Source organism: Brachycentrus maculatus, unplaced genomic scaffold (assembly GCF_059751285.1).
Source record: "Brachycentrus maculatus isolate JH-2025_06_01 unplaced genomic scaffold, ASM5975128v1 h1tg000619l, whole genome shotgun sequence".
NCBI lineage: Eukaryota > Metazoa > Arthropoda > Insecta > Trichoptera > Brachycentridae > Brachycentrus > Brachycentrus maculatus.
This window is the reverse complement of record NW_028281357.1, coordinates 1-144,179: the sequence shown is the minus strand read 5'-3', so window position 1 is coordinate 144,179 and position 144,179 is coordinate 1. Positions and strand designations below refer to the sequence as shown.

Here is a 144,179-nt window from a genome sequence, read left to right as displayed (position 1 = left end):
GGTGTCGCGGGTTCGATTCCCGCCAATTGCACAATAAATTCAAGAAAGATTTATTTTCGATTCGTCTGGGTATCTGTGGTGTATTTTTTACATTTAGCTTCCTTATCCTTGCTATCTTACCTGCAGACGATACTCTAATAGAGGCTTTGCGGGTTATTCCTTTAAAAAATAATAATAATAAAAAATAAGGCACTACATCGTAGTGACGCAGTGTAATCTCGATATTAAAAGGTCATGAGTTAAAAAATATGATTTTTTCTAAAACTATTCTTTAAAAAAATCTACTTCCGATTTCTTGTTTTTCTTCTATAGCATTCTGTTCTGCATTGCTAGATATAGGCCTCTTCTGTATCCTTCCATTTCCTTCGGTCAGTTGCTGTTTGCAGCTAGTTTCTATCTCTCACAGCGGCTATGTCATCAGACCTTCTCTTTAGGGATTTTCCGACGCTTCTCTTATTCTTCCAAGGTCCATCTTGTGGGGTCTTGTCTTGCAGTATGTCCCGCCTATTGCCATTTGAGTCTTGCTACGCGATCTATGACATCCTATATATTAATTTTGTTCCTGATATCTCCATTTTTTACTTTATCCATCAAGCTTAAACCAAGCGTGGATCTTTTCATGGATCGTTGTGAGATCGTTTTCTGTATTTCTCTTTGTCAGTGCTATAGTCTCTAGTGCATGTGTGTTCACTGGCAGTTTTTCGTTTTAGACAGGTCGGAATCTCTGTATTATGTAGAATTTATTAGTTTGCCGAAAACCGCCCAACTCAGTGTTATTCTTCTCGGCAGCTCAGCAGTAAGGTTCTCCTTGCCCAGTTTTATCTTCTGTCCAAAATGTATGTATTCGTCTACTATTTGTAGGTTTTCATCGTTAACAGTGATGATCTTGTTTTCTGGTATCGAAATTTTTGTTTTTGTTTGCAAAGACAGAATGGTATGGTGTTCTATTCTCTCTGCTACTCCAGCGAAGAGCGGTGTGATGGTTAGTAAGTAAGTTAGTTAAAGAAGAAACTGTAGAAATTTCTGTTTCTTTGTTGGTATATATCGCTCTTTAACAAGTAATAGGTGTTTGCATTAATTGTTATAAAAAAATTCTACTCCACTAAGAAATATTAAGATATCGTAGTCGTACAGGAGAAAGTGACCAACTAACAAAACGTAAGATGTTCAGGAGGGCCATTTAAGTCGCTTTAGCTTAGCAAGAAAATAAACATCAATACAGTTAAGTCATTTTTAACAAGTCAATATATTATTCTTCCATGTTTAAAATCCTCGAGGATTTTTTTTCAGGGCAATATTAAGCTAGTAATATATCAAATATTCGATGATCATGTTTTTGTAAGAAATGCATTTGGTCACTTTCTCCTGTATGACTACGATATACGAAAATTTTAATACTCTCTGATCGCTCACTTATTTATCGTTCAACGTTTTTAATTTTCGCAATGTATAATGAATTTTGTATTTAAAATAATATGATCAGTTACTGACAGTGGCCAGTATTTTTCGCTTTACCCTCCTCTTGTTTGCTTTTGAAACAGAAGTAGAATGAGGTTGGTTGTTATTTGATTAACTGATGTGCTAGTTGTTAGTACGAGGAGTGGAAGTGTGGTGGAGAGCTAGTGGGTGGTGAGCTGGTGTGGTGGTGAGCTGGTGTGGTGGATAACTGGTGTGGCGATGTTACCAACTTTGCTGCTAGTTTACTAACTTTATTGTATTAAATCCACCGAAGCGAGAGAGCAAATATCACTGGCTTATTTATTCATGGTGCATTTGTGAGCGAAACCAATTAGTATATTAACAGATGTACTTTGTGAAGAGCCAATCGACGGATAGTTTAATTACCTTTATAGATCAGTTAATAAAGAGAGGAATTAAAGGTAAACATTGAACTATTGACTAAAATATCAAATAAGTAAAATTATTAGTTTATTTGGGCACCAAAATTACTCAGAGTCGTCAAAATCGAAATAATACGGATAAAACATTTTACGTTTTGTTAGTTAGTCACTTTCTCCTCTACGAATACGATATATCCAAAACGTTGCGAACTAATCTTGTGTTTTTTTTTAGTCGATTCCAGTTTCTTCACAAGTTCCGGACGGGCCCCCGGTACGGAGAGGCCCATCACAAGAGGGTGCCCACCCCGCTGCGGGGGCGAGGGGGCGGCCGCCGAGGCGCGGGGGGCGACGGGAGGCCCAAGAGGGCGGCGCTGGACGAGGACGGAGCCGTGGACGACCCAGGTGACTATACTGCCCTACCGAGTGCGGTGACAAAATTGGCAGCCCTGGTTACAAAAGTGTCGGGTTGTGATCCCGCGGTTAGTGTCGCGGACTCTTGAGTCAGAGTTTCTCGGTTCGAACCCACTCTATTAAAATTTAATATTTTTAAATAATGAGCCGCTTAGGCTCACAGAAATAGTATGAAATTAGAGTAAATTGAAAAAAAAAAGATAGAAAAGTGATGCAAATATAACTCTACCGACAATACGCAAAAGGTATCTTGATAGGTTTGCACATTTTTTATATTATTAATTATTTAAAGGAATTTATAAATGCACGTATGCACGTATGTATATATTTTTTAAAACCAATGATTGAAATTCCAGAAAGAAATAAAAATAAATACTTTATTATGTTTGTAACGTGTTATATTGTATAGTAACGTATGTTTATATGTAATGATATATATATATATATATATATATATATATATATATATATATATATATATATATATATATACATATATATATTTTTTTATAATTTATATATATATATATATATATATATATATATATATATATATATATATATATATATATATATATATATATATATATATATATATATATATATATATATATATATATATATATATATATATATATATATATATATATATATATATATATATATATATATATATATTAAATGTATATTTATTGTGTATACAATCTTCTTCATTCATTCCTGTCTGAAAGATTTCCTCTCGAATGTACTACGACATTTGTTAGTGAGATCTTTTTACGAAAAATAATAATAAATGAACCATTTAAAAGGTTCATTTGGTGATTCGCACAGAATAAAAGAGGTATCTTTCGGTATCATTAATTTAAAAGGCGCACGTCTTGCTAGGAAGATTGATGAACATTTTTATTTAAAATAACCACCGTAGGATACATTCTTCGATTAACCAAAAATGATATTTACTAAATAATTCATTTTAATTAGTAAGTCTTAAAAAAGGCACTCCAATATAATTTATAAATAATAAGGCACAAAGAAAAGGAACTTTATTAAGACTTAAAGAAAAAACACGCCATTATAATTTGTAAATAGTTAGACTTAAAGAAAAAGTACTCCATTATAATTTGTAAATAGTAAGACTTACAGAAAAAAACACTCCATTATAATTTGTAAATAGTAATACTTAAAGAAAAAGCACTCCATTATAATTAATATAGATAAATTCAAATACTTGAAAGTAGTCAGGTGTCGAAACGATCGGCGGGCATGTATGAAGAGATGCATAAATGTGGAAGAGGTGATTTTTTTCCAAATACAGATTGGTGTGCAATTGTATTCTGTCTGCCTACCCCTAAAGTGGCCTGATAGTTAGTGATAATAAATTATGATTGCAAATAAACAATGTCCATAGAGAATATGTTAATTCATATTTTTAGACTACAAAGCTATACAAATTCAACACAATTCGTTATTTTTAACAAAATTTACAAAGACAATGCGTAAAAATTTGAAAAACTATAATTTCTGCACCTTCTCTATGCTCGGTTCATTCCATAAACGCCAGATTGACAGCTGGCTTCTTTAAAATTGCTTTCGATTTTTGATTGATATAAGACGTAAAAATAAAGTTTCACTCTAGAAAATGTCAAACGCACACCTTATATGTTCGGAAAATAGAGAAAATTGACGGTACAACGAGTTGATAACTCGTGACTGTTTTTGTTAAAACAAAAATTATTAATCCTTAGTCATATTACATATTTTATTATCATATCATTATCATATTATTTTATCCACCTCCGTAGTGTAATGGTCAGCACGCTCGGCTACCGTTCTGGAGGTCCCTAGTTCAATTCCCAGGGGGGGTCAAATAAATAAAAAGGATTTTTTTACTGTAATATTTATTCAATACTACCCTGGACTGGTACCTGAAGCGGAGGGCTGATCGCCTTTCCTTCATGTGTAAACGATCAAGATAACACTGCGTTTATAAAATGGCGGTTTATAAATTATTAGTAGACTGAATGCAGTCGAAATGCGATCTCTCAGACGAATATGTGGCAAAATGTTATATAGGGTCCGCCATCTAAAGTTTTTTTTTTCAACTAGTGCTTATTTCGTGAATGGTAACATTTAGCTCATGTCTGATTTGACAGATAATTAGTTTTATCCTTCCGCTAAGCGAATATGGTTGTGTATACGCTTGAACAACGCTGAGAAATATTGCGACATTCGACTTACAGAAGATGCCGATTTTGCCAAAAAAATCATCTTTTCGGATGAAGCTCATTTTGATCTTGGCGGGTATGTAAACAAGCAAAATTGTCGTATTTGGGGCACAAAAAACCCGCACGCATACATTGAAAAGCCGGTACACCCAAAACGAGTCACTGTTTGGTGCGGATTTTGGTCCAGAGGCATAATTGGGCCATTTTTCTTTGAAAATGAGCAAGGAGTGGCCGTTAGTCAATGGCGATCGTTATCGGGCCATGTTGAACGGATTTTTGTTCACAAAAATTGAAGAGAAAGATATTGGCAACATTTGATTTCAACAAGACGGCGCTACGTGCCACACAGCCGAAGCTACACTCGATGTTTTGCGCCCCATTTTCAAAAAAAAATGTTATTTGGCGGACCCTTTATGATAGATGTTCGAATGGCGAAATGTGGAAGGAATGCAAAGCTGCGATAAGCATTATCGATAAAATTACGAAAGGTGTGTTGAAATGGTAGTTGGAAAAAGGAGGAGAGGAAAACCGAGAAAAACTTGGCACGATCATTAGGTCAAATGCTTGAAAGCGATCAGTCAGGTTAAGAGTCGAAATAATCGGCGGGTATGAATGAGGAGATGCATGAACGTGGAAAAGGCGAAGAATGTTTGCAAAGACTGAGTGGTGTGGCTATTCTCTCTGCCTACCCTTGCGGAGTAGGGGCGTGATGGTTAGTTAGTTAGTTAAAAGCACTTCTAACGCATCTCCTGAAAAATCACGAATTTCGAGTTGTGACACTATTGTCCCAAATGAGCGATATTCAGATTCACGTTATGCTGCAGAGTACCCTTTATTAAAGAATTACTGTAAATGGATAACTGGAAACTCATTTATTTTTTGCTTTAAATCGCTTCGAGAAGCTTTCTGAGCGAGCTGCAATTTTTTTAAAAAACGTTTGTCCGGCTTATTACGCTATCTGTTTAAAGCCGTGTTGAAATATTTCGAAATTCTGATATTAATAATGTCACGTTAATGACCCGTTAACATTTCAGATAAATTTTCATAATATTCAATTTGGAAATTATTCATACAGAAAATGGTTTCCGACTGGATAAGTACTTTATTAAATATGTATTTCATTCAAAATGAAATTTGAATGCAAAAAATAATTATAATTAATTAATTGGGAATAAAATTGCCCACGCGCTGCAAATTCATTAAAAAATATGTTGTTGATCTCTATTTGACTAGTTTTTTTTTATTGTTTTTTTTTTTTTAACATAATACATATTTAAATAATACAAAATATTTGTTAAATATACAAAACATTTCAACTATAACGTTTCTACCTCTAATAAAGTAGTAGGAGTTCGTTTAACAATGATTTTTTTTAATAAAACAAAATAAATTAAAACAAAGTTGATAAAGAATTTTTTTTATTATTTAATAAAAACATGTAATGGAAGTTTATTATATAGATATACTTTTATGTACATGACAGTATATTTTTACTTTCAGATTACTTAAGTGAAAATCTCTAATTGGAATGTTATTTTTTTAATTTTATTACGTTATGTTATTTTTGTTAAATATTCTTTTGGTTTTCCAATAAATAAATAAAATAAAAATGGTGCATCCATTTTTAAATTAATTTAACATTTATTGAATATTTTGTATTTCAAATGCATTGTTAACTTTGTGGTATGGTAATTCAAAACTCTCATTATTATTCATCGTTCACTTTGTGTATTAAACCATATCCGCTCTCGAGGTGGAGCATTTGGAGTGCACAAACTCTCCAGGCTTTTCTGTCGGTTGCCAGCTCCCTTGATCCTCCCAAGTCGTATTTGCATCCCGAAGTTCAGACGAGAGCTGGCGACGAATGTCAGCAGTGGTCGAACCTAATGCCGAGCTCGATGGTGGCTATCAGGAGGCATGCGGAGTACACGGTCTAGCCAACTGAATCGCCTTTTCTTGACTTCAATTGCTACTAAGATTTGCTGCGTCCCACGCCTTATCTGTTCATTCCTCACAAAGTCAAAATCATCCATCATTATAAATCGATATTCCATCAAGTCTATAGTTTATCTGATGATGGAATGATTATCCCGAAACCGGTAGTCGTGAAGGCATCATAGGTCAATAATAAGTATTTGTTTCTAATTCATGTCTAATCAGAAGGTTCTGGAGAGAGCAGGTCGTTGTTCTAATGAAGACATATCGCTCACTCCTTTCAAGAACGTCATAAATCAAAAATCGTCAATTTTTATTTGTGCATGTTTTCGGAATGCCCAGAAAATGTACTATATTCCAGTAAAAGCGGCATATTTTTAACTTAATATTTACCCACTACAGGGCAGAAAGTGTTGTTTTTGCATTTTGAAGAAAATATTTTTTTATTTTTTTTTATTTACAAAATATTTTTCAAATGGAAAAAAATCTTCAGATTTTACCTAAAAAGATCTGTTGCACAATAAAAAGTTCAATAAGTGGCTTGATATTTATTTTTAATACATTGTATTTCATTTTTAAACGTTCTCCTGAAAAATCAAGTTTTTTGATTTAGTTCTTGAAAGGAGTGAGCGATATGCTGAAGATATATACATTTATTGGGGCGCGAGTTTGGAGCTATTATTATATGAGTCGTGAAGTAGAGTTTGTAAGTGGTATTACCATTCACAAAGTGAACAATGAATGATGAGGAGTGTGTAAATTTGATTGCGAATGATAATAAGAAGTTGAATTGTCCAGAGGAGCTGACGAACGGCGCCACGGACGGGCCCCGCGGCGTGCCGGACCCCTACTACCCCATCTACCTGCCCATCGACCAGGAGTTCAAGGCCAAGTACGTGTTCCACCACAAGCGCGGCAGGACCTTCCAGGAGCGCCTCTACGTCTTCCTGGAGCACCCCGTCGGCTGGATCTGCTTCGTCTACCACTTCAGTGTGTGAGTTGCTTCAAATTACCGATCGGACGATGAGTCTCGAGCTATTTACTTTCATGTAAATGGTATAAGGTATGTAATATCTGACGCAGACAAATATAAAAAGAAAAATCAAATACGGTTAAAAAAACATAACTTGTCATATAGTACGTCAAATCGCAACTTAATTTTCTTAAAGCCCAGGTAAATGCCGTTTTCTCATTTCAAAAATATGTTTTTCTTTGAAGTAAATATATTGTTTAAAGAAAAAATAAGTTTTTTTTTAAAAAAAATTCTAGAAAAAAGAGTTATTAAAGATAAGGTAAAAATCCTTTTTTTTTTCAATAAATATTAAATCAACAAAAAACCAAATACTTATTAGATTTTTAAAAAGGGTGTGAAGTGACGACTGGCTCATAGCGTAGTGCTATTCGGCTGTCCAAACTTAAAACACAGTAAGAGACATTTTTTTTGCATTTTTGGTCTAAGTAGAATCTATTTAGTCCAAAAATGCAAAAAAAACCTACTACAAAAAAAGTCCCTTTCGTGTTTTGAGTTTGGAAAGTCATATAGCGAGTAAAGCCTTAACAGTAATTTCTATTAAGAGATTATATACATTATATTATGTATATTAAGAGATTAAATTTAATGCACTGGTTGCCAACTAGTAAAATTACTTTACCCACGTAAAAAGTTGAAATATCTTAAATTTTACCATTTTATTAATAGATTTAGCGTTTAATTTGTAGAAATCCATTTCAATTTATATGTTAAATGTTAAAATTCCATAATCTTCGTTTAAAAATGCCATAACGAGGCGAAACAATTGTCACAAAATTTCTTTTTATGAGTTTTTTAACAATATAATACAATTAAGTAGACTCAAAAATTCATTCCTTGATTTTAACATTTAATATATAAATTTACCATTTTATTTATTTTTATTTATTAATTTTCCCTGTATATAACCGTTCACTCCATTTTAATAGCTTTTACCTTCATTGCGAGAATTGCGAAATCCCCGGAGTATAATTAGGAGTGATAAGGACAGAACGTTGTTCTTTTTTTTACTAAATTAAAAATTGAGTGAACAGTTCTACTAATGATAAACTGTGATAATTGTAATTTAAAATTCTCCTTCGGTTTTAGTGGAATCCAAACGTATAGGGTGGCGCAAAATTAAACAACCTATCGGAAGATGTAATAATTTTTGGAAATGGAGTTGTACGTAAATCATATTTGACATTTGTAAACCAGACAGCGCAGTGTACAAACAAATTCAGGGCCGCGCAAAATTAATCATTCATTTTGTTTTTGAATAACCTTTTTACTAAATAAATCGGGAGATATTAAATTTATATTTTACACGTTATTTGATCTAAAACTATAACATTTAAGTTTTCCTTGGTACTATTTCTACCACTATTTCTTAAAATCCATTGATACTTATTTCGATTTATTCCGCGTCATTTTTAAAAATCGTATGTTTGAGAATGATGTGAATGCATCGAAACACGTGTCACAATACATTTTAAGAAATGGTGTACCAAGTGTATTTAAAAATGGATTAAATTTTGTACTGATATTTCCCGGTATATTATACAATACTATATAGTATTACGTGGCAAAAAGCTATATATGGTAGTTGTTATTTTAACATAAAAAAATTGATTGGTATTACCAGAAAGTGACTGCCGAATCAATTGATGAAATCAAAAATATTTTATGGAAATTAAATACAGTAAACCCCCCTATAACGTTTAGATAGGTACCGCATTATCATAGGGAATGTTATAAGGGATTAATTTTTTAAATTGTATTTTTACATACTAAGCAGCGGAAATGACTGAAACGAGTAATTTCAAATTAAAACACAGTTTAAAAACATTAACACTCTCAACTTTCCCTCTGATAATGCGGTACCTCCTTCAACGTTATAGGGTGGTTTACTGTATTATTTTTTAAAGAAAAATTTATATGTTAATTAATATAACTACCCTTTTTTAATTCGTAGCTAATTCTTAGAAAGACGGTAGTGTAGTATAACTTGTTTTTAGGGATTATTCGTTCTGTAAGTGAGGTTGGGTCATTACTCTGATTATGTTATGCTTGTGAGATATCAGTAGTAATGGTACGAGTGACCTTGGCTGCAGATTGTGCCATAACACGCGACTTGAGTTCAAAGGAAAAACTTCTTCACCAAGAATAATGGTTCAGATTGCGGAGAAATCTATTGTATACTTCCTGAGATATGATAGGTACGACTATACGGGCATACCCCGACTTACGTGGCCCCGGGTTTGGTTATCCGTGAGAAGTAGTAGAGTAGAATAGTGCTTAGACTTCCATCTTCTTTCGTATAAAAACGATAGATATTTTAACTTAAGTCGATACTTTTAATATGAAAAATAGTAACCTGATACACGAGAAGTTATAGAAAAATGAGTAGCGTAGAACGGGGCTACTTGAACTTTGATGTGTTACTTGAGCCCAGTACAAAACAAAAATTTAGATCTGTATTTGGTCTACAATAATGAACGTATCGTGGCAATAAGTGTCACCTGTCAGGGAAACAATGAATCATGTCGATACGTTCATTATTGTAGACCAAATACAGATATAAATATTTTTTCGTACTGGGCTCGAGTAACACATCAAAGTTCAAGTAGCCCCGTTCTACGGTACAGAAAAATCTAAATTAAATCTTATAGGAGAGAGAGAGAGAGAAAGAGAGAGACAGAGATCTCAAAGTAATAAACATGTCGTCATACAGGAGAAAGTTACCAAGTGCATTTTTTTTACAAAAATGTGTTCATTGACTATTTGATATCTTACTAGCTTAATATTGCCCTGAAAATAATCCCAAAGGATTTTAAACATGAAAGTATAATATATTGACTTGTTAAAAATGACCAACTGCTATGATGTTTTTTTTTTGCCAAGCAAAAGTGACTTAAATGGCCCTCCTGAACATTTTACGTTTTGTTACTTGGTCAGTTTCCCCTGTACGACTACGATATAAGGGTTGAATTATCATCTGAAATATGCAAATACATATTTGTAGCTTATGAAATTTGTAAGTTAAAAATATTTGCGTTGATCTATGTATCTAAGTACATATTTTGGAGTTATGAGATGATTCAGAAGATTTATTAAATGTTTTTTGCAGATACTGTATCACATTTTATAAAACTTTATGAAATTAAACGCAAATTTTGCTTTTCACCCATTTATTTTTGTTACTTTTCTCCAACCGGTTTCGACAAGAACCTTGTCATCTTCAGAGATGTCCATCCTTGAAGGTGACAAGGGTTTCATTACACTTAATGATCTGTAAACCCCGTACATAATAAGCGAAGTAAATAATAAATGCAATTCCTATCTTTAAAAAAAGGTTCTTTTCGAAACCGATTGGAGAAAAGTACAAAGAATAATTTGAAAAAAATGTCTTAAAAAAGAAAAGATGATAATCAAAATACATGAAATATTGAAAGCGCCTGTGTCGTATTTTCCTTTTTTCTTTCGAGAGTGGTATTTCTTGGTTGTGAATAGTGCAGTCAGTGGGTGTCTTGAGAAGTGAAGATTTCTCGAGTCTCCTGAGGGTAATCGATCGTCGAGGGGTGTTTTATACATCTAGGGGTAGCAAACGGGTGTAACAGGTAGTGAGATTTGAGAGGGGGTAAGATACCTAGCTTATTCGTACATTATACAGAACATCCCTTTAATCTAGACTTCCAAAGTTCTCACGAATCAAACAGTCGACCATCTAGTTGCAAGTATATGTATATATCCATGTATATAAATATATAAAAACGTGATCATTGACTATTTGATATCTTACTAGCTTAATATTGCCCTAAAAAAATCCCAAAGGATTTAAACTTGGAAGTATAATATGTATATTGACTTGGTAAAAATGACTAACTGCATTGATGTTTGTCAGTTGGTCACTTTCCCCTGTACGACTACGATATATATATATATATATATATATATATATATATATATATATATATATATATATATATATATATATATATATATATATATATATATATATATATATATATATAAATATATAAATATATATATATATATATATATATATATATATATATATATATATATATATATATATATATATATATAATATATATATATATATATATATATATATATATATATATATATATATATATATATATATATATATATATATATATATATATATATATATATATATATATATATATATATATATATATATATAGTCCACCTCCGTAGTGTAATGGTCAGCACGCTCAGCTACCGTTCTGGAGGTCCCGGGTTCGATTCCCAAGGGGGGTAAAATAAATGTAAGTGATTTTTGCACTTATATATATATATATATATATATATATATATATATATATATATATATATATATATATATATATATATATATATATATAAATATATATATATATATTTATATATATATATATATATATATATATATATATATATATATATATATATATATATATATATATATATATATATATATATATATATATATATATATATATATATATATATATATATATGTAAAAATGTATAAGCATTGACCTTGAAACCAAAAAGAGATTGAAATACGGTTATTTAGATAATGAATTCGTTATAAAGTTGTAAACACAATAACAATTATGAAGGCACAATACGGCACGTAACATCTTACTACATTATTCGATAAGCCAATTTTGCAATAAAACGAACAGTCGGCGTGTTTTTCTTGAAAATTCACGTTTTGGAGGAAGTCCTAAACACGCAACCCCACGAAATGGAAAAATTGTTTTCGTATACTTCGTAATATATTGTTTTTAAATTCAAATGTGACTTTTTACATGTTCGTATATTTTGTTTCTTATGTGAGTATATTGGTGCGCACAAAATTTTCTTTGATAACCAGAACGACGACAATATTCCAAGTTTTCTAGAATTGAGTGAAAAGTTTGTTTATTATTTAATTTTAATTTCGCTCACTAAAAACTACTATTTCTTAACATCCACTGTGGCTCGTGTTTCGTTATCTTCTGCATGATACCGTATTTGAAGCATTGTCGTGAGCGTTTCATCAGCTTCAGCCCATTCAGGTATCAGAACTCGTGAGTTTTTGGCCAAACACTCGATCACTGTTCTTCCCCACCCACCCTACTCAACTGATCTCGATCCTTATGACTTATCCTTGTTCCCCAAACTCAAAGAACCTTTGAATTGAAGAAGATTTGAGATTGTTCCCGAGATTAAGGCAAACGAGCTGATGTACATCACAATAAAGCGATTCAGGACTGAAATAAGCGTGTGCGTCGGAAAGGTGAATACTTTGAAGGGCACCCAGTTATGTACTACTACTACTACTACCATCACGCCGTTTCCCCGCATGGGTAGGCAGAGGGGATAGAAAGCCACACTTTTCTGTCCTGACATACACTCTTCGCCTCCTTCACATCCATACATCTAGTCATACATGCCCTCCAATTACGCAGACTTTTGACACCACCAGATTTTAGGTTCTGATTGATCTGATCGTGCTTCTTTTCGGTCTTTTTCGTCTTTTTCGGTCGTCCTCGTTCTGTTTTCCCTCTCACATTCGCCACATATATTTTCTTAGTCATTCTCTCGTTATCCATTCACTCCACATTTCCATACCGCCGTAAAGAACTCTTCCTTATCTTTTCAATTATTCCTCGTTCAGCCTTACATTCCTTTCTTACATCTTCGTTTTTAATTCTGTCATACAATGATTTTAAACACATTCGTCTGAGGGAGCGCATTTCAACAGCGTTCACTCTGCTTTCATCCTTCCTTTGCCAGTTCCATGTTTCCCAGTTATGTAACATCTAAATAAAAGACATTTTGTTTTATTATGTCAGTCTAAGTAGAAATTCCTATCAGTCTACGTTTAAAATGTTAGTTCCTCTTATTCTTTTTCCTCTTTATTAAGAACTTTATCCTGTCACTCTCCTGTCCGCACCTGTGAGGTGGAAGACCAGCTATCTCGCCATCGTTTAGGTAGTCTTCCTGGGGGTGTGCTACCTCTTATGCTGCTGTCCGCTGCTATCCTCACCACTCAATTCGAACTCGCTCTTCCCAATGTTAGATCGATTCATTTAAATTTTTGTTATGTAATAAAATTCTAAGCATAAAACTTGTCCCTAAGCTATACTAAGCAAGTTAACCCTTTACTTTACTTTTCATGTGATTCCCACTTTTTCGCCCATGTGGGTAGCACAGCAAAATAAAATCGAATTACTGTCATTTTGTTTTTTTTCTTTAATCTTAACTTTTCACAACAACAATGCGCTTTTAGCTGTCGCGGACCAGTTTTTCCGTTCCAGGCTGTCGTTTGGAGACCCTTACTTTAACCGTTATAGTGCCGACGAGCGCGATCGCGCTCGTGTCTATACAAGCTAAAAGAGCCACGAGCGCGATAGAGCTCGCGAAATCAGTTGCTGTTAAGCGCGGTGAGGAAGGTGACTTGCACGCATCATTATTTTTTAAATATCTACATAATAAACAAGGTTAAAATTATTATATCATTACTAAATACAATATAATAAGTCCATTAAAAATTTTTAACACAAAATGTCGGAATACGAAAAAAGTAAAAGTGATCATTTTTAACATGTAAGCGATACGGCAAATGTAACTGTCACAAAAAGAAAAGAGATTACGAATCTATAAAAAATAAATCATCAACGGTACACATGTATTATTAGTTTATGGATGGAGTAGATGGGAGTGAGAAAATGCTATAAACCTATTTGGATGTACGAAAAACTTAAAAATTTTGGAAAAAGGTTGTGTTCAATGCATTTGTTCACAATATATATTTCCATAATTTTATTTTCAACTTACATACTATCCATATACGAGCTTTTTTAAGAAAACATCGAAAGCATTTTTAAAATTGGGTAGTTTTTGGAAGAGATATATTTTTTTCGAAATAAGTGTAAATGACATCATAAACAAAAGTTTTCTTTGGTAATTTTAATTATATATTTAGAAAAACAATGGCACTTAAAGGGTTAATATATTCGTGCACCAAATAGTCGGGCAGAGCGGGAAGCTTCAGAGCTATTCGGGTCTCTGAATGCAAACATTATTAGTGCAAGTTGTCCATTGTGTGAAGTTACACCGTGTTCCGTATTACCCCGTTTCACTCTACTAACTACGACGGTAATAGACCCACCGACCAGTCCATACATCTAGACCATCTCGGCTCTTTGACTCTTAAGGCCCAGAATTCGTTAAGTCGCAACTTAATTTTCTCTAAATCCAGTTCACATCTCATGTAAGTGAATTTTTCTCTTAAAAATTCGTTTCCGTATTGAATAAATAAGTTTTTTCCTCGAAATAATCACATGGTTTTGACAAGAAAACAGTTATTGAATATTCATGTCACTATTTTTGTAAAAAAAAACACAGTATTGAGTAGTTAAGCTAAGTTCTTCTAACCCTTGTGCGCATCCAATGGTGCATATGACACCGCGTCGTATCGATACATTGTTATCTACATTGCTACTTACATGAAGGAATGGTGATCACTCTTGCGCTTTAGGGACCAGTCCAGGAGAATATCAAATAAATATTGACCGCTCCCTAGGTGGAGCATATGGAGTCCAAAAACTGTCTCCAGGCTTTCCTGTCGGCTGCCAGCTCCCTTGCATCCTTTCAAGTCAGATCCGTTTCCTGAAGCTCTGACGAGAACTGCCGACGAATTATCAGCAGTGGTTGTCCTGGGCGGACCTGATGCCTTGTAAAAGAGGCGAGCTTGATTAAGGCTCTCAGGAGGCATGCGGAGTACACGGCCAAGTGAACTGAATCACATTTTCTTGCCGACAGTTGTAACCAAGATTTGCCCAAGATTAGGGTGTAAAATCAGTCTATATTTATTTTAACCCCCCCCCCCCTCTGGATTCGAATCCGGGACTTCACGCACGGTAGCTAAACACGGCGGACAAACTAAGCCACGTTACCCCGTATAAATAAGTCTTCCCTCTGGATAAATTGACTTGAAACCTCGCGTGTGTATATGTAACATACGTGTATATTTTAAGTTCTGGTGTAGATATCATAACTTTACAAAATGGAGTCATAACAGAGCATAATAAATTGAACGACTTCATATCAAGTTGTTGCTGTTCGCTTTATTTTTACTGCTTCCAACTACATGTGTGAATTTATACCACATAATAAAAAAAAAGATATGTTACATGCGTACTCTTGTCTATGAACCATGTTTTTATGAAGTCATTAAGGGCATGCATATCGTCAACCTCACAAAGTTTATTTACACTGCTTTTTTTATGAAGATGCTGCAGGAGAGACGAAACATTACGTATAATGAAATGTAGAGTCAATACATGCCTAAAGCGTGTCGATTTCAACCTGGCATTTGCCAATAAAATGCCAGGTTGTGAGCCCTCAAGTTTATATCATCCCTTCATACAAATATATATATATATATATATATATATATATATATATATATATATATATATATATATATATATATATATATATATATATATATATATATATATATATATATATATATATATATATATATATATATATATATATATATATATATATATATATATATATATATATATATATATATATATATATATATATATATATATATATATATATATATATATATATATATATATATATATATATATATATATATATATATATATATATATATATATATATATATATATATATATATATATATTTATACATATATATATATATATATATATATATATATATATATATATATAGGGTCCGCCAAATAACTTTTTTTTTTTGAAAAACGGGCGCAAAACATCGAGTGTAGCTTCGGCTGTGTGGCACGTAGCGCCGTCCTGTTGAAACCAAATGTTGCCAATATCCTCTTCTTTAATTTTTGTGAACAAAAATCCGTTCAAATTGTTGAGAACGACGGTGAATTGATGTTGATGGCGCTTCACGCACACTTTCTGCCACAACATCGATATTCTCGGATGTACGCACTGTTTTTGGCTTTTCACGCTTTGGTTTATCGATGAGGATGCCAGTTTCTTTCACTTTTTTCACAAGATAACGAACATACGGAGCTGACGGTGCTTCTCTTCTTCCAAAAACCGTACGCAATTTTCGCACACATTCTGCAACATTACCATGATTTTCAAAGTAATGTCGCAATATTTCCCAGCGTTGTTCAAGCGTATACACATAACCATATTCGCTTAGCGGAAGGATAAAACTAATTATCTGTCAAATCAGACATGAGCTAAGTGTTACCATTCACGAAATAAACACTAGTTGAAAAAAAAAACTTTAGATGGCGGACCCTTTATATATATATTTATATATATATATTTATATATATATATATATATATTTATATGTATATATGTATATTTATATATATATATATATATATATATATATATATATTTGTATATTTGTCCGCTTCCGTAGTGTAATGGTCAGCACGCTCGGCTACCGTTCTGGAGGTCCCGGGTTCGATTCCCAAGGGGGGTAAAATAAATATAAGTGATTTTTTCACTGTCATATTTATTCAATATTACCCTGGACTGGTACCTGAAGCGGAGGCCTGATCACCTTTCCTTCATGTGTAAACGATCAAGATAACACTGCGTTTATATGACGCAGTGCCCTATGCACCATTGGGGTGCGGATAAGGGTTTTATTATTATTATTATATATATGTATATGTATATTTATATATATATTTGTATATTTGTCCGCCTCCGTAGTGTAATGGTCAACACGCTCGGCAACACGATAAGGGTTTTATTATTATTATTATATATATGTATATGTATATTTATATATATATTTGTATATTTGTCCGCCTCCGTAGTGTAATGGTCAGCACGCTCGGCTACCGTTCTGGAGGTCCCGGGTTCGATTCCCAAAGGGGGTAAAATAAATATTAGTGATTTATTCACTGTAATATTTATTCAATACTACCATGGACTGGTACCTGAAGCGCAGGCCTGATCACCTTTCCTTCATGTGTAAACGATTAAGATAACACTGCGTTTATATGACACAGTGCCCTATGCATCATTGGGGTGCGGATAAGGATTATTCTTCTATCTTCTATAACGTTTAATTATTCAAACAAACATACAAATGTTATCAGTAAGGCGTGCTAACACTACTAAAATATACATATATGAATTTCTCTCCATCGCACGTTCTCAAAGGTACCCGCTGAAATCTGAAAATCCCTCAGCTCTTCATTATCCCCGAAACACTAACTGAATTCCTGAAATAATGAAACATACCGTAATGTACTGTTCTATAGTGTAGATATGCACATATAAGTTGTGTACACTACACAGCATCTAGACGAGGTCAATTTAGTGTTAGATTAGAACAGAGATTTCTAAAGTTAAAAAGTTTTGTTGAATGATATCTTTAAGATAAATAAATATATCGTAGTCGTACAGGAGAAAGTGACCAACTACCAAAACGAAAAATGTTCAGGAAGGCCATTTAAGGCACTTTTGCTTGGCAAGAAAATAAACACCAATGCAGTTAGTCATTTTTAACAAGTCAATATATTATACTTCCAAGTTTAAAATCCTTTGGGATTTTTTCAGGGCAATATTGAGCTAGTAAGATATGAAATAGTCAATGATCACGTTTTTGTAAAACAATGCACTTGGTCACTTTCTCCTGTATGACTACGATATATTAACTGGTGAACAAGGCTACGGAGGTTTAAAACATTACACTAACAAACTATGTTACTTCAGAGAGAAAGAGAGAGAGAAAACTTGGCACGATTAGGTATGCCAAATACTTGAAAGCTTTCACGTATGTATGAGCAAATGCATGAACGTGGAAGAGACGAAGAATGTTTGCAAAGACAGAGTAGTGTGGCTTTCTATTCTCTCTGCCTACCCCTGCGGGGAAGCGGCGTGATGGTTAGTTAGTTAGCATTCACTCTCCTTTCTATATCTTTATCAACTTTTCCATTTCTAGAAAACACACTCCCAAAATATACTATATGGTCAAATTATTCAATTAAATTTATTTATTTCAATTAATATATACATTACAAGCTATAAAAAAAATTAATCGTATACATTAAAATACATTAAAATAAAATATATGCAAGAACTATTGCTAAAGGTGTAGAAGAATCCCGCTTCGGAAAACTCCTTCAGACACATGGAACCGATCAATATCCAATGAGATATTGTTCAACAAAGCTTCCTACAGGCATAATCATCGGCAGGTTGGTCCTGTGTATAGGAATGTGAAAAAAACTATGTCCAATATTATAAGCTGCCTAATGAAAATTATGCTTTCAGGCGTCTCCTAGTATGTTAAATAATGTGGTTAGGATCTTGCATATATCTTAATAAAAGGGACATTCTTAAAATTTTGTGAAGAATGTTATAAGCAATATGTAGTTAACTTTTTGAGTGTGTCCAAATACTTGTTCGCGAATCTGGATTATCTCCAATTACATTAGTTATTTTTCATATTGTTTTTATAAATCTCATCAAATATGAAGAAGAATATGGAAATTAGAACATTTACGGGGCTGACGACCGTCATAGGCTGGTTTAAGTGATCACTCTACACACGTGTAATATTCACCAAATAAATGTCCAGACTTCCATATTCTTCTTCATCTTTGATGAGATGTCAAAAACTAATATACTACTACTACTACTACTACTACTACTATAACCATCACGCCGTTTCCCCGCAGGGGTAGGTAGAAAGAATGGAACGCCACACTCTTCTGTCCTGACATACACTCCTCGCCTCCTTCACATCCATACATCTAGTCATACATACATGCCCTCCAATCACGCAGACTTTTGACACCACCAGATTTTAGGTTCTGATTGATCTGATCGTGCCAAGTATTTTTCGGTCGTCCTCGTTCTGTTTTCCCGCTCTATATATTAATGATGCATTATTGAATAATTAATGATGCAGTTTTGAATAATTGATGGACATTTGGGTGGTTGTAGAAGCAATGTTTCGGTCACTATTCTCTCCCAATTAGGGGTCGATGATTGATTCCGGCCGCTGGAATTAATGATTGCGTGTTTAGTTCCGTTTTGTGTTCCCAAACTACCCTTGCGGCCGATCCTCGGGGTAGTTTATATCTAATGCCGCTCTAATGTCCAGGTTATAATTACAGCTGAACAAATTCACAGCAAATACTATTAGCATGTTGACATCTCAACATGGATTACGAAGAATATGAAAATTCATTATAAAAAAAAAATTAAATACTTAGTCTTCTTCTCTGGTTTCAATCCTGGGATTGGTCTGCAGCAATTTCCTCTGTTCTTCTCATCTATTCTTCCCTGTCTTGTGCGACTCTTTTGAAATGTGCATATGATGAGCAGCGCACGTCCTAGTCTCAGCACAGGTCCTCCAGGTACTCTGGGCGTGGGCGTTCCCTAGAGTTTGTCACCTCGGTCATACCCTCCATTATGGCATGCAAGAGACCTTCTTGACGTTTTACATGGCTGATCCATCTTGCACGCCTTTTGGACGAGGTCCTGAGCAGGTGCCTTTCTCCTTTGATTCTTTTTTATTTATTTATTTATTGAACGGCTGAAGCCTTTAAGGTAATACATATAATACACATATACAGTATCTAATATGAAAATAAAAACACACTAATGAATATACTAATAGAGAAACAAAAAGTCTTATAACATAAAATCATAATAAAATAACAAAAAGTAAGCACTGGTAAATACACGTCTCCTTCAAACACTATCGGCGAGCAGCAAGAGAGGGTGAAACACAACGTTTAAATTTATCCATTATAACATGGAGAAGAAATGCTGAGAAAGTACAGATTTCAAGGAGGATAACAATATATTAAATAAATGTATACTTTCAAAAGCATTGGCTAACATGTGAAGCCGTGGAATCGGAGAGAACATGGCATTCTCGAAGAACTTCCTCATTCGTGATGTGGTCTCTCCAGGAAATTCTAAAGTAGTATAAACCACTTAATGAGTTTTATTTTTATTATATGTGACTAGTTTCGATAACTTATAGATGTTTTCATCTACAGGTGAAAATTAAAACTAACGAGCAAAAATATTTAGAGGTACCTATGTACAGAGGTTGATAGGGTAATAAATATAGAGAAGGGGGGAGGGGGGTTAAGGAACAATTTTTTTTTGTAAAAGGAAACATATATAATAATGGTGACGTATTTGGAAACAGTATATTATTAATTAACGTTTTATCTGAATTTATATTTTTATGTATTTCTAAATTTTCTAAATTATTCATGACTAGACCTTTATTTATAACAGTGTATTAAGAATAATAAAAATAGAATTTCATTAATTAGATTTAAGTTTTGTACTGACATTTTTTGGTGGAACTGCATTTTATAGAATAAAATAACAAACCTGTATTTTTTCCACATGAGTTTTATTTGACCAGCAACCGGATTTCGTCGTAACCGACATCATTAGACTGGTGTGAGGTTAGACAAAATTCTTTGTTATATAAACAACAAGGCAGGAGTTGAAAACCATGATTTTATATAATTTTTCTGACAAAATGAAATACTTAAAACTCATTTTATTTCAATTCATTTTGTCAGAAAAATTATTTAAAAAATATGGTTTTCAATCCCTGCCTTGTTGTGTACATATAACTCTATGTTATATACATATAACATAGAATTGTGTCTACGACTCACATCAGTCTGATGATGTCGGTAACGACGAAACCCGGTTGCTGGCCAAATAAAATTTATGTGGAAAATTACATACTTGGTTGTTATTTAATTGTATTTTATTAATTCATTCGGCAGTCATTTTGTGAAACAATCTCTCCATTTTTAAATAAAGTTTAACTTAGTGAATACCACTATTTCTAAAATCTATTGTGACATGTGTTTCAATTAATTCTGCACGATTCCCAAAAACCGTAATACGAATACGGTGTCACAGTACACGTGTCGAATCGAAACACGTGTCACAATAGATTTTAAGAAATAGTGGTATTTACTAAGTCGTTAGCCCTGTAAATACTCAAACATCCTCTTCATCTATGTTGAGATATCAGTTAATTACTAATTTCTTTCTCCATTTGTACAAAGTTATATGTACGAGTCACAAATTGTTTAATGTTTAAGAATTTGAAAATGTATGATGATACCTGAATGTATGAAGAATGAAAAGAGTCTCAAAGAATTTTAAATAAATGTTTTGTTTACTGTAAGAAGATGTAAATATATATGGGATGTAAATAAAGTGCAAATAATACTTTGTTTGAAATATTATATAAACTAAAGAAATAATAAAATAAAGAAAAAATAAAATAAAAATATATATATCGCTCACTCCTTTCAACAACGTCATTTTATATATCAAAAAACTTGATTTTTCAGGAGATCGTTTTCAATGTTTAAGAATATAGTAAAATGTATTTAAAATAAATATCAAGGCACGTATTAAACTTTTTACTGTGCAACATATCTTTTTAGGTAAAACCTGAATGTTTTTTCTCCATTTGAAAAATATTGAGTTTATTTCAAAATACATTTAAACAATACCTTTTCTTCAAAATGCAAAAACTACACTTTCTGCCCTGTAGCGGGTAAATATTAAGTTTAAAATATGCCGCTTTTGCTGGGATATAGTAAATTTTCTGGGCATTTCGAAAACATGCACAACTGAAAATTGACGATTTTTGATATATGACGTTGTTGAATGGAGTGAGCGATATGTCTTGTCTGCAGTACTGTAAATTTATAAACTTGTGTAATCGATAGTTGAGTGTCTGACGTGGAATATTATTAGCACTTTTCCGTCGCGGGATACCGGAACATTTCCTGTTGCCTGACGTCACCGGAAATGGTTGGGATTTATTTATTACCCCTGCTTACTTCCGAAACAAGCTGCTTAGCAACGGATGTGAGAAGGCTGATTTTGATTTGATTAAGACTAACATAACTACACGTTACTTTCAAATTTCATTATTTGATTCGACACTAATTTTGTGGTAATATCTAACCATTTTTTTTTTAATTTTACTTTTCCTTGGTAAATACCGGTATTTGTGAATTATGTGGAATGCATCGAAACACGTGTCGTAATAGATTATTATTAGTTAGTGGTATTAACCAATCAAAATTTACAAATTGAAACGCAGAATTTCTACAACATTTTGAGGTGTCCAAATACTCGTTCACAAAATCTGGATTATCTCCAATTACAGGAGTTATTTTCGTATAATTTTTTGACATTTCGTATAATTTTTTGATGAGTCAAAGATGAAGAATAATTTGGAAATCTGGGCATTTACGGGTCTGACGACCGTCATAGGCTAAATACGACGGTCGTCAGATCCGTGAATGCGCAGACTTCCATATTCTTCTTCATCTTTAATGAGATTTTAAAAAATAATGTGAAAGTAACTATTATAATTGGAGATAATCCAGATTTTGTGACACACTCAAAATGTTCACTTTTCTTAGTCTTACATCCTTGCAGTCTAGTTCCTTATATCACCATTGAAACATTCATCGCGTTTCGACTGCATTCAGTCTACTTTCATCCATCTTTTTCCAACTCCATGTCTCTCTTCTATATTTTAAGTTGAACTATTTTTTGTAATTGGTGTAATTACTTCTGTCTTTACCGCATTAATCAGGGCACTATAGAGTTTGCAGTGGACCATATTAGTTTTAATTGGGGGAGTATTTTTTGAGTAACAGGAACGGAAAAAGTAATTTTTTAATGGAACGAAATTAAATGGATTTACTTTTTGATACATCAATTAGATGAAAATGAATATGATATGGAAGTCTAGATATTTAAAAGGCTAACGACAGGTCTAAGGCTGGTTTTAAGTGATCACTTTCTTCAAGTATAACATTCACGATTCTACACATGATTGACAACCACACTACTTGAATTTTTGCAACTACTAAATATTTTTAGTAGTTGCAAAAAGTTTACACAGTAAATATTTTTTCAACACAGTTTGATATTACTCGCGCAAGGCGAAACAGCTGTCACAAGAATTAATATATGCTGTTTGATCGCAAATTGTGTTTTGATTTTTATTAAAATAAATAATAAATTATGGAGTTTTCCATGTTTGGTTTTTTACTAACCAGTGCAGTATGAAGGCTGAAGTCGACCATAGCAGTTTTAATTAGTGGATATATTTTTTAAGTAGTAAACATGTTTTAAATTTGATGAAACGAAGCAGAACGTATGTGATATATACGTATGTATATGTTCTTCTATACATAAGTATATATCAACGTCGCCTAGGTCATGCCTTCGATATATATATATATATATATATATATATATATATATATATATATATATATATATATATATATATATATATATATATATATATATATATATATATATATATATATATATATATATATATATATATATATATATATATATATATATATATATATTTATATATATATATAAACTGTATTCAGCTTTTCAAGATTAATCCTGTCTGATCTTTTCACAGCATGCCGCGTTGTGCATACGTTATTGTGGATAATGCATCGTAGTATGGATTTTTCAGTCTGCCCCAGTTTGCTGAAAACTGAAATTCACTGCTGAATTTCCATTCCTGAAATTATTTCGGGAAATTAAATTACCGCGTGGCGCGGGGTGGGCTGGCTGACATTAAACCGCAAAGGAAACATAATTGATTTTGCAATATTTTCATTGTGTCCAATTTTTTTCACAATATGCTGGAATTGCGTGTAAAGATTTTTATTCAAATATGAAAAACCAATTTCAACCACAATTTGATGTTTTTCTTCAGGTGAATATTTTAATGTGTAATTTACCTAAATTACAGTGATGTTAGAGTGATTTATGGGGCGAATGTAGTTGGAAAAAGAAGCAGAGGACGACCGAGGAAAACTTGGCACAATCAGGTGTGTCAAATACTTGAAAGCGGCCGGGTCAGGAGTCGTAATAATCGTCGGGTATGTATGAGGAGATGCATGAATGTAGAAGAGGCAAAGAATGTTTGCAAAGACAGAGTGGTGTGGCGTTCGATTCTCTCTGCCTACTCCTGCGGGGAAGCGGCGTGATGGTTAGTTAGTTAGTTATTGTAGTTAGAGTGATATTTTGTAGTTGAACGTTTTGTACGGTCTATAACGTGATCAAACCAGTCAATGATGGGTCGTAAGCACTGTGAATCCCCAGAGTATCATTTCAATAAACTTCTTCATTTACGTAGATATATCAGTAAAACTCTTGGCAATGTTTTTAATATTATAAATATTTAAATCACTTTGTAATATTTCAAGCATTTACTAAGTGGTCAGTGAGTTTTAATTTTACTACATTTTTTAACAAAAATGTTAGTAACATTAGTATATAAACACTCACCGAGATTTTTATGCCTACCAGTTTCAAGGACATCTTCGTCAGGACAATCACTACAATAGCATGCAAATATTTTGTGTATTTGTAAGTGTGTGAATAGCGCTATGGTAGTGACGGGTAGTATTGTTTGCATGCTGTTGTAGTGATTGCCTTGACTAAGAGACGAGTATGTCTTGAAACCGGTAGACATAAAAATCTCGGTAAGTGGTTATATGGTATACTAATATTACTAGTTTGTCCGCCTCCGTAGTGTAATACTCAGAATGCTCGCCTACCGTTCTAGAGGTCCCGGGTTCTATTCCCAGGGGGGTTTAATAAATATAAGTGATTTTTTCACTCTAATATTTATTCAATATTATACTGGACTGGTACCTGAAGTGCAGGGCTGATCACCTTTCCTTCATGTGTAATCGATCGATATAACACTGCGTTTATATGAAGCAGTGCCCTATGCACCATCGGGGTGCGGTAAGGGATTTATTTATTTTTATTAATATTACTAACATATTTGTAAAAAAACATAAAAGCATTTACTTTGTGGTAAGTCATTTCGTCACTCTGTCATTTTGACAAATACTGTGAATAAAATTTGAATACACTGGTCAAAATTTAAGTTGAACAAAAATTTAAAATCATGTTTTCAAAACGTCTCCAGCATTTTGAATAATTCGGGATGTATATTACTTACATTTCATAAAGCTCTAGTATCGTGAAATATAAAATGATATTTAAAATACATTGGCTACCTTCCATCGTGTTCTTCGAAGTAAATAGCTAGTACTTCGGCGAACTAAAGGAGAAATGTATGAATATTGTATTTTGCGAATATAAATAGATAACATACATACTTATATCTGTAAATCCAATTCAGTTGAATATTCACAGTTCATCCGTTGGGGAAACTTGTCTTTGCTCATCAAAAATGTAGAAGGTTTTCAACGTACCCGATCTGCAAAAAACGTCTTGAGATTCGAAAGCGTTGAAATTCGTATTGACAGCTTTGATATAAACACCGTTTGCTGTTTATCAGGTATATTCTTTAAAAGTTACCATTTTTAAAGGCCTTACAATGTATCAAAAAGGACACAAAATACCGGATACTTCAGTGGAACTTAAGGTCTTTTTTAATGTGAATTGCATTTACTATCGTATTTACCGTGCTTATTATACACAAGGTTTATAGAACATTAAGTGGAATTTTGTTTTTTCTAACTTTGAAAAATGTTTAATTTTAATCTAGGCCAATCAGAAATTTGTGTTGATAAAAAAAATATAAATACATATTTATATAATTAAAGTTAATTATATGTATTTATATATAATAAAACATTGCCAAAAACAGCAACCTTAAATGAGTCATTTCAGTAAGTAAATAAAACCAGCCTTTGACGGTCATAAGCCCTGTAAATGCCCAGTCTTCCATATTTTTCATCTGTGTTGAGATGTCATAAAATAATGTAGTTAATAAAAAAAAATCCTAAATTATTTCAATAATCATATCTCGACAAAATAAATTACATTTTTTTTATTTTTTATAAAAAAAATCCCTTGTTATATTATGTCAGCGATATTGATAAGATCCTCAAGTTGCGAGATGTGTCCGATCATGTTCCATGTCATTTCGTTTTCTAGAATCTCAAAAGGATTATTTTAAAACGTATTTTTATTTTTTTTTAAATTCGATAAACCATATCAATAGCTTGAAATGTCAGTGTCAAATGCTAATGCCACGAGCATCTGGAGTGGAAACGTACCACACATCCGGGCCCGTCTCTCGAGACAGTTCAATTATTGTCACAAAAGTGGAAAAATGGTGCTTACCCTGCGAGTGTATGAACATATCTCTATATTCACAACGTTTTAGGTGTGTACTGAATGCAGTCGATCTCTCTGACGAATGTGCGAGAAAACGAAGCACGATAGATGTCAAATAGTAAAATAAGGAAAGAATGCAAGCCTGAGATAAACATTATCGATGAATTTATATAATAAATGTTAAAATCAATCACAATTTTAAAATCAATCCATTTTTTGAGTCTACAAAACTGTATTTTACTGTTAAAAAACACATCAAAAATAAATTTGTGGCAATTGTTTCGCCTTGTTATGGCATTTTCAAACGAATATCAAATTGAAAATGCCAAAACAAAGCGAAAGAAATTAATTTTTTATTTGTTTAAAAAAAATGGTTTGATTTTAACATTTAACATATAAATTAAAACGAAGTTCTACATATTAAACGCTAAAGCTATAGATAATATTATCAGTAAAATTATGAAAGGTGTGTTAAGATGGTTTGTTCACGTGGAACGAATGAGTGAGAAAAGAACTGTTTAACAAATTTATGAAACGAATGTTGGTCTTGGTGTGATGAATTATTTCATGAATTTTAAAGTGATCAGGTCAGCAGTCCAAATAATTAGCGGATATATTTGAGATGATGAAGATTGAGATGCATGAATGTGGAAGATGCGAAGAATGATTGCAGACAGATTGATATGGCGTTCTATTCTCTCTGCCTACCGCAGGGTAGGTGGCGTGATGGTTAGTTAGATTTGGTAAAATTTATACGCCATCTAGCTGCCGATGTGTTATGAAGGATGATGAAAGCGTTAAAAAAGTAACTCGTGTATTGTATGAAAATTATTTTGTAACCGGTTTACTTATAACAACCGGCACGGCGTTGTCAGATCTAGGCAACGCTTTAATTTAAATACAGAAGGCACTACACTGCCGACAACACGTTACGATTATTATAGCCTTCATCCCTTCGCGCAATAAACTATAGAATGAAGGGAGAGAATTTAAAGGAAATATTTTACTACCGTTTTGATTGCATTAAGCGTCAAGTATTTCGAAAATGATATAAATTTGATGGTTTTCGAGCATGTTAAATAAGAACATAAACCATTTGAATGAAACATTTTTGGAGGGGAGTGATCAACATTAATATTTAAAGTGAACAATTTAGACAGGAGCACTTATAACGTGGTTATAACAGTTATAATAACGCGTTATATATAACGTTGTCATAACGGAACTACAAAATAAACTTTTTTCCAAACTTTTCTCGTACAAATTTTTATTTATGCATGTGGCTTATGGATAATCGTTAATTTTTCATGATTTATATTTTCCTCTTAAATATAATCTAAACTAACAGTAATAAAATTATATTATATTACATATTTAATTAATATAATGAGCGTTTCAAAAAAATATATGGATTATTGTAAAACTAAGTTTAGGTATTTGTATTCATAATTTGATTCGGTAGCCACTTTGTGGCAATATCTATCAATCTTTACTTAATATTTTACTTGATTAATACCACTATTTAGTGGTATTTACCAAGTAAAACATAAAGTCATAAGAGTTCAGGCTTAATGTTTGTTATTATTTTATTGTAAAACCTTTAAATTGTTATTGTATCTATTGTATGTAATGTATAAAATGTAGTAATTAAAAAAAATCTTTATTGTATTAATATGTAAGTATTTTGGCGCAACACAGGTTATGTCCAAAAAGCCGCAATACATATAATCAATAAAAAAATGTTCCTTAAAATAAAATATTTATAAAATAAAATAGATATATACATAATACAGTACGATAAACATATATGTCACGAAAGAGGTTCAATATTCGACTATGAATTGTAATAAAATACATTACTTATTTAAGAATTTTATTAAACAATTATTGCCCAGTGCACAGTTTTACAAAGTGGAAAATGTGTTTAATTCGTTTTTCAGGGAGCATTCGTTTTACACATATGCATGAAAGAAACAAATTAATATCCAACTTTGTATTTTAGAATAATGGTAATGTATCTCTTTTTAGGTTTATGGTGGTTTTGGTCTGCCTGATCTTCAGTGTCCTTTCTACCATCGACCAGTACAGCAATTTTGCCAACGAAACACTTTTCTGGATGGTAAGTTCATTTACGTCTTTCTTTTATAAGAAGTATTTTTGTATGTAGCATGTAGCAACTCATGTAATATTAAACCAAAGTAGCGGCTGGTACGTGAGAATGTAGTCGTATGAAATGAAAAAATTTGGATCTAAAGAAATTTCAAAGTAAGTCATGAAAACCTTAATTTACTAAAGGTGGTATTTTTTTAAATATTTTGGCGAATTTATTTATTAGACTCGGCTATTTCGATTTTTATTGTATTATTTAAATCCGTTATTTTAAATAGATTATATTTCAATTTTGGTATTGATTAAAATCTACGAAATCTGAAGGCATAACATGTGTACGCTTAGATTTTTATGAGTGTTGAGCTGTTTATGAGTGCATGTATATCAGGACAAACGCGTATTGCATTCTATCCTCTTTGTCTACTCCTGCAAAATAACGTTATGAAGTAACTAGTCATTTTACTCGTTTTTAGTTATTCGTTGTTTTATTTTGATGCCGTGATTTCACGTAGATTATTTTCACGGAATTATTTTTGACTGAAAGTCTTTACACCATTCTTAATGTCTTTTTCCTTAAATTATTTTACATCGCCTTATTTTTTTAATGCTATTCTGGAAAGAATATATTTTGACCCTTTGAACGCGTTAAGCAAAAAATAAAAATTGATTGAAAAAATCAAATTTTCCATAAAAAAATAATAATAATGATACCCTTATCCGCACCCCAATGGTGCATAGGGCACTGCGTCATATAAACGCAGTGTTATCTTGATCGTTTACACATGGAGGAAAGGTGATCAGCCCTCCGCTTCAGGTACCAGTCCAGGGTAATATTGAATAAATATGACAGTGAAAAAATCACTTATATTTATTTTACCCCCCTTGGGAATCGAGCCCGGGACCTCCAGAACGGTAGCCGAGTGTGCTGACCATTTCACTACGGAGGCGGACTACTATAAAAAACTACTATAAAAAATAAAGTATTCTAAAAAATTCCTTTTACTTCCTTTAATTTGTTTACTTAAGTCCATGGTTTTTACAAGCCATGGACTATAGTCCATTAACGCGTCCAAAGGGTTAATAAAAAAAACTAAATACTACGGTATTATTTTTCAAAATGTTTTTTGGGTTATTTTATCAGATATGTGTTTAACGGTTTTGCGAAACATAGATATTTATTCAGTTATTATGATTTTGGTATTACGTTATTTAAAGAGTTATTTAAAATCAAATACATATATTACGTTATTTTTACTTGGTTATTTGGATACTGGATATTGATTTGTTACTTATTAGTGTTATTTTGACTGTGATATAAAATTTGGTTAGTTACATTAACACTAATTTTACTCCATTCACTTTTTTATTGAAACTGGTTTAAGAATTGAATATTCCCAATATTATAAATATTTAAAGCATTTACTTTGTGGTTAGTCATTTTTACTTATTTATTTTTTACAAAAATGTTAATAATATTAGTATATAACCAATCACCGAGATTTTAATGTCTACCGGTTTCGAGACGTACCCGTCTCTTCATCAGAACAATCACTACCACAGCATGCAAACAATACCACCCTTCACCACGATAGCACCATTTACACCTTAATGCATGTTGGTCCTCAACTCGACCAAAAATCGCATGTGTCAAACATTTTGTGTAGTTTTGAGTGTGTAAATGGTGCTATGGTGATGAAGGGTGGTATTGTTTGCATGCTGTGGTAGTGATTGTTCTGACGAAGAGACGGGTACGTCTCGAAACCAGTAGACATAAAAATCTCGGTGAGTGGTTTTATACTAATATAATTAATATTTTTGTAAAAAAAAGTAATATGTAATTGAAGTTTTGCTAGATTACTTCGAATGGGATAATGTGATACTCATTTCAATGTTCGTTTTGATGAAGTTATTTTAATTTATGTATTTATTTTAAATCAAACACAGATTTTTTGAGTCTACTAAGTTGTATTTTATTAACAAAAAACACATAAAAAAATTAAATTGTGACAATTGTTTCGCCTTGTTAGGGCATTATCAAACGAATGTGAATATCAAATGGACCGTAGTCCATTTGATCTTCACATTCGTTTGATAATGCCCTAACAAGGCGAAACAATTGTCACAATTTAATTTTTTTATGTGTTTTTTGTTAATAAAATTCAACTTAGTAGACTCAAAAAATCTGTGTTTGATTTAAAATAAATACATAAATTAAAATGGAGTTCTACAAATTAAACGCCAAGTCAATAAATAAAAAAAAATTTAAAAAAATGAAGTTATTTTAACTTGGCTATTATGATTCTATTAAATTTCAATTAAAAAAAACTTACTTACTATCACTCCACTTCCAGTTTTCGGTTATTTTATTGCTGTTATGCATATATGCTCATTTGACGAATCGTTGAATTTGACATTTCAGGAAATTTGTCTGGTAGTGTTCTTCGGAGTGGAGTACCTCGTGAGACTCTGGTCAGCAGGATGCCGCTCCAAGTACATGGGCTGCTGCGGCAGACTGAGGTTTATCCGGAAGCCAATCTGTATCATAGGTATGTTTACCTTCTTCTTCTTATTCTTCTACGCTATTTTGCATGCACGTTTTTCCGGCAATAAAGGTATGCTCATCAGGACACCACGCAGGCGGACGGACCTCTAAACAAACGTACTATAGCCCTTTTCCTCTCCTCTATATTGAGATGTCGAAAACGTGAAAATAACGCATTAGTGGAGAAATCCAGATTTGTGAACTGGGATTTAGACATACCGTAGAACGGGACTACTTAAACTTTGATGTGTTACTTGAGCCCAGTACAAAAAAAGATTTAAATCTGTGTTTGGTCTACAATAATGAACATATCGACATGGTTCATTGTTTCCCTGACAGGTGACACTTATTGTCACGATACTTTGATCAATACCACGATCTAAATATTTTTTTGTACTGGGCTCGAGTAACACATCAAAGTTCAAGTAGCCCCGTTCTACGGTAGGTACCCAAAATGTTGTTATTAAAGTAACTGGTCAAATTATAAGTGTCATAAGAATCAAAACTCGTATTTTTAGGCGTCTCCCAGTGTATAAAATAATCCGATAATGATACATTAGATACTTTTGATTAGATACGATACTTAGATACATTTTGAGGACTATGGTTTTCAATCACGAGTAGAATGGTTATTAAATGTTGCACGTGTATAAAGTGGCTTAAACCAGCCTATAAATTGTATAAAGGCCTAAAAAAGCATTTAAAAAAACTACATAGTTTGAGAACCTGTGATTTTGATAAAGGTGCAACATAATAAAGATGTGGATAGTCTGATGATATCTATTACGACGAAAATCGGTAGCTGGTCAAATAAAATTGTGGGAAAAAACTATATATTATACAAAATACTGTTCCAACAAGAAATGTCAGTACAAAACTTAATCTAATAAAGACATATCGCTCACTCCTTTCAACAACGTCATGAATAAAAAAAACCGTCAATTTTCAGTTATTGGAATGCCCAGAAAATGTACTATATCCCAGCAAAATCGGCATATTTTAACTTAATATTTATGCGCTACAGGGCAGAAAGTATTGTTTTTGCATTTTGAAGAAAATGTATTGTTTAATTATTTAAAATAAACTTAATATTTTTCAAATGGAGAAAAAAGGTTTTACGTAAAAAGGTCAATAAGTGGCTTGATATTTATTTTTAATGTATTTTATAATATTCTAAAACTTTAAAAAAGATATCCTGAAAAATCAAGTTTTATTTATTTATTTATGACGTTGTTGAAAGGAGTGAGCGATATGTCTTTTAATATAATATTATTTTAATCATATTGGTAACTGTGTTGAAAGTCCGACCATTTGGCAAGAGTTATTCCAGAGCTTTTGGCAAAGTTCTTCATTTCGAGATATTGAACTTGAAGTCACCCGTTCGCAATCACTGCAAAACAGAATATAACACCAATGTTAGAATATTATCAGCACCATTTAAAAATATATATACTTAGCACATTGACGTCATGAGGCTTTTTGTGAAGATATAGAAGAAGAAAAAAGAATAAGAAAAATCTAATACAGTGGAGTATGGATCAGAGCATGGATATAAGCGAGACGGCTTTTAAGAGAAAATTTTCAAGTAACGTAATGTCCATGTTAAATAAAAAGTCAAATTTAGTAAAAATGTTATTACGGGAAAGTTTTTTTTATTTATTAAAAATAAAAATAGTAATGTCTTTATTATGCAAATTGATAATTAAATTTCATAATTTTTTCATAGGCCTTAGCGGCCCGTTATTTATTTATTTTATTTATTTTATTTTATTTATTTTATTTTATTTGGGATTTTTACAGCCAAAACAATATATTATACAATATTAATTAACCAAACTATGGCCAATTAAAAAAATCCTCCGATAATGCTATTCTTATGTTGGTTGGGGTGAGTGTGTGTGTGTGTGTGTGTGTGTGTGTGTGTGTGTGTGTGTGTGTAGTACCTATTCCATATAAAAAAAAATGGAGTCAAGTTGTATTAGAATAACAAACCCAGAAATTCTGACTCAAGAGTCAGCGATGCTAACCATTGGGACTACAGCCCGACTTTATGAGGTGTAAAAAAATAAAGGTGATTTTTTTGTGTTTTTAAAGACCCCATTAAATAAACTATAGCAAGTGAAACGATATGATATTCAATCAATATTTCTTTACATATCAAATGTTAAAATCAAATACTGATTTTTTATGTCTAGCTTGTATTTTATTGTTAAAAAACACATAAAAAATCATTTTTGTGACAATTGTTTCGCTTAGTTTTTTGAACGAATGATTTTTCGAACGAATGTCAAAACTAGGCGAAACAATTGGCACAAAATTAATTTTTATGTGTTTTTTAACAATAAAACATATTTCGTTTATAAAATAAAATGGAGTTCTACGAATTAAACATCAAATCCATAAATAATATATTTTTTGCCTATACTAGTGTCCATAAAATCAATCATATTGTACCTGTATAATAGAATCAATCTTACTGTACTTGTAGTATCTATCAAACCAATCTGAATGTACTTGTGGTATCAATATTACTATACCTGTAGTAAAATCCGGATTCCTCGGAGCATTTCTCATCAACCGAACAGTAAACTATCGTCTGAGCGCCAGACTCCGCCGACTTGAAGAACAATCCTAGTACGCTGTTCCACACCCATTTTGCTCCGTAGAACATCGAGTCCAGGTTCCTCCCGATACTCGTCTTCACAAGCCCCGGATGGAGACTGTATACGTTGACGTTCTGAATCCCGTGAACCTGGAAAAACAGTATTGTCAGGAATTACGCTTGGGGGATTTTATTTGATATACCTATGTATATAGAAAATGAAGTAGTCAAAGATGGTTGAATAATTTATTTATTTAAACTTCATGTACAGAAAATAAATAAGTACATTGGCGGGCTTATTGCTAAAAAGCTATATCTTCCAACCAACGAAAAACAAAGTAGTGATATTGATCAAAAACGTTTGATACCATATATAGCTGTTTGCAATCGGATGGTAGATAGTACTCGAAAATTAAAAAAAATATATTTCAAATTGATGATAATACGGAAGGCAAAGAAAAAAAGCAGTTTAGGGAAGGAGGTAGAGGGGAAAACTAAGGGAAGAGGTTTGATGGATAGTAAAGATTCTAATGATAAATAGTAATGTCGCAGATGCTTAAATAATTCATTACAGTAATTATCTATCTCAATATCAGCGTCTCAAAATTCACTTCATCCTGACCTATCTTTTTCCTGGTAATATCCCTAAATAGGATGGAATCCTTCTTCTGTTAAAATAATGTTCTACCCTATCATTTACAGTAAAATCGGGATGCAATTTTGTTTCACGTTTTCAAATAATTACGCAATTGAGTTTTTTTTTTTAAATTGCAAGAGAAGGTCTGTCAAGAAGCCTAGATGCTTCTGTATCAGATCTGGAAATGCGGTGGGACAGCTTTCAATGCTTTTCATCAGTGTTGGCTCACTATGTGGACCAAATAGCTACTAGAAGATATCTCTAAGCCACTCGATCTCGTGCCATTTCTTTTACTTCCTACCAAGTCAGTCTTACTCCCGGATTTGATACAGATGCATCTAGGCTTCCTGACAGACTTCTCTTGCAAAGCATTTAAAAAAAAATAAGTTGCGAAAATTATAGAAAATTTGAAACAAACTTGTAACCCGATTGTAAATTCACATTTAATGGCTTTATTGTCCCTGTGACTCCCAATCTAAAAAAAATCTAGTTTTTATAACCACCACCAAGTTTCTAGAAGTACTCCAGTGTAGGCAGTAAAGCAGATTAGTTTCAGTTAGTCCATCTTCTCCTTTTAAGGATATAATAATACTCACTCGTAATCTCGAAGACAACTCTTTCGTGAACATCACCAAGGCCAGTTTACTCTGCCCATATGATGACAATGCAGTGTACCATCCAAACGTCTTATTGAAATCGAAGTCATCCATGTTTCTTCTGCCAACTGTAAAAAAAAACAAAATTGCTATATTCTCTTACCATTTGTTGACAATTACCAGAATCTATCCCACTTAGAAGCTGATAGTAATGAAAAAATTATAAGATTTTTTACTAATTATTTATTTATAATTTATATTTGAAGCACTAACTTTGTGATTTTACATTTTATAATTAAAATGTAACTTTGTTTTAATTTATTATTTAATTTATACTGATTTTAAAACGAAGTTACGTTTAAATTCAATTTTAATTATTTATTTATTTATTTATTTATTGAACGGCTAATGTCTTTAACATGATACATGTATACAGTATCTAATATAAAATACACTTTTAAATACACTATTAGAGAAACAAAAAATCTTATAACATAAAATAATAATAAAATAACAAATAGGAAGCACTGGTTAATACACGTCTCCTTCTCACACTATCAGCGAGCAGCGTTTTATTATTTATTATATCAAGTCTAGTCCAGTACCTGATATAATAAAAAATAAATTAATGACAATTAATGCTATTTATACTAGTTTTTGAACTTTATTGATTTGAATTTTACTAAATAGTAATGATTTTTACAGACATGCGTTACGAGCCGAGGCTAAACATACAAAAATAAATAATTTATTTATAAATAAAAATACGAGGTTAAAGATACATTGTATGTTTAACCTCGGCTCGTAACGCATGTCTGTATTGAAAACTATAGTACATGTTGGTCTTCGAGTCGACCAAAAATCACATGTGTTAGAAATTTTGTGTAGTTTTTTAATTTTGTAAATGGTGCTACGGTGGTGAAGGGTAGTATTGTTTGCATGCTGTGTTAGTGATTGTCCTGACGAAGAGACGGGTACGTCTCGAAACCGGTAGACATAAAAATCTCGGTGAGTGGTTATATACTAATATTATTAACATTTTTGTAAAAAAATAAATGAGTAAAAATGACTAACCACAAAGTAAATGCTTTAAATATTAATCATATTTAGAACATAATATTCCAATTTAAAAATGCTTACCGCGATGCAGAATTGACGAGACATTCACAATTCTTGCCGCTTTGGATTTCTGCAGCAAAGGAAGCAGTAGCATCGTCAGAAGGAAATGTCCCAAGTAGTTGGTGCAGAACGTTTTATCATATCCCTCTTCAGTCAGATCGTTGACTCCTGCTACACCAGCGTTGTTCACGAGGATGTCAAGTTTGCTTTCCGTTTCCAAGATTTTTTCAGCGCAGCTTCTTACAGACTTCAAGGAACTTAGATCAACTTGGACAATTGATAGTTTGCCTACATTTCTATCGTTCTTGCACATTGATTCGATCTCTTCTGCGACTGTTTTAGCCTTTGAAATGTCTCGGCAAGCCATGAAAACGCTCGCTCCTACATAAACAAAAAGAAAACTATGTTAGTGAAAACAAAGAGTAACTTTGGTATTTTTATTAAAACTGTTTTTCGGACTTTTTTTTAATTTATAATTTAAATTATAGACAAATAACTCACTCCTTTCAAGAACGTCACAAAACAAAAATCGTCAATTTTTAGTAGTGCATGTTTTCGGAATGCCCATAAAATGTACTATATCCCAGCAAAAGAAGCATATTTTTGACTTAATATTTACCCGCTACAGGGCAGAAAATATTGTTTTTGCATTTTGAATAAAAGGTATTGTTTAATATTTTTTTTAAATAAACTAAATATTTTTCAAATGGAAAAAAAACAGTGAGGTTTTACCTAAAAAGATCTGTTGCACAGTAAAAAGTTCAATAAATGGCTTAATATTTATTTTCAATACATTGTGTTATATTTTTAAACTTTAAAAACGATCTTCTGAAAAATCAATTTTTTTGATTTACGACGTTCTTGAAAGGAGTGAGAGAAATGTCAGAAAGTATAAATATTATGAGTACAAGCATGAGAAAGTCATTAAGATACGTATTACCGTAGCGTAGTGTATAGATGCTCGACTGTGAAACTGGCGTTGCGGGTTCGATTCCCGCCAATTGTAAAATGAATTTAAGAAAAGTCTTTCTTCAATTACTTTATTCCACTTTTACCATCACTATCCTTAAAATCCTACCAGCAGACAAGACTGTAAAAATAGAGGTTTTGATGGTAATTACTTAAAAAAGGGATTAATACATATGAGCATCATCAAAATTACATATGCTGTACGAGTACATATATGCAACCCTAAATGCCATAGTCATTTCTTTTTTCCTTTTCTTGGCTCTATTCATCCTTTTTTCCTTTTTCACACAGCACTCATCTCCTCCATCCTAAGCTGCTTTAGTTAAGTACACGTATCTTTTAAAATATATTCCATTCCAAAAAACAAAAAAAACGACTCCGCCTCCGTAGTGTAATGGTCAGCACGCTGGGCTACCGTACTGGAGGTCCCAGGTTTGATTCCTAGGGGGGTCAAATAAATATAACTGATTTTTTCAATCTGATATTTATTCAATATTACCCTGGACTGGTACCTGAAGCGGAGGGCTGATCACCCTTCTTTCATGTGTTAACGATCAAGATAACACTGCGTTTATATGATGCAGTGCCCTATGCACCATCGGGTGCGGATAAGGGTTTTAAAAAAATACTAAGAACTAAAGGATCATCTTTACTTTAACAACAAATGATCAAATTATCATCGGGTCGACGCAATGCGGTGTTCTATGCACCATTGGGGTCAGATGATGATATGAAATGTATAAAAATAAAACTAAATAAATTAAATAAAACTTAACAAAAAAATATTGGAATGAGTGCGGGCAGAAGACAGATCTCCTGGCTCCGGAGTATACTAGATTGGATGGGGATCAGGACTATTTAGAGCTGCCCAAGACAAGGACAATTACTCTCAAGTGATAGTTGACGTTAAGAGGACCTGATATGGCGCATAGAAGAAAAATATTTAAAAATAAAAATAATTAACACTTCAACATACCTCTTTTATAGAAGTCTTTTGCTGTTTCCATCCCGATTCCAGAATTGCATCCCGTGATTAGGGATGCCTTTCCATCGAGTCTCGCATTACTATGACATACTCCACTGAAAAATCTCATATTTTTTTACTTTATGGTCTATTCGACAGTTCTAAATGACAATAATTTAAATATGATAACAAAACTTGTCGGTATTCTGAATTCACTTGGCGTATTGTTGCGTTTTTGCATGTTCACGCCATCGTCAAGTTTAACTTATAACACAGTGCGCAAAGTACAGACAGATATATAAATATCCAAAGAGTAAAGAAATATATGAGTTAACCCGTCAGCTCCCTTTCAAATCAAATATTTTTATATATTAATTTTTGATTTCTTGAATGTTTCTCGCAGATACTTTGTGGCACATTTTATAAACTTTATAAAATGAAACAACTTTGTTTTAACCACTTTTTTATTATTATTATTACACTTTAACCTACCGGTTTCGACAAGAACATTGTCATCATCAGGGTTTATTAAATTCTAAAACATTAAAAACATTAAATACTGATGGTTAATTACATTCCTTTATCAAAAAATACACCATACGAAATTATGTGTACTCTGTGCACATATTTTCATATGGTGTACGGAGTGTGTAGAAGTTTTTGATAAGGGAATGTAATCAACTGTAAGTATTTTAATGTTTTTGAATTTAATTAACCCTGATGATGACAAGGCTCTTGTCGAAACCGGTAGGTTAAAGTGTACCAATAATAAAAAAGTGTTTAATTTTATTATATTTATTTTTAAAGCTCAAGAGAGAGAAAAATGTTAGTAATATTAGTATATAACCAATTACCGAGATTTTTGTTTACTGGTTTCGAGACGTCCCCGTCTCTTCGTCAGGACAATCACTACAACAGAATGCAAACAATACTACACGTCATTACCATAGCAATTTTCGTACACTTATAACTACATAAAATATTGATTACATGCTATTTTGGTGAACCCGAGGACCAACATGCACCAGGAATTGCAGAACAAACATGCACTAAGGGCCGAGGTCCGACATACACTAGGGATGTCAGTCAAAGTACATACTTAGGATTTATATAGGTTGAAAGAAGTGTTTAATAAATCATCAAAAACCAATTTGGTGATCTAGGTCAATGTTCAGCAAACTTTTTCTATTCAAGGTACACCTGCCAAATGAAGAAATTTCAGAGGTGCATATTTACTATATTATGGTAACATATTTAACATATTATGTTTAATGCGAAATGTGAGCCTACTGAACTGAGCACAGGCAATCGAAATTCGAAGCAATTGTGTTTTTTTCACAAAAGTAGACTTTTTTCCGCGGCACACCAACTGATCACCACGGTACACCAGTGTGCCGCGGCTCACACGCGGCGAAACAATGCTCTAGGTCAGTATTCCACCGCGTGTGTGCCGCGGCACACTGCTGTACCGTAGTGAATAGTTGGTGTGCCGCGGAAAAAAGTCTAGTTTTGTGAAAATAATAATAAGTAGGCTCACATTTTGCATTAAACAGAATATGTATGTATGTTACCATAATGTGGTAAATATGCGCCTGTGAAATTTCTTAATTTGGTAGGTGTACCTTGAATAGAAAAAAGTTTGCGGAACACTGCTCTAGGTGTCATCGGAAACTGACGGGTTAAGGCACGTCGTCTAGATACATGCTATTCATTGAAAAATAATTACGTGATGCATAATACTTCGAGTCTTACAAAGTAACAACAATTATGGTGTTTATCGTATCACCTTCTATTATAATAAGTTATTATTTATTGCGGAAACGCGAATGCGTAGAAAAAAAATCACTTTTTTTTTCATTTAATATATTTACATTTTTATTTATAACATAATACATTTGAATCATTTATACAAATGAAGAACTTTTATATTTCAATTCGCTGTGCCTCTCCATAAAAAACTGTGCTCTTGTGCTTGGAGAGGGACTTACACTCGTGTTTCAATGTTATATAATAAAAGATATAATGGTTTTTTTTTTCAAGATTTAAATGTATAGAGCTTTAATTTTAAGTATTACTAAGTATACACTAAAATTATGTTTTCTATATCACGACTGCTTATAAGGTTCGATTATTATGATTTATTACATGTGTCGGGTTGTGGTCCCGTGGTTAGTGTCGCGGACTGTTAAGTCAGAGTTTCTCGGTTCGAACCCACTCAACCCCAATTTGAAACCTATTTCTAATAATGAGCCGCTTAGGCTCATAGAAATAGTATGAAATTGAAATATTTGTATAATTTATATATGAAGCACTAACTTGGTGATTTTACATTTTATAATTAAAATGTAACTTGTTATAAAATCACTATAAATATTTTATTATAACTTAATTATATCAAGACTGATTAATACCTTGATAAAGAAGCGGTTAGCTTCAAAACCGATAAACATTATAATTAAGTTATAATAAAATATTTATAGTGATTTCAAAACTAAGTTTTATTTTAATTATGAAATATTTGTGTAAATAATAAAAACACAAATATTTCTCTTTTAAAATATAAATAAATTAGATCCTGGATTGTTATTAACTATCACTATCAATTTGACTGAAACTCCTGGGATGCTCAGACTTCCATCTTCTTTCATATAAAGAGAAAACGATACATATTTCATCTCAAGTTAAGACACCTTTCAATTGACATTTCATCCGTAGGGTGAAATTTCCAATGTCTGATGTAATAAATAATATAAATTCCAATATCTGATGTAAATAATATAAATATTATCATATTGAATTCCATATTATTTTTTTACATCTCATCAAAGATGAAGAAGAATATGGAAGTCTGGGCATTTGCGGGCTGACGACCGTCATATGCTGGTTTAAGTGATCACACGTGTTTAAACCAGCCGTAAATATATACATATATATATATATATATATATATATATATATATATATATATATATATATATATATATATATATATATATATATATATATATATATATATATATATATATATATATATATATACACATATATATATATAAGTAAAAAATAAAATTTTGGCTAGCCTCCCGGACAACAACAAAACCTGGTCACTGGTAACTAAAATAAAAGTGGAATAAAGCTATGTATTTGTTTTTTATTATATTCATACTGTTAATTTTTTGTAAAAGACAGTCGTTTCGTTTTAAAATAAAAAAAAGTTAACGTTCAGTTTTACTACAATAAATAGTAAAAATTACAAAAAAACCATTGAAACAAATTATAAGAGACAATAGATATTGAAGTAATAACGATTCCTGGCCAATGTTAGTACTTAATCGCCCTACCTTCGTGTTATTTTCAGGGATATTTTTAAAAAATAAGCAAAAAAAATCACAACGTTTATTATCACAACCTGACAAAAATTTGTCAGTGTATCCGGTATGCGTTAAATATTTTTGGAACAGATATCTTTTCTCGTGCGCTTAAGTCATACGAGTTAGCGCGGAATGGTGAAGAAAAACCGCGCGTGTCACGTACGTTCGTATGTATAGGGCGGTTCATATATATATTGATAAGAAACAATCCTTACAGCCAATCAAAGACGGGCTAGCGATATCACTCAATAATTTTATACTTATGTAACTGTAAAATCTATGTAGGTAAGGAAAACAAGGAAATAGGCTCTGAGCAAGGTGTTGAGGGAAGAGAGGGAGAGGAAAACAGAGGAGGGGATGATGTGATAAACAGTATTTTGAGTGCGTCTACTCCATTCAGACCTCAACACACAGTTTAAATAGTTTCTGCTCAATAAAAAGCTTCTTTCATCTCACAATAGATGTCTCTAGTGAAATTCTATTGATTCAAGCACAATGTTTCGAAATTGATTCATATGTATAGAACTTCTAAGAATTTGAGTAGTGTGGCAGTCAATCATTTGTAGAATTGGTGAATGTTGCACGTGTGTAAAGTAATTACTTAAACCAGCCTATGACGGACGTAAGCTCCGTAAATGCCCATACTTACATATTATTTTACATGTTCATTGAGATGTCAAAAAATAATGTGACAAACAGGTACAGTTACACTATTCTGCCCATTGGTGAACGTTACACAAGTGTATAAAGTGATCGCCTAAGCCAGCCGAATTCCAGGTCGTAAGCCCTGGGTTGCTCTGACTTCCGTCTTATGTCATATAAAGGGATGAATGACACATGTTTCATATGAAGTCAAGACACCTTAAAATTGAATATGACCTTTGACCTGGCGCCCGGCCTAGCAGTATTATAAGCGATTATAAATATATTCTTGTGATAAATAATGCAGTTGATCTTGAACGATAAACAGGAAATTATAGGATACATGCGTATGTACTCCGAGTTGCATCATCTCACGGTAAAAGTTATTGCAGATACGACCTTCATATATCGCTCACTCCTTTCAAGAACGTCATAAATCAAAAATTGTCAATTTTCAGTTGTGCATGTTTTCAAAATGCCCAGAAAACGTACCTATATCCCAGCAAAAGAGGCATATTTTTAACTTAATATTTACCCGCTACAGAGCAGAAAGTGTTGTTCAATAATTTTTTTAAATGTACTAAATATTTTTCAAATGGAGAAAAGGTTTTACCTAAAATGATCTGTTGCACAGTAAAAAGTTCAATAAGTGGCTTGATATTTATTTTCAATACATTGTATTATATTTTTAATCCTTAAAAACGTTATCCTGAAAAAAATCAAGTTTTTTGATTTATGACGTTCTTGAAAGGAGTGAGCGATATCTTCGGTATTCTGAACCTCTCCCTCCCGGTGATATGTATTTACTACAACTCGACTTTTAAAATGAGGATATCAATATAAAACATAATAGATATGGGCTCACAATTTTTGTATTCCTCCGTACGTAAAATTATTATGGTACAAAGTAATTCATTTGTAGCAAAGGAAATAAATAATTTGTTAAAAAATCGGGGATAAAATCACCAATACACAAACGTTTTTCAATGTGTGCGTGCGTGGACGGCTTTGCGTATACGCGCATGTCGTAGCGTGTTTACTGCGCCAGTCGCCAGATCGTCTTACGCGGCGGTCGTGACGCTACGCTGGCCGTTGCGGCTACTTGCAATATATTTTTTTCTCGTTTTTAGATACTTACTAAAACTAACTAAGTAACCATCACGCCGCTTCCCCGCAGGGGTAGGCAGAGAGAATAGAGCGCCACACCACTCTGTCCTTGCAAACATTCTTCGCCTCTTCCGCGTTCATGCATCTCCTCATACATACCCGCCGATTGTTACGACTCCTTACCTGACCACTTTCAAGTATTTGGCATATCTGATCGTGCCATGTTTTTCTCGGTCTTCCTCTGCTTCTTTTCCCGCTAACATTCGCCTCATAAATTTGTTTTACCGTTAAAGAACGGTAAAACAAAAATGAGTGAGGAAAGCCTTACTCATTCGTTCTATGTGTTCAAACCATCTCAACACACCTTTCTTAATTTTATTGATAATGCTTATCTCACCTTTGCATTCCTTCCTTATTTCACTATTCGCACATCTATCATACATCATTTTGTCGCACATTCTTCTGAGAGATCGCATTTCGACTGCATTCAGTCTACTTTCATCCTTCTTTTGCCAACTCCATGTTTCACTTCCATACATTAGAGTCGGTACCAGGACTCCGTTGTGCACTGCCAGTTTAGCTTCCGCTGATAGGTTTTTATTTGCTATAACTGATTTCAGTGCACCATTCACTTTGTTCCCAGCATTCGATACTTACCATCGCTAATATTACAAAATTGTTACATTTTAACTTCAACTATGGTAAAAGCAACATTTAGGAATATTCACATTTTTCCGATGTACAAAATACATATCACCGCTGCACGAGTAAGTTTTTAGTACCACAAGGGAAAGGTTAATAACATGTTCTTCATTTGTATATACGTTTCCTTAAATTTAATGCGTTTTTGCGATTATTGCGGTTAGTTTCACACAATATGTAAACTATGTGGTCGAGAGCCGAGTAATATTTTACAGCCTTATGTAACCCGACTCAAGATATTATGCTAGTAACAGAGTCCAAAATACACAAGCTAGTGCGAGCATGGGTATTCAATACAATTCAATATAATTTATTCAAAAATTCATTTTTGACATCTCAACATAGATCAAGAAGAATATGAAAGTCTGGGTATTAACGGGGCTTACGACAATAATAGGCTGGTTTAAATAAATGCCCAGACTTCAATGTTCTTCTTCATCTATTGTTGAGATGTCAAAAAATAATATGAAAAATAACTCCTATAATCGTAGATAATCCAGATTTGTGAATCATAACGACCATCTCTCATAACGAGCACTTCTCATAACGAGTAACTCGCATAACGAGCAAAAAATGTGAAAAAGTTGATCTCTTAACTAGCGAATTTTCGCATAACGAATGCTTCGCTTAACTGGAACTAATTATGCTCGTTATGAGAGGTTCCACAGTATTTGGACATTCAGAACAAAAAATATAAGATACTAAATGATTGTTTTTGTTTGCAGATCTGATCGTCGTGGTGGCATCCATGGTGGTGTTGTCGGTCGGTTCCAACGGCCAGGTGTTCGCCACCAGCGCCATCCGGGGCATCCGCTTCCTGCAGATCCTGAGGATGCTGCACGTGGACCGGCAGGGCGGCACGTGGAGACTGCTGGGCTCCGTGGTGTTCATCCATCGCCAGGTGAGCTTCCTCCAGCGACAATACATTACAAATAATCCCATCCCGGCGGCATCGATCTAAAATGATTCGAGGGTTTGTTTTAAACTGGCCTGCTCTAGAACTGATATGACATTCCGCACCTCGTAATTTTTACTAAGCATTGTCCATAGTAAACATAAAACATACAAAATATTTTTATATTATCCACTGACACTTCGTGATGGAATTGCATTTTTAATTTATTATTAGATTAAAACCAATATTTTTAGCTTTTCCACTTTTTTATTTGACCAGCGACCGGGTTTCGTCGTTACCGACATCATCAGACTGGTGTCTGTGGGTCATCCAGTCTGATGATGTCGGTAACGACGAAACCCGGTCGCTGGTCAAATAAAAAAGTGGAAAAGCTAAAAATATTGGTTTTAATCTAATAATAAATACAAAATATGTCAACTATCATAAAAATATTATTTTTTACATCAAAGATGAAGAAGAATATGAAAGTATAGGCATTTACGGAGCTGATGACCGTCATAGGCTGGTTTAAGTGATCACTTTACACGCGTGTAACATTCACCAATTCTACCCATTATTGACAACCACACTACTCAAAATCTCAAACACATCTACAAAAATGGGTAGAATTGGTGAATGTTACGCGTGTGTAAAGTGATCACTTGAACCAGCCTATGAATAATATGAAAATTAACTCCTATAATTGGAGATAATCCAGATTTGTGAACAAGTATTTGGACACACTCAAAATGTTGTTAATATCATAAAAATCCCTGAAACAAGCATGAAATTCATTAACTAAAAAAATTGTTTGTTGTGATGAAGTGCTGAGCGTACTGACTTTTCAAAGCATGAATGTTGTAGGTACATGCAATTTCAACCATACAGTTTATACTTTCTCAATGTTGTCGGCAAAACACCAATTAAGTACTTAATATCTCAACTATTGTTATAAACGTCATCCGATTCCGGCGGCATCCGTTTAGGCCCGGTCGGATATTTTTGCTCAGGGTCGAAAATTGTCTTTTTTTTTTGCTCTTAGATATTTGCCCTCAAGTGCTGACGGTTTATCTAAGAGATATGTATATGTGCATAATTATTACGAGGAAATTATACAGAATTCGCCTAGAAATTACAATGTATTGATGTATCTACATATTAATTGTAAAAATCAGATAATTTACAATAATGTATTAAAAAAAAATACAATAATTTTCAGGTAAACTTCAGTAAAATTCAATAAATTTCAGACATAAATGTCTTTTTTGATATTTTTGCCTGAAATTCATCAAATAAATATTTTAATACCATGTTTTACAATAAACATTCTAGGTAAATACCACAAAATTTTTTGTGACACGTATTTCGATGCTCTCCGCATTATTAAAAAAAACTGATATTTACCAACAGAGCTTTTTCTGAAAGAAATAGGTCCCGGAACTCTCATTCACGGAAATTTCATCTGAATATTCATGACAATACTATATTTAATCATTTTGCATTATTAGAAAAAGGTATCAAATTGTGGTAGAGTGGGTTCGAACCGAGAAACTCTGACTCAAGAGTCCGCGACACTAACCACGGGACCACAACCCGACTTACTCAAAATTGACCTATCTATGTACTTTACTCTGTGAATGGATTTTCTGGACGACAGAGCTCGAAATAAAGCTAGTACATAAGAAGAAATTTCTAAAAGATTTTAGATCTACCCACTTGTTTTACCTGTATTTGTAATGTCCATTTGTTTCAGGAACTGATAACAACTCTGTACATCGGCTTCCTCGGGCTCATCTTCTCTTCGTACTTCGTGTACCTGGCGGAGAAGGACGTGGTGGGGCCCAACGGCAAGACGGACTTCCGGTCCTACGCGGACGCGCTCTGGTGGGGCGTCATCACGGTCACCACCATCGGCTACGGGGACACCGTACCGCAGACCTGGATGGGCAAGATCGTCGCCTCCTGCTTCTCCGTCTTCGCGATCTCGTTCTTCGCCTTGCCAGCCGTAAGACGCTTTTTTTATATTGCAATTGCATTTATTATTTACCTTGCTCAGTATGTACAAGGTTTATAGATCTCTTCCTCTCTCTCTCTCTCTCTTGTTTCAATCCTGCGGATTGGTCTGCAGCAACAGATGACACCTCCATCGCCATTCTAGTCTATTTTCCGAAACCCTCTTCAGCTCCTCCATGTACAAGGTTTATAGATCTCTCCCTCTCTCTCTTGTTCCAATCCTGTGGATTTGTCTGCAGCAACAGATGACACCTCCATCGCCATTCTAGTCTATTTTCCGAAACCCTCTTCAGATCCTCCATGTACAAGGTTTATAGATCTCTCCCTCTCTCACTTATTCCAATCCTGTGGATTTGTCTGCAGCAACAGATGATATCTCCTTCACCATTCTAGTCTATTTTCCGAAACCCCCTTCAGCTCCTCCATGTACAAAGTTTATAGATCTCTCCCTCTCTCTCTTGTTCCAATCCTGTGGATTTGTCTGCAGCAACAGATGACATCTCCATCACCATTCTAGTCTATTTTCCGAAACCCCCTTCAGCTCCTCCATGTACAAAGTTTATAGATCTCTCCCTCTCTCTCTTGTTCCGATCCTGTGGATTTGTCTGCAGCAACAGATGACATCTCCTTCGCCATTCTAGTCTATTTTCCGAAACCCCCTTCAGCTCCTCCATGTACAAAGTTTATAGATCTCTCCCTCTCTCTCTTGTTCCAATCCTGTGGATTTATCTGCAGCAACAGATGACATCTCCTTCACCATTCTAGTCTATTTTCCGAAACCCCCTTCAGCTCCTCCATGTACAAAGTTTATAGATCTCTCCCTCTCTCTCTTGTTCCGATCCTGTGGATTTGTCTGCAGCAACAGATGACATCTCCTTCGCCATTCTAGTCTATTTTCCGAAACCCTCTTCAGCTCCTCCATGTTTACAGATCATTAAGTGGATTTTCGTTTCTTCAAACAACATTTTTATTTATTATTTTAGTTTGTGCTGGGAACAGGGATTATCTAGTATGGGCCAATCAGGAACTTCTCAGCATTTGCTCGTTTCTTGGAGAAATCCACGTAAAACTTCATAGAAGAAGCGGGACTGTTGTCTGTCGTCAATAGACCTTTCGTTCCACTAGAAAAAGGTTCGGTATTTGGTGTCCTAGCTTGGTTTATGTTACCAATGTCCTTCACTAGTTTTATCATGTATGATACTACCTCTCGTGACAGTTCCTTATGAGCCATCACGGATCCGATGTCGGAGAGGTGGATGTCCAGCTATCTCTTCATCGTCTTCCTGGGTGTCTGCTAGCTGTTATTCCTCGTCTGCTGCTATCCTCACCACTTGATCTGAACCCTGAACCCGCTCTCCCCACATGACCTCTTTAAAGGCGTCTTCTTGCTCTTGCCCATCGTGCAACATCTTCCACATTACAGATTGTATATTCTAATGTTTTGTTTCCTTTCAGGGTATCCTTGGATCCGGATTCGCCCTTAAAGTCCAGCAAAAACAAAGACAGAAACATTTCAACAGACAGGTAAGAGAGGGATGCATATACTTTTTATAGGATATAAATTTAATTCGATGATATGCATATTTTTACTATTATTTATAGCATTTACTTTGTGGTTACTTTTTTAATGTTAGTAATGTTCCGCCTGCGTAGTGTAATGGTCAGCACACTTGGCTACCACACTGGAGGCCCCGGGTTCGATTCCCAAGGGAAGTTAAAATAAAATTAATAAATTGATTGTGTCGGGTTGTGGTACCGTGGTTAGTGTCGCGGACTCTTAAGTCAGAGTTTCTCGGTTCGGACACACTCTACCACAATTTGATACTTATTTCTGATAATGAGCCGCTTAGGCTCAAAGAAATAGTATAAAATAGAAATATTTGTGTAATAATAAAAACACAAATATTTCTTATTTAAATATTTGGACACACTCAAAATGTTGTAAATTATTTCTTGTTATAAAATTAATTATAAAGTACTATAACTCCTGATTTTTGATTAAGGATTTGAACACACTTAAAATGTTATCAACATCTTTTTTGGTTTATGCTGTAGATTCCAGCGGCAGCCATGTTGATCCAGTGCTTGTGGAGGTGCTACGCCGCCGACAAGAGTTTCAGAAGCACGGCCACTTGGAACATCTACGTGAAGGAGACGTCCTCGCAGCAACAGCCTCCTGTTGCCACGACCCCCCTGTCCAGAGTACGTCCGCTTCCCCTATTATGCAAAATACCTAAATCAACTCCCTTTGAAATTCAACTCAAATAAAAAAAATATGTCGGTACATTCAGAAAAAAATATAACAGTTAGATATCGCTTATCACAAAAAATTCAACAAGGAATTTCATCAGTTTTAGTATCCTCGGTTTTGTGCGAAATTTTTATTTATATAAAGTTGTACAATCTGCTTTCACTATCCATAAAGTCATTAAATAACAAAGTTCAGTATAAACAAGCTATTTATAAATGGATAAATAGCTGGATATCCCTGGTTCGATTCCCAGGGGGGGTCAAATTATAAGTATTTTTTACTCTAATATTTATTAAATATGACCCTGGACTGGTACTTGAAGCGCAGGACTGATCACCTCGCCTTCATAAAAGTAAAAATTGATTTAACATAATGTTAATTAGATGCATTGCCCTATGCAAGAAGAAGAAGAATAAAAAAATAAAAAAATTCTTAAATATTATTATTCCGTTGAAATTCCTTGTTTGTGTTTTGTTGAAAAAATACGTTTTTTTCTTAACTTCTAGTTATCAATTTGCCACAAAAAAATCTCTTGAAAGCATCGAATTTTTTATTTCTCGTTTTTCCCCTTCTTTAGAGCTTTATTGAATGAGAGCTTTATTGTGAACAGTTTTAGCAATGCATACTCTATGCATGGTTTGACCCAATCTTTAAGTTACCGCACAGATATCGTATTGATTGCAACACTTTTTAAGTTTCAAATATTACTCAATGAAGTTTTCAAATTTATTTTACCTTACTTTACACGAAATTAAATGATTTCTCAATAAAAAATAAAACACTTGATAAACCACTTTTGAGATTGTTAATGTAAACACGACCAGTTTCGAGAACTACAGCCCCATGTAAAATACTGCACAATTTTTTTTATGTTAGAAAAGGAAGAAATGCATATTTTTTTTACTCAGTACATGATTTTATGGTACATTTTAAAGCTTTTTAAACTGATACGACGTTGAAAACGTTAGGCGTTTGTGAAATGTGTGTTTGTGTGAGTCTTTTATTGTCAAAACCTGACATTATTTTTTGTCTTAAAATGAGTAATGAATGCAGTTTTTCCGAATGTTAATAGTGATAGGTACTGCAAATTGAAATCTCAAAAATATTTTTTTAGTCAAAACTCAGTGTCAAAATAGTATGAATAAGTTTAGACTAGGGTTGGATTTACACTGTAAATATATTTTCAACTTTTGTAAGTTACAATTTTGGTTATTTTTTTTTATTTATGTACATCAAAATGATTCTAAAAAATTAAAAATACTACGATACGTAATATGTTCAAACAAAAAAAGTTAATAAAGTAAATGTATATTTTTTGTCCGCCTCCGTAGTGTAATGGTCAGCACGCTCGGCTACCGTTCTGGAGGTCGCGGGTTCGATTCCCAATGGGGGTAAAATAAATAAAAGTGATTTTTGCACTGTAATATTTATTCAATATTATTACCCTGGACTGGTACCTGAAGCGGAGGGCTGATCACCTTTCCTTCATGTGTAAACGATCAAGATAACACTGCGTTTATATGACGCAGTGCCCTATGCATCATTGGGGTGCGGATAAGGGTTTTATTATATTATATTATATATTTTTTACTATAATATTATTAATACTACATATTTACATTTAATGTAAGTTTTGAATGATTATATCGAAAGTGTGAAAAATGTCACATATCTTGGAATTTTGTTTAAATAAACATATTATCTATATATTTCGAATAATCTCCTAAATCATCTTTTAAGATGCACATTTGCCATTCATAAAAGCTACCACCTGATTGTATGTCATTAAAAAAATACATTATATGAGATAATTATTTTTTTAGAATACGAATAGGTTGTTTGTATACAAACTACACAATCAGCTTACCATATATCACGTTCGACGTACGTTCAATGAGTAAGACATGAATGACGCTGACTGCTTTTGATTTTGTTTTGACTGCTTGACTGTCGGCAAGTAACTAAGGATATCACAGGTGAAACGTGAGCTGTGAACATATTCTAGCTGTCACTAAAACTAACCTAGTCTGTGTCTAGATGCATGACGCGCGTCATCATACCCGAGCTATGTTTAGTTGTTCCAACCTAACCTGACCTTACCCTGCGTGCCCTAACCTAACCTATCCTAAGGGTTGGTTTCACAAAGCCTTCTAAATTTCCGTTAAATTCTTGGTACCATTTTAACCTGATCTTTAGTTAAACTAAGAGAATTTTTTTTAGAGACGATAATCAAATATATCAATCAAGTTTTACGTTTTTTTAAAAGTAATTATGATAACTTTTTCATTTTTTTTGATATCTCAACTTGAAGTCTGGGTATTACATGGCTTGTGATTTATTAAAGGCTGGTTCAGTTATCAGTTCTTTCACTTTCATATTTTTCTTCATCTTTTCTTCAACAGATGTCAAAATTTAAAAATAACTCTTAAATGGAGAAAACCTATATTTGTGAACATGTATTTGAACACAAATAAAATGTTGTGAATAGTATATTTACCTCGATGATAGAATTGCCATAATTGGAAATTGAGTGTAAACAAATCAACGCTCGTCTGACAATTCTCGAATGCCCCAAAAAGAAAAAAATCACTAAATCACTATCACAATTGACAAAAACACACAAATTTGACAATAAGTTTATTGGTGACCAATTAACTTCCGAATGACTTCATGAAACTCATGGCGGTGAGGTTAGTATGAAACTTTGTGAAACTCATACGACATCAACGAATGATGAAAAAAAGCTATGTAAAATCGGACCTTTGATTCCTCTCCTTCTTTCAAAATATAACCTGACCTCACAAACCAAACATAAACGAATCTTATCCCTGATACAATGTGTAACCTAACCTAACCTCACAAACCAAACATAACCGAACGAATCTTATCCCTGATACAATGTGTAACCTAACCTAACCTAACAAACCAAACATAACCGAACGAATCTTATCCCTGATACAATGTGTAACCTAACCTAACCTCACAAACCAAACATAACCGAACGAATCTTATCCCTGATACAATGTGTAACCTAACCTAACCTCACAAACCAAACATATCCGAACGAATCTTATCCCTGATACAATGTGTAACCTAACCTAACCTAACATAACTTTCATTTAACGTTGGGTTGCAATCGTTCATGTGCGTCGGGAAATATCAGCGTTATCGAAAGTGGTGTCCCAATTCGACATCCTGACGAATCCTGAACGTTCCGATATTCAATTCGGAACACGATGAATTCAATTTTCACGTGAGTGAACAATTATATACAAGGAAATCCAACATTGAAAACAAAGGAGCGTGAATTCTCGCGCTGTGAATGAAGTATAACGTAATCAAAGGCAACCCAACCTTACCCACAGCTATCTACACTAGAAACCAAACGTAACCCTACCTTACCGAACCTAGCCTAACCTGACCTAGCATTTTTTTTAGATTACATGATCACATTCTCTCAATATCCCTTTTTACTGATATAAGTATTGGATTTTAAATTTTCAATAAATAAGTCACCCCATATATTATTGCTTCTCAGCAATAATCCCGCTAATGCACATATATTCTGTATAAGATAATAAATAAATAGTATGTTCAACATGATACGATAATTAAAGCCTGCATTTTTTCATTAATTTATTCGGCAGTCGCTTTGTGGTAATATGTATCCATTTTTAATTTCAGTTTAACTTGGTAAATATCAATATTTCTTAAAATTTATTGTGACACGTTTCGACGTATTCTAGATCATGAGGTGATTAAAAATGGTGAGGAATGCATCGAAACACGTGTCAAAACAAATTTCAGATTGGAATATGTAAATTAAAGCTTCTTCTTTTGAATTGTAAAGCTAATTTGCCAAATTAACTTTAAACTTTAAAATCGACCAACATTGTTATTCGTAATGTGACGAACCATTTCAATTAATGAAAATAAAGCTATTTAAGGGGTTAACACCACTTTGGCTCCAAGAAAAACGGGGATAACATTTTTCTTTTCACACAACTTTTTAGCACATTTTTATTTTATTATTGTAGTATTATTTATTACGTATAACTGAATACAGTTAAAAAATTAATTGTTGATATATGGCATAAGTCGTTCATTGAGAGAACTGCTCACTGTCAAATGCTTGCCGATAATGAGAGTTGTACATAGTTAGGGATATCGTTTGATATTAAGCGAATCCCCGTATTAATATTAATAGAATTCCTTGAAACATACGCGTAATAGCTAAAAAGTAGCGTTGAAAAAGAAATATAAATGAAAGTTGTTTGAAAAAAAAATGCTAAAAACGTTTTAAAAAATTGACTGTATTTAAATAATAAAAAATTCAAAAAAACTTCATCGAATTTTATGAGGTACTTCAAGGTATACAGTTTCCACCGGTTCATAAAAATTAATTCGAGAAAAACGCAAATGTAAAAAGCGTGATGCGTATTTCATCCGACTCCCTGACTTTGAATTGCCATTCCTATATAACTCAGGTAATATTCAGAACAATAAAACTCCTCAACTATTTTCATAAATAGAATCAATAATTAATGTCAGAGTGGTGTTACCCTTTAAAAATTATATTTAAATTTGTTCTTACGAAATTAATTAAGTACTTATATCAATAAATTCCCATCCTCAAACCCTCACACACATTTATATAGGCCCATGAAGGAGAGATGGGCAAGTATTGTAATATCAATCTCTTTCACAAAAGTGATTGATTTGACGCTGTGTTCATCTAGAAAAATCGAAAAATTTGAAAACTTAATTCATTATTCGTAAATTCTCATGTTTAATATGTATATTATTAGTTTATAGATGTGCGTAGATGCATGACGATGTGTAGAATATTAGTTAGCTGAAAAAAAAAGTATAAACTTTTTTATAATAATATGTGATATTTCTAAGTATAATGTTTTAATCTCCTCTGTTGCCTAAAACCAATTTTTCTCTTGTAAAATAATGTTAGTTCGCGTATTCCTAAATAAGTTCAGCACGATTTCAACATATATTTTTTTTTATTTCAAATTATTATGTTTTTTTATGTATGCCTAAAAAATCCTTTTGTCCGCCTCCGTAGTATTATAGTCAGCGCGCTCGGCTACCGTTCTGGAGGCCCCGAGATCAATTCCCATGGCGGTCAAATGAATATAAGCCATTTTTTCACTCTAATATTTATTGAATATTACCTTGACTGCGGAGGGCTGATCACCTTTCCTTCTCGTGTTAACGATCAAGATAACACTGCGTTTTTATGATGCAGTGCCCTATGCACCATCGGATGCGGATAAGGGTTTTAAAAAAGTCAGTTTAGCAATATCCCCAAAACGATAAAATCAGGACGATTTCAACACACGTCAATTTTTTTATTTCAAATAATTTATTAGGGGTTTTTATATAATATGTATGGTATTTTTTTAATGGAATTTGAGACGGTTTTGAAAAAAGATTTATCAATTCTTGATTCTATTTCTAGATATTTTAAATTATAAATAATACCTAAAACCTCCTCCGTTCAGACAATGGTGACATTCCATATCAAATTTCTTTGTTGTTTGAAGAGTTTTCTCTCAAAATTCAATTTTGGTCCCCTTCTGGCATCCATTGTAGTTCTTGCCAGACATGTTGTCTTTTGACATATACGAGATAATCCTCGTACACCATAACATGCCGAGGCATCTAGAGGAAACAGACATGATTACTCTTTGTAAAGTATAATCAAACATTCAGGAAGATTCTTAAGAAAATAATCAAAGGTTAAAATATGAATATTATAACCAAAGATAAATAAAGTGAAAAGATAAAATAATAAATTTTTTTGGAAGAAAAGGTTATGAGAGTTAAAGAAAGACAATTTATTTTTAATAACACATTTAAAGATCTATTACTCGTTTATAAATGTTGCTAACGATTGATTTTTAAACATAAAGACTTACTAAGTAAATGGCTTTTTTGAGATCCGATTTTGAACATAAAATGATATAAATTCGTCCAATATTGATCGAAAACCGAAAATATTTATCAAAACATTTAATATTTTGCATTAAAAACAAATACTTACTTTCAAACTAAGGTTTTTTAAGTGAACGAAAGCTTGCAAAACGTACGAGACATACAATTTTTCAAAAATTACATTTATGTTATTGTCGTTAAAAATTTCGTTAAGTTGGGCCACGTTTACATAGATTTCAAGCGTAAATGATACATTACGATAATAGTTAACTTCATAAATAATCATTTTAACTGGAATAGGGTATGATACAAGATAAAAGCAGTGGCGTGCACAGAGTTTTTAATCAGGGTAGGGAGTAGGGTTGGGTAAGGATATTGAAAGCTGTCCCACCGCATTCCCAAATCTGATACAAATGCATCTAGGCTTCCGACTGACCTCTCTTGCAAAGCAATTTATTTTTTAACTTAGTCACGAAAATTATTGAAAATGTGAAACAAAATTGTATCCCGGTTTTATTGTGAATATACATTTAATAGCTTTCAATATCCCTGTCATAATTTAATATTGAGTAAGGATATTAAAAGCTGTCCCACCGCATGCCCAGATCTGATACAGAAGCATCTAGGCTTCGTGACAGATCTGCTCTTGCTGAGCATTTTTTAAAAATTAAGTTGCGAAATTTATTGAAAATGTGAAACAATATAAAATTGTATCCCGATTTTATTGAGTAAGGATAAGGCTTAGTAGGCACTGGTCGTGATTCTATTGTATATGAAATACGAGCATTGCAGAGTAGGCACTGCTTTTCTGCCTATATAGAATGCACGCCTCTGGAAACAAGGGGTAGGGATCCAGATTAAGTATTTTTTCAAATGGAATTTTCGTTTTTATTTAAATTAAATATTTACAGGGTTTCTGAATACGGGTATTAAAAAGGTTAAGAAGGATAAAAATTTACGCGATTTATCCATTTCGTTTTGATTAATTAATGAAGGAGAGGCAGTAACGGAAAAAGTAAAGTTTTATAAAAAATATATTTAAATTCACGTGTTGAAATTGAGCTGAACTTTTCCATATCGTTACAAGGTTTTACAAAATAATGTTGTTTTGACTGACCACATGTGAATTTTATTTAAAGTTGACTCATTTTTTGAACAGTCAATCAGTCAATTATTTAAAACATTTTTAGCAATTTTTTTTTAAACAACTTTCATTTATTTTTCATTTTCAACGCTACTTTTTAGCTATTACGCTTATGTTTCAAGGAATTTTATTAATATTTATACCGGGATTCGCTTAATATCAAACGATTGTATAAAAAAAGTACAACTTCCATTATCGGCAAGCATTCGAAAGTTTTGAGCAGTTCAAAATAAAATTATAACAAAATAGTTTGGAAAATTTGCAAAAAAGGCATTACGCTTTAAAAAGATCGAAGTTCTTTAAAGTGATCGAGAATTAAAAAATACTCGTATCATTACCTATGATAAATTTTCGGTTGTAGCATGTATGTATATTATGTACAACAATGTATTGTCCGCCTCCATAGTGTAATGGTCAGCACGTTCGGCTACCGTTCTGGAGGACCCGGGTTCGATTCCCAAGGGGGGTAAGAATAAATATGAGTGATTTTTTCACTATAATATAATATTACCCTGGACTGGTACTTGAAGCGGAGGGCTGATCACCTTTCCTTCATGTGTAAGCGATCAAGATAACACTGCGTTTATATGACGCAGTGCCCTATGCACCATTGGGGCTCGGATAAGGGTTTTATTATTATTATGTATAGTAGAAGTTTTGATTAGCAAAACCCTTGTAACACTGAACAACAAATTTATTTTGGCATCTGAATAAGTTTCTAAATACTAGTACAGTGGACCCCAGAAATTCGAACTGTTTGGGGCTGTGGCCTGTTCGGATTTGAAAAGTTCGGATTAGCCGATAAATTTGTAATCCAGTACAAACATAGTACGTTGTACGCTCCTTTTACATTTCAATCAAATAATTTTTTACATTTCAATCTTATATTACAGTACTTGAGTAGCAATACAGGTACAATACATTATTAAATTTTCAATAATTTTTAAACGAGTTGTACATATATGGTTATTTTATGTATACTCGTATTCTTCAATCTTTGCTGGTTTTTAAAAATGTTTTCCTATTAATGTTTTTCTTCAAAATCTTATTCGGATTCCTGGATTTCGGATTTCCGCGGTTCTACTGTAGTTCTAAGAAAATTGCAATGCCTAGTACTGTGTAATTTAACAAAAAACCATGTTTCCTACTGTCGATGTCGCTTTATTAGATGTTAAAAATATCATTGTATTTTTATTTATATCTCAACATAGATGAAAAAGTTTTATTTAGATGCGAAATGGCAATATAGATGTTTAAAGACCTTACTGCACGTCTCATGTGGAAATCGGAAGTATTAACGTCACTGCTTAGTACGATTTTACTTGTAAATTATTTTGGAATATGACCATTAAAGGTTTAGTGTTATACATTATATTTCCATCTCAGTAAACTTCTTCATCTATTTTAAGACAAAAATAAAAAAAATAGTTCACATCGAAATATCATAAAAAAACATCAGCGTGGATATTTTCTTCAAACAAAAACAAATCAAGTATTTCAATGTTATGCGTGAATATCCTAATATAATTCCTATTGTTATCTTTAGTAATCAAAAAAACAGATTTTGAAACCAGTTATTATTGTTGCGTTGTCCAGTGTAAGTGTTTTCCATTGATATTTCGGTGTACAGTAAAACCTCGATATAACGGACCTCTATTTAACTAACTTTGGATATAACGGACAAAAAACCTCGTCAAATGTATAAAAAAACTTGTTAAATATTATACATGTTTAAATTCAAGTTTCACCGCATGTAAAAAAATTGCGGCCATGAAGTTATCCCGACGATCTAATAGCATTTATTGACTATTCATCAGATAACGAAGTTCAACTATTTATAAGCATTTTCGTAATTTTACGAAGGTGATTAAAACAGCAAAAAAAAACAGCAAACTTCAAAAGTGCAAACAAATCTTGATACCTTTTTCAAAGCAGGATTACCGAAAGCAAGCGCGTCGATATCAAACAGCAACGTCACTTCACGACGAGTGTTCGAGGATAATAAATAGAATTTCATTTATGTTTTTTTTTTTGTTTATTTAAGTTTTTGATTTACTTAAAATCTTTATTTATAAAACGGAATTTCGGCTTTAACGAACACTCCTTAATAATAAAAGTCTTGGATGATATACTTATATATAGCGCCATTTTCGTAAAATACTACCTCAAGGGCGCTTCTTCAGATATAGATTATGATATGAAAATGATAATGAGAGATAAAAAAATACATTAGAGAAAAACATCGTCAATCGTGTCAGAAGGGGGGAAAGTGGAGCCACCGTACTATTGCGCCTTCTTCTCGGTCTTCTTGGGCTGGAGCATGGCCAAGATGTTGAGCAGGACGCCTCCTTATGCGATGGTAATGCCGGAGAGCAGCTTGTTGAGCTCCCGTCATTGTGGATATTCAACTGCAGATGGCGGAGATAATGCTAGTCTTCCATTACCCTCAATTAGTCCGTTATACCGAGGTTTTACTGTCCTTGTTATGAACTAGATGAGCTTTGCATATCCCGCTGGATGTCGTGTTAAGTGTTGAGTGTGGTAACGCCGCGTTGTTGGGTCAGTCCCTCATATTGCAGGTGGCCAAGAAGGCGTCCGTCCTCAAGAGGAGGAAGTCCAGGAACAAGATGGAGGCGCCGGGAGTCGTGGGCAACGCCGGCTCCTGCGCGGAGAAGGGAATCCCGGCTGGAGACGGCAGGAGGGAGTCGGAAGGAGACGTGGTCTTCTACGTCGAAGAACCGAAAGCAGGTATGCTTCGATGATAACCCTGGATTTCATTGGTTTTTTATCCTGTGATGTTCAATTGATGACAGACCTTCTACCGTCTTTTTGAAACCCGATTGTATGACATTTGTTTTTATTTTATTAATACCTCGTAGTGTTTAATATATGACAGACCTTTCATCGTCTCTTTCTCAATGGTTTTTTTAATCCTGTGGTGTTTATTACATGACAGACCTTCCACCATCTCTTTGACCAGTGTCTGTACGACAGTGAGTACGACATTTTTTTTCATCCTGTGATGTTTAATAGAAGACAGACCTTTCATCGTCTATTTTACATTGCATTGCATTTGTTTTTTTTTAATCCTGTGGTGTTTAGTAGATGACAGACCTTGTACCGTGTCTTTAACACTGGATTGTATTTGTTTTTTTTGTTAATCCTGTAATGTTTATTAGATGACGGACATTCTACCATCTCTTTGACACTGGATTCTACGACATTTTTTCATCCTGTGATGTTTAATAGATGACAGACCATTTATTGTCTCTTTAACACTAGTTGTACGTGTTTTTTATTATCCTGTGGCGTTTCATTGATGACAGACCTTCCACTGTCTCTTTGCTACTGGATTACTGATCACCTTTGGTTCCCCAGGTACCCCTAACCGGGTCCGACGCATCGAGGGCTGCCCCGGAGGTCGGACGTTGGTCAGCCAAGCTTCTTCTGTTACAGAGGCGGCCAGCGACGAGATAGACTGCGACATGGACCAAGAGCTGCCGAGAGTCACAAAGTAAGAATTCATTCATCTCGCGGTGTCGCGGACTAGATGCGTTTGGGTGTCGTTTCCTTTTAGCTAAAGCATTTCCAGACTAGATAAATCACTATTGTCGAGTCTACAATCAGGTATTTCAATCAACTAAATTAACTAACTCACCTTCACGCCGCCTCCCCGCAGGGGTAGGCAGGGAGAATAGAACGCCATACCATCATGTTTTTGCAAATATTCTTCGCCTCTTCCACATTCATGCATCTCGACTATGTACTAACATTTTTGAGTGTGTCCAAATCCTTGTTAGTTTCTTCTTCACTTCGGCGTTATTTTTACATTTTGACATCTCATTTGAGGAAATAATCCGGTCGAATTATTATTTTTCTAACACCTATCAGCACCCAATGGTGCATAAGGCACATCGTATTGATGCATTGTTATCTTGATCGTTACTTAAGTGAAGGCAAGGTGATCACTCCTGCACTCCAGGGACCAGTCCAGGGTAATATAAAATAAATATTGAGAGTGTGAAATTTTATTCATTTTCAACCACCCCCCTGGGAATCGAACCCTCGATCACCAACGCGGTGGTTAAATCCGCTAACCATTACACAACGGAGGTGGTCAAATTAAAGAATTGAAAATCATGTAGTCAGTCGTCTCCCAGTTCGTAAAATAATCCTGTAAGGATCTTGCATACATCTAAATTAAAAGGTCTCTTCTGAACAAAAATTTATCAAATCAACCATAGATGGCTCCAGTGAACTAAATATAGAAATTTAAGTTTAATGTATGAGTTCCAAAAAAAATGTAGTGGATTGTCAATGATGGGTGGTAGGACGAATGTTACACGTGCGAAGCGATCACTTAACCAGCCAATGACAGGTCATTGGCCCTGTAAATACCTTCCATATTCTTCTTCATCTATGTTGAGATGTCAAAATGTAAATATCACGACTCATTGCTTGTGTGATCTTCACCATCACTTCATACCACACGAAACGTTTCGGTCACTTTAAATTTGTTTAAATAAGTATTTGTTTTCTAACATCTATAAATATGTCAACCTGACACAGCTTCACAGTCGTGCTTTTCGCCACAATACTTTAGGTTATTTGGAACAAAACAGATTTGTCAAAAAAAAAAATCTACTGTTATATTAGACAATTATTATTATTATTATTATTAAAATTATTTTATTGTAACCATATGTTTTTCGTCTGCCTCCGTAGTGTAATGGTCAGCACACTCGGCTCCCATTCTGGAGGTCCTGGGTTCGATTCCCAGGGGGGTCAAATAAATATAAATTTTTTTTAACTCTAATATTTATTCCATATTACCCTGGACTGGTACCTGAAGCGGAGGGCTGATCACCTTTCCTTCATGTGTAAATGATCAAGATAACACTGCATTTATGTGATGCAGTGCCCTACGCACCATCGGGTGCGGTTAAAAGCATAATTAAAAAAAAATATATTTCTTCTCTCAATTCTGAAAGACAGATAATACCGGTTTACTAATTTTTCTTCAGGAAATGAAAAAACCGTTTTCCTTATTGGGTAGTTTTCAGGAAGCCCTATTTCTATTTTTCTGTATCAATTTTTCTATTGTTATATCTCGATCTTTTTTGCTTTTTCAGTGTTTTACATTTGCTAGCTAGCTTTTTTAAATTTGTTACAAGCTTGGCAGAAATCATCAAGCTTTAAACATGTAAACTCATATAATAAAACACCATAATTTATGTTTTTCCACAGGCTGACAGAGGCTCACCGTAACGCCATCAGAGCAATAAGAAAAATCAAGTACTTCGTGGCAAGACGTAAATTCCAGCAAGCAAGGAAACCTTACGATGTGAGAGACGTGATCGAGCAGTACAGCCAAGGACATCTCAACATGATGGTCAGGATAAAGGTAAAATACCATATATTTATAGATTTGGCGTTTAGTTTGTAGAACTCCATTTTAATTTATGTATTAATTGTTCAATCAAACAGAGATTTTCTTCAGTCAAGTTATATTTTATTGTTAAAAAAGACATAAAAATTCAAATTGCGTGTTTAGCTTTTAAACTTTAATTCTCTCTCATTTGCCATGTCAATAGATTCTTCCTTTCCCAGAAAATAAATATAAGTGCACTTAAAACACTCTCCTTATCATTCATTGTTTACTTTGTGTAATACCACTTTTTTAAAACACTTATTTGTGACTACCGGTTTCGGAAAATCATTCCATCATCAGGTCATTAGAATTAAAATAGAATTATTACGATTTGACATTTGTATAAAAATAAAATTTTTGAAAGAGAGAAAGACGACAAATAAATCACAATTGAAATTCATTTGTCATACACACACACACACACACACACACGCACACGCACACGCACACGCACACGCACACGCACACTCACACGCACACACCCTCTCTTCTCTTTTTTTATCTCTTAATGTTCAACTTATTAAAACATAAATGTGGAATTATTGAATTGGCTTTGTTATTGTTAATGTAATTAATTTAAAAGAAAAAAATATGTGAAGCTGTTCAATTCCGGAACAAATAAAAATAAAATAAAGTTTAAACAATCTACAACATTTTGAGTGTGTCCAAATACTTGTTCACAAAATCTGGATTATCTCCAATTACAGGAGTTATTTTCATATTATTTTTTGACATCTCATCAAAGATGAAGAAGAATATGGAAGTCTGGGCATTTACGGGGCTTACGACCGTCATAGGCTGGTTTAAGTGATCACTTTACACACGTGTAACATTCACCAATTCTACCCATTATTGACAACCACACTACTCAAATTCATATATATAGAACTTCCTTGAAAAAAAAATTGGTTCATATATATAGAACTTCCAAGAATTTGAGTAGTGTGGTTGTCAATAATGGGTAGAATTGGTGAATGTTACACGTGTGTAAAGTGATCACTTAAACCAGCCTATGACGGTCGTAAGCCCCGTAAATGCCCAGACTTCCATATTCTTCTTCATCTTTGATGAGATGTCAAAAAATAATATTTAAACAATCTCTTTAAAATTCAAAACATCATAAATAAAATAATTGTTTAATTTGACTGTATCCAGGAGCTCCAGAGAAGGCTGGATCAGACTCTGGGAAAACCTGGAAGCTATCTGACCGGCATAGACAGAGTTGGAAACGTCAAGCCGATGACTGTGGGAGCAAGGCTCTACAGGGTAGAACAACAGGTAAACAACTATTCAATTAGATAAATAAAACTCAAACTTTGTTTTTAACCACTTTTGTTTTTGCTACTTCTTTTCTAACCGGTTTAATTTATTTATTTAGTTTATAAAAGGTGGCATAAATCTTTAAAAAAACTGTTTCATTATTTATCTTTGTTTTTTTTTTAAAGAAGATCATCATCTGAAACTTATCAGATCTCTCAGTCTTCCTGTTCATAGTGAACATCGTGGTTCACTCGTATATTCAATGCGGTACCCTTTGCACCACTTGGGTAAGGATAAAGAAAAAATAATGGAATAAAAAACTTCCAAGTCTTCTTGTTACTTTGGAATGTTTCAAATCAGATCTTCAGTTGTCACCAATTAATTTTTAAATGGTCGTCTTCTTGTATTTTTTTGTTTCAAATCAGACCTTCAGTACTTCAATTGTCACCAATCAGTTTTTGAATGGTTGGAAGACATTTCCTGATTATACAGCTTATATTTCAACACTCTCCTTATCATTCGTCGTTCACTTTGTGTAATACCACTATAATAAACACTAATTCGTCACTACCCGTTTCGTCGTTCACTTTGTGTAATACCACTATAATAAACACTAATTCGTCACTACCCGTTTCGTCGTTCACTTTGTGTAATACCATTATAATAAATACTAATTCGTCACTACCCGTTTCGTCGTTCACTTTGTGTAATACCACTATAATAAACACTAATTCGTCACTACCCGTTTCGTCGTTCACTTTGTGTAATACCACTATAATAAACACTAATTCGTCACTACCCGTTTCGTCGTTCACTTTGTGTAATACCACTATAATAAACACTAATTCGTCACTACCCGTTTCGTCGTTCACTTTGTGTAATACCATTATAATAAATACTAATTCGTCACTACCCGTTTCGTCGTTCACTTTGTGTAATACCACTATAATAAACACTAATTCGTCACTACCCGTTTCGTCGTTCACTTTGTGTAATACCACTATAATAAACACTAATTCGTCACTACCCGTTTCGTCGTTCACTTTGTGTAATACCATTATAATAAATACTAATTCGTCACTACCCGTTTCGTCGTTCACTTTGTGTAATACCACTATAATAAACACTAATTCGTCACTACCCGTTTCGTCGTTCACTTTGTGTAATACCACTATAATAAACACTAATTCGTCACTACCCGTTTCGTCGTTCACTTTGTGTAATACCATTATAATAAATACTAATTCGTCACTACCCGTTTCGAAATAATCCTTCCACCACTAAAATGACATTATTTCAGCTTGGAAACATGGACAAGAAGCTGGACCAGTTGGTGTACGTGTTGAATTCTCTCTCCCTGAAGCAGCCCCTGCCGTACATAGCGGACACGGAGCCCCCGGGCCCCTAGCGGCGCCTGTCGACCCCGGGCTCCGCCCCCCCGCGGGACTGACACAAGCCCGAGGGGGCGCGCCGCCCCCGCAGCCGGAGCGCCGCTCGCCTCACCCCCACCACCGCGGAGACCTTCATTTAGGGGGCCAACACCGGAGATGGCTGGCAATTTTAGTTCATAAGCACGAACATAATAAATTAGAAGTATTATTATTATAGGTATCTCAACTATGTCGTTTTTCGTGAATGAAGAAGGAAGTCCGAGCTTATTTTATAGGTGTCTCGACTTCAGATGAATCATCAATGGTTTTACATGAAAGAAGATGGAAGTCTGAGCTTATGTTATAGGTGTCTCGACTTCAGGTGAAACATCTATGGTTTTATATTAATTAAGATGGATGTGTGAGCTTATATTATAGGTGTCTCGACTTTAGATGAAACATCTATGGTTTTACATGAAAGAAGATGGAAGTCTGAGCTTATGTTATAGGTGTCTCGACTTCAGGTGAAACATCTATGGTTTTATATTAATTAAAATGGATGTGTGAGCTTATGTTATAGGTGTCTCGACTTTAGATGAAACATCTATGGTTTTACATGAAAGAAGATAGTCTGAGCTTATATTACAGGTGAAGATGGTAGGTATATTACATGAAAGAAGATGAAGTTTCAACTTCAGATGAAACCATCAATCGTTTTATATGGCTAAAACTGGCATTTGGCTGGCCTTAAGTCATCACTTTATATACTTGTGTAACCTTCATCATTCAACTGATACAACCACAAACAGCCATACTTCCAAGTCTGTCGAGTTTTACCCACATGTGAAAGGGATCCAAGACCATTTGCATATATGGTTTTTGGAACTTGTGTTCCAAAACATGCAATATGGATATTCAAGGGGGAAAAAATGGCGAACGTCAAGAGCACTTAAGCGAGCCAAATGCCAGACCCTGAGACTGCTTAGACTGCTTCCATCTTCTTTCATGGGAAACGATAGACGTTTAATTTAATGTTGAGACACGTATAAATATTGATATATCATCCGTAAGTTGCATTATCTAGTTTCTGATATAGAATAAGAATACATTGTCAAAGTATTAACTTTATATCGGCTATTAGTGAGTATGCCTTACTACCATTCCAGCTCCAGGGTGTAGCGTCCGGTTTTTTTTACAGATCTTAAAAGAGAGATTTATCTTTTTATCTTATCATGGGCCACATAGAGGTTGGCCCATGCCAACCTCTATGTGGCCTTCATTTCCACACTGAAAGTTGACAATCATTTTGGATTGCCATAAGTATGCCATGCATACGCTTTGGTTTTATCTGAATGATACAAATAAGTTTGAATTATTATGAAAAACATATGCAAAAATGTACATACGAATCAACTTGTAAATTGTTTCAACATATTTCAATTAATTTTCATTATTGTATATAATAGGTAATTGGCAATATATCGTAGTCGTACAGGAGAAAGTGACCAACTACCAAAATGTAAAATGTTCAGTAAGGCCATTGTAGTCACTTTTGCTTGGCAAGAAAATAAACACCAATGCAGTTAGTCATTTTTAACAAGTCAATATATTATGCTTCCAAGTTTAAAATCGTTTGGGATTTTTTCAGGGCGATATTAAGCTAGTTATATATTAAATAGTTACTGATCACGTTTTTGTAAAACAATGCACTTGGTCACTTTCTCCTGTATGACTACGATATATATAATATATATATATATATATATATATATATATATATATATATATATATATATATATATATATATATATATATATATATATATATATATATATATATATATATATATATATATATATATATATATATATATATATATATATATATATATATATATATATATATATATATGTATATATATATATATATATATATATATATATATATATATATATATATATATATTTATATATATATACATATATATATATATATATATATATATATATATATATATATATATATATATATATATATATATATATATATATATATATATATATATATATATATATATATATATATATATATATATATATATATACACACACACATACACACAAGTATATATACTATGGACCGTATATTGGGATTACTTTGCGAGTGTTTTTACCTAGAATTCTCACTCATGAATTACATGAAATTATAGTATCATTAAACATAAAGAGTAAATCCACTCACGAGTAGGCATAGGCTATGAAACTTAAAAAGTTGAAGCCTGAGCAGGGTCATGATAAGCGGTGTTGCATAAGCCGTAGCTAGATTTCAGAGTCACCTGGACGTTAGGTAATTAAAAAAATGGGGCTGATTTTAAACACAATTATAAATTGACGTTGATTTTTTTGACATCATAGCATTGGGGGAAATATTTGGACACACTTAAAGCGCTATACTGATGTTTTATTTGGTTTTGATTTAAGAGGCAAAATGATAAAATTCCTAAACACATCTTCCTGATAATAGTTTCTATATAGCAGCTGAAACGTCGACACACTATATTGCTCACTCCTTTCAAGAACGTCATAAATCAAAAAACTTGATTTTTCAGGAGAACGTTTTTAAAGTTGAAAAATATAATACAATGTATTAAAAATAAATATGAAGCCACTTACTGAACTTTTTACTATGCAACAGATCTTTTTAGGTAAAACCTGAATTTTTCTCCATTTGAAAAATATTTATTATATTTTTTAAAAATAATTAAACAATACCTTTTCATCAAAATGCAAAAACAACATTTTCTGCCCTGTAGCGGGTAAATATTTAGTTTAAAATATGCCTCTTTTGCTGGGATATAATACATTTTCTGAGCATTCCGAAAACATGCCCTGATAATAGATACTCAAAATTCACGATTTTTGATTTATGACGTTCTTGAAATGAGTGAGCGATATATCGGTATGATATCTTAAAAACCTAATTTAATATAAGACATATGGAAATGAAATATTAAATTTTCTAAAATGCACAATCTTGGTGTAAAGTAACCCGACTATGCGGTATTATCATTTTAGGGTGCTATTATCTATAATTGAAACACATTTTCTTTATAAATAAAAAAATTATGGGTATTTATGATATACTTATAACGTAATTATAATCAACTGTCATTCCTTCGAAATGCGTTACGGGTATTTTTTTTAATCTTTTAAAAACTCGGCCAAAATTCAAATACACTTCGATGTGAAAATGAGACGCATTTTTCAATTATTTTATTTTTGACTCCAACCTGATGCCTTTAATCATGATTTAGAGGAAAATTTGCTTACAACATTTTGAGTGTGTCCAAATACTTGTTCGCAAAATCTGGATTATCTCCAATTACAGGAGTTATTTTCATATTATTTTTGACATCTCATCAAAGATGAAGAAGAATATGGAAGTCTGGAGTGACAAAATTTGCTGTCGAAATATTTTTGAAAGTGCGTAATGAAAAAAGAATAAGAAAATTTAATTAATTGATTCGGTAGTCACTTCTTGGCAGAATTTATCCATTTTTTATTAAAGTTTTACTTGATTTATCAATAGATATATCTATCCATTATAAATTAAGTTTTTAGTTTTAGAAAAAGTGGTATTTACCACGTTAACTTAAATTTTTAAATGTAAATATTCTCTCTAAATTGCCTGATGTTTTTTTTTAATTAAAACACATATTTCTAGATGTGTCTCCACATTATATCCCATTTTTTATAAGTATTTAAGAAATAAAGAGACAAAATGATTTACGGCTGAGGCAATCTCTTTAAGGCTATAATCTATTTTAAAATACTCCTTTTAACATTCAATTGTTTATTAAATATGACCATTTCTTGGCAAAATATGGCTAACTCCATTCAGATAGATTTCGATCCGTTTTAGTAAATCTGCTTCATATAAATAAATATACGTATGATATTGAAGTCGTGGAAAGAACCGAGGTCTGTACAATTTGCATGGATCCAAGATTTACAAGATCCACTAGACTTACTAAAACAAAACGACCTTTTAAGTATAAACTACCGTTGACTGTATTTTGCCAGGAAGAGTCAAAACAACCTGCAATATTTAGAATAGAGGAAATATTTCCTACAATTTCAATCTAAAATAATTATATTAAATTTTGACTAATGTTTTTAACGTATTATATTTATAAGTTCATAATAATAGAGATTGATATATCAAGCAATAATTTAAAGTTTTAAGTAGTTATTTAGTAGACTTGTAAAGTAACATATTTATAGAATTTTGACTATCAAGTATGCGGCCTAAGCAGTTATATGTTCTCACGTCTCGAGACACTAAGTTCACAATGAATATTTATACATGATAATTGGAAAAAAGCTTTATTGAATGTAATTAAAATACATAATACATATATATATATATATATATATATATATATATATATATATATATATATATATATATATATATATATATATATATATATATATATATATATATTTATATATATATATATATATATATATATATATATACATATATATATATATATATATATATATATATGTATATATATATATATATATATATATATATATATATATATATATATATATATATATATATATATAATTTTAAAAATATCTATTAGTATAGTAGAATTAGATCTGCGATCTCTCAGAAGAATGTGCGACAAAACGATGTATGATAGATGTACGAATAGTGAAATAAGGAAGGAATGCAAAGCTGAGATAAGCATTATCGATAGAATTAAGAAAGGTGTGTTGAGATGGTTTGGACATGTAGAACGAATGAGTGAGGAGAGAACGGTAAAACAAATTTATGAGGCGAATGTTAGCGGGAAAAGAAGCAGAGGAAGACCGAGAAAAACATGGCACGATCAGGTATGCCAAATACTTGAAAGTGGTCAGGTTAGGAGTCGTAACAATCGGCGGGTATGTATGAGGAGATGCATGAACGTGGAAGAGGCGAAGAATGTTTGCAAGGACAGAGTGGTGTGGCGCTCTATTCTCTCTGCCTACCCTTGCGGGGAAGCGGCGTGATGGTTAGTTAGTTAGTTAGTTAATAGTAGAATTAGGAAAACAGATAGATCGTAACAGCACAAAAAATACATTTAGTTGTTCTTAAAGGAATGAAGGACCAGAAAAATATATGGTAAACTTAAAAAGTATGAAATGTGTATTTTTGAAAATTTGATTTTAGTATAATACATAATATATATTCTTGTCTTTGTCTCACTATCTTTTTTACCAGAGCTTATTCGATATTATATCGGTACTGTTTATCTATGATAGTATATCCATCGATGTGAAATATAAATTAACGATATAATATATATTTGAAGTTTACTAACTTTGTGATTTTCCATTTTATGATTAAAATGTAACTTTGTTTTAAAATCAATATAAGTGTTTTATTATAACTTGATTATAATGTCTACCGGTTTCGAAGCTACAGCTTTTTTATCAAATTAGCTTCGAAACCGGTAGACATTATAATTAAGTTATAATAAAATATTTGTAGAGATTTTAAAACAAAGTTGCATTTTAATTATAAATTATCGATTTTATGCCTTTATGTAATGTTTATGGATGACGAAAATTCTAGGTTCTTTTTGGATTCATGTATAATGCATTCATATGTACAACTTGACAGATGCCATATATATTATTATATATTTGTCAAACAAGACGAACGATAAATGACATGAAATAAAATTATATTGACGTTTTGTAACATTAAATGTGACCGGTACATATACACGAATATCGAATGGCCGACCAACCATCATTTTTCAAAATTGCAACCTGGCAACCATGGATATAATATGGATGTATTAAAAATTTCCAAAATGGTGATTTTTCGGTATGATTTTCCTGAGATAAAAGCTACCTTTTGGCTAACTGTTCCTTCAGAAAATATTTTCAAAGGTATTGAATAGGTACTTACTACTGCTTCCTAAACTATTTTTTTTTTTTACATATTTTTAAGAAATATGCACCGATTTTCTCTTTTTTCTTTATGACTTTAAACACGTGAAGTATATCGCGAAATGATGCATTGAAACAAGGCTATTACTTTCACCTGACCCAACGTATATTTCATATATTCGACCAGATGAAAGTAATTGATTGGATATGCCTGTAAAAATTCAAATAATAGTTGTGAAAAATTCAAAAGTAAGCTTTTGAAATGAGAGGGAAATGAAAATTATGAAAGGGCAGTTTGAAAGGAAAACTTGTAGGTATGTTTATGACCATATAAGTGTGTACGTTTGAAATGATGACTTACATGGTTGTGAAAGGCAACTGTGTTTGTTTGAATAAATATACATCAATGCAACATTTTGAGTGTGTCAAAATCTGGATTATCTCCAATTACAGGAGTTATTTTCATATTATTTTTTGACATCTCATCAAAGATGAAGAAGAATATGGAAGTCTGGGCATTTTCGGGGCTGACGACCGTCATAGGCTGGTTTAAGTGTTCACTTTACACACGTGTAACATTCACCAATTCTACCCATTATTCTTCTTCTTCTTCTATCCATATTCGCTCCCTAGGTGGAGCATATGGCCAACACGAGTCGTCTCCAAGTCACTCTGTCACGCGATATCTCCTTGGCTTCCTCCCAGGTCAGTCCGGCGTCTCGAAGTTCCGCTGAGTATAGTCGGTGAATGGTCGTCAGCGGCCTTCCGGGGCGCCGGAATCCTCGGGGTTGGAAGAAGAGACATGAGGGATTGATGCCCTCAGGTGGCATTCTAAGGACATGTCCCAACCATGTCCACCTTCTATTAACATACTACTAATATAAGAGTTTCTGCTTAATAAAAGCTTCTTTACATCTCACCAATAGATGTCTCTAGTGAAGGTTCTAGTGATTCAAGAACAAGGTTTCCAAATTGGTTCATATATATATATATATATATATAGAACTTCCAAGAATTTGAGTAGTGTGGTTGTCAATAACGGTTAGACTTGGTGAATGTTACACGTGTGTAAAGTGATTATTTAAACCGGCCTATGACGGTCATCAGCCCCGTAAATGCACAGACTTCCATATTCTTCTTCATCTTTGATGAGATGTCAAAAAATAATAATACATCAATGCAATCAATTACATGGTAGTGAAAGGCAAGTATGATGATTTGAAATGATAACTTACACGGTTGTGAAAGGGAAGAATGTTTATTTGAAATGAAAACTTACATACATAGTTGTAAAAGGCAAGAGTGATAATTTTAATTTGATATTATTATAATTTGTGATGAAGAATGAAGCATGAAAGACTAGTACAATATGTTTGACTTTCAAATTCAACTTTCAGGCTTTATTTTAATGAAAATATTTTTGTTGTAGGTTCAATGGATCATATATGTAATGACTTATTTGTTTTTAGAGAAAAAAGTCCTACTTTTTTACAAATATCTTTTATTTAAACTTTTAAACGAAATTGTAAAGCACATTGACTTTTTTTTAAATATGTCATTTCTTATTAAAATTTAACGTACATAGTAAGTTATTTAAAAATACATGCATATCATTTATTGTACATTTTACAAAAATAAAGCCATAGATGGATAAATGAAACGCGATTTATAAAATATGTATTAGTTGAACTTTTAGTATTCCAGAATTAGATGATAATTAATTTCTTGAATATTTTAAAAATTAATCTTGACGTAGATCGACTATTGTGAAACATTATTACTCAACAAAACATTGACAATTGATTAACAAGTGATATTGTAAAAATTATTAAGTACTTAGGAAATGATAGATTTGAATTATTAGAAACATTAACTTTTAATGATCTTTTTTAAACGATTACACTGGCCAACGATTTACAACTTTTATTTTGTAACTGGCATGAAAATACCTGATCTTTATGCACTTTGCATGGCTGAATTCAAAAACGAAAGCAAAAAAAGGTAACACGTCACAGTTTTTAAATATGGATATTTTTAATTCTGATATTGACTAATAATAATAATAAAACCCTTATCCGCACCCCAATGGTGCATAGGGCACTGCGTCATATAAACGCAGTGTTATCTTGATCGTTTACACATGAAGGAAAGGTGATCAGCCCTCCGCTTCAGGTACCAGTCCAGGGTAATATTGAATAAATATGGCAGTGAAAAAAATCACTTATATTTATTTTACTCCCGCCTCCGTAGTGTAATAGTCAGCACGCTCGGCTACCGTTCTGGAGGTCCCGGGTTCGATATTGACTAAAGTTTATCGAATTATTCATGTATAAATATATATATATTTATAAATATATATTTATATATATATATATATATATATATATATATATATATATATATATATATATATATATATATATATATATATATATAAATATATATATATATATATATATATATATATATATATATATATATATATATATATATATATATATATATATATATATATATACATATATTTAATGCTATTGCATTCAATATTAATTAGTTAATATATTTCCACTGTTACTCCATAATTATCAGTACTTTTTAAAATCCCTTAGACCTTAGACTAAAACAAGTCTAGATACCAACCACCATTACGGTTTCAACGTATGGGGTCCATACAAATAATAATTTTACTGTAACATCAATACTTGACGTGATACAAGTTTGTCACCATATAGACTTTGAATAAGTACGATTAAATTTCAGTTACAAAATTATTGTTGGCCAGTGTTATTAGAATTTGAATATACTTTTTGTAAAGTAAAAATACCTACAGATTTCTGCCCATTAGTAATATAAAATAAAATCACAAACAAAATATATATAGGAACGAAAAAAATTAGATTGTAGAAAAAAAAATAGAGTAGAATCGATGGGTCGAACTCGCAATAATATCGTGCATAGTTTATTTATTCAAACCACAAAATAATAAATAAATAAAACCTTATAACATTGTATATTGGGACCCTTTACGACAATTAAAAAAGTAAATATTAATATATGGGACCTACCTTGCCTAACACGATGTACTTTTAGTAGTCTAAGCAATATTTGATTTAAAATCTCACTATTTTTATAAATACTTTTGTTTCGGTATCTGCTGGATTCGGTTCTGGTTACTACCGACGTACGAGTAACAGGACTGGATTAGGGTATAGCAACGCCTTCTGTCACTTGGTAAATATGACGAATATCTAATTTAATACACACATTTATTTACCTCTACGGATCTTTGATATGTTTGCTTTATCACGCAGAAAAAGAACCACGCTAAAAATACGATCAAATGTGTTTTTTTTTTAAAGTTTGCGATACTATATAAAAACCTTTTAAAATTTATACTAGTAGAAATTAAAATGTTTGTACATAAAGTCATTTAATCTGACTCTAACTAGGGACATTTTATTCCTTTTTATGTGATATTTGTAAAAATAAAATTTAAAATTTAATATAATCCATTGAAATATTTATTTAACTCTGTAGCTCAAATTAATAAATAAATGATAAGAATATAAAAGTATGTAATTAAAAAGAATTATTGTGATCTTTAATTTATATCAAAAATAGGTTTAAATAATTTAATTAGGAAATAATATTGAGATACTTAAAGTACACTTAGAACTAATTGTAAACGCGGTCCATTACTGAGAATAAAGGGAATTTTAAATTATAACACAATTTTCACGAGTCTACAAAACTTTTTGTATGGCTTAGAGCTTTATCACTTCACGCTGTATGTATATATTCGACTTAGCAACTCCACCATATGATTTGTAATGGGTTAGCAACTGCAGGTTTATAACATGTAATGCGAAACTCGTGTGATCTTAATTAAAAATTAATTTTTCATAAATTATTTGTATTTATTTAGCAACTTGAAGATAATTGTTTATTATGAGTTAGCAACTCGAAGATTCTGACTTGATTTTACACTATATATTTATAATCTGTGAAAATGTGAAATTCATTTAACACTTAATCTTCTAAAATTATTTGTATTTTTTAAGCAACTTCGAGACAGAGAGCTTATTTTGTGTTAATAATTATTTATAATGGTTTAGAAACTCGAATATTTTGATGTAATTTCACACTGCGTGTTTTAGAATATGTAATTAATTATCAACTTGTTTAAGTATTTATTCACAATTTATTATTGTAATTTGTAATAGGTTATTTTTACTTCTACTGGTGAAATAATTACAAATGCATATTTTATAATGGATTAGCAACTGGAAGATTTAAAAATGTACGTTTGTACAATGTTAGCAACTTGAAGCCGATGAGCTTTATTCGCGTATTATGGTATTATGGTAATATGGTAAGACTCCCTGTTCTGCTCATTGATGAACCAAAGCTCACGCTATTCCGCTAAAAAAGGTTGAAATCTAAAAAAGCTAAACAAATGTTACGTCACTCAAGTCGGTTGGTGAGCAAACGTTTCCTAAAATGTTTTTTTACCATAAGTAATGTGATTTTTTAATTTAAATAAACCTAAAAGCAATAATCTCATGTCGTTTGTCACGAATCAATAATTAAGGTTAGTAATTGTTATGATCTAAACTTGGTAATCAAAAACTCTTTTTATTTATAGGATTAAGATAAGACCGCCCATATCATGATCGATTGACAGAATATTCACGTGATTGACAGTTTTAATTAAATGTTGAATCAGCGTCTCAATTTTTTTTTAAATATTTAAATTATTTATATTATTTCTTGATCTTATCTATACGGATTCCACATTCAGTCAGAAACTTCGGGGTTAACGTTAATGTGTGCACTATGTTCTTTGTTTCTCCAGTTTTTCTGTATGTAATAAAAATTATATTGCTACAATAAGACATTCAACTATCTTTGTTCTGCTGTATTTGCACCAAAATCTAAAAGATAGGTTAGATTTTTTTTTTGGTTTCTGAAATAATATCGAATGAGGAATTTATTAATATGCACAAGTTAGAATTGTTTTTAAGACTTTTCCCACAAAATATTAACATATGCTAAAATTTTAACGATGAAGTTAATTGTATATAATATTTTAAAATCAAAACACTTCAAAGTAACTTTAGACATAGTCAATATAAGAATTAAAATACTAATTTTAAAATTCTTACAATAATTTTTCTACTTCTCGACTAAGTAGAATCTGAAAAACTAAAGATACTTTAGTATATTTGTATGTAGATTTCTGTTGAAAAATAAAATGAAACGTTTTTCCAATCTACACCTACTAATGTGACTAACGCCTCGAAAAGTCTACCCTGACAAAGTTTCTCCCGCGGGCCATTCATCTTCATTTATCTCAGTCATTCTGACAAGCTTGCTCCGCAGGAATACCGCATCCGATGTACGATTGTAATATCTACATTTAATTTTTAATTAATCGATCAAAAAATATTAACACGTTAAACGCCATGGTCACCGGTGACCACGCCTGTGTTGGACCGCAGCGCCATGGGGGGCACCAGTGACCTTAATCAAGAGCTGTATTCAAAGTTTAAGTACTTTCGTCCGCCTCTGTGGTGTAATGGTCAGCACGCTCGGCTACCGTTCTGGAGGTCCTGGGTTCGATTCCCAGGGGGGGTCAAATAAATATGAGTGATTTTTTCACTGTAATATTTATTCAATATTACCCTGGACTGGTACCTGAAGCGGAGGGCTAATCACCTTAACGATCAAGATAACACTGTGTTCATATGAAGCAGTGCCCTATGCACCATTGGGGTGCAGATAAGGGTTTAATAATAAAATATAATATTCAAAGTGCTTTAACTATGGTACCCAAATCAAAAAAATAAACAAACTAATATATTATTAAAATACGTAAATTACCGAAAAGTTTTTGTGAATTTTGAAAATTGTCAAATTTTAGTATCGGGGTTTAACGTGTTAAAGGTACATGGGTACGCGTACACACACGCGTGTGTGTATTCATTCATATTTTTTGGCATCATTAACATCCTGACAATATTGATTGTCTACTGTTTTCAAAATGCCAAAGCCGTTAGAAATAATAAAAATGTCTGGATATTTATGTTATCTCTACGCCGCGTAGTTAAAACGTTATCTTCCGCACGGAATCGAGCCCTGCTGTCTGCAAGTGTGACGGAGTCAGGGGTAAATCATTTTGAATATATCTACCCAAATGTCGACATGCTGTATGTCATAATATTCTAAATAAATATTCATTTGCTGTTTCGCTGAAGACGTGTTCATCGGCTTTACAAAAAATGCCCTCCCGAGTTTCAGTGAAATATTACATCAGTATAGTCGAAAGTTAAATATTAATTTATTTTTGATTCAATAATCGATAATTCGATAAGAATTCAGAGTGAAATTTCGAGGACGCGACACGTTTATTGGGCACGTTTCGTTACATGAGAGAGAAGAAAGATGTAACGTAGAGGAAAGGAGAAAGAGAGACAAGAAGAAGAAAGAGAGAGAAGAAGGACAAAAAGAAAGACATTCCAACGTCACTTGAGTGAAGCAAACGAGAGCGACGGTACAAAGTGATAGTGTCGCGTACGCGCGTGTTTTAGACACGACAGACGCTATATATGAACATCTGAGGTACCACGTGTTGTGTAAGTAGTAATTCAAATTTACATGAAAATAATTTTATATTACTAATTACAGCCGAAGTAGACCTGTTTGTCCGCCTCTGTAGTGTAATGGTCAGCACGCTTAGCTACCGTACTGGAGGTCCCGGGTTCGATTCCCAGAGGGGGTCAAATAAATAAAAGTGATTTTTTCAATCTAATGTTTATTCAATATTACCCTGGACTGGTACCTGAAGCGGAGGGCTGATCACCTTCCCTTCATATGTTAACGATCAAGATAACACTGTGTTTATGTGATGCAGTGCCCTATGCACCATCGGGGTGCGGTTTTTAATAATTGCAGTTGTGATTATTTATTTATTTACGGCACTACTGCCCTTTACAAAAAAATTAGAATAATGCAAACAAAATAATAATGGATGATATTGAATTTAAAAATAAAAATAATGCAAAAAGAAAGGATAGGTATAAGTGATAAAAAATGCAAAACATGGTGAAAAAGAAGTTTAAAAAATTAAAAATTAGGGAAGCTAATAATCACCATAAAATTCATACCAAGAGATCCGAAAATTCGCGAAATTAAAATTAAATTAAAATTAGGCGAAAACGATTGTCACAATATAAATTTTTTTGTGTTTTTTTAAAAAATAAAATACAACTTAGTTGACTCAAAAAAATCCGTGTTTGATTTAAAAATCAAAACATAAATTAAAATGGAGTTCTACAAATTAAACGCCAAATAAATAAATAGATCCCGATTAAGACCATCCCATTCTTAAATTCCCCGTTATCCGGGATAAATGTTTTATTTCACTGTTTCTCAGGTAGATGAAACCGGTCATCAGTAGCTCTTGGATGTGCACTCGCCTTAGACTCGAGACCAACTTAAATAAGCCTTAACTTAGCCTCATATGTAAATACTTAAGTGGACTTTTAACATAGCTTTCTTTTTTACCTTCCTGATAATAACATGTAGCTATTTTTTAAAGTATTATAATAGTAAGTCTCGAAATATATAATATTTATATAGTTATCTTGTCTACTTTGTATAGGTAGGGAAGACCGAGGTAACACGGGGCCAAAGTACGCATACTTTGAACCAATCTCTACTTTGAACCACGTGATTTAAAAAAAATTGGAACCACAGCACCGTGATTGACATTTAAAAAAAATAAACGTAAATTTCCTATAAATAACGAATAAATACTAGTTTTTGATTTTATTTATTAAATTAGATTTACCTCTTACAGATTCTATGAAACTACGTGATGTTTCTATGACGGTGGTTTTAAGAGTGTCTTTTTCTTACATTTTTCAATCGATAAATTATATTTATAATATAGTAGTGAGACATAGTAACATGTACAGTTTATTAATTTTTGTTAATATTTTAAATCATTCGATTCCACATTATTTCATATAAAAATTTTAACTGGTGTAAAAAGGTTGATATTATTTATACTAGGTGTATCGTGGTCTATTCATATTAGTTAAAATTATAAATTAAAATTAAAATTGTGAAAATATATTTTCATAATTTATAAACAGTTTTTTTAATATATAAAATTTAAATGATTTGATCTCGAGGGACTAATAAGTTAACCTTAAAAATATATTGTCTTACACAAATTTGTATGCAACCCCAAGTGCCCCAACATTAGCAGCCTTGCTGCTATACTCTCATTCCTCTTTTTTATTGATAGTACGAGTATATTCTTATTCGTCCGAATAGTCTGTCAAATATATTTATTCCACTTCTAGAGCCAACCCTAGGACTGATCACCTTACCTTCATGTAATTGAAGATCGATTTTTTGCCATGGCGGTGCCCAGTGCACCACTGGATGAGGAAAAAGCTATAACATTAAATGAACATATGTTTTGACTGCGATAAACCAGTATAAATATATTATTTTTAATTTGGAATTAACTTAATGTAACAATATGTTCATTTAAATATAAAAATAAATCACTTGTTTAATAGCACTTTTTGAGTTTATTAATGTAAACACGACTAGTTTCGAGAAGTACAAATGTTCATGAGAACATCTTGTTCTCGATACTAGTCGTGTTTACATCAAATAAACTAAATAAAAGTGGTGATTTGCAATTGTTTTATTTTAATGAAATAAGAATATTTTATATTTGTAAAAATATGTTTAATTTAGGGGTAATTATTACTTTTTATTGTGACATAAGAATTGTACTAAAATTGTTATTATTTAGAGTTAAATAATTTTAAAATTTATTCGCAACGACGCGTACTTTAAAATTTAAGATGTCCACCATTTTCTTAATTTACGGACAATATTATATTCTTAAGTGTAGATATTTAGACAATTCTAAACATTTTATCATTATTACATTCCCTGATAACATTCCTCGAGCTGCAATAAACTAAAATTCAAGTAAATAAATGCATGAAATTATTTTAAAATTGTCTTTTATTTTAGTCATTTTATTTCATATTTATTGTCATTGCCATGTCTAAGCTAGGTAGAATCTGGAAATACCGGGGTGTAAGTAACAGCAACAAGATAAATCTTTTCAGGAGTTTGGTTCACTAGATTTTTCTCTATGCTGCTGAAACATGGACCATTAAATCAGCAGAAAGGAGAAAAATTGATGCATTTGAAATGTGATGTTAAAGGCGCATTCTATCAATTTCATGGGCAGCTAGACGCACAAACGAGTCCATTCGTCAGGAACTACACTTGGATGGCTTGACTCTGGCCATTGTACCCGACGGATTCTTCAGTTCTTTGGACACGTTGCGCGTGGCAACGAGGATAGCCTCGAACGACTAGTTGTGATCGGTAGCCTGGAGGGAAAGAGAGGGAGAGGAAGACCCCCACACGATGGACCGATCAAGTTAAGGCAGCAGCAGGCACCTCGGTGGTCGGAGCGCTACGTGCAGCGCAGTCAAGGGATAACTGGAGAAGAGTCATTGCTTCCACAAGGGTCACGACCCTCAGTACTGAAGAGTAAGAGGGAGCTGAAGATTTCATATTTATTTCTCCGCACTGGACGATGTTTTGTCCACCCCCCTGGAGTAGTGGTTAATACATTTGTCTACAGATCTGAAGTTTCCAGGTTCAATTCCCAGGGGAGTTAAATAAACATTAAGGATTTTTCACTACATTGATTCATATCTCTGGTAGGCGTATAACTGATCGCCTTGCCTTCATGCTATTAACGATCAATATAACATTGCATTAATACTATGGAGTGCCCTATGCACCATTGGGTGCGGATATGGGTCAGAAGAAGGATGTTTCATGTTTTCACGACACTGATTGTTTTGCATAAATAAATATTTTTTAAAAAACGCATACATATTAATGATTCTCTCCAAAATGATTGAAGCGACAGGTCTGTCGCCTTGTTAACACATTTTCAGAATAGCCTTGGAGAACTAAATTGTTGTCACTATATATGTCTATCTATCAGATCTGACAGCAAAAACAATCATTTAATACATTGTTCCGCCGCGAGTGTGCCGCGGCACACTGGTGTACCGTGGTTATTAGTTGGTGTGCCGCGGAAAAAACGCCTACTTTTGTGAAAATAACACAATTGCTCCAAATTTTGATTCCCTGTGCTCAATTAAGTAGGCTCACATTTCGCATTAAACATAAGATATTATTTTTTGACATCTCATTAAAAATGAAGAAGAATATGGAAGTCTGGGCATTTACGGGGCTGACGACCGTCATAGGCTGGTTTAAGTGATCACTTTACACACGTGTAACATTCACCAATTCTACCCATTATTGACAACCACACTACTCAAATTCTTGGAAGTTCTATATATATGAACCAATTTAGAAACCTTGTTCATGAATCACTAGAATTTCACTAGAGACATCTATTGGTGAGATGTAAAGAAGCTTTTTACTAAGCAGAAACTCTTATATTAGTATGTGAGATCCGAATCCTGGATTAAAATAATTATAATTATAATCCATAGATGTCTCTAGTGAAGTTCTAGTGATTCATGAACAAGGTTTCTAAATTGGTTCACATATATAGAACTTCCAAGAATTTGAGTAGTGTGGTTGTCAATAATGGGTAGAATTGGTGAATGTTACACGTGTGTAAAGTGATCACTTAAACCAGCCTATGACGGTCGTCATAGGCTGGTTTAAGTGAAGGCCCAGACTTTCGTATTCTTCTTCATCTTTGATGAGATGTCAAAAAATAATATGAAAATAATTCCTGTAATTGGAGATAATCCAGATTTTGTGAACAAGTATTTGGACACACTCAAAATGTTGTAAACATAAGATAATAATAATAGTAATATCGGCTGTTATAAACACTTGACGAGTCTAATCCAATCCTTTATAGGTTGAGTATGTTAAATTAGATATTCCTCCCGTCTGACAAAAATCCATTATGTAATATATTATCAAAGGGTTAGGTAAAATAAATTAGATCCAAACAGTCATAAAATTAATATATTTTGTTTTATCATACATTTTTTAATCATACAAAAATTGCACTCATTTTATAAAAGAAAACAAAAATTAAAGCTGTTATTTCTGCCGACGCCGTGAAGACATCCGCCTTATTAAATATTTATTCACTATTTATTATACAATATTTTAAATTAAAAGAATTGAATAAGTCTTTGGTATTCATTTATATAATTATATTAATATGATGCGTTTTTATGTTAGCCTATAATAAGTAAACTTCACATATCGTAGTCATACAGGAGAAAGTGAAAAGTGCATTTTTTTACAAAACCGTGATCATTGACTATTTGATATCTTACTAGCTTAATATTGCCCTGAAAACATCCCAAAGGATTTTAAACTAGGAAGTGTAATACATTGATTTGTTAAAAATGACTAACTGCATTGATGTTTATTGTCTTGCCAAGCAAAGGTGACTTAAATGCCCCCCTGAACATTTTACGTTTTGTTAGTTGGTCACTTTCTCCTGTACGACTACGATACGATTATTTCAAATATTATAAAACCCCCTGAGATAGGTACCGCATTATCAGATGGAATATTATAAGTTGTCTATTTTTCAAATTATATTTTTACATTTAAACCAACGGAAGAGAGTGATATGATTCATTTAAAATTAAAATATAATTTAAAAACATTAACCCCCTACGACTTTCCCATTGATTAACACGACACTTATCTCAATGTTATAGGGGGGGTTACTCTATTTCAATATTAATTCGAAAAAATTCGACGAACATACTTTTGCCTGACATCTGTGTACTAAAAAAATATTTTTTATAGCAGCCTTCTTTGTTTAACACGTTTGTGGGTCAAACACGATTCCCGTGTCCATACAATTATTACAGTTACACCTTGAACACGGCTTCCGTGTCCATACAAATATTGTATCCACTCGTTGTACATTGCTCTAGAGCAATCTATGTATGGACACTAGTGTCCATACATAGATTGCGGTCACGCGTTGAACATGGCTCCCGTGTCCATACAAATATTACAGTCACGCATTAAACACGATACTCGTGTCCATACAAATATTACAGCCTCAAGTCGAACCCAGGAGCCGTGTTCATACAAATATTGCAGCCACGCTTTGAACTCGGGAGTCGTGTTGAACAAAGATAAGAATTCGTAGCCGGTTTTATGAGGTTTGAAAATACGAAAGAATACACTTACTTTTGATGTTTAAAGAGAAAGAAGAAATAAATTTTGAATAAAACTATGGGTTTTCAAAAAATCGCTAATTTCGTTTTCGCTGACAGCTGTCAGAATGAAAATATTTTGGCTACGACAGCTGACCGTGGTGATATTTCCACTTCCCCACAGATGGCGGTAGTGTCGTTGTGTACTTTAATGCGAATTCTGTTTTCTGAAGATTCGCGTATGAACATATTGAAATATTTGGTTATATTACGAATCATGCTGTTGTTTAATGTACTATTTGAAGGTTTCCATATCATAAAATAACGTAAGATTGAGTACCTACCCAGGTTTCCTTGATAAAAAAAAACAACGTAAAAAGTGTTGTAAATGAATGTTTATATTATATACTTAATATGAATTTAACTGTAATTTGGTGAGTTGGGATTTAAATATTATTTTACATTGTTGATAGAAAGCAAAAACGGAGTAATGTCATATGAGTTAAATTAAAAATTAAAATAAGAAGTATATAGTTAGTGAAGATATTTTCAATTTTTTATTTCTATATACTTATGATGAAATACAAATTGCTTCAAAACGACGATACTATTCTGGGAATATGGAGCGTATTGGAAAATACTATTTAAATGAAGATTTGTGTAGTTTAACGATAATATTTTGATTGGTATCTCAACAATTTTAACGCTTTTTAAATGAAATAAATGATTAAAAGCTTAAACACCGTTTTTGTATTGAAAAAACAAGTTTCTAATCGATTTTTTTTTTATTTAAAGCTCATCAAAAGGTAAGGAGTTAAAAAATATGTATAAATTTTTTTTCTTCATATTATCATATCACAAAAAAAAACAGTTCCAATATAAGCCAGTTGATGTCACGTTAAAAGATCTGCAAATGACTTTTTTTCATATTCCCTTCTCATCAAAAGTGAGATATTAACAATTAATATCATTATTGATTCCAAAAAACAACGTATCGGCCATATCCTCAGTGAGCAGTATACTAATTAATTAATAAATAATTAAGTCGTTGTGTGGACATTAAAAATTAAACATTCACGCAGTATTTCGTATAATAAATAATTTTTATTAACATATTCTTAGGTTTTTAAATTGTGTAACAAAAATTTCTAAATCATATTAAAATTGTAATAAATGCTTCATTCCATATAACAATATAAACGGACACACGCTAAACGTCAAATGTTAATAATTGTAAACGAGAACTATCTTACCCATCTACCGATCAAATGGTCTATGTACAACATTATTTATTTATTTATATGCCTGTATGTTTATATAAATCACATATAATTATATAGCACCGAGAACTTGTATAAATAAATGCACTTCCTCGGGCTAACCGCTTTGCCCGAATACGAAACTAACCGCATTGTGTAGTTTGCTCGTTCTTCGAATGTGAAACTCACCGCATTGGGTAAAATTTGCTCATTGTTAGAACACGAAACAAACCGCATCGGGTGAGGTCGCTAGTTACCCGAGTATGAAACTAACCGCAGCGTGTAAATTAATACAAAATACAGTTACGCGTTTTTTTTTAAATCGGAGATCATAGAAAATTGACGCATTATAATAACATGTCTTTTCCACTTGAAGTAACAAATATAAATAGATACGCGAGAGGTGGGCGCTCATCGCGGCCAGTCCGCGTGCACCGGGGGGGTCGGCAGCCGCGGGCCCTGGAGCCCCTCGGGCTCCTGGACGGCCCCGGGAAGATAGTCCTTCCAGCTCCGGAACAGATACCGGGTGAACTTCCTCAGCTGCCGGAACTTGCAGTAGGTCGCCCCCTCGGCGGATTCCAGCTGCTGGGTCTGGATGAGAAACCCCTTCTCTTTGAACGTCTGTTCTAGCTTTTCTCTCTGCAGGGATTTCCTAGATTTCCTCTTTCTGCGCGAGGGGTCCTCAGAGGGGCGCGCGGGGGCCGGGAGGGGGGCCGCGCCCCCTGCCCCGCCCCCCGCGCCCGCCCCTACCGACTGCGGCAAGCTCTCCCGCGGAAAAAACTCGTAGCCTCGGTTCGCCTTGTCGCCCGTGCCGCTGTAGTACCTGAAGTTCCCTCCGGAGTCGACGGACAGCATCTTCTTCTCCTGGAGGCTGGGCCGCGCGCCTCCGGTGAACTTGAACTTGCAGATGCTGACCTCCGTGGCCGGACTCGAGCCGGCGTCGCTCGGCATCGGGGGGATGAAGATGGCGGAGCGCTTCCGCTTGGCCGGCGCGGGCGGGGCTCCGCGGCTCGCGCCCGACCCTCTCTTGGAGCGGCCGCCGGCCGCGGAGCCCTCCGAGCTGCCGCCGGGACTGGAGCGCCGCTCCGGCTCGGCGGGCAGGGGAGTCCGGCAGGAGTCCGGCCGCGCGGAGAGCGGGCTGTCCGGAGAGCTCGCGTCGGGCGGGAGCGTGTAGGAGTTGCCGGCCGCCAGGCCTTGGTAGTACAGCAGTTGCGACTGCAGAGCCAACGGGTGCACGAATACTCCCGCGTTGGGCCAGTAGACGTATCCGCCCGGCAGAGGGCTCTCGGAACCGAGGTCCGCCTTTCCGACAGTGCTGATGTCACTCTCGCCGGAAGACGTCGCGTCTTGCAACGCTTTTTTGAAATCGGGAACGTTCATCCTCGGCGTCGGACTGACGCAATCCGAAGCGCTCGCGCTCGGAACTACGTCCGTAATGGGTTTTTCATCCGCGTTACTATCTAATTCGTGATCACTTTTGTCGGGCTCCGTTTTAGTCTCGACATTTGCTTTGGCATATACGTTTCCGTGTTTACGCAGTAAACGTATTTTTAAATTGTTCAAATCCCTAACGCACAGATTGAGGGGTTCGGAGAGAGAGGGAGTGATTAGGTCGGAAGTAGACGGCGAATCGGGCTCTATTCTGAGAGGTACATTAGGAATATCGTCATCTTGTTCGATTTGAATATTTTTATGTTTTTTTACTTTGATATCTTTATGTTTTTTACTCTCTTGCGAGAGCCTTTTTTCTAGTAAACTAGAAATGATTTTATTTTGTAAATCTGTCTTTTGTTTGTTAGGAACTGAAGGCGAATCCATCTTCTCGCCCTTTTCTTTTTTGATTTGCACATTTTTGTCAAATCCAGAAGCCATCCCGTTGAGCCGCTCGTCCACCAGGTGCCCAGGAGTGCCGGGGAAGATGGTTCCGTAGTTTTTGTATATCAAATGGCAGATGTCCGCCTTTTTTGGTTTGCGGCCCCTGCGAGGTTTCGAGTTGTTGAGAGTCATCTCTCCCATGTAAGGAAGATCGCGGTAATTCACGACCTTCGGGGCGATGGGGGTAGTGCTGGTTTCGGTTTGAGGTGGAGGGGCCCTGCGGCGTCTGGACGGAGAGGAGAACGACGGGGTCGGCGCGACCGGGGTGCTGGACCTCTCCAAATCATTCTGGATGCTGGTGATTCTTTGCAGCCAGTTTTGAATGGACTCGCTGGGGATGCTGTTGATGTCGTAGAAGGGCGGCGGGGTGAGACAGGAGTCCGTCTGCGCGGCGGAGGAGGTGGTGTGCGGCGGCGGAGGTGGAGCCGCCATGGGGCGGGCTTTGCTGAGGCTAGCCTCGTAGTGGTCGAGGTACTCCGGCGGGAGGGCCTGGTGGTGGAACTTGAGCTTCCACTGCGGCTTGCGGCGCCCGCGAGTGGGTTTGATTGGCTCCCCACTGGACTCTCCAGCCTGCTTGTCGCCTAGTTCACCGTTATGGTCTCCTGGTGTGAGGCAAACTACGCCTTTACCTTCGTGTAGAGTTGACCTAGAAATAGAAAATGACGATTGAAGCACGCGTTGTTTTTTAACGTTAATATCGGTTCTCATATATTTCTCTAACCCTTAATGATGAATCTTGATATATCATTGAATGTTGCATCGCATCGATGCAGTGTTTTCTCGATGGTCAGTAACACGAATGCAAGATAATCAGCCCTGCTCTTCGTGTAACCAAACCAGGGTGATAATAATCAACTGGTCAAATTCATTAATTTTAATCTTATTTTACCGTCATCCGCACCCAATTGTGCACAGTAAACTCCATTATATCGACGCAGTACTATTTTGATAATTAATTAAAAGAAAACAATGTGATTGATCCTGCGCTACAGGTAATAATAATAATAAATTTGGACAATTTATTATATAAAACGCCATTTTCGTGAAATACTACCTAATGAGCGCTTGATACAGGGCAGGATGATATTGCAAAAATCGCTCACTCTTTTCAACAACGTCATAATAAAAAAACTTGATTTTTCTGGAGATCGTTTTTAAAGTTTAAAGATATAATAAAATGTATTAAAAATAAATATCAAGCCACTTATTGAACGTTTTATTGTGCAGCAGATCTTTTTAGGTAAAACCTGAATGTTTTTTCTCCATATAAAAATATTTAGAAAAAAATTATTAAATAATACATCTTCTTCAAAATGCAAAAACAATACTTTCTGCCCTGTATCGGGTAAATCTTAAATTAAAAATATGCCGCTTTGCTGGGATATAGTACATTTTCAGGGCATTCCGAAAATATGCATTTTTTAATAGATTTATATTATCCACTGACACTTCGTGATGGAATTGCATTTTTAATATGTCGGTCGCTGGTCAAATAAAAATAAAGTGGAAAAGCTAAAAATATTGGTTTTAATCTAATAATATATTGAAAATATGCATAACTGAAAATTTACGATTTTTGATAGATGACGTTGTTGAAAGAAGTGAGCGAAATATTAGAGTAAAATTACTTTAACTCTTTGAAAATCAAATCCGGAACCTCCAGCTCAGCTGCCGAGCTTACTTACCACTTCACTACGGAGGCGGAATCTTATATCATTTGTTGTATAACTCTATGAATGTCTGTCCGCCTCCATAGAGTCGTGGTTGATACGTTCGACAAATACGCGAGAGTTGGCCATACAGTTGAAGTAACGCCCGTTTACACTCGATAAGACAGGAGCGGATTCGGCGAACCATCGCCATCGTGTCGAATGGAAGAGGAAGAAAACTTACTGTAAGAAGTGTTCAGGTGTCCAGGGTGGCGGCGGGGGCGAGGGGGCGCAGGGCTCGGGGGGCCCCTCGAGGGGGGGGCTCGCTGCCTCGCACTGCCGCTCCGCGCATGGCTCCTGCATACCTCCAACTAGAAAAATAACGAACTATCAATAACACGAATGCTGATAAAAAATTATTTTGCGAGGAAAAGTTCACACCGAGCCAATCTAGCCCCCTGTATTTCGCCCTCATCCTGCAAAAATCATCATATTCATTGACCAATTTTGATCAATGATTAATATAGGAAGCTTGTTTAGAGTTTGTTCTACTCGTGGGAAGCGCTAGTGTGTCAGTTGTCCTGGTGATCCAACCGAGAGCTCTAAGGGCGTTTGTGCACTACACGGAATTACACGGAATTTTACCGTCCGGCACATCAGTTAGCATATAAAACTGACTGGCTTGTGCTTTTGTCCATCTTTCTTCGGATCCGTGCGTGAACACATTGCGCGTAAATTCGATCACGCTACTGAAAACTGTCGTAGTCGCTTACATTTTTAAAAACCTGACTGCCGAACGGCAAAATTCCGTGCAGTGCACAAGCGGCTTGAAACTTTCACTTAACTTTCAGCAATTCCGAAACTTACGTTTCAGCAATTCCGGCGAATGAACGTTCGATTTTAACAAATTTTTAAAGAAGATCACATCTGATCATTTTCTGCGATCATCCAGAGAGTATATTTTACGTATAGAAAAGACCGGCATGTCTATAATTTGCTAGTGGGGGTACAATAATGGCTGCACTTTACGTATAATAAATAAACAAATGTGTCTCAGTGTCGCTGTACTAGTCGGATGGCCATAAATCTGAGAGGTGGAACCTGCGAGCGCTACGACAGTCCAAAACTCCCGCCTACAGCCCGGGAACGCGCCGACTTGCAGAGACTGTACGCTTCTTAGAGTCGACATTACGAGTAACGCGAAATTCCCTCACCTACTTTATAGGTGACAGAGAATCATTAGCTCTGACAAAGAGAAATGCAGAGAAGCTCAAATGCACACAGCGATCCGTGGAAAGATCCATGCTTGGTTTAAGCCTGATGCCTTTGTCGAATACTCGAAAGAGATATGTCAAATACTTGAAAGCGGCCGGGTCAAGAGTCAAAATAATCAGCGGGAATGTATGAAGAGATGCATGAATGTGGAAGAGATGAAGAATGTTAGAAAATACAGGGTAGTATGGCGTTCATAGAACAGAGAGAATAGTTCTCTGTTCCTATCACTGCGGGGAAGCGGCGTGATAGCTAGTTAGTTAGTTAGGATAAAGTAAGAAATGAAGATATCAGGAACAGACCTAATATAGAAGATATCATGGATCGCGTGGCAAGACTCAAGTGGCAATAGGCAGGACATATTGCAAGACAGGGCTCCAAAAGATGGATCCTAAAAAATTTAAGATGTAGACCTTGGGAGAACAAAAGAGGTGTTGGAAGACCCCGAAAGAGATGGTCCGACGACATAGCCGCTGTGGGGGGTAGAAACTGGCCGCAAACAGCAACCGACCGGAGAAAATGGAAGGATACGGAAGATGCAATCCAGCAGTTGAAGACAGAAGGCTCATGTAGAAGAAGAAGAAAAAGAGGATCATTATTATTGGTATTTTTTTATTAAATTTATTGTCTCGCTGCTTTTCCGCGAGGGGTTGACAGGGAGAATAGAGCGCCACACCAAATTTAGTATTTGCAAATTTCTTCGCCTCCTTCACAACTCATACATGAAAATGTACGAAAGTACATACTCGCCGATTATTTCGACTCTTAACTGGACCAAATTTATAAGATCTGCTTTGTATCCGCCTCCGTAGTGTAGTGGTTAGAGCGTTTAGTTACTTTTCTGGATGTCCCATATTCGATTCATAGGGGGGTCAAAATATTATACATAAAAGAGACAACAACCATAGACTGACGTAAATTTTCCTTAATTTGTAACTTGTAATTATAATATAAATCGAATTTACAACTGAAAACTAGATTTAAACATAATTTTGTAGCGTTTTTAAGGTACATATATATAATAATCCAACGCGACCCACTCTGCTGTTCTCTATATGGAAATAGATTAATTCTTTTTTACTACATTTTAAATGAATACAGTGCCAATACCATACAACGTTATTTAGCTAAAAACGTGTTAAATGTCACGTTTTCGGACACATTCTAGTTCATATTGTGGTTTTATTAGCATTTCATAATTATGACGTCAAAAATTACAATTTCAAATATACAAGGCCAAACATGTCATTATTAACCAAATAACAATTTAAATATTTTATGAACTCCTAGCGGTATTTTAATGTCTACCAAATTAGAGATTCATTTTTTTATATAAATAAATATATTTAATAATTATAATTATAATAAAACCCTTATCCGCACCCCAATGGTGCATAGGGCACTGTGCCATATTAACGCAGTGTTATCTTAATCGTTTACACATGAAGGAAAGGATCAGCCCTCCGCTTCAGGTACCAGTCCATGGTAATATTGAATAAATATTACAGTGAAAAAATCACTTATATTTATTTTACCCCCCTTGGGAATCGAGCCCGGGACCTCCATATAAAATATATATATATGTATAAATATATATATATATATATATATATATATATATATATATATATATATATATATATATATATATATATATATATATATATATATATATATATATATATATATATATATATATATATATATATATATATATATATATATATATATATATATATATATATATATATATATATATATATATATATATATATATATATATATATATATATATTTATATATATATATATATATATATATATATATATATATATATATATATATATATATATATATATATATATATATATATATATATATATATATATATATATATATATATATATATATATATATATATATATATATATATATATATATATATATATATATATATATATATATATATATATATATATATATATAATTATAATAAAACCCTTATCCGCACCCCAATGGTGCATAGGGCACTGTGCCATATTAACGCAGTGTTATCTTAATCGTTTACACATGAAGGAAAGGATCAGCCCTCCGCTTCAGGTACCAGTCCATGGTAATATTGAATAAATATTACAGTGAAAAAATCACTTATATTTATTTTACCCCCCTTGGGAATCGAGCCCGGGACCTCCATATAAAATATATATATATGTATAAATATATATATATATATATATATATATATATATATATATATATATATATATATATATATATATATATATATATATATATATATATATATATATATATATATATATATATATATATATATATATATATATATATATATATATATATATATATATATATATATATATATATATATATATATATATATATATATATATATATATATATATATATATATATATATATATATATATATATATATATATATATATATATAGACCTTTTTTTCATGTTACGCGGTGGAACGGCTTTCCAGCACATTTTTTCACGGCTATATTACATTTTCAAAATCAATTGATATTTGAATAATCATATTTTTTTTAAATAAAAAGCTTGACATGCAGTGAGTTGATATATTGCGATTATTGTTTATGGTACGCGGTTAAAAAAATTTGAAGATCACTGCTTAGCATTAGAAGCAATACAGACGTATATTTGTCCAACTTTCTTAATTGAATGTATTGTTTTTCTAGAACCCCAATTTTATTTAGGGATGAGAACTGTATACTTAGATATTCCCATAGAAGATAAGAATTAAATACACTTATCTTCACATATAAGATAAGTATTCAGTATGTTGAAGTAGATAAAGTGTAACGCGCGGAGAGTCGTGTATTTGTGTAGCTGAAGCTTCATAAATCACCCACGCTTGCAAATTACATGCTGGGCCACACTCGTATGTCATTGGAGCTTGTAATCGCTTCTTGCTATTCTCCAGTAGGGTGATATGACCAATTATTGACAGTGTAGGAAAATTTTCATACGAAGAATGATGAAAGTAGACTGCATGCAGTAGAAATGCGACCTCTCAGAGAAATCTCCTCAGTCTCAGACAAATTTCAGACAAGCCTCTCAGGCAAAACAATATGTATATGACAGATATTTGAATAGTGAAATAAGAAAAATGCAAGGCTGAGATAAGCATTATGAATAAAGTTAAGAAAGGTGTGTTAAGATGTTTTGGACTATTTTTTTGCTATTCAAAGCGCAATTTATTTTATTCCCTGCGTTCATTCATCTCTCAATACTTTTATCCACTTTTCCATCCCTTGTGAACATGCTTCATAGATATATAAATTCAGATATACTACTACCATCACGCCGTTTTCCCGCAGGGATCGTTAGAGGGGATAGAACGCCACACTCGTCTGTCCTGACACACTCCTAACTTCCTTCACATCCATAAATACCGCACCCGTCATACATGTCCTACGATTACGTAGACTTTTGACACCGCCAGATTTAAGGTTCTGATTGACTACCAGATTCAACCGTTTGACAGCTGAGAAGCAATACTCTTGTATACTTTGAAAAACATCGATATACCGACGTTTTTCGGCGTAGAAATACCGACAAAAAATAAAAATGAATTTTTATTTTGTTATTTTAATTTTATCCCCCTCAATCCTTAATTTGAAATGAACCATTATTGCGACAAGTTTACAACAATTTAAGCACACTTCAAAAAAATATTTCAGCACGTAAACGGTTAAGGTACTGTCATGACTAACACTCGCTTCCTTCACATCCATGTATCTTGTCGTACATGCCCTCCGATTACGCAGATTTTTGACGCCAATAATTCAGATCTAACATAAGAAAAAGCGCTTCCCAGGAGTAGAATAAACTCTTAACAAGGTGTATTAATTGTTTATCAAAATTGGTCAAAGTTGAATATGGGAATTTCGATATGTTCTACTCGACATTGTCAGCACTGAGATCGCGTACATAGTACATAGTAAGTCGATATTCATATCGTGGTGTGTCCCAATTTTAACATAATTTATCTTGGACTTGAGCTTTGATCTTACCCTTTTCCCCTTTTCCTCCCTCCCGTCCCTCTTCCAGGTATTTATATTTAACTTTGAATGTTACAATAACCTATTTTTTGTTACTCAGTATTGTAAATGTATTTATGTAACTGTTCTGTTAGATTTCCACATAAATAAAATAAGAAAGAGAAAGAAAAAATGTACCCTGGAGTAATCGGCTGTCCAAACTTAAAACACAGTAAGAGACAGCTTAATTCCACATTCCGAAGCCCCATTCCCAACTCACTCAAGACAAGAGTGTTTAACCAATGCGTTCTACCCGTCCTAACCTATGGCGCGGAAACAATGACTCTGACCAAGCAATCCTCCCATAAGTTGCAAGTTGCACAGAGGAGCATGGAGCGAATTATGCTTGGAATAACATTAAGAGACAAAAAAAGGAACGATTGGATCCGACGCCAGACACAGGTCTGTGACGTGGTAGAGCGAATTGCTTGGCTGAAGTGGAAATGGGCCGGTCACATAGCCAGAATGACCGACGACAGATGGACGAAACGCGTTCTGGTGTGGAGACCGAGGAACCAGAGGCCTCGAGGACGTCCACCGATGAGATGGGTGGACAACATCAGGAAGTTTGCTGGAAGACGGGGACGTGGATGGGGACGGCGCAGGATCGGGAGGAGTGGAGGCGGAAGGGGGAGGCCTTTGTCCAGCAGTGGACCTCAACGGGCTGATATGATGAAGAGACATTTTTTGTAGTACGTTTTTTTTGCATTTTGGACTAAGTAGAATCTACTTAGTCCAAAAATGCAAAAAATAGGTACTACAAAAAAACGTAATTCGGCGAGGATATTTGCGTCCCTTTAATAAAAGTGCGTTATCAGCTCTCGCAATGCATAATGGCGATGTTAGAGCTCGTTGATACGGAGTCGATACGAGAGCAAGTCGGCCCACGTGGACTGTGTTTATTCCCAATAAGGCATTGTACAAAAATGCAACCACGTGGGAGGAAGCAAAGTCACATAAATTGCGGTGACGCCCTTCCACACTCGGCGGCAGGAGCGAATCCAACATACGAGCTTTTTAAAATGCCTTTCAAATTTGGCCTTGCAGTGAAAAGGCTATACCGAAAAGATCCTCAACCCCTGATTATTTTTCTTTATTTAGGAATTTTGCAAAACAGTTATATCAATATATTCACATTTAAATGTGAATGTATTGATATACTCTTATGAGTAACACCAAAAAATCGGCTGTCCAAACTCAAAACACAGTAAGGGACATTTTTTTGTAGTGCGTTTTTTTTGCATTTTTGGACTTAGATTGGAAGTAGATTCTACTTGGTCCAAAAATGCAAAAAAAACGTACTACAAAAAAATGTCCCTTACTGTGTTTTAAGTTTGGACAGCCGAAATGCTTTGCACAAGCAAAACTAGTATTCAAAGAACTTAATGTACCAACAATGAAGAAATTTTTAATAAAGCCTCTATCTTACAAACTTTCAAAGAAAAAACAACTACCAAGAATTAGAGAACTTCCAAGAATTTGAGTAGTGTGGTTGTCAATAATGGGTTGAATTGGTGAATCTTACACGTGTGTAAAGTGATCACTTAGACCCCCGTAAATGCCCAGACTTCCATATTCTTCTTCATCTTTGATGAGATGTTAAAAAAATGCAGCATTGCGCAGCAACTCCAAATAAGAACTACGAATAGAATCTGTTCACTGTTTTTATACCGTTTTTGGGTGATTTATTTAACAAATAATTTATAAGGTTTATGTTTCAACCCTGATTACAGTTTGATTGACCCGACACTTCAAACTGTTTGTTGCACAAAATTTGCCCACAAAACTATTTGTTGCGCAAAAAAAAGAGTCCGCCACTGTCCTGCCTCCAGAGCCCGCGTAGGAAGGTACTAACACTTATACTTAGGTTTTTATATTTTCCTTATACAGGACAACTTGTGGGACTACACATCCTTTCGGGACGCGAACGTCCAAAACCGGTCGTCATTTTACATATCAAAATCGGCGTCATCAATTTCATAAAGAGCGATTGCTCAGATTTATGGGGTCCCCCGCACAGATCTACATATCTTTATTTTGCGCCAAAAGGACTAGATGGGAAATATTTTTAAATTTTAAAATGAAACTGGAAGTAACAAATGTAATTTATATCCGCTCTAGGGGCTAGACGTGTTTTCGCGCACATTTTTTTTAGAATACATATATACGTGTTTATATATATATATATATATATATATATATATATATATATATATATATATATATATATATATATTTATGTTTATATATATATATATATATATATATATATATATATATATATATATATATATATATATATATATATATATATATATATATATATGTATATATATATATATATATATATATATATATATATATATATATATATATATATATATATATATATATATATATATATAAATATATATATATATATATATATATATATATATATATATATATATATATATATATATATAATATATATATATATATATATATATATATATATATATATATATATATATATATATATATATATATATATATATATATATATATATATATATATATATATATATATATATATATATATATATATATACTGAAAAATATTTAAAACATTTTTTTAACCGTTAACATACTCTCATTTCAAAAACATACATTTATTTCAAAGAAAAAAATAATACAAAAACGGTGTTATAAGAACAAGAGCTCAGTCTTTTTTGGAGAGGCTCAGCGCAACTAAAATCATACGATTGTATTAAGTAGAAATACATAGAAATTGTATTAAATTAATTTTTTTAAATTGTAAACATATCAAATAAAAAATGAAAATAAAAAAGTAGAACATTCAATGTCGTCAAATATTACCTGGATTTGAAGAAAATTATAAATCGTAAATTGTATATTGAGCCTTAAATACTGGACAATCAATATATCTTATGAACGAAGGATCTAGATCTCAAAAGAAGTCATACTACATCATCATTTACTAATCTTCTTTTTCTTTCTAAAATATTTTCACATGTGACATAAGAGCAAAACTCTTTAAAATTACCGCATACCTACTAAGTTCGGGCGGGAGATTCTCGATATTTTTCGTTCACGCCAAGCAATATTTTCATTTGAACAATAAGGTGTAGGTGCGTTCATAAAATATATCCTGCATTTGGTCCATTATTTCGGAACGGTTCATGTTGGCGAAGCTTCGAATTACCTCCTAAAATGGTCATCCCACACAGGTCTAATGGCTTCGTCTAAATCCGTCACGTTTCGTGGCCTGCGACAGCGGCTTTAAACCTTTCCGACACGTGGACTGGTGAAAGGATTAGGAACACTTTGCGGACCGCCAATGTGGAAATTTAAACCATTTACACTTGGGTCTGTTTTTATGAGGATCTTTTTAATGCGGTTTTGAAGTTATGCGATTTTCAAATGTAATGGAACCTATCCCTTATTTTTGTAGGTAGTTCAAATCTTTCCATTTTTAATTAATGTTTTACTTAGTAAATACCACTATTTCTTAAAATCTACTGTGACACGTGTTTCGATGCATTCCGCATCATTTTCAAACACAGTATAATGATGCAGAATGCATCGAAACACGTGTCACAGTAGATTTTAAGAAATATTGGCATTTACTATGTAAAACATTAATTAAAAATGGATAAATTTTACCACAAAGTGACTGCGGAATCAATTAATGAAATTAGTTCAAATCTTTTTTACGCGAATCCGCAAAAAAAATCTAATGTAAAAATAGTGTTTCTTCCACCCAACGCGACATGCTTAATTCAGTCACTAGATCAGGGCATCATTACTACTTTAAACAATATATATTAAGAACACTTATCGACATATACTGGATAAACTAGAGAATGAGACATTAACTGTACCTGAAGTTCGGAAAAGCAAACAACTACTGGGTCTTTCGTTTACTCGCCGTACACTTCATAAAATTTTCGGCAATTTTTGCAACGTTTTTACAGTTTAATAGTAAAAAAAGCATCACAAAGCGTATTTCTTCAGATATTTAATTCATTTTCAAATCAATATAACTTTTTACAAAAGCAATGAATTGGGAGACAGTTTAATACAAAAATTTTAACTAAAATGTCTACTTTTAAGCACGTTCATTTGAAACAATCAGGTGAGTTTTGCTTGATATATGGGCATTAACATCACCTAGTAGCTAAAAACCGCAGAAACTTTTAACACTCGTATGACCTATTATATGTTGTGTTTTTATTTTTATGATTCTTTTATAAACCTTTTTATACGATTTTTGGTACATTCTATAATATTCATTTGAAGTTATGCGATTTAAAACATAATGAAACCTATCCTCCAGTTTTGTATGTAGTTCAAGTCTTTTTTGAGGTCCCGGGTTCGATTCGATTCACATAAATAAAAGTGATTTTTTTAATCTAACCATCGATTATGTTTTGAAAAAATAAGTTTTTCTTGAAATAAATACAAGGTTTTGAAAAGAAAGCGATCATTGTAAGGCCAAGAGTTAAAAAAATATTAATTATATTATTTCAATACATACTTTGTAAAAAAAAAAATATTCCGATTTTTTTTAATTGTGCGCGGACTGCACATGTTAATTATTGCGTTTATATTTATAAATATTTATATTTATATATATATATATATATATATATATATATATATATATATATACATATATATATATATATATATATATATATATATATATATATATATATATATATATATATATATATATATATATATATATATATATATATATATATATATATATATATATATATATATATATATATATATATATATATATATATATATATATATATATATATATATATATATATATATATATATATATATATATATATATATATATATATATATATATATATATATATATACATATATTACGGTCGTGTACTGAATTGTATATTTGAAAGTACACCCTTAAGTAGCAATGACTTGTGGATTATTGTGAATTATCACTGGGTCGCGGACCACTGATTGAAAACCACTACCGTAGAGACTAGAATCAAACTCGTAAATACGTCTTAAATTTAAATATTAATGACTAGAAACATGAGAGCGAAATTTTGCGTCTTTGTTATTTTCAGTGTATAACAATCAACATACTATTTGAATTCAAGATATTAAAGTAGAGTCAACTTGAGCTTGTCAAACATCTACTGTTTTTAAACGGAAGAAGTTGGAAGTAGGGGCATCCCCGTAATTTACATGTAAGGCTTTAAGAAGGTATAGGATTTTTTAAGAGGCTTAGTTTTTAAACTGAAAACATTGTTTCTACAAACAATCAAATAGGCAGTTCACAGTTGCGCAAAATTTTGTTCACCGATGAGGCACATTTTTGTTAAATCGCTCACTCCTTTCAAGAACGACATAAATCAAAAAACTTGATTTCTCAGGCGAACATTTTTAAAGTTTAAAAATATAATACAATGTATTAAAAATAAATATCAAGCAAATGATTGAACTTTTTACTGTGCAACAGATCTTTTGAGGTAAAACCTGAAGGTTTTTTCTCTATTTGAAAAATATTTAGTATATTTAAAAAAAATAATTAAACAATACCTTTTCCTCAAAATGCAAAAACAACACATTCTGCCCTGTAGCGGGTAAATATTAAGTTAAAAATATATCTCTTTTGCTGGGATATAGTACATTATCTGGGTATTGAAAAAACATGCACAACAAGATGGCGCAACACGCCATACGGCGGGTGCCACCACCAATTTAATGCGAGAAATTTGAATTTGTATACATCTAAAAAAAACACCTTATATTTACGAGTGTACGAGTAAATATATAAACAGTTCACCCCAATCTGTTCCGTTTTGGAGTCAATCCCGATATAGAAACATGGAATTCCTTCGTCACATATGTATAAATACACAATAGTACACATATGTACTAAGTTTTACTTCTCTTTCTCTCTCTATCACTCTTTCTCTAGTATTCTCGATAACACGTGGAACAAAATATACCTTAGTATGTCTACATACAGATTTATATATATGTTTATTTATATATATATATATATATATATATATATATATATATATATATATATATATATATATATATATATATATATATATATATATATATATATATATATATATATATATATATATATATATATATATATATATATATATATATATATATATATATATATATATATATATATATATATATATATATATATATATATATATATATATATATATATATATATATATATATATATATATATATATATATATATATATATATATATATATATATATATATATATACACATGTCCCAACCATCTCAACACACATTTCTTAATTTTATCGATAAAATATATGGTATATTATAAAAGATACATGGAACATGGAGAAACATGGAATTGGAAATGGCAAAGGAAGGATGAAATCAGAGTAAATGATATTACAATGCGTTCCCTCAGACGAACGTGTGGAAAAATCGTTGTATGACAGAATTAAAAATGAAGATATTAAGATTGATGGTGTAAGGCTGAATTAGAAATAAGCGAAAGGATTAAGAAAAATTCTAAAAAATGGCATGGACATGTGGAGTGAATGGATAACGAGAGCGTGGCTAAGAAAGTGTATTTGGAAAATGTAAACGGGAGAACAGAACGACGACGGTTAAAAAAGATTTGGCACGACCAATCAATCAGAACCTAAAATCTGGTCGTGTCAAAAGTTTACGTAATCGGAAGGCATGTATGACTAAATGTATGGACATGAAGGATTCTAAGAGCGCATGTCAGGACAGACGAGTGTGACGTTCCATCCTTTCTGCCTACCCCTGCACATATATCGCTCACTCCTTTCAAGAACGTCATAAATCAAAAAACTTGATTTTTCAGGAGAACGTTTTTAAAGCATAAAAATATAATACAATGTATTAAAAATAAATATCAATCCACTTATTGAACTTTTTACTGTGCAACAGATCTTTTTATGTTAAACCTGAAGGTTTTTTCTCCATTTAAAAAATAACTAGTATATTTGAAAAAATAATTAAACAATACCTTTTCTTCAAAATGCAAAAACAACACTTTCTGCCCTGTAGCGGGTAAATATTAAGTTTAAAACATGCTTCTTTTGCTGGGATATAGTACATTTTCTGGGCATTCCTAAAACATCCACAACTGAAAATTGTCGATTTTTGATTTATGACGTTCTTGAAAGGAGTGAGCGATATAACATGAAGGTTTTTACGAGTACAAGAAACTGACTAATTTAAACCACACACGTCGCCGAAGAAGTAGCATATAAAAGATCTTTTCAATTGAAGCATAAATTTAACTTTAAATTTAACTGAAATTTGAGTAGCGTGGTTGTCAATCATTGGCAGAATGGTGAATATCACACAGTGTATAAATTATTCACTTAAACCATAATATAACAGGTCATAAGCAATGTAAAAGCCCAAAATTCCACATTATTCTTCATCTATATTTTAGAAGATATTTACACTTCGAATATTTTATTTTTATTTTACTGAAAGTAATGATTTATATATTATTGTATAATATTATATGTATTCAAACTTCCGATTGGATTATTTGATAAATAAAGTCCTAGATGTATACATATGTATTAGATTTGGTATCGATAATCTCAGGCACATTCAGGAGAATTTACGAAATTAATTCAATATGACACCCATGGATTTGTGTCCATAGGTTTTCGATTAATTTAATCCGGTTATCACTTAGTATATATCGCGGGTCAAGTTGTACTGGTTGATTTATGAGGTTAGGGTCAAGTTATTTAATGAACACTTACATAAACAAACGAAAAAATCACAGTTATATTTAAAGTAATGGCACTCGATTTATGAATAAGTCGGATCGGATCGTCACTGGATGCGAATGTCGGGCAGTCATGTCGTCGCGCGGGGTAGGTTGTACAACGCGCGCACGAAGGTAGGTGCCGTCGCGAAGGGCCGACCTTGGGCGAGATCCGGCGGAAGGGGTGTTTACCTGCGACTTCCGGCAACATGGCCGCTCTCCAGGGCAGCTACGGCCGAAGCAGCGTCTTCCGGGCGACTGGCCGGCCGCGGGACTAACTTCTTAATTTGGCACGCGCGGGAAACTTGAGATTGGTCCTAATATGGCCACAGCGCTATATTTATAGGCCGGGTGCGGGAGACGCGGACGGGAGACGCTGCAGCTGACACGAAGACGGCTAAATCCGAACACAATACCCTCATCCCGCGCGCCTAGACATCCCGAATCCCCTTCGGGCGAATAAGTCGAAAGACACGTCCGTTCCTCGACTCCTAGATCCCTCTCTATCTACTCCCTTTCCAACCGGAGTGTCTATTCTAATTCCCGAAACTCTCTCGTCTCCTCCGGCTTTCGGTTTACGGATTTCGCGCCGAAATGATCCCGGTGCGTCTCGAGTTTTGGTAGTGAAAGTTCGCCCGATCTCTCCATACTGGGCACTACTGGCTGCCGCGAACATCTCACCCGCTAAATGCGTTACATAAAGTACTCGAGGTATTTTTAGCCACGGTTCGAATCCGGGACTCCCTTATCGGGAAGAATCTGTTTCTTCCACGTTGCAACGATTGCGTTAACCCTACGACTAGACGATTGTATACATAAAATGGTTTGATTAATCTTATTCCTGAGGGAACATTCATCTGTCACTTAATGCGTTACATAAAGAGCACTCGGGATATTTTTAGCCACGGTTCGAATCCGTGACTCCCTTATAGGGAATAATCTGTTACTTCCACGTTGCAACGATTGCGTCAACCCTACAACTGACGATTTTATGTTCACCCAAAATTAAGATGCAATATTCGATGACTCGTCTTATTGCCGAGGGACGGTATACCTTCGCGATAGATTTCACCAGCCAGTATGCGACCCCGAGTGCCTTAACTATTGCGGCCATTCTTCCTTTTGTCTCATGTAGTACCTACCTACTTACTATTCTTCCTCCAATGCCTTTAGCATATTTATTTATTTATTTTGTTCTTTTTAAATATTTTTTTCAGTAATTTTAAAAATCAGTGTACTCTAAATGTTTAAAAACGTCGTTTAATATGGTAAAAAAAATCAAGTTTGTATTATTTTTAAAAGTCATACAATGAAGTTAGTGATTTCTTCCACTAGAATGATCAATCATTAACAGAAACACAGGATAAATTACGGATGTTATCCTAAAAAATAATATTCATTACTAAAATATACTTTTATATTTAAAATAACTAAAATAAAATGTCACTCTCGGCTACCGTACTAGAGGTCCCGGGTTCGATACCCAGGGCGTGGGTCAAAAAAATATAAGTGATTTTATCACCCTAATATTTATTCAATATGACCTTGGGACGGTGGAAGCGGAGGGCTGATCACCATTCCTTCATGTGTAAACGATCAAGATAACACTGCGTTTATATGATGCAGTGCCCTATGCACCATCAGGTATAGATAAGGGTTGGAGTAAAAGAAAAGAACTTAATAAAAGATTTAAAAAAATGTTTTTCTATGTGTAACGAATGAGAAAATAGACATCATAGTATCAGGAACGCAGACTCGCCTAAGAGTTTATTTTGTTGTGTATTGAGAGTTGAGTCTATTTTAATATTTTGGCTCAGAATTCGGGTCCAAAATATTAAGTTACCACGTTCCATTTCTAGTTCCGAATGGGAACATTGAGACGTAAATAGTTTTTTTACGCATAACTTCACTATCGCACACAATAGAGTATTATCACTATGGCTGTACCATTTCGATTTTCCTCGCGGTATGATTAATAAAGTTTCTTTGAGCGATGGGAATATTTAGATTAGAAATATCAACTATGAAGGAATTAAATGTTATTAATAAATGGTAGTCAAAGAACGCCGCATTCCGTGATCAATTCCTCAAAATCCAGCGCCCAAATCAATAAAATTGATAGAACATAAATCATAGATAATTTTATAAGCATTATTTCATTTTTTACAAATTTCGTGTATGTATTACCATTTAGCTTTAAAATAATAAATGTTTGGGTAATATATCCAAAATAAAACAAGGTTTTTGTTGGATTGAATTCTACATTTATTTACGTATATCTTAATACGTGACGCGTTTCGTCTTCTTAGGACATTATCAAACAACATTTTTAGTGTTTGATAATGTCTTAAGAAGACGAAACGCGTCACGTATTAAGATAAACATAAATAAATGTTCGCCAGGAACTACGCTTGGATGGCTTGACTCTGGCCAATATCTGTACCCGACGGATTCTCCAGTTCTTTGGACACGTTGCGCTTAGCAACGAGGATAGCCTGGAACGACTAGTTGTGATCGGTATCCTGAAGTGAAAGAGAGGGAGAGGAAGATCCCCCACACGATGGACTGATCAAATTAAGGCAGCAGCAGGCACCTCAGTGGTTGGAGCGCTACGTGCAGCGCAGTCAAGGGATAACTGGAGAAGAGTCATTGCTTCTGCAAGGGTCACAGCCCTCAGCAATGAGGATTAAGACGGAGAAGAGAAAATAAATGTAGAATTCAATCCAACTAAAACCTTGTTTTATTTAGGATATATTACCCAACAATTCAATATGGAATTCTACCAACTGTCTGCAGTTACAATAAATAATATAAAATAATAATTAAAAAAAAAAAACGCAATTTGCGAAAGATCCTAGAGGATTCTTGAAAGAACGAAGTTAGAGAAAGGGGGAGATAATGTTTTATTTATTTACATATAATTCTACGAATGATTTTCATGACAGAATGTGTATGGACATTGAAAGCTATCCCACCGCATGCCCAGATGTGATACAGAAGCATCTAGTCTTCCTGACAGATCTGCTCTTACAAAGCAATTTATTTTTTAACCAAGTTGCGAAATTTATTGAAAATGTGAAAAAATATAAAATTGTATACCGATTTTACTGTGAATTTACATTTAAAAGCTTTCAATATACCTGTCACTGACAATGTAAATATGTATGGACACTAATAAATTATGCCACGAAATCACTTGATCACGTACCTATCACAAAATGCCAACAGAAAGGGAGTTGTATTCCATCATGACAAGGGTGGCCACAAACATTTTTGATGACTCGAATAAAATTGAAGGAACTTGGTAGTATGTTTTCTAGGGATGGAAAGATTGATAAAGACATAGAAAGGAGAGTGAATGCTGGGAACAAAGTGAATGGTGCACTGAAACCAGTTATAGCAAATAAAAACCTATCAGCGGAAGCCAAACTGGCAGTGCACAACGGAGTCCTGGTTCCAACTCTAATGTATGGAAGTGAAACATGGAGTTGGCAAAAGAAGGATGAAAGTAGACTGAATGCAGTCGAAATGCGATCTCTCAGAAGAATGTGCGACAAAACGATGTATGATAGATGTGCGAATAGTGAAATAAGGAAGGAATGCAAAGCTGAGATAAGCATTATCGATAAAATTAAGAAAGGTGTGTTGAGATGGTTTGGACATGTGAAACGAATGAGTCAGGAAAGAATGGTAAAACAAATTTATGAGGCGAATGTAATTAGGAAAAGAAGCTCAGGAAGACCGAGAAAAACATGGCACGATCAGGTATGCCAAATACTTGAAAGTGGTCAGGTTAGAAGTCGTAACAATCGGCGGGTATGTATGAGGAGATGCATGAACGTGGAAGAGGCGAAGAATGTTTGCAAGGACAGAGTGGTGTGGCGTTCTATTCTCTCTGCCTACCCCTGCGGAGAAGCGGCGTGATGGTTAGTTAGTTAGTTTTTGGTTGAGAAGTTTTGATGCATTCATCCTATAGTCCGGATCTTGCACCGTCTGATTACCAATAATATTAAATCGGGCCCTGCAAAACTCTCTGCGTGGTTAAAAATTGGCCTACGAAGTACCGCTGAAAATTACTTGGCCAAGTTTTTCGACGATACCATAAACCAAAGAAGCAACCTGAAAAATGGCATAAGGTCACTGATAATAATGTACTTAATTAAAACTGATTATCAACTAAGAATTATATTTTTAAATGTACCAAAAAACCGCAGAGACTTTTTATATGACCCAATTTATAATTGACTAGTGGTACCCAGCCACGCGTTGTGTGGCTCAGTCTGATTAAATGGAAAAGAAGCCAAATAGAAAGCACATTTCCTAATACAAAGCTTTTAAAGGAATGAAAATATTAAAACAATAATAATAATCATTAATAATAATCTTTAAAACAACCATGCAATCGAAAACATTGAAAATGTCAAATGACAGCAGTTGTCAATAAGAACATTGTCCACCATGAGCAATTCGAAGTGTTGTGCGTGTTGCTATCTCTTCAACACATGGCGCTGCCACTGCGGTAAAAAATATTTATCTTAGGTAAAAAACACCTGTAACAGGTAAAAAATACAGGCGTATTGTACATTGTAAATTTCTAAGCGATCGGTGAATAGCTTGAAGATATTTGAGACTTGTAACAACTTTTTTAATGTCATAAAATCAGACTTTTTGAGCTCTCAATTATCCACGACATTATGAGTGTGTCCAAATACTTGTTCAAAATATTTTTAATAAATTATCTAGTCAATTATAAGCTAGAATAATAATATTAAAATATTATTTTCTGGCGTTTCTCATGTATGTGATTATTATCCAGGATTCGGGCCTTACATACAAATATATTATAAGAGTTTGTATTGTTTGTAAAATGGTTATATTTTTCTGTCCTGTTTGTCATTTTTCAGTTTACAGTTTTTCTACTCTAATTCGACGGAGAACTCGAGTTGGAATATATATATATATATATATATATATATATATATATATATATATATATATATATATATATATATATATATATATATATATATATATATATATATATATATATATATATATATATATATATATATATATATATATATATATATATATATATATATATATATATATATATATATATATATATATATATATATATATATATATATATATATATATATATATATATATATATATATATATATATATATATATATATTTATATATATATACATATATCATAGTGATTTTACGCTATATTTTACCCCCCCCCCTGGATATCGAACCCAGGTCCCCTCGCACGGTAGCTTTATAATAGCTCTATCGTACAAAGTCAAACACTATGCACGTATGAGAAGATGTATGAATATGGAAGAGGCGAAGATTGTGTGCAAAGACAGATTGTTGTGGCGTTCTATTCTCTTTGCCTACCCCTGCGGAGGAGCAGCGTGATGGGTAATTAGTTACACATTATGCAGTCAACATTGCTGAAAATAAAATACCTTATATCGCGTAATAGCTTTAAAGTTAAAAAGAAAATGTTTAAAAAATCGCAATTTCATAAGATTAACACACATGTTGTCTTGTTGGGTAATATATACAAAATTAAACACGGTAATTGGATTGAATTCTACTTTATTTACATATATAATATGTGACAATTAATAGCAATGTAATGGCAATTATTGTTAGTATATAAGGACATTTTGTAAATATTTTTAGCCAGCGTTTGATAATGTCTTAATAAGACTAATAATAATAATAATAATAAAACCCTTACCGCACCCCAATGGTGCATAGGGCACTGCGTCATATAAACGCAGTGTTATCTTGATCGTTTACACATGAAGGAAAGGTGATCAGCCCTCCGCTTCAGGTACCAGTCTAGGGTAATATTGAATAAATATTACAGTGAAAAAATCACTTATATTTATTTTACCCCCCTTGGGAATCGAACCCGGGACCTCCAGAACGGTAGCCGAGGGTGCTGACCATTACACTACGGAGGCGGACTAAACGCGGACTAAGACTAAACGCGTCACATATCATATACTTATGTAAATAAAGTAGAGTTTAATCCAATAACCGTGTTTAATCGTGGATATTTTACCCAACAATTCAATATGGAATTCTACCATTCTGTCTGCAGTTACAATTAATACATATGTTGTCATTTCCTCGCTGTTATCTGCTCTCCTGGGTGTTCTATTCTTTATTTTTCATTACTATACATCTCTCCCGCGGAATTACTCGCAAGTAAATTTTGTCGTGGAAAACGTAATACGCGAAATTGTAAAATGAAATGAAGGAAAATTTAGTTTTTTATATATACTTATATATATATATATATATATATATATATATATATAGCCATTTCAACGGTCAACATTAAAATATGCTCGTTTGAATAAAACACGTGTATGATATCACATTTTTATTTATTAATATAAACACGGCTAGTATCAACAGGTGAAAATACAAACTATTTGCATTTTTAACTGTTGATGAGGACATCTGTAGTTCTCTAAACTAGTCGTGTTTACATTAATAAACCCAAAAATTGGTATTATACAAGTGTTTTATTATTATATTGTAATCGTCATGTTATTCCCCAAAGTTAATTCTAAATCAATAAACAATATTGAATCATTCATAATAATATATTTATTAAATATAATTTTAAAAGCCTTATCAGCATGTAAATGGCGCTTAAGTCACTGTTAACTTGATCGTTAATTCTATGAAGACGAGGTTAGCTTTAAATCTGAGGGAAGAGTTTATAGTATTTGAAGGGATAAAAATGATGTAGTTGAAGAAAACTACTGCTTTATAGGAACGTTGTAAATAGTAGACAGGAAGTTGAAATTCGGTCAGCTAAGTCAGGGCATGGGACATTACTCAGATAAAATAAAAATTACTATGTTTTTATTTATTTTCAATTTTTTATTATTCTGATTTTTATACATTTATACTGTCCTATATTTTCTGATGGATTCGCATTTTATATAAATATAAAATCAAGTTCCACAAACGCTCTCCTCATCTCAAAAACGTTTATTAAACAAAGACTATTTTCATTTGTATGTGAGGTCCGAATACTGGATATACATATTCACATACTTGAGAAACGCTTGTAAAGAAGATTTTCAATTTATTTACCTTATAATTTGACCAGTTTATTTATTTACAACATTTTGAGTGTGTCCAGTTAATCTACCATGATTTTTTTGCTAAAATATGCTGGACTTTTTTTCTAATTTGTCTTTATAGCGTTTCGAGTTTCCACTCACGACATCATTATGATTTTGCACATATACAAACATATGGTACAAATGTACCATTTGTTTCAGCGACTCCCGCACTTTTGAAACATATGTGCCCTTTTTTATAACTCATTCATGGTTAATTTTTTAAAAAGGATCATTAAATGAGAATGTGGATGAGGTGTGCTAAAAACAAAGCTTAAATATAAAATAATAAATACAATTTTATACCATTCATTATATCTCTTTCCATCATATAATGTATTTCTATAATTATGATTGTACTGCATTACCTAATCGAATATTCTGTCTTGATTTCAAGAAACAGCCGTGTCAAAATTCTTCGAAATTAAATTCCCCGAATTCGAGTTCTTCGAATGGTAACAATATTTAACTTAATAATAATTTACTTACTTTTTACTTTTGCAGATGATTCCCGAAATAAATACATACCCAAATCAAGTTTGTATTATTTTTAAAAGTCATACAATGAAGTTAGTGATTTCTTCCACTAGAATGATCAATCATTAACAGAAACACAGGATAAATTACGGATGTTATCCTAAAAAATAATATTCATTACTAAAATATACTTTTATATTTAAAATAACTAAAATAAAATGTCACTCTCGGCTACCGTACTAGAGGTCCCGGGTTCGATACCCAGGGCGTGGGTCAAAAAAATATAAGTGATTTTATCACCCTAATATTTATTCAATATGACCTTGGGACGGTGGAAGCGGAGGGCTGATCACCATTCCTTCATGTGTAAACGATCAAGATAACACTGCGTTTATATGATGCAGTGCCCTATGCACCATCAGGTATAGATAAGGGTTGGAGTAAAAGAAAAGAACTTAATAAAAGATTTAAAAAAATGTTTTTCTATGTGTAACGAATGAGAAAATAGACATCATAGTATCAGGAACGCAGACTCGCCTAAGAGTTTATTTTGTTGTGTATTGAGAGTTGAGTCTATTTTAATATTTTGGCTCAGAATTCGGGTCCAAAATATTAAGTTACCACGTTCCATTTCTAGTTCCGAATGGGAACATTGAGACGTAAATAGTTTTTTTACGCATAACTTCACTATCGCACACAATAGAGTATTATCACTATGGCTGTACCATTTCGATTTTCCTCGCGGTATGATTAATAAAGTTTCTTTGAGCGATGGGAATATTTAGATTAGAAATATCAACTATGAAGGAATTAAATGTTATTAATAAATGGTAGTCAAAGAACGCCGCATTCCGTGATCAATTCCTCAAAATCCAGCGCCCAAATCAATAAAATTGATAGAACATAAATCATAGATAATTTTATAAGCATTATTTCATTTTTTACAAATTTCGTGTATGTATTACCATTTAGCTTTAAAATAATAAATGTTTGGGTAATATATCCAAAATAAAACAAGGTTTTTGTTGGATTGAATTCTACATTTATTTACGTATATCTTAATACGTGACGCGTTTCGTCTTCTTAGGACATTATCAAACAACATTTTTAGTGTTTGATAATGTCTTAAGAAGACGAAACGCGTCACGTATTAAGATAAACATAAATAAATGTTCGCCAGGAACTACGCTTGGATGGCTTGACTCTGGCCAATATCTGTACCCGACGGATTCTCCAGTTCTTTGGACACGTTGCGCTTAGCAACGAGGATAGCCTGGAACGACTAGTTGTGATCGGTATCCTGAAGTGAAAGAGAGGGAGAGGAAGATCCCCCACACGATGGACTGATCAAATTAAGGCAGCAGCAGGCACCTCAGTGGTTGGAGCGCTACGTGCAGCGCAGTCAAGGGATAACTGGAGAAGAGTCATTGCTTCTGCAAGGGTCACAGCCCTCAGCAATGAGGATTAAGACGGAGAAGAGAAAATAAATGTAGAATTCAATCCAACTAAAACCTTGTTTTATTTAGGATATATTACCCAACAATTCAATATGGAATTCTACCAACTGTCTGCAGTTACAATAAATAATATAAAATAATAATTAAAAAAAAAAAACGCAATTTGCGAAAGATCCTAGAGGATTCTTGAAAGAACGAAGTTAGAGAAAGGGGGAGATAATGTTTTATTTATTTACATATAATTCTACGAATGATTTTCATGACAGAATGTGTATGGACATTGAAAGCTATCCCACCGCATGCCCAGATGTGATACAGAAGCATCTAGTCTTCCTGACAGATCTGCTCTTACAAAGCAATTTATTTTTTAACCAAGTTGCGAAATTTATTGAAAATGTGAAAAAATATAAAATTGTATACCGATTTTACTGTGAATTTACATTTAAAAGCTTTCAATATACCTGTCACTGACAATGTAAATATGTATGGACACTAATAAATTATGCCACGAAATCACTTGATCACGTACCTATCACAAAATGCCAACAGAAAGGGAGTTGTATTCCATCATGACAAGGGTGGCCACAAACATTTTTGATGACTCGAATAAAATTGAAGGAACTTGGTAGTATGTTTTCTAGGGATGGAAAGATTGATAAAGACATAGAAAGGAGAGTGAATGCTGGGAACAAAGTGAATGGTGCACTGAAACCAGTTATAGCAAATAAAAACCTATCAGCGGAAGCCAAACTGGCAGTGCACAACGGAGTCCTGGTTCCAACTCTAATGTATGGAAGTGAAACATGGAGTTGGCAAAAGAAGGATGAAAGTAGACTGAATGCAGTCGAAATGCGATCTCTCAGAAGAATGTGCGACAAAACGATGTATGATAGATGTGCGAATAGTGAAATAAGGAAGGAATGCAAAGCTGAGATAAGCATTATCGATAAAATTAAGAAAGGTGTGTTGAGATGGTTTGGACATGTGAAACGAATGAGTCAGGAAAGAATGGTAAAACAAATTTATGAGGCGAATGTAATTAGGAAAAGAAGCTCAGGAAGACCGAGAAAAACATGGCACGATCAGGTATGCCAAATACTTGAAAGTGGTCAGGTTAGAAGTCGTAACAATCGGCGGGTATGTATGAGGAGATGCATGAACGTGGAAGAGGCGAAGAATGTTTGCAAGGACAGAGTGGTGTGGCGTTCTATTCTCTCTGCCTACCCCTGCGGAGAAGCGGCGTGATGGTTAGTTAGTTAGTTTTTGGTTGAGAAGTTTTGATGCATTCATCCTATAGTCCGGATCTTGCACCGTCTGATTACCAATAATATTAAATCGGGCCCTGCAAAACTCTCTGCGTGGTTAAAAATTGGCCTACGAAGTACCGCTGAAAATTACTTGGCCAAGTTTTTCGACGATACCATAAACCAAAGAAGCAACCTGAAAAATGGCATAAGGTCACTGATAATAATGTACTTAATTAAAACTGATTATCAACTAAGAATTATATTTTTAAATGTACCAAAAAACCGCAGAGACTTTTTATATGACCCAATTTATAATTGACTAGTGGTACCCAGCCACGCGTTGTGTGGCTCAGTCTGATTAAATGGAAAAGAAGCCAAATAGAAAGCACATTTCCTAATACAAAGCTTTTAAAGGAATGAAAATATTAAAACAATAATAATAATCATTAATAATAATCTTTAAAACAACCATGCAATCGAAAACATTGAAAATGTCAAATGACAGCAGTTGTCAATAAGAACATTGTCCACCATGAGCAATTCGAAGTGTTGTGCGTGTTGCTATCTCTTCAACACATGGCGCTGCCACTGCGGTAAAAAATATTTATCTTAGGTAAAAAACACCTGTAACAGGTAAAAAATACAGGCGTATTGTACATTGTAAATTTCTAAGCGATCGGTGAATAGCTTGAAGATATTTGAGACTTGTAACAACTTTTTTAATGTCATAAAATCAGACTTTTTGAGCTCTCAATTATCCACGACATTATGAGTGTGTCCAAATACTTGTTCAAAATATTTTTAATAAATTATCTAGTCAATTATAAGCTAGAATAATAATATTAAAATATTATTTTCTGGCGTTTCTCATGTATGTGATTATTATCCAGGATTCGGGCCTTACATACAAATATATTATAAGAGTTTGTACTGAATAAAAAATAATTACTCGTCTCACTAATAAACTTCACTAGTGAAAATTCTGCTGATTCTTGTACAATATTTTAAAATTGGATCATAAATATATATATATAGAACTTCCAAGAATTTGAGTAGTGTGGTTGTCAATAATGGGTAGAATTGGTGAATGTTACACGTGTGTAAAGTGATCACTAAAACCAACTAATTTACCAGCCTATGCCGGTCGTAATCCCCGTAAATGCCCAGACTTTCATATTCTTTTCATGTATGTTGGGATGTCAAAAAAAAAATCACAATTCGCTCACTCCTTTCAACAACGTCATATACAAAAATCGTCAATTTTCAGTTGTGCATGTTTTCGGAATGCCTAGAAAATGTACTACATCCCAGCAAAAGAGGGATATTTTTAGCTAAATATTTACCCGCTACAGGGCAGAAAGTGTCGTTTTTGCATTTGGAAGAAAAGGTATTGTTTGATTTTTTTTAAATACTAAATTTTTTGGATGGAGAAAAAACATTCAGGTTTGACCATAAAAGATCTTGTTAAATTGTTTGACTTGATTTTATTTTTAATACGTTTTACTATATTTTTAAACTTAAAAAACGATCTACTGAAAAACCAAGTGTTTTGATATATGACGTTGTTGAAAGGAGTAAGCGAATTATCCATCCAGATATCAATTGCAACATTCATTGAAGTGGACCTTTCACATTGGGCACCTATTTTAAATAAGTGAACATTGCCACACGATTTGGGAGCAATTATTATCGAGTTTATTAACATGTTGACCAGTTGATATCATAATTTGATACGGAGTCGGCCGATGGGCGAGTGGGAAGCGGACTTGGGTGTAAGAGAGCTCCAGATCGCGAACGGGTCGCCTTGAAGCAAGTGTCGGCCAGACATGTGTGCGCGGACCAGCTTACGACGGATATGGTAGAGAAAATTATTTTAAACTCCCACATTAATTTGCCGATGGATTGGATAACATTCAATATTCATATTAGTACAGTGTCATTACACTCGTATAGAAAAATGTGTAACATAACTATCGAATTATATATGTACATATCGCTCACTCCTTTCAAGAACGTCATAAATCAAAAATTGTCAATTTTCAGTTGTGCATGTTTTCGGAATGCCCTGAAAATGTACTATATCCCAGCAAAAGAGGCATATTTTTAACTTAATATTTACCCGCTACAGGGCAGAAAATGTTGTTTTTGCATTTTGAAGAAAATGTATTGTTTAATTATTTTTATAAATAAATTAAATATTTTTCACATGGAGAAAAAACCTTCAGGTTTGACCTAAAAAGATCTGTTGCACCGTAAAAAGTTCAATAAGTGGCTTGATATTTATTTTTAATACATGGTGTTATATTTTTAAACTTTAAAATCGTTCTCCTGAAAATTCAAGTATTTTGATTTATGACATTCTTGAAAGGAGTGAGCGATATGTAGTCCACGTTTGCTAACTGCGCTTTCAAACGGGAACAAATGAATAGTGTCTCATTTATTGTACCTGCAGACAGTTGAATTCCATTTTAAATTTTTGGGTAATATATCCTAAATTAAACAAGGTTATTGGATTGAATTCTATTTTTATTTACATATTTAATGATACATAATGTGAAGCGTTTCATCTTATCAAGACATTATTAAAATATTTGCAAAATGTCATTATTTACTAACTATATATTATTAGATTAAAACCAATATTTTTAGCTTTTTCACTTTATTTTTATTTGACCAGCGACCGGGTTTCGTCGTTACCGACATCATCAGACTGGTGATGTCGGTAACGACGTCGCTGGTCAAATAAAAAAAAAATAAAAAAATAAATAAAAAAAAAAAAAAATATATATATATATATATATATATATATATATATACACATATATAATAGTGGTTTTACGCTATATTTTACCCCCCCCCCCCCTGGATATCGAACCCAGGACCCCTCGCACGGTAGCTTTATAATAGCTCTATCGTACAAAGTCAAACACTATGTACGTATGAGAAGATGTATGAATATGGAAGAGGCGAAGATTGTGTGCAAAGACAGATTGTTGTGGCGTTCTATTCTCTTTGCCTACCCCTGCGGAGGAGCAGCGTGATGGGTAATTAGTTACACATTATGCAGTCAACATTGCTAAAAATAAAATACCTTATATCGCGTAATAGCTTTAAAGTCAAAAATAATATGTTTAAAAAATCGGTAATTTCATAAGCTTTACACATATGTTGTCTTGTTAGGTAATATATGCAAAATTAAACACGGTAATTGGATTGAATTCTACTTTATTTACATATATAATATGTGACAATTAATAGCAATGTATAGCAATTATTGTTAGTATATAAGGACGTTTTGTAAATATTTTTAGTCAGTGTTTGATGTCTTAATAAGACGAAACGCGTCACATATAATATATGTAAATAAAGTAGAATTCAATCCAATAACCGTGTTTAATTGTAGATATATTACACATCAATTAAATGTGGAATTCTACCAATTGTCTGCAGTTACAATTAATACATATGTTGTCATTTCCTCGCTGTTTTCTGCTCTCCTGGGTGTTCTATTCTTTATTTTTCATTACTATACATCTCTCCCGCGGAATTACTCGCAAGTACATATTGTCGTAGAAAACGTAATACGCTATAAATTGTTATAATGAAATGAAGGAAAATTTAGTTTTTTTTTATATCTTAGCCATTTCAACGGTCAACATTAAAATATGCTCGTTTGAATAAAACACGTGTATGATATCACATTTTTATTTATTAATATAAACACGGCTAGTATCAACAGGTGAAAATACAAACTATTTGCATTTTTAACTGTTGATGAGGACATCTGTAGTTCTCGAAACTAGTCGAGTTTACATTAATAAACTCAAAAATTGGTAGTATACAAGTGTTTTATTTTTATATTTTAATTGTCATGTTATTCCCCAAAGCTAATTCAAAATCAATAAACAATATTGAATCATTCATAATAATATATATATATATATTTATTAAATATAATTTTAAAAACCTTTTCAGCACGTAAATGGTGCTTATGGCACTGTTAACTTGATCGTTAATTCTATGAAGACGAGGTTAGCTTTAAATCTGAGGGAATAGTTTATAGTATTTGAAGGGATAAAAATGATGTAGTTGAAGAAAACTACTGCTATATAGGAACGTAGTAAATAGTAGACAGGAAGTTGAAATTCGGTAAGCTAAGCTCAGTCGTCAGGGCATGGGACATTGCTCAGATAAAATAAAAATTACTATGTTTTTAATTATTTTAAATTTTTTATTATTCTGATTTTTATACATTTATACTTTCTTATATTTTCTGATGGATTCGCATTTTATATAAATATAAAATCAAGTTCCAAAAACGCTCTCCTCATCTTAAAAACGTTTATTAAACAAAGACTATTTCCATAGAGGTCCGAATACTGGATTATACATATTCACATACTTGAGAAACGCTTGAAAAGAAGATTTTCAATTTATTTACCTTATAATTTGACCAGTTAATTTATTTACAACATTTTGAGTGTGTCCAGTTAATCTACCATGATTTTTTTGCTAAAATATGCTGGACTTTTTTTCTAATTTGTCTTTACAGCGTTTCGAGTTTCCACTCACGGCATCATTATGATTTTGCACATATATGTACAAACATATGGTACAAATATACCATTTGTTTCAGCGACTCCCGCACTTTTGAAACATATGTGCGCTTTTTTATAACTCATTCATGGTTAATTTTTTAAAAAGGATCATTAAATGAGAATGTGGATGAGGTGTGCTAAAAACGAAGCTTAAATATAAAATAATAAATACAATTTTATACCATTCATTATATCTCTTTCCATCATATAATGTATTTCTATAATTATGATTGTACTGCATTACCTAATCGAATATTCTGTCTTGATTTCAAGAAACAGCCGTGTCAAAATTCTTCGAAATTAAATTCCCCGAATTCGAGTTCTTCGAATGGTAACAATATTTCATTTAATAATAATTTACTTACTTTTTACTTTGGCAGATGATTCCCGAAATAAATACATACCCGCCGATCATTTCGATTCCCGAACTGACCACTATATATTTTATATAATGGAATATACAATTCTATGAAAAGCATAATTAAATCTAATGGAAAAACGTACTACTTTGTAAATGACTCTAGGTGAGTTAGCGTAAGTACACATTATTATTATTTACAACATTTTGAGTGTGTTCACGAATCTGAATTTTCTACACACAAGAGATATTTTTACATTTTGACATCTCAACATAGACGAAGAAGACAACTGTGTCACAAGATTGATCAATGTATCTAGGAGTTACAAAAAAATTGGTAGAAAAAGTAGAATGGTGAATATTGCACTTGTATAAAACGATCACTTAACCAGCCTATGCCAGGTCATAAACCCTGTAAATACCCAGACATTCATATTCTTTTTTATCTATCTTAAGATGTTAAAATATTGTTATTATATTATTTATAGGTTTAGCAATTAATTTGTAGAACTCCATTTTAATTTATATCTAAAATGTTAAAATCAAACACCGATTTTTTTAGTCTACCAAACTGTATTTTATTGTTAAAAAACACATAAAAATAAATTTTGTGACAATTGTTTCGCCTTGTTATGGCATTTTCAAACAAATGTCTTTGATATTATTTTTTATCTCATCAAAGATGAAGAAGAATGGATTTATGGGCATTTACGGGCTAACGATCGTCATAGGCTGTTTTAAGTGATCACTTTACACACGTGTAACATTCACCAACTCTATCCATTATTGACAACCACACTACTCAAATTCTTGGAAGCTCTATATATGAACCGATTTTGAAACATTGTTCATGAATCACTACAACTTCTATAGAGACATCTATTGGCGAGATGAAAAGAAGCTTTTTATTGAGCAGAAACTCTTTTATCAATATGTGAGGTCCGAATCCTGTATTATAATCACACTCATGAGAAACGCCAGAAAATATCATTTAAGCTTATAATTTGACCAAAATGTTGTAAATGTCTTTGATTTTAACATTTGATAAATAAATTATTATTATTATGTTCGGTGAATTAAGTTTCGACGAATTTCGCAGCCCTGACTTAGCGTGACCTTTCTAATATACCGGGTCATGTTGGTTATTGCATTTTGCATACTTCAGCTATGAATCGGGAACAGGATATAGCAGCTGCATTGCTTCTGCATCTAATTATTCCCAACTTTAACTTTTAAATTTATTTTTTGTTGGTATTCTGTGATTCTGCTAAAAGTCTGACCTTGTAACGAAAAGTTCATACATTTATTGAATCCAGGCTCGTACCCTATACATCATTTCTTCATCCATTAAAAAAACATCTTTTTCGCAAAGTGTTCCATCAATATGGCGATTTATTTTAAGTAGAACCCGTGACAAGAAGTTAATTTAACTAACTAACCATCACGCCGCTTCCCTGCAGGGGTAGGCAGAGAGAATCGAACGCCACACCACTCTGTCTTTGCAAACATTCTTCGCCTCTTCCACACACATGCATCTCCTCATTCATATCCGACGATTATAACGACTCCTGATCCGGCCGCTTTCAAGTATTTGACATACTTGATTGTGTCAAGTTTTCCTCGGTCTTCCTCTGCTTCTTTTTGCAAGTACATTCGCCTCATAATTTTCTTAAACCGTTCTTTCTTCACTCATACGTTCCACATGTCCAAACCATCTCAACACACCTTTCTTAATTTAATCGATAATGCTTGTCCCAGCTTTGCATTCCTTCCTTATTTCACTATTCGAACATCTATCATACATCGCTTTGTCGCACATTCTTCTGAGAGATCGCATTTTGACTGCATTCAGTCTACTTTCACCCTTCTTTTACCAACTCCATGTTTCACTTCCATACATTTGGGTCGGAACCAAGACTCCGTTGTGTACTGCCAGTTTAGCTTTCGCTGATAGGTTTTTATTTCCTTATTTCATCATTCGAACATCTATCAAACATCGTTTTGCCACACATTCGTCTGAAGGATCGCATTCCGACTGCATTCAGTCTGCTTGAAGTTAATTTGTAGTATAACAATATATCGACCATTAGATTATGCATGCGTGTGGAACAGGCGAAGATCATGTGCAAAGACAGAGTGAGTGGGGAAGCGGGGGGATGGTTAGATGAACAGTTGCTTAGAAATTATAGACTCGGTAAGTTAACCTTTTAACCGCGTTCACTTTGTTCCTGAGAGACGCCCGTGCGCGGCGGTATTTCGCCGTTTTTTAAATGATTACTTTTATCATGTATTTAGTTAAGCAATGATTTATTTTCTTAAACAAAAACGTTCAATGGGATTCATTGTGCCTTTTTGGTACTCTATAATACACTCGTGTCACATTATTCTTGAAATATATCGTAATATAAACAAATAAGATCGTAACATAAATAAATCAAAGCACGCATCGTGTGTCACTCTTACCCACTGGCGATGCGTAGCTTCGAGAGTGAGACAGATATAGGGTATGATTATGGTGCGAACTAATTACCGACCGCAAGAAAAATCAGGGATCTGTTCTTTTATTTATCCTTGTGATGTTACAAATTATTAGTTAGATATTTCAACAGATATCATAAGGCCAAAAATTGACGTATTATTTTATCCAAAGTTCCACACCATAAAAAATCCCTCCAAGTTGAACTGAGGTTCGAAACTTGGAGCAAAGTAAAAACACAAACGGTTTTGTCAGCCGCGAACGGGGAATGTTTTGTGAAAACACATACGGTTATGTTAAACGAGACTTCAAATAAGAATCTTAATTTTCGAAAGGGAGAGATTTAAATTGGAAACAGAGTATGCATAAGAGAGTATTCAGTTGACAAAAATTGATGTGAGGATATAAGGATCTATCGGATTTGGCGGTGTCTTATTTGGAAAATGACAAAAGACGAATAATGCAAATAAATGAGCTTTGTAAAGGATCTTGATTGATGGATATAAACCATTAAATATGCTATAAATCCTAAATTTTCTAAGACAACTAAAAAATAATATGAAAATAACTCCTGTAATTGGAGATAATCCAGATTTTGTGAACAAGTATTTGGACACACTTAAAATGTTGTAAATAAATTATCTGGTCAAATTATAAGCTCAATAATAAAAATGAAAATGGTATTTTCTGGCGTTTCTCATGTGTGTGATTATAATCCAGGATTCGGATCTCACATACTAATATAAGAGTTTCTGCTTAATAAAAAAGCTTCTTTACATCTCACCAATAGATGTCTCTAGTGAAGTTCTAGTGATTCAAGAACAAGGTTTCTAAATTGGTTCATATATATAGAACTTCCAAGAATTTGAGTAGTGTGGTTGTCAATAATGGGTAGAATTGGTGAATGTTACACGTGTGTAAAGTGATCACTTAAACCAGCCGATGACGGTCGTCAGCCCCGTAAATGCCCAGACTTCCATATTCTTCTTCATCTTTGATGAGATGTCAAAAAATAACTAAAAAATATATTTTAAAAAAAATCTATCATTCTAAGCTCACAAGTTGTCATTCGGAGTTGACGTATTCGCTACGCAATGCACAATAAAAACAACATTTAGGAGTTTTTTAAATTATGTTTTTAAATCATATTTTCATACGGTGTACGGAGTGCGTGGAAGTTTTGATTGTAATAGTAATTAACTGCGAGTGTTTCAATGTTTTAGAATTTAGTACATAAACCCTGATGGTGACAAGGTTCTTGTCGAAACCGGTTGGATAAAGTGTACCAATAAAAAGTGGTTAAAACAAAATTATTTAATTTTATAAAGCTTATAAAATGTGCCACAAAGTATCTGCGAAAATCATTCAAGAAAATCTATCATTGTACTCACGAAAGCAATCTATTGTTTTTCACTAATCACTATCAGCTTTTCTATTGGTTGTCTCAAGATGACGTCACTTTACAAACGACTGGATCTCTATTTCATTGGATTATCTGTCAAAACGGAAGGTTAAGGCCACACGAATCGTTAACCGGTTTCAAAATCAGTCAATTGACATTTAATGATTTAAAGTTATTATATTTTGTAAATTTTGTAAATTTGTCCGCCTCCGTAGTGTAAGTCAGCATGCTCGGCTACCGTTCTGGAGGTCCCGGGCTCGATTCCCAGGGGGGTTTAATAAATATAAGTGATTTTTTCACTCTAATATTTATTCAATATTACTCTGGACTGGTACCTGAAGTGGAGGGCTGATCACCTTTCCTTCATGTGTAATCGATCGAGATAACACTGCGTTTATATGAAGCAGTCCCCTATGCACCATTGGGGTGCGGTAAGGGATTTATTATTATTATTATTATATTTTGTAAATAATATTAGGCAGACTTTTGATTTTCTTCTTCTTCAAACCCTCAACCGCACCCGATGGTGCATAGGGCACTGCATCATATAAACGCAGTGTTATCTTGAACGTTAACGCATGAAGGAGAGGTGATCAGCCTTCCACTTCGAGTAGCAGTCCGGGGTAATATTAGCGAATTAATAAAAGTGAATTTTTTTACTCTCGATTTACTAGTGCACTAATTTTGTTTAAAATAATGATATAAAGAACGATTAATTGAGATAGTATAAAAGAAACTTCTGTTTTTTTTTGTATTAGTGAAATTAGGGTGTTGAATATGTTTTTGCTTTATATATGTTAATTTTTTAAAATTTCAAACACAAATAAAAACCTAGAAATCACGAATATAATGTTTTTCACAACATCTCGAGCGTGTCCAAACCGTTGTTCACAAATCTGGGTTTCTTAAAATACCCTTGAGGTAGTATTTTACGAAAATTGCGTTATAAAAATAATCCTAATTATTATTATTATTTCTCTACTTGGGAAATATTTTCGCATATAAAAATGTCTCCTGTAGAGAAACGCAAATTACTGAACAAGGATTTAAAACAAAGGAGTATCTATGAAAGCTTACTCTAATCAACCGTGGATACTGTCGCGAACTCACACATGAAGCGACGTAAGATTTATATGATACTGTATGTTATGAGTTACAAAAATTGTGTAGCGTATTTATCAATCATGGGTAGGTGAATATATGTTACACTTGGATAAATTGATGCACTAAAACCAGCATGTGACAGGTCGTAAGCCCCAGACTTCCATATAATTTTTCATCCATGTTGAGATGTCAGAATGTAATGAGGATTTTCGAAATGTAATTATGTATTTAATATTTATATATGGAGGTATATACATGGAGGTATTAATATTTTTATAATATTATAAAAATAATACTCTTTTGTGTACATATTTTTTTTTATTGAAATATATATTTATTTAAATTAATAAAAATATATTTAAATAAAAAAAATATTTAAAAATCATGATTTACATTATATATCAAATATTATTATACACAATATTAAATGCTTGTATCAAAGGTCCGGAAAATGCGAAAAAATATATTCATATTTGTAAATTTAATAAATATATGCACAAAATATGAAAAATAAATTTTAGTAGTTTTTATGTCGGGTTGTGGTCCCGTGGTTAGTGTCGCGGACTCGTAAGTCAGAGTTTCTCGGTTCGAATCCACTCTACCACAATTTGATACCTATTTCTAATAATGAGCCGCCTAGGCTCACAGAAATAGTATGAAATTGAAATATTCATGTAAATAACACAAATATTTCTCTTTTTTTTGTTTAAAGTATTTTTTAAATCCACTCCTTAATATTTTATAAAAATGACATATATCTTTTGGAATTTAGCAGGTATGAATAAAAAGTGTGAACAAACCTCACTATAGAATGTAATTCCATGTCGCGCTGTTTTACCGCCGGATATGATACATTCTCAGTGATCAGTGATTGGTCCTCGACGTCATCTCATTTCTTGAATTAATCTCACTAAATTACGTCACTTCTGCACTGCCATACCTTCTATTCTACAATATCACCTGCGCACTTTAATTATGGTACCTACGTCTATCGTTTATATGGCAGAAACTAGTAAAAAATCAATCTGTACCTAAATACGCAAGTCAGGACTAGTAGGTACTAATATAAGTAGGTAGGTTTAAAAATGTCTTGTTACCATAGTAACGCTATTTTTAAATTTAAAAGAATTGTTCTAAATAATAAATTTGAAATAAGAAAAAAGGTAGTTACTTACTACACCATCTTCAATTTCTTTATTGTTATCACGTTTCTATGGAATCATTTAAAACATTAACCGCTATTTTACAGGTTAATATCAAAATTATGCAATTTTATTTTGTTTCACAATTTTATTTTAAAAGATTTATCGTTCGGAATAGGTGACACTTCAATAATATTAAAATATTTTTATGATTAGGTAGGTACGTACACTAAAACATTTGTTATTTCATCACTTTACATTATCTTGTCAACGTGGCAACATCATTTTTAAATTGGAAAGAATTATTGTTTGAATTAGGGCAACACTTAAATAGAGTAGGTAGAGACTAGGATAAACAATTGAATTTCAAAAAATATCGAACGTTCATTTATCACATTTCTTTAGCATGGAAACATTATTTTTGAATTCGCGAGATTTGTTCGAAATGACACTTGGCAATAATTTTCAAGGGATCCCGCGCTTTTGGATCCATTTTGACGAACGTAATTTATGTTTTCGGGTATTTTTGAGCTCTCGCGAACGCTGTCTTTCGCCTGGTGTTCTCTGCTAAACTAATTTATGGCTATGTATTAAGACAGTCCCGAGTTTACCTTATTATGGAAGCAAAGCCCACTCGTGTTGGGCATACGGGGGCGGACGCGGCATACGGCGAGGCGAGTTCCTGCCCGAGGAATGTTGGATTCTACATTTTGTTCGACACTTAATAGGTAGGTACTTGTAGATAGTACTTTGTACTTGGAGATTATCGATTTCAATTGGAACATAATCGCACGCAATACATTGTTTTACATTATTAATCCCTTTTCATAAAGCAACAATCGCGGAATTCTAATGAATTCAGCGATTCTTGCCCGTACCAGAACCTCGCTCTCTTCGATACCTACGTAAATTAATTTACGGAAGTACTAAGCAAATAAATAAACAAAACATATCGTTCACCATTTTTCCCTCCAATATTTTCACATTCTTTAATTGTGTTTGATGACTGGTTTATAATACAGGGTGGCATAAAATTAATCAGCTTATCAGAAGATGCTATATTTTTTGCAAATGGCGCCGTACGTCAATCATATTTGACACTTGTGAACTAGACGGCTGCAGTATACAAACAGATTGATAAAACGGGCACAATCATGCATCAATACTGGCGGCAGCCCCTTTTCACTTTACAAAAAAAATGTTAAGGTCCAAATAGAGATTTCCATCACTCAAAATCATTTTTTTTTTATTTAGTAAAAAGGTTATTCTAAAACAAACTTGGATGATTAATTTTGGACCAGTCTGAATCTGTTTGTATACTACAGCTGTCTAGTTTACAAATGTCAAATATGATAGACTTACGATGCCATTTACAAAAATCATAACATTTTTCGATGGGTGATTATTTTGCGCCACCCTTTATAACGTAATTTCTTTCAAACGCATCTACGTCTAATATCAGCTGTTTTCTGAAATTTTTCATGCGTTTTCAAATGATTGTCAATGTTTGATGTATCGAATGAGTAAAATAGTATTTTTTTATTGAGTCAGAAGCCGAAAAAAGATGAATAAAAAAAAATAATACATAATCACACTTCTTTCAAATTAAGAAGTGATTATTTATATTCAAAGCATTTACTTTGTGGTCACACATTTTAATTGATATTAGTAATGTTAGTAAATAACCACTCACCGACTACTTCTGTCTACCGGTTTCGAGACGTACCCGTCTCTTCGTCAGGACATACACTACAATTTAACAATCATGCGAACAACACTACACCACACCCACTTAGTATGTATGTGAATAGTACTAAGTGGGTGTGGTGTAGTGTTGTTCGCATGATTGTTAAATTGTAGTGTATGTCCTGACGAAGAGACGGGTACGTCTCGAAACCGGTAGACAGAAGTAGTCGGTGAGTGCTTATTTACTAACATTACTAATATCAATTAAGAAGTGATTTTTAAAAAAGTTGTTTTTAAAGATAAATCATATTAAAATTCAAATTAAACATTTTAACAAAAAAGGTTATAAATCACAATTTTTGTGCTCTAAATATTGATTAAATAATTTTATTAAAAAAACTATCTGTATCCGACGCCGCATTGCTATGGCTCTCTATTTAAATGGAAAAGAAAAGAAATATCATATTAGAATAGGCGCGTATTCGAATGTGGCGTTGTGACAAAATTTCTAAGCGATCACGCACCGTGTTCACGCACCGATCAAGAGCACCGATCCGAAAAAATATAGACAAAAGCACATGCCAATCCAAGCCAATCGTCGTTTTAAAACGCCCGGACCGCGGTGTGCGCTGCATGCAAGCAGCAGCAGCAAGCAGATTGCTATCAGCGACCAGAGATGACAAGGAACGGGCCACTGCGCTCAGTCACTGCCAGAGCCAGAGTAGTGACGGCTCTAAGCTAAAATATAATTGCGGCCTATTAGTTTTTTTTATTTCATTTTAAAAAATCTTCTTCTTCTTTTTGTAGATCCAAGGGATCTGTTTGCACCTCCGCATGTCGCTCTTGGGATGTTTGGGTAAAAAAATCGTGAATATTTCATTATTTAATTCAATAATCTAATAGAAATATTAGTTTGCATTTACGAAAAACTAGAAAGTCTTTATTTTATTATATAAAATGCAGTTCCACCAGGAAATGTGAGTACAAATTTTTAATCAAATACGACATTTTTTGTGACAAGTAAAGAAATATCTTCAGCTTTACATAAATTAATTGTTAACTCGGTGTTTGTGAACTTCGTCGTAAAAAATAATATTGTTTCCTATTATATAATAAAATAACAACTATGTAATTTTTTCCTCATTAATTTTATTTGACCAGCAACCGGGTTTCGTCGTAACCGACATCATCAGGCTGGTTAACAGTCTGCCTCGAAGGGCATAGGTAGGTACAGCAGAACAGAGTAAGAATGGAGCAGGGTTGCTGCAACTACTCGCTCTGGAGCTTGGGGAAAAGGAACAACCCTGACTGTGAGCGTGGAGCTGAGCAGACCATAAGGTACATAGTGCACGACTGAAGGCTCACAGGGTTTGGTGGTGACCTTCGGGATATCCAGGAGGCGGTGGACTGACTGACTGGAAAGAAGACTGGAGCCAAGACGCAACGTACATGGGCTAAGATACCAGGGCCGCACGAAAAGTTAAGTTATTTAGCTCGTGCGTAAATCCGGCACTGCGCGCAGCCAGTGCGCACTGCGGCTCGCCCACGCGTCGCTAAACGTAATAATATTCTAAATTACAAAATAAAAACAACAGGAATCCACTCGGAATAAAGCTGCGTGCACACTGCGCCGGCGGTGTGCGCAAACAGCACCCGCCCGGCGAAAAATGTTTTTTGTCAACAGAATGACAAAATATTCATTCATCTTTATTGCAAACCTTGAGGCGAAGCGTGCAGGTCTCTACTTCATAAGGCGTATACATTATATGTACATTTAATGAAAAACTAATTGATGGAAAACATTCAAACAATTTGTATTGCACTGTATTTCATTTCTTGTAATATGTTTTTCATTGTTTGTGAACCATAAATAAAAAAAATTAAAAAAAGTTACATATCCCTGATAAAATGAGAAATACGACAATACTTTAAGTGTGTCCAAATTTTTGTTTACAGCCCTGGGTTTGTTCACATAGGAGATATACCACCAGATGTCGCATGCGTCGCACTGAATAAACAAAAGACACCAGATAGAAAAATATAATAAAGTGAACTGTCAGAATTAGATATATAGAAAAATATTGTAAACATTAATTAAGAATAAACTTTTAATGTCGTTTCTTTTATTACAAAGCAACACATTGTAGATTTTATTATTATACACCCACTTTACATATATTACACCTAATTTACAAAGAAAAATATTACGACGCTTTATATATATATATATATATATATATATATATATATATATATATATATATATATATATATATATATATATATATATATATATATATATATATATATATATATATATATATATATATATATATATATATATATATATATATATATATATATAAATATATATATATATATATAAATATATATATATATATATATATATATATATATATATATATATATATATATATATATATAGCGGAAGCTAAACTGGCAGTGCACAACAGAGTCCTGGTTCCAATATATATATATATATATATATATATATATATATATATATATATATATATATATATATATATATATATATATATATATATATATATATATATATATATATATATATATATATATATATATATATATATTTATTGCTTTTTATATATATATATATATATATATATATATATATATATATATATATATATATTTATTGCTCTTCTTAACTTTTGCTATATTTTATTCTTAATATTTACTTTTAACTCGTTTAACATTTGTGAAATTTTGTAATTGGAATGTTGCAATTACCTATTTTATTTGTTATTCATTATTGTAAATGTATTTATGTTGATGTTCTGTTAAATAAATAAAATAAAATAAAATACAGTGGAACCTCTCATAACGAGCATAATTCGTTCCAAAATCGTTAGGCGAAACATTTTTTATTTTGACTAGCGCGCAAGTCCCGGCTCACAAGTTAATGTCGTGAAAAAGGGACTGGCCCTTTCACTGTAAATCGTTATGCGAAATGTCGCTCGTTAAGGGAGCAACAAATTCACATTTTAGCTCGTAATGCGAATTCCTCGTTATGAGAGGTTCGACTGTATATTGTTTCGGCATTCAGTTCATGGTAGGACATAATTAAATTATAAATAAATCTCTTGTTTTTTTACATATACCTATTGCAATATTTATATGGACACGGGAGACGTGTTCTCTATACGTGGCTGCAATATTTGTATGGACACGGGAGACCCGTGTTTTATGCGTGGTAGCAATATTTGTATGGACACGGGAGCCGTGTTCGAAGCACAGAACGTATTAGAATATATTTTATGTTAAATAATTAAGAAAAATATCTTGTAGACGCGCCTTTAGCAATATATGTTGAATGTAAACCTGTATAATAGGTACCAGGTACATCAATCCCCCACGCCTCTACTTACCAACAAATGTTATTATTTGTACTTTACAGGAAATTACAATTAAATTTGAAAGAAAGGACGTTTTTAAAAGCGGAATATTGATTTTAATGCATTTTTAATGTTTATTTTGTACGCCTCTGTAGCGTAGTGGTTAGCGCGTTCGGCTACCATGCTGGATGACCCAAGTTCGATATTCAAGGGGGCGAAATAAACATTTTATTTTTCATTATAATATTGATCGAATATCACCCTGGACTGATACCTGAAGCGCAAAACTGGTCATCTTGCCGTCAAGTAATTGACAATCAATTAAAACTGCAGTGCCCTATGCACCATTTGGTGGGGATAATATTTAAGGGTGTACTCTCAAATATACAATTCAGTACGCGTTCGGCTGCACGAGGAGCCAGACATGTCTACAAGCATATTATTTTGTAAAAAATATTACAAGGATTTTTTTAGAATAAATATTAAAAAAATATTTTAAATTTTTTTTTAACTCCTTTCAATAACTTATTTTTCAAAGCCATATACAGTATTAATTTAGAAGAAAAACTTAAATGTTACCCGCGTTTAAGAAAATTAAGTTGCGGGCTATTGATTACCCCGCCTGTTACGGACAGATCGCACACCCTGTGTAGCGGCCCAGAAAAGGACTTCTAGGCGCCCGGCGGGCGAGATGGCTGCCCGTTGGGCCGCGGCCCTGAAAAGGGCTTTTGTGTATTTATGTTACTATTTTGTGCGGCTCTTGGTCCTTTCCTATATGTTGTTCTATGTTGACTCTATGTAATCTTTATATATCGTGTTTATGTCAGTTTTTAGGCAGTCTTGCCCGCCTCCGTAGTGTAATGGTCAGCACGCTCGGCTACCGTTCTGGAGGTCCCGGGTTCGATTCCCAAGGGGGGTAAAATAAATATAAGTGATTTTTTCACTGTAATATTTATTCAATGTTACCCTGGACTGGTACCTGAAGCGGAGGGCTGTTCACCTTTCCTTCATGTGTAAACGATCAAGATAACACTGTGTTTATATGACGCAGTGCCCTGTGCACCATTGGGTTCGGATAAGGGTTATGTATACAACAATGTAACTAGATGTTAGTATGTAGAATTATTGACAACTGTAACTAGTGTAAGATTACTAGTGATGAAATGTATGTATATGATATTATTATGTCTGTATATGCATGCACCCGACACGGTATACGACCGTAGCCCCTAGGGTGCACTTAAGAAAGGGACAGCGATATGGCTGTCTCTTTCCCTCGGCCGCTGATTGGTCGGACATTCCCACTGTCGGGGATGCACGCACAGCGGTCGGGTATATATAGAGCCCACTTTAGTACATTAAATCAGTTCTGTGTTTACTGCCGAAACTTGTTTCGTTTCTCAGCCAGCCTGAACCGCTTCGAAACGTTTCGGAATGCCCTTTTCAGAGCTATTGAGATTGATTTGTCGGTCTAGTGCTTTGTTCTTCCCGGCTCGCTTCTAGTCACCTCCGTCCGTACCCAGCTTGGCTGGTACAACGGGGCTGTCTAGAACAGCCATACTCAACCTGCGGGAAGAGGATGGTCGTTGTCGAGTCAACATCAGATCTGGTATAAGAGTGTTGCTACTGCACACGCTAGATTTATTCCCAAAAAACAAACATTTGACAGACAAATATGCGCGCTATTATTATTCTGTTTTGGTAATATTTTTATAAATTTCAAATGGTTTTCCAAAAAAACGGGGGTGGTGGGTTTCATGATATTTTTTGTCATACCAGTATAGTGTTGCGGCCCGCGTAGCTTTACAAATATATGTATGCGGCCCGAGGAAAAAAAAGGTTTAGTATCATTGGTCTAGAACGTCACCCCTTACAACAGTGGCAAGTTCGGTTAGACTCCGGGAGAATTATAATTATATAATGATAGATCATGCTTTTATGTATGATGTTTTAATCCTTTGACTATGCATTGCCTCAAATTTTTACAGGTCATGGAGCATTTCGAGAATACCTCTTCCGTTTTAAAACTAGACAAAACTCTACTTGTGAATGTGATGAGACGTCATCGCAAGATGTTGCTCATTTAGTGTGAGTATGTCCAATTTTTGAAAAAGAAGGATTTAAATTGGAACAGAATGTGCCAAAGAAGAGGTATGCAGTTGACAAAAATTTACGATTCAATAGGGCATAAAGATCTATCAGATTTAGTGGTGCCTTATTTAGAAAATATGACGAGACAAATAAAACAAATGAATGAGCTATGAGACAAATCTTGATTGATATAAGATATTTAATCCATTGTGTCTATGGTATTGTTTTTAGGGATCAGCCTTATTAATTTACTATGGACTATACACATCTAACTAACTAACTAAACATCACGCCGCTTCCCCGCAGGGGTAGGCAGAGAGAATAGAGCGCCACCCCACTCTGTCCTTGCAAACATTCTTCGCCTCTTCCACGTTCATGCATCTCCTCATACATACCCGCCGATTGTTACGACTCCTAACCTGACCACTTTCATGTATTTGGCATACCTGATCGTGCCATGTTTTTCTCGGTATTCCTCTGCTTCTTTTCCCGCTAACATTCGCCTTATAAATTTTTTTTACCGTTCTTTCCTCACTCATTCGTTCTACGTGTCCAAACCATCTCAACACACCTTTCTTAATTTTGTCGATAATGCTTATCTCAGCTTTGCATTCCTTCCTTATTTCACTATTCGCACATCTATCATACATCGTTTTGTCGCACATTCTTCTGAGAGATCGCATTTCGACTACATTCAGTCTACTTTCATCCTTCTTTTGCCAACTCCATGTTTCACTTCCATACATTAGAGTTGGTACCAGGACTCCGTTGTGCACGGTAGTGCAACTGGTAAGTTTAGCTTCCGCTGATAGGTTTTTATTTGCTATAACTGATTTCAGTGCACCATTCACTTTGTTCCCAGCATTCACTCTCCTTTCTATGTCTTTATCAATCTTTCCATCCCTAGAAAACATACTACCCAAATACACGAAATCATCCACCTGTTCCAAAATCTCTCCGTTTACCAATATTTCACATTCAGATCTGCATTCTTCTCTTTCAAAAACCATAATCTTGGAAATCTATACACATCCACTATCATATTTAAGACATATAAACTAAATATACTATAAATCCTTGAACATAATAGGAAAGGAGAATTGCCTAAAGCAACTACATTTTGTTTTTTTTTTTAATTTAAAAAAAACCTTTCATAAATTTTAATGAAGCTTTTATTTGGAAAAAAAATAGTTTTTTTTTTACTTTCGATAATGAAATAATGAATTTTTTATTGTAAAGCTTAAATAAATAAAAAATTTCAGTTTTTCTTCAAAAATGTTTTTATTGAATGCCCATCTAGTATATATTTGGTTTTCAATATGAAATATTAAAACATTTTTGACATCTCAACATAGATAGGGATTGAAATAAGTATACACATTTACCATATTAAATTCATCAAATTTTTTATTATTAGATTAAAACCAATATTTTTAGCTTTTCCACTTTTTTATTTGACCAGCGACCGGGTTTCGTCGTTACCGACATCATCAGACTGGTTTTCAAATAAAAAAGTGGAAAAGCTAAAAATATTGGTTTTAATCTAATAATAAATTAAAAATGCAATTCCATCACGAAGTGTCAGTGGATAATATAAATCTATTAAATTCATCAAAGATTACAATACTTCAATACGTTTTTATAAAATAAAAATATATTTACACAAATTTCATATTAATCTGCAGTGCTCACAAATGTCTGCGACCCCAGGGCAACCAGTAAAACCATTTATGAATAACCCATGTAGCGAGTGCTTTTGCCAAGAATTTTCACTCATAATTCAATGAAATTGTGGTACAGTAGAACCCCGGAAATCCAAACTCCGGATATGTGAAATCACGAGAAATTTAAACAAGATTTTGCCATTGGGAATTCGTCCCATGAAAAATTAATTTGAATGTTTACAAAAATTAGTTTATAGTATGTAAATTCATTGCACGCTATGGAAATCACCCATCTACTTGAGCGTAGTGTTTAGCGCATTGGGCAACGGTCCCAAGTTGGATTCCATACAAATATTCATTTATATCGGACCATTACCCAAAGTGCAGAACTGATGGACTCTATCAATTTGCGAAATTAATGCTATCAATCGTCTAACCACGCACACGAACTGCTAGGACTGTCCCAATGCCGATGATAAACTCAGCACACTAAGGAAATCATCCATCTACTTGGGCGTAGTGATTAGCGCATCGGGCAACCCTGCTAAAGGTGCCTAGTTCGATTCTGTTCATTGATGGACTCCCCTTCACGGAATTAACGCTATCAATCGTCTAACCCCTTGCGCGAACTGCTAGGACTGTCCCGACGCCAGTTGGATGAGGGAGTCCAGCGAGATGGGCTGGAAGGTTCTGCCGAGGTCGGCGGAGTACATGAGCACGTTGCGCAGCACGTAGCAGTGCAGCGCGGCGCCCACGCGCAGCACGGGGCGGCCCTCACGCGTGCGCTGCGTGGGCACCAGCGCCACGCCCCGCTCCGCGCAGCGCGCCGCCACCAGCTCCGAGAAGGTGAGCGCGGGCGCGCACTGCTCGGGCGCGCGCGGCGGGGGCGCGGGGCCCGGCGCGGGGGCCGGCGCGCGCGGCGGGGGCGGCGCGCCCCCCGCACCCCCCACCCCGCCCGGCTCCAACGAGCGGTTCATCATGTCCAGCGCCTTGCGGAAAGTCTCGGAGAACTCCACCTCGCGGTGTAGCTCGCTCGAGAACAAGCTCTGCAAATGAAATAAACATAAATAATTGTATCATGAAGACAAGGAACTGATCACGGAATACTCGCAGAGATTCACTACAGAAGCTCTAAAGCTCAACCTTCTCCTCTCGGTGAATAATTGTATGATTTGGGATATGCGCTTAGAGGATAAAGGTACAAGCTACTGCTACTGATAATCAAAGGTATGATGGAGGGTTGAAGATGTGTCGGAAAAAGGCGCATCTCCTGGCTCCATAATATACACGAGTGGACAGGAGTACAGAGCGTCGAGGAGCTGTTTCAGACTGCCCAAAATAGGGACACTTTCTGTCCTTCACTATTTTTATCTTGTATGAAAAAGAAATATCCAACTGTGGAATGGTTGGTTGTGTGCGTGTGGGGGAGAGAGATAGAGAGAGGGAGACTCACCTTCCAGGCGCTGTAGTGGCGGATGAGATGGGAGTGCGGGGGGCGCCGGTTGAGCCAGGCGGCGAGGGCCTGCAGCCAGCGCGGCAGCAGGGCGCGCCCCGCGGCCGCCGCCAGCGCGCGCGGCCCCAACAGCTCCTGCCAGCTGGCGCACCAGCCCCAGCTCTCTGCAAGGCATCACACATTACCGGGTGACCACACAAGTAAAATTTTCAAAATCTATACAAATGAACTGTTACATGTTATTATAATATACAATCTATACAATGAACGATTACACTTCAAAACTAGACGTTTTACAAACCAAACTTACAAATCACATCGTTTTTCTAAACAAATTGGACGTTATAATGTATTTTATAAAAAGGTTAGAATTTAATAATATATATTCATATTCTACATAAACCGTGAGTATGAATTTTATTCTTAACATATTGTTTGCGGGTAACCGCTTACCCAATTCCAATCTGTACAATGTTTTTTTAACGTCTCTCGCCCTATACCGAAAGTAAGCAAATAGAACGCTTGTAAGCGCTTTCCGCTCTCTACCAGCAGTACGAGTTAGGGACTCACCCTGGGGGGCCGCGTCGGGCTCCACGGACATGGCGCGCATGGCGGCCTCCAGCTTGGGCGTGATATGCAGCGCGGCAAAGGCGGGCAGCGCCGCGGCCCAGGGCGCCAGCCAGGGCCGCAGCAGAGCGCGCGCCGAGCCGTCGGCCGGGTGCCACGCCTGCAGCGCGCGCCCCAGCTGCGCGCGCAGACCCGGGTACACACTCTCCTCCAGCAGCTCCTCTGCACACACACACACACACGTACATACTACTATCATTTGTACATTATGACATATTATGAAGTAGTATTTTCCTCTTAACCTGTTAACTGAACAGGACGTATAAATACGTCAAACATTAACAATATCCAGTACAGGTAGGACATATGAATACGTCCTTGAAATATATGTTGCGCCCTGGAATGGACGGAACCTGTTACCTTTTCAAACAACAAAGGTAATTAGTCATCCATACATGTCTCGACATAAATTATTTTCCATTTATTTTTAATTAATATTTTACTTAGTAAATACCACTATTTCTTAAAATCCACTGTGACACGTGTTTTGATGCATTCCGCATCATTTTCAAATACCGTAAAATGCATCGAAACACGTGTCACAGTGGATTTTAAGAAATAGTGGTATTTACTGAGTAAAACATTAATTAAAAATGGATAGATTTAACCACAAAGTGACTGCCGAATCAATTAATGAAATTTTTTTTATTTTCCATTTGTTTGTAATTTTGTATTTTCCTTTGTGATTTATATATAAATAAATGAAAAACTAAATATATCATAGTCTTTTCATTTATTTTAAGCATAAATTAAATATATGAAATTACGTCCACCGGGCGTGACGTACTGACACGTCCTAGTGAAAGAGTTTGCGCCAGTTGTGTTTTCATTATGTTCCGTAATTAAAAAGTAAACTCCCCGGGGTTAACAGGTTAAAGGCACCTTCACCGATGTGAAAAAAGAGGTACGGTTGAGCAGGGATACCGCCCTCCCAATTGGCGTTCCCACCGGCAGATTGGTTCTATCGATCGGATGACAGAACAACCTAACCTCCCGGAAACCTGAGGTAGTTATTTATATTAGTATCGGGCATAGGTGAGTGAGTGTGCGTGTACCTGCGTAGAGGTGCCAGGGCAGCACCCAGTGGTGCAGGGGCAGCGTGTCCACGGTGGGGTCCCAGGCGGCAGCGGCGGCGGCCAGGCGTGGCAGAAGCGCGCGCCGCAGCAGGGCTCCGCGCTCGGCCTCGGGGGCCACCTCGCGCCACGCCTGGACCAGCGCCAGCATGGGGCCCGGCGAGCGCACCTCCCACTCCCTGACAACAGAAACCGCACTATTGCAAATGCACAAAGGATGCCCTACCGCTATACTTTAACAAATGTTTAAAAATACAGTGAAACCCCTATTTTATGTTTTTTAAGGGACTGAAGAAAAAAACCTAAATGAAGGGAAAATGTAAATGCGAGGTATTTATTAAAAATATATATATTTTTTTGTGAAAATCATGTACAGTGGAACCCCTGATGACGAGCATAATTCATTTATATATATTTATATAGCATAAAACATTTTTGCGGTGTTTGAAAATGATGCGGAATGCATCGAAACACATGTCACAGTAGATTTTAAGAAATAGTGGTATTTACTAAGTAAAACATCAATTAAAAAATAATAATTTTTTGTTTAGACACATTCACAAGTGAACGTCGTGAAAAAGTGACTTGCCCTTTCTCTGAAACTGGTTATGCAAAATGTCCCTAGTTATGGTTGTTATGCAAATTACTCGTTATGAAAGGTTCCACTGTACTTTGCTCCATTTGGAGTTGAATGCATAAGAATAAAGGAGTCTCACTGAGCGGCGGCGATTATCTGGGTGAGCCAGGGCTGCCAGAAGAGCTCCTGCAGCGCCTGCGCGGAGAGCAGCGGGGCCCAGAGCGCCAGCAGCGGCAGCGGCGCCCCCGGCTCGCGCAGCGGCTGCCACGCCGCCAGCGCGCCCCCCAGCAGCGCGCCCAGCGCCGGCCCGCTCACCGCGCTGCTGCCCAGCCCCAGGCACGAGTACTCCACGGGGTAGGCCCTCTGCAAGCAAAGAAGGTTAGCTCAGCTTATTTACTATCTCGGCATTCACTTCATGTGAGACACGATTCAATTATAAATAAAACAATAAAATTCTCCCTCTTTTTCTCCTTCTTATTCCTCATTACTGAGGGTCGTGACCCTTGTGGAAGCAATGACTCTTCTCCAGTTATCCCTTGACTGCGCTGCACGTAGCGCTCCGACCACCGAGGTGCCTGCAGCTGCCTTAATTTGATCGCTCCATTATGTGAGGGATCTTCCTCTCCCTCCCCTCCAGACTACCGATCATAACCACTCGTTCCAGGCTATCCTCGTTGCCACGCACAACGTGTCCAAAGAACTGGAGAATCCATCGTCTACAGATATTCTAGCTGTCCATGGAATTCGTAGCATGCGCCTCCAACACCACATTTCGAATGCGTCAATTTTTCTCCTTTCTGCTGCTTTTATGGTCCATGTTTCAGCAGCATAAAGAAAAATGTAGTGGACCAAGCTCCCGACAAGCTTTATCTTGGTGTTGTTACTCACACCCCGGTCTGTCCAGATTTTGTCTAGCTTATACATGGCACTCTACAGCATTCTATGACATTGTATCGCCGTCGCCAAAAGTGTCATGTCTAAGCTAGATATATCAAAATTATCCATGTTTTATTTCACGAGTTTTCTTTGACTACGTCTTTACGATGAGAGTACAAACGTTGTTTTAAGTAAAATGTGATGGGTAAAACAGAAAAATAATCTGTAGTAAGGTTTTAGTGTTTTAATAGAACCACAGATGGCAGTACAAGTGCCATTTTAGAAATAAATGTAACCGGGCTTTGGTTATGCGTTTTGGTTTGGTTTGGGCAGCTGTTCATACTGTACGCCCATACTTTTTTGGGGAAAGTTTTGTTTGGATGACCATGTACGACCATACTCCCGGACAGTTTAACAAAAGATTATGTGAAAAATCCCTGATACATATATTTCTAAATTATAAATGAAACACTCGTTTTTACCACTTGAGTATTACATATATTGTTACAAAAATTTTTCGAAGCTACAGATGCTTCCATCTACAGGTTTGAAGATAAAACACTTCTGCTGCATTCTACTACCGTATTTGTCTTCTTCTTCAACCCTTATTTACACCCCAATGGTGCATAGGGCACTGCATCATATAATTGCAGTGTTATCTTGATCATTAATACATAAGAAAAGGTGATCAGCCCTCCGGATCTGGTACTGTGTATTTTCTCATGTATTAATGATCAGTCCAGGAATAAATATTACAGTGAATAAATCACTTTATTTCTTCTTCCATGTTCGCTCCCTAGGTGGAGCATATGGCCAACAGGAGTCGTCTCCAAGTCACTCTGTCACGCGCCATCTCCTTGGCTTCCTTCCAGGTCAGTCCGGCGTCTCGATGTTCCGCTGAGTATAGTCGGTGAATGGTCGTCAGCGGCCTTCCGGGGCGCCGGAATCCTCGGGGTTGGAAGAAGAGACATGAGGGGTTGATGACTTTATTTACCCTTTATGAATCGAACTGGGGACCTCCAGAATAGTAACGGAGCATGCTGACCATTACACTACGGAGGCGGACATTAGTACCTTTTAATCAAAATGAGACGGTGATCCGAATATCCCTTGTTGAAAGGTTTTCTTCAAAAGACAAAGGGATAGATATGTTGAGATTTCAAAATGTAAAAATACATTTTTAATTATTGTTTTGGCACTCACTTTGTGGTAAGACATGATGAAATTATAAAAGAAAAACACTTGTTTTTTATCACTTGATTTTATTTTATTATAACGACTAGTTTCGGAAGCTATGCTTCCATCTTCAGGTCTAAATATAAACTATATTTATATTATATTTAGACCTGAAGATGGAAGCATAGCTTCCAAAACTAGTCGTTGTAATAAAATAAACTCAAGTGGTAAAAAACAAGTGTTTTTCTTTTACAATTAAAAATACCTTATTATTTATTTTGACCCTCCCCCCTGGGAATCGAACCCTGGACCTCTGGCATTACTGCATTATGATTACAATTCAATTTGCTTGGGGACTTATGGCCACCGCCACCCACCTGCAAGGTGCTGAACACTTTGTACGCGTCGTCCAGAGACAGGTCCGGCTTCTGCAGCAGCTCCACCTGGCCCAGGATGTCCTCCATCATGCTGATCTCCTGCTCCCCCTCCCTCAGGGACTCCTGCAGCGCGCGCCGGTCCCTCTCCAGCACCACCTGGCGGTCCTCCGCCGTCTGACCCTCGCCGGAACATTCTATGATGTCCTAGAAGAGGGAAAAAATTCTATTTTATTCTATATTTACCTTTCACTTCTTCTTCTTCCTGGTTCCATCCCAACTTATCATCTTTGTAGACTGCTGGGGTCAGCTCTCCTCGTCCTCAAGTTGTAGGCCCTCCTGTCATGGACAACGTCACCTAGACCATGTCTTCGAACCATGTTTTCTATTTGCAACATCCATGAATTTTTTGGTCTTCTTCTAGCTATCTTTCGAGGAAGATCCATTTCTATATTTAGCTTTCAATGTTAGGCTTTTATTTGCTATAATTGATTTCTTCTTCTTTCTTCACCTTCAAACCCTCATCCGCATCCAATGGTGCATAGGGCACTGCATCATATAAACGCAGTGTTATTTTCAAAGGAGGAAAGGTGATCAGCCCTCCGCTTCAGGTACCAGTCCAGGGTAATATTGAATAAATATTAGAGTGAAAAAATCGGTATATTTATTTGACCCTTTCCTTTGGAATCTAACTCGGGACCTCCAGTGCAGTAGCCAAGCTTGCTGACCATTACACTATGGATGCGGACATAACTGGTTTCAGTGCACCATTCACCCTGTTCTCAGAATTCCCTCTCCTTTCTATATCTTTTTCGATCTTTCAAAATATATGAAATCATCAACCTGTTTTCCATAATTTCCCCATTTACCAATACTTTCAGATCTACATTCATCTCTTTCAAAGACCATACCTTTGGATTTGCAAACAATTCATTAGCAAATCACTTTCCTTGCACACATTTTACACTTTTGTCACCAACACCTGCAGGTCTTCTCTGCTATTGGCAAGAAGAACAGCATCGTCAGCATACAAAAGGCAACAGACATTGTTCATACTACCTGCAACCTTTCAGTTTTTTCATGCAATTATCCATGTACAGATCAAACGGTGACATTACACATCCATGTTTAACACCTTTAGAGATATTAAACCAGGATGAAAATGAGCCCTCGTACAAGGCTGCAATGCCTTGTACAAGTTTATTGTTTACTCCCATACTCAGATAATACCTTCCACAGTTTTGTTATCAGTTGTTCGTCAGTATACAAAAGGGAACAGACAGTCAATTGGGGAACCTAAGAAGACTTAGGGCGTTTGTCCACTACACGGAATTACACGAAATGTTACCGTCCGGCACGTCAGTTAGCATTTTAAAACGACGATTGGCTTGGATTTGTATGTGCTTTTGTCCATATTTTTTCGGATCAGTGCGTGAACACGTTGCACGTAAATTTGATCACGCTAAACTGTCGTATTCGCTTTCATTTTGCGTCATTTGTCGCCGAACGGTCGAATTCCGGGTAGTGGATAATCGCCCATACAGTAAGAAAATCATATTTTTAGGCGGGTCTCAATTATGCGAATATAATCCAGGATTTGGACCTTCACGACACGAACAGAAGAAGTAATGGAGGAGTGATGTGATGAGTGGAGATTACCTGCTCGCACATGTTGACCAGCAGGTTGAGGTTGTGCAGCAGTTCGGGCAGAGCGAGGTGCGGACACTCTCGGCGGGGCACGTCCTCGTAGCGTGGCGCCGCCGCGCGCAGCGCGTGGTACCCGCTCAGCACGCGTTTCTCCGGCCCGCGCATGTCTATCACGGGCACGCGCGCCAACGCCGCACTGCAAACAATACATAACACATTCAAAATATTTTTAACCTTTCTGTGAGTATGGGCGTAAATGAATGTCGGTGCGAATTTTCCTCAAATGAGTATTGACGTTAATGAACATCGACATCTGTCTGTCAGTTGGCATGATGTAACTTGAATAGCAATGATATCTGTGGATATTTTGTATGTAATTTTGTTATAAAATAAAACCTAGAGATGGTGAGTTTTATTTTTTGTATGTAATTTTGTTATAAAATAAAACCTAGAGATGGTGAGTTTTATTTTTTGTATGTAATTTTGTTATAAAATAAAACCTAGAGATGGTGAGTTTTATTTTTTGTATGTAATTTTGTTATAAAATAAAACCTAGAGATGGTGAGTTTTATTTTTTGTATGTAATTTTGTTATAAAATAAAACCTAGAGATGGTGAGTTTTATTTTTTGTATGTAATTTTGTTATAAAATAAAACCTAGAGATGGTGAGTTTTATTTTTTTAATATTTTTGCATAATTTCTTTCTTCATAATACATAGATTTTGTGATATTTTTTTCATGTAAAAATAACCCACTCACTCCCTAGAGAAAGTCGGACATCAATTATTGTACTCCCGGAAAGGCTAATTGATTAAATTACTCCCTTTACTCTCTCATCATTATATATCCGTATATATTACATCCACCTCCGTAGTGTAGTGGTCAGCGCGTTTGGCTACCGTGCTGGAGGTCATCCTCATCTATGTTAAGGTGTCAAAAAATAATGTCTATTAACCTTTAGTCGCCCAGTGGTCCTTTACGGGAGTGCGGATTTGCGTTGTTCAATGCCCACCGGTCCCATACAGGACCGACGATTGTGATGCATTTCACCGATTTATGACAATAGTATTCAAAATATGAATATTAGCTAACGTAAATAATGTCTTTGAGATACTGATACATCATTTTATTTTTGGTCCTGATAAATATTTTAGTCATGATGCTTAATATTAGTGTTTATGCCTGCATTACAAGGTTGACTCTTGGGAGATGTGTAATATTAGTGTTTATGCCTGCATTACAAGGTTGACTCTTGGGAGATGTGTAATATTAGTGTTTATACCTGCATTACAAGGTTGACTCTTGGGAGATGTGTAATATTAGTGTTTATACCTGCATTACAAGGTTGACTCTTGGGAGATGTGTAATATTAGTGTTTATGCCTGCATTACAAGGTTGACTCTTGGGAGATGTGTAATATTAGTGTTTATACCTGCATTACAAGGTTGACTCTTGGGAGATGTGTAATATTAGTGTTTATACCTGCATTACAAGGTTGACTCTTGGGAGATGTGTAATATTAGTGTTTATACCTGCATTACAAGGTTGACTCTTGGGAGATGTATAATATTAGTGTTTATACCTGCATTACAAGGTTGACTCTTGGGAGATGTGTAATATTAGTGTTTATACCTGCATTACAAGGTTGACTCTTGGGAGATGTATAATATTAGTGTTTATACCTGCATTACAAGGTTGACTCTTGGGAGATGTGTAATATTAGTGTTTATACCTGCATTACAAGGTTGACTCTTGGGAGATGTATAATATTAGTGTTTATACCTGCATTACAAGGTTGACTCTTGGGAGATGTGTAATATTAGTGTTTATACCTGCATTACAAGGTTGACTCTTGGGAGATGTGTAATATTAGTGTTTATACCTGCATTACAAGGTTGACTCTTGGGAGATGTATAATATTAGTGTTTATACCTGCATTACAAGGTTGACTCTTGGGAGATGTGTAATATTAGTGTTTATACCTGCATTACAAGGTTGACTCTTGGGAGATGTATAATATTAGTGTTTATACCTGCATTACAAGGTTGACTCTTGGGAGATGTGTAATATTAGTGTTTATACCTGCATTACAAGGTTGACTCTTGGGAGATGTGTAATATTAGTGTTTATGCCTGCATTACAAGGTTGACTCTTGGGAGATGTGTAATATTAGTGTTTATGCCTGCATTACAAGGTTGACTCTTGGGAGATGTGTAATATTAGTGTTTATACCTGCATTACAAGGTTGACTCTCAAGAGAAATGCGTTGTATTTTATTAGGCAGACTGTAATAAAACAAAGCTGCTTTATTACGGTCCTCTTAATAAAGCACACAATCTACACTATGGTCACTTTTTCGTCGTCTTCTAAACTGGACGGTTATAATCGCTTTAGTAATCGGTTAAGATTGAGTATTTTAATTTTTTTATGTTTTTATTGTTTAACTTCAATGTGTAATTATGTAAAAAAAAAATAAAAAGCGCTATCAAAATGTAGATTGTTTATAATTTATAATTTAAAAAAAACCCTTATCCACACCCTAATGGTGCATAGGGCACTGCTTCATATAAACGCAGTGTCATCTTGATCGTTTACACATGAAGGAAAGGTGATCAGCCCTCCGCTTCAGGTACCAGTCCAGGGTAATATTGAATAAATTTTACAGTGAAAAATCACTTATATTTATTTGACCCCTTCTGGGAATCCAACCCGGGACCTCCAGAACGGTAGCCGAGCGTGCTGACCATTACACTACGGAGGCGGACAAGATGTTTATAATTTACTAGGCTTTATTCGTAATTTTTCACATTTCAATGTGAAAAATTACAAATAAAGCTTTGTAAATTATAAATAATCTTTTATTTTGACAATGCTTTTTATTTAACCTAAACAGGACGACTAATTTCAGAGATTTATAAAAGCTACTCGTAGGTAGCAAGTCACGGGAATATTTCACAAAAATGGTTGGGCAGGGCGCCACCGTTATTGCACGCGCCGCATGAGCGTCTAAAGGTTAATTAGATTACTATACCTGTACTGTTGGGTAATATATCCAAAATAAAACAAGGTTTTTGTTGGATTGAATTCTACATTTATTTATGCATATCTCATACAAAAACCTTGTTTTATTTTGGATATATTACCCAACAATTCAATATGGAATTCTACCAACTGTCTGCAGTTACAATAAATACTATACCTATGTTGGGTGTGCGTGGAGGACACCGGCCGGCCCTCCTGTATGACGTCCACGGCGTCGCGGTAGAAGTAGCGCTGCTTCTGCGACTTCTTCCACTGGTGGGACTTCTCCTCGCCCTCCCCGCTCCTGCCCTTCCCCCCCGCCTCCCCGCCGACCTCCACCGCCTCCTTGCCTTTCTTCATCTTCACCTGCAACACCCACGTTTACTTGCCAAACTTGCCACTTACCGCTGCATTAACAATAAAGCTACTACTACTACCATCATGCCGTTTCTCCACAGGATGGAACGCCACACTCTTCTGTCCTGACATACACTCCTCGCCTCCTTCACATCCATACATCTAGTCATACATGCCCTCCGATTACGCAGACTTTTAACACCGCTAGATTTTAGGTTCTGATTGATCTGATCGTGCCGAGTGTTTTTCGGTCGTCCTCGTTCTGTTTTCCCTCTCACATTTACCACATATATTTTCTTAGTCATTCTCTCGTTATCCATTCGCTCCACATGTCCATACCACCGCAAAGAACTCTTCCTAATCTTTTCAATTATTTCTCGTTCAGCCTTACATTCCTTTCTTATATCTTTGTTTTTAATTCTGTCATACAATGATTTTCCACACATTCGTCTGAGGCAATTTGAACAATAAAGCAATTTGAGAAATTTCATTAATTGACTCTGCAGTCACTTTGTGGTGAAATCTATCCTTTATTGATTTAAGTTTTACCTATTGAATAGCACTATTTCTCCAAATCTATTGTGACACGTGTTTCAATGCATTCCGCATCATTTTCAAACACCATATGTGAAGCTAATTCTAGATTTAAGAGTCGGGTCCTTGGGACGTTGAAGGTTGAAGAGGGGGTAGGAGCTGTTTCTTATTTTCATATATTTATCTAGTTTTTATTATTTTTTTTTTTTATTTCTTATCTGTCGGAACATAGACAATAGGTGGAAGGGGGATTTACAAACACCGTATTTGAAATAATGTTTGAAAATGAGGCGGAATTCATCGAAACACGTGTCACAATGGATTTTAAGAAATAGTGGTATTTACTGAGTAAAACATAAATTACAAATTGATGAATGTTTACGATTCCATTATACTTTTTTTGACACTCTTCAAGCAATTTTTTTTATTAACACTTTATATTTTTTTGTTAATAAACTTTTATCTCTCCCAGTTTTAGCACCAAAGATGAAGGAGAAAAACTGATATCCTTTAGGATGTAACGTAAACCTTGTACATTATACAGGCAAAAAATAATGCAACTCTCACTTTGCATAATACATCTCTTCTTTTCCTCTGTACCTTTATCTGCATACAATCGTGCTTAGGGTACTGCATTGTATAAAATCATCCCCGTTACACAATGAGATAAATCTTATGTTTGCACTCATTTTCGCATTGCTGGAATGAGGAATGTTTGAAAAAATATTACACAATTAAATGGTCTGCAATTGCGGAAAATGAAACCTAACATGTGTCGGATTATGGTCCTGTGGTTAGTGTCGCGGACTCTTGAGTCAAAGTTTCTCAGTTAGAACCCACTCTTTCTCAATTTGATACCTATTTCTAACAATGAGCCGCCTAGGCTCACAGAAAAAGTATGAAATTTAAGTATATAACACAAATACTCTTTTTTAATTAAAAAATAATAATAATAATAAAAACATAAATACCTCTGGTCCATAGGCTCCGATAGCGCCCCGCCCTTTTCTCAAACTGGCCGTTATCGGAGCGGACATCCCCTGCAGAGACTTGCCCAGTCCTTTACCGGGCTGGTACCCCATCTGAAAAAACAATCAACCGTTTCATACAAACATTTTATATTGGCATACGACTTTTACAAGAAACAGTAATTTGACTAAATTTTAACCAATATTATAGGTGTCTCAACTTGAGATGAAATGGTTTTTATATTATGGAAGTCGGAACATGCCAGGGGTACGACCTGGCATTTGGCTGGCTTAAGTGATCACTTAATACATTTATGTGAATATTATTTATGTGAACATTACTATTCTACCCATTATTGAATATCTTCTCCTTCAAACCCTTATCCGCGCCACAATGGTGCACAGGGCACTGTATCATATAAACGCAGTGTTACCTTGACTGCTAACACATGAAGGAAAGGTGATCAGCCCTCCGCTTCAGGAACCAGTCCAGTATTGAATAAATATTAGATTGAAAAATCACTTATATTTATTTGACCCTCCCCTGGGAATCGAACCCGGAACCTCCAGTATGGTAGCTGTGCGTGCTGACCATCACACCGCGGAGGTGTATCGAATATACATACCAAATTAATATTTGAAAGAACCCAAATATAAATAGGAGTACCTGTAGGAGTAGCTTGGCCCCGATCCCTTTAGTGTGCCTCTCCCAGTTCCCAACCCCGCCGGCTATCTGCGCGGGCGGCG

At 34.1% G+C, this 144,179-nt stretch overlaps 4 protein-coding genes across 6 annotated transcripts; 1 reads left to right on the top strand and 3 right to left on the bottom strand.

The window, feature by feature from the left end:
* The first annotated feature begins 31,003 nt into the window (after window positions 1–31,003).
* Window positions 31,004–64,578, top strand: LOC148301038 (potassium voltage-gated channel subfamily KQT member 1-like). Its single transcript, XM_088273895.1, has 10 exons — window positions 31,004–31,311; window positions 44,742–44,917; window positions 46,665–46,916; window positions 48,380–48,448; window positions 48,980–49,126; window positions 58,833–59,016; window positions 59,647–59,782; window positions 61,516–61,672; window positions 62,855–62,977; window positions 64,260–64,578. Exons 1-10 carry the CDS (start codon window positions 31,140–31,142, stop codon window positions 64,365–64,367), a joined length of 1,524 nt encoding a protein of 507 aa, XP_088130021.1. The 5' UTR covers window positions 31,004–31,139; the 3' UTR covers window positions 64,368–64,578.
* On the bottom strand, window positions 32,433–36,628 carry LOC148301039 (retinol dehydrogenase 12-like). Its single transcript, XM_088273900.1, has 4 exons — window positions 36,283–36,628; window positions 35,143–35,270; window positions 33,845–34,059; window positions 32,433–32,697 (listed from the first exon to the last, which is right to left on the bottom strand). Exons 1-4 carry the CDS (start codon window positions 36,626–36,628, stop codon window positions 32,586–32,588), a joined length of 801 nt encoding a protein of 266 aa, XP_088130026.1. The 3' UTR covers window positions 32,433–32,585.
* A 17,079-nt stretch (window positions 64,579–81,657) lies between the features above and the next one.
* LOC148301037 (uncharacterized) lies at window positions 81,658–122,502 on the bottom strand. 3 transcript variants are annotated; one of them, XM_088273899.1, is made up of 3 exons: window positions 121,587–122,502; window positions 87,548–87,674; window positions 81,658–86,300 (listed from the first exon to the last, which is right to left on the bottom strand). In XM_088273899.1, the coding sequence occupies exons 2-3, from the start codon at window positions 87,664–87,666 to the stop codon at window positions 84,191–84,193; spliced, it is 2,229 nt and encodes a 742-aa protein (XP_088130025.1). In that variant the 5' UTR covers window positions 87,667–87,674; window positions 121,587–122,502; the 3' UTR covers window positions 81,658–84,190. The 3 variants fall into 3 exon arrangements, with proteins under 3 accessions (XP_088130025.1, XP_088130023.1, XP_088130024.1); XM_088273897.1 differs by lacking the exon at window positions 121,587–122,502 and adding an exon at window positions 100,691–101,126; XM_088273898.1 differs by lacking the exon at window positions 121,587–122,502 and adding an exon at window positions 100,494–100,658.
* Window positions 122,503–130,380: 7,878 nt separating this feature from the next.
* LOC148301036 (septin-interacting protein 1-like) lies at window positions 130,381–144,174 on the bottom strand (the record flags this gene model as incomplete). Its single annotated transcript, XM_088273894.1, has 10 exons — window positions 130,381–131,795; window positions 132,203–132,366; window positions 132,773–132,991; window positions 133,885–134,081; window positions 134,619–134,842; window positions 136,909–137,112; window positions 138,565–138,748; window positions 141,752–141,939; window positions 143,436–143,546; window positions 144,100–144,174. Coding segments are annotated over 10 exons (1,980 nt in total), but the record flags the coding sequence as incomplete, so codon positions are not given.
* Window positions 144,175–144,179: the final 5 nt, after the last annotated feature.

What these genes read in the sequence shown, in the direction of transcription:
- LOC148301038 (XM_088273895.1), top strand. Translation starts at nt 31,140, where the DNA reads ATGCATATATGCTCATTTGACGAATCGTTGAATTTGACATTTCAGGAA. An exon ending in GAAGCCAATCTGTATCATAG is followed by an intron (nt 31,312 to 44,741) that starts GTATGTTTACCT and finishes TTTTGTTTGCAG; the next exon opens with ATCTGATCGTCGTGGTGGCA. An exon ending in CGTCGAAGAACCGAAAGCAG is followed by an intron (nt 59,017 to 59,646) that starts GTATGCTTCGAT and finishes TTGGTTCCCCAG; the next exon opens with GTACCCCTAACCGGGTCCGA.
- LOC148301039 (XM_088273900.1), bottom strand. Translation starts at nt 36,628, where the DNA reads ATGGCTTGCCGAGACATTTCAAAGGCTAAAACAGTCGCAGAAGAGATC. An exon ending in AGTTGTCTTCGAGATTACGA is followed by an intron (nt 34,060 to 35,142) that starts GTGAGTATTATT and finishes CTGTTTTTCCAG; the next exon opens with GTTCACGGGATTCAGAACGT. An exon ending in GAATCCGGATTTTACTACAG is followed by an intron (nt 32,698 to 33,844) that starts GTATAGTAATAT and finishes TCTGTTTTGCAG; the next exon opens with TGATTGCGAACGGGTGACTT.
- LOC148301037 (XM_088273897.1), bottom strand. An exon ending in ACACCTGAACACTTCTTACA is followed by an intron (nt 86,301 to 87,547) that starts GTAAGTTTTCTT and finishes TTCTATTTCTAG; the next exon opens with GTCAACTCTACACGAAGGTA.